This window comes from Hippopotamus amphibius, chromosome 8 (assembly GCF_030028045.1).
Source record: "Hippopotamus amphibius kiboko isolate mHipAmp2 chromosome 8, mHipAmp2.hap2, whole genome shotgun sequence".
Classification (NCBI taxonomy): Eukaryota; Metazoa; Chordata; class Mammalia; order Artiodactyla; family Hippopotamidae; genus Hippopotamus; species Hippopotamus amphibius.
Window position 1 is genome coordinate 125,822,624 of NC_080193.1, and position 144,179 is coordinate 125,966,802.

At 35.9% G+C, this 144,179-nt stretch overlaps 1 protein-coding gene across 1 annotated transcript; it reads left to right on the forward strand.

Annotated features, from left to right (window-relative positions):
• The first annotated feature begins 34,981 nt into the window (after positions 1-34,981).
• Positions 34,982-117,376, forward strand: LNPK (lunapark, ER junction formation factor). The gene is made up of 13 exons (XM_057746147.1): positions 34,982-35,109; positions 41,061-41,149; positions 43,104-43,145; positions 43,934-44,121; positions 56,982-57,040; positions 63,309-63,349; positions 70,481-70,564; positions 70,647-70,698; positions 97,314-97,526; positions 106,147-106,252; positions 107,513-107,583; positions 108,486-108,656; positions 116,354-117,376. The coding sequence occupies exons 2-13, from the start codon at positions 41,123-41,125 to the stop codon at positions 116,587-116,589; spliced, it is 1,290 nt and encodes a 429-aa protein (XP_057602130.1). The 5' UTR covers positions 34,982-35,109; positions 41,061-41,122; the 3' UTR covers positions 116,590-117,376.
• Positions 117,377-144,179: the final 26,803 nt, after the last annotated feature.

The window sequence follows — 144,179 nt, forward strand, 5'->3', positions numbered from 1 at the left end:
CTAAATTAGAATTTTCCTGGTCTAGCTCATGGTACCCTATAGTGTTCATAAAACTTATCACCTTTAAGTGATATACCTATTTGTGGATTTATTTGTTAAAGGTCTGGTTCCTCCACTAGACTCTAAGCTATATGAGAGCAGGGACCTTGAATTTTCCTCAGCACAGCTTCCTAGCTGGCACGTAAGAGACATGCTGAAAACGTGTGAAGTGAATGAATGGATTCCTCTCAACTCCTATTCAATACAGAGAAATCTTACTTTGATCAGCTTCAAAATTACTATTGTACAGGGAGGAGGAATATAAAAGTGAAATTAAGCTCAGAGCTGTGTTACAATGTGACCCAAAACTGATAAGTATCATGTACAATAGATAAGGTACTCTAAGAATTACGTGGTTCAAAAGACTCACTGTTATTGAAAATGACACTGTCAAATGCCAGTTTTGCGTAAAAAGTCTTATCATTTTTAATAATATTCGTTCCTCCTTTCTTTTATAATCAAGGTTATATCTCACAGCAGAGCAAATTTTAAATGCACTTACACAAACCAGAACTATCTTGCTTTTCTTATAAATTATCTTCATCTGAAATGCACAATCATGGAACTGGCTAAAGAGGTTTTTATATGGGCTAAAGAAATTATTATAAGCCAGTAGAACTGCTGTCATTCAAAATATACATTTTGACTCCTGGCTGTTTCAAAATTTATTTTCATTCTAATTTTGGTACAGTTTTCAACTAGAGGGATTTAGGAAGAATCAAGTTTCAACACTTTGAAATATACATGTCATGAAGTGTAGGTCTACTCTATCTGTCAAACCTCAGCATTTGGATGTTTGGAAAAATCCACCTATAGGGCATTTCTTAAATTTGGTCAAATTATTTGGACAGCCTTAACATAATTACTTTCTCTGCTTTCAGTGGGAAGTCTCATAGTTGTTTTGGTCCTGAATAAACACTGAAGTGTTTTTGTGACCACACTAACTAGTTATTGATTTTATCACTTTTTAACATAAACATATTTTTGCATTGTTATGCAGAAACAACCAAAATATCATATGTTTAGATTCCTATTAGAATATGTGAAGATATTTATATTTAATTTGATTTCTTCATAGTCTTTTATCCATACTTAACTTATTCTGGACTTATAGGGCCTGAAATTTTCAATTCAGTACTAGTAATACAGAAATTAAAGATTTAAGTAGTATTTGTTCCATAGGAAATCTAAAATCAGCATTTGGTAGGGTGGATGTGGGCTAATCTATTTAGTGTAAAAACTTCACTTTGCTAGGCAATCTCTGGGAGTAAGCACTCATTTGAGAAAATAGTCAGTTCGAATCATCTCCTCTTTCTTCACCAATTATTTGTCCTTATTGACTATTGATTATTTCATATATTATATATAATATCGATTAAAGTTTATAAGAATCTCATTATATGAAGAAATAAGAAAATATGTACAATTAAAGAACTGAAAATCCCAGGCCCTTATTTGACAACAAGGCATACTTTTTAGATCATGCAAGACACAGGTAAGATGGATTTTTATGTGGCTTCAGGATCTGTTGGCATTTTCTTTTGTGGGTCACATTTCCATCTCAGTCTTATTTTGTTCTGCTCAGGAAAACATTTGAGACATGTTTGAAATCATTACACCCTTCATAAAACTGAAATGGAAAATTGGCTTTTCTATGGAATATTTCATTTTTTGAGACACTCCTGGCCGTTTCCCAAATCTAAGTTGGGTTTTTAATACCCCATTAAGAAAACCAGCTTACTCTGGTGAGATGAAAATAGACAGCAGGACATCTGTGTCCCAGTCCTATTTCAGCAGCAGCTTGGGATGACTGCCCAAGATTTCCGTGTCTCAGTTTCTTCATCCATAAAATGCTTTGTAGCGGTGCTCAGTGTTTGTTGAATGAATGAATGGATGAAACAATCATAAGCAACACTTCCTGAATGCGTACCACGGGCTAGGCACTTTACACGCGTTATCACATGGAAGCTCTACGAAGTAGATGCCGTTGTTAACTCTATTTTATAGAGGAGAAAGAAGCTTAATTAACTTGTCCAAAGTCACACAGCTAACATTGTGTGACATTTGAATCCACGCCATCTAAACCCAGTGCCTGTGTTTACAAACATGCTACATCTGAGTCCTCCCCCTGGCTCTAGGAGCAGAAAGTCAGCTAAAGGCAACCCACAGCACTCCAGCTAGCCTTCGCCTTGTGGACTCGTGTCTGTGCTGTGCGGTGTTACACCACTGAAGAAGAATTCCGCAGGGCTGGAATCTCTCACCATGTGGTGTCAGTAATTTTGGGTGCAGGGAAACTCCTTTATCTTTTGTGTCTTGAAGATTGCATAACTAAGATCCTTCTAAACCAAAGAGACAGAGCAATTGACCTCAAAATATGTACTGTCCCTTGATCCCTCTGCGGGTAAGTGAGGAACACAGAGCTAAGCAACACTGCCATCTCCTTCAGAAACTTCAATACAACACGCTCAGAAAGCAATTTGACACCTGGCAGAACAAATGGCCAATGGATGCTTCAGACCCAGGTGGCGGTGGTTGGAGATTCAGAGGAGGAGACCCCACTGCAGTAGGATACAGAGTATCCTAATTAATATTTAGAAAATTTATACATAGACACCGAGGTTGCGTTCACATGATTCTGAAAACCTTCATTTCACTTTGAAAAAAGTCAGTGCCATAGAGTGACCTGGCTATATCGAGTTTGAGATGAGATTCTACGCTTTTCCTTATGGTTTAGAAATACAGTCCTTGTTTTGGAATCTTATTGAAATTTGATTTATATGGTGAACACATTCTGGGGCACAAACTGATTATTTTACCAAGCTGAAGTTGAGTGAGAGTGACTCCAGTTACGTCATGGGTGTCAAGGGTGTGCTGAGGCAGAGCTCACCCTGTATGTCTTGAACAAAATTGGAGACGCTGCTGCATGTGTGAAAGGTCAAGGGGAACTCACAACCTATCAGGTCAGGCATGAGAAACAGATATCACAACCGAACAAATTTATATCTTCCCTAATCTGTTTTAAAAATGTCTTTAAAAAAATGCACTTTGTCTGAGAGGAAGAGAACAGAGAGGCAGAGAACAGAGAGGCTACCCCGATGTACAAGGAGGAGAGAGAGGCCTGGAGTGGAGCAAAGAACTGTAAAGAAAATAGAAGAAATGTGATTTTTGTTTTCTTAACCAGAATCACATATCGAAAGAGACTAACGCCTCATAAACTCTCAAAAGTCCTTATCAAAACACAGAAGACATTTAAAATGCCTTCTTCTGCAAAAACAAAAAACAACCCCCCCCAAACTATTAAGACTATGATATAAGCCAGTAGGCAGCAAAAGACTCTGTTCATTTTGGAAGCCTACCATATGTCATCAGAACACAGCGGAATGCTGTCTTAATGGCTCTCTTAGCATACCCTGTGGTGTTTGAGGGTTGGATGACACAGTATTTTTCTGGTGTAATTGTGCCTTTCCTTGCTTCCTTTGTTTCTGTCTGTCAAATAGAAATATTCTAATGTTATGTATTTACATATAAAAATTTAATAGCTAATAATGGAACAATTGAGTCTGCTCCAAATGTTTTTAAAACTCAAAGCAAAGCATACATAAAATATTGTAAAATTTTTCCGTAAGCACCTCTAAAAACAGTTTTCGGTGTTAATAATTTATCTTCTAAATTAGATTCAGGGAGAGAGGTTTTCAGATGGTTATTCAAACTATGTACAGTGCATAATTATTAAAATGGATGTTAAAAATAGAAGTCACTAGCTCTGAAGAAACGAGTTAAATTATGTAAAAAAAAAGTAAATGGCATTAAATTGTTAACTTGTAAAACTGAGTACCATAAATGTTAAATGCACATTTATGATATCAGCACAATAACTTGTATTTACTGAAAGTACTTTTCCTTGTAGAAAATATCTGAAGAGCTGTACTTTAATTATTTAAAATATATTTGTATGCATTTAAAATGTTGTGTTTGTAGAATCAAAATCTATTAAGAAAACATATGAATGTTTGACTATATGTAATTTATTTATTAGGAAAAACTGAAAAAAAAGGATGAAATTGCTTAGCACACTTTAAGACAGTATTAATACTAATGAACTCAAGAATAAGGACAAACAGAGGTCTTACTCGTAACGTGGTATAGGCGAAGATTGTCTTCCCTTCTCTCCATGGGTTCTCTTATTTCCACGCTAAACTTAAGGGAAACTCATTTTGAAAAGAACTTGAGGATAATGAAATGTTATAATTAATTTAATATTCTGAGTAATGAAGACATTGCCACACATATGAAACTTTTAATCCTGGAGCATACATTTCAGGGAAATAATAAGATGACTTTAATACTGAGAGTAAGTTAAACATAATTGTACTGCTTTGTGCTTCAGAAGGCACTTTCATCTTGCCGAGTCGTAGGGCCATATGTAGGAACATTAATTATTGCCTATGACTACAAAGAATTCTGGTTATTTGGGTCTGGCTAGATAGAAGCTCATGGTAGTTGCTTCAATTCTCCTTTTGACTTCATACAAATAAAACTTTAAGTGAAATGGCTTTTTAAAACTTTTCTTAATGGTGTTTTTACAGTACAATAGACTACTTCTTATGCCAGCTGTTTTCTTCAAAACTAAAAGTCACAAAACACTTGCAGTAACTTGAGTCCTATTTGTTAATTTACTTCTGATTTAATATACTACATTATTAACTAATATTATAATATAAAATATAATATAATTTATACTACTATGTTAAGTCAGAAGTAGAAGTTTTTATCAGGAAAGTCAATGAAAAATTACATTTATAATGTGCATGATAGCATAGTGCATCCAATTTAAGAAATAAGTTTAATTGGGAGATCAGTGAGGGAGCATATGCTTTTGAACTTTTCAATTTTTTTTAATAAATTTATTTATTTATTTATTTATTTATTTATTTATTTTATTGGCTGTGTTGGGTCTTCGTTGCTGCACACGGGCTTTCTCTAGTTGCGGCGAGCGGGGGCTACTCTTCATTGTGGTGTGCGGGCTTCTCATTGAGGTGGCCTCTCTTGTTGCAGAGCACGGGCTCTAGGCACATGGGCTTCAGTAGTTGCAGCACATGGGCTCAATAGTTGTGGCTCATGGGCTCTAGAGCGCAGGCTCAATAGTTGCGGCACATGGGCTTAGTTACTCCGCGGCATGTGGTACCTTCCTGGGGCAGGGATCGAACCCGTGTCCCCTGCATTGGCAGGTGGATTCTTACCCACTGCGCCACCTAGGAAGTCCTGAACTTTTCAATTTTTGAAACTATGTACATGTATTACTGTTTCAAAAGAGAAAACAAAATATTTTATTAGGCTAGAATGAGGGTGATAATATTTGATTATTTTAGCACAGGTAAAGTCGCCTTTTTTTTTGCCTTTAAAAAGATTTTATTGGAGTATAGTTGATTTACAATGTTGTGTTGATATCAGGTGTACAGCAAAGTGAATCAGTTATACATATACATATATCCACTCTTTTTTAGATTCTGTTCCTATATAGGTCACTATGGAGTACTGAGCAGAGTTCCCTGTGCTATACAGTAGGTCCTCATTAGTTATCTATTTTATATATAGTCATATGTATATGTCAATCCCAATCTCCCAGTTTATCCCTCTCCCCCTTCCCCCCTGGTAACAGTAAGTTTGTTTTCTACATCTGTGACTCTATTTCTGTTTTGTAAATAAGTTCATGTATACCTAAAATAGCTTATTTTTAAAAGTACCTTGCAAGAGTCAGAATTATAATTTTACTCAGTTCTCTCTCCTTGCTTGTTTCTGGTATTACTGTTTGACTTTCAGCTACTAAGAATGGCTATTTCTTTAAAAAGTAGTAAAAATCATTCATCTTATGAGAACGTTGTGACTAAGATCAGAGAATCCTGAAGAAGTCCTTTAATGTTAAAAAAAAACAGATATCATGCTAAAAAAGCATTATTATGTTGAGTTTAGAAAAATGTACCTAGAGGCCAGTTTCATAGTGGTTCTTTCAAAGAGAGTTGACATTTTCCATATTGGAATATGCAGAAAACAGGTGGATGGCTGCAGGGGAGTTTATTTTCCCAGATGACCTAATAAAACCACACATATCCACTTATGTTTTATTCATGGGAAGACACAGGACATGCACATTTTGTTGATTTAACTTGGAGTTTAGGACAAAAGGTAGAACCCAATAATCTGATGTTTCTGTGGAATTATGAAGGCAAAATAATATTAAATACTTGATTTTTGTGCTAGAAGTTGAGATTTGGAAACTGATATCTCATCAATTTTTTTAGTTGACCACCCGGCAGCCTAAGTAATGGCAGTCACATAATTCTCACTTGGTTATGTCCCCAAATTTATTAGTAGTTTTTAATAAAAATATTTTGTAGACTTCACTAATGAGATGACTTTGTAAGATAACTCCTTACCCACCTAGAGAAGCTTGCTTGCTTCCAAATGTTCAGCTGCATATATATCATAGCAATAGTTTATTTTTATTGAACTTACCATGAGTGCTTACCATGTGTAAAACATTTTACATGTTATCCCATCTAATCCTCACAAAAATCCTTATAATGTTGGCATTATTATTATTTGTACTTTACCAATAATGAAACTGAGAGTCAGAGAAGCTAAGAAACTTGCCCAAGAACCTATTCGTAAATGTCAGAAGTGATATTAATTCAGTCTAAAATCTGAGCTCTTTCTATTATGCTATCATCAGACTCCAGACCTTAAGTTCATAACCATTACATAGTTAAACAATATTTTGTTAAACACACATAAATGTATTAAAGATTAAACACCTCTAAGTGCTTTGACAAGTTGTCTTTTATTCGTTACATTAACAGATGGGCCACCTATTTCTTCTGAGGGTTAGTTTTTTTCCTATATGTTACTGATTCAGTTTTATGATCTATCGTTCCTTTTATGTTTTTTTGGATTAGATTCTAATCTGTACTGTGATGTTCCAGATCTTGAAAAGTGACATGATAAAGTATTTCACATTTCTAGTTTCTTGCTGATTTTGGGGGGAGTCAATTTTTTTACAGCATTACGGTGGGTCCCCGGTTTTATCCTCATACCCTTCTGTGGTAAGGAACTAAATGTTAGGAAATGCTTCTGACTATGAGATACTACTCATATAAAAAGAATTAAAATCTGAGTTTGTTTTCATAATAAAATGATCAGTAATGCAGAGAAACTGCTTGTGGCAAAGAAAGTAAAAAAACATAATAAAAATAAAACACCAACTTTTACGGCGTCTTCCCTGTGCACTTCCCCTTATCATTTCTACTGCATTATTTTGCACTTATTCATCTGTCACTTTGTCACTGTTCTACAGTTTCATACACTCCTCTTTTGTCACCTCAAATACTTTATATTTTCACTGGAACAGGACCCATCTTCTAGTTTTTTGTTTTTAAGATTATGATCCTGAAGATCTTGGTATTATGAATAAATTAGCACTCAATAAATGCCTACTAAAAGAATACGTAATCATTTATGTGTAAAGGGAAGAATTAACTCCATTAACTAAGAAATAAGCTTTATTTCTGAGTCAAAGAAACAAGATGGAATTAAATATCTTTTTATAATTCTAAAATCCCAGTGTACTTTAAGAAATGTGTGCCTCCTTAAGAGCAAATGCCAAAGGATTAATTTATCAACAAACTTAGCTTTTTCATGGAAAAATCATGAGGAAGAAAAATGTTTATTAAATGTTATTAAGGCGAAGTCTTAGGCTACAGGGTGTGAGTAAATCACGGCTCTGTTGCAGGTTTTTTAAATGGAAATGGAAAGAGCATAGAAACTTTATAGTCTTTGGGCACAAGAGCATCACACTCTTCCTGAGAAGCTGCTAGAGTTTTGGTTTGTGGGCGTGTTATGCAGGCTACTAGTCCTTCATTAGCAATGCAAGAACATTAATTTTACTATGTAGTTTGTCTTTCTGTGTTAGATTTATTTGTGATCATTTGCCAACTATTATAGGCGCATATTATTTGGATCTAGACAATCTGGACTAAACCTTTACCATGAGCAGAAGTGAAGGTATAGAAAGAGTCAGTGATTTGCCCAGAGCATTTTTCTACTTAAATTCAATTTTTTCCCTTCTTGAGCTTGGTTTTGGGGTACAAAATAAACACCAGGTGCAGCTAGCAATTAAACTTACCTCTACAGACCCCCAAAAAGATGCATGGATTCTATTGGTACATGTTTGATTTATAATTTAGACATAATTTTTTGTTTTGGTTGATGATTGAAGTAAGGTCTTCTGCAAAGGGCCCAGGATCTTCCTGACTCCTACAGCTGCCTCCTCCCACACCACCAAAGTACTTGCTGAATTTCCTGAAGCTGGGACAGCAATTAGACCCATAAAAATGAAGTTCATTAATGAAAACTAATTGAAAATTAATTCACCACGACTCCAGGGAAGAGCTTGCATTTAAAATGTTGTGTTGTTAGCGAGCAAGTCTCTAATCATCAGAGCATGGCAAAATGCTTCAGAATGACACATAGGTTAATGAGGTGCTGAAGTGTCAGAAGAACAAAATCTTGTAACATTAGAATAGCCACCAGGCTTAAAACGGCTGCCTTGCCCCTCCCTCTGACTTCCCTTTCCGTCTCCTTCCACCTTCTTGTTTCACTGTCCCTGGACAGAGCAGACCCGGGGTTGTTATCCCTTCCCCCAACAAGTCTTTCCTAGAGGTGAAGTTCCACGATAATCTGCAAGTTTTGATTACTAAACACAAATTTTGCAAATGCCACTTTACCTACTCTGCAGACCCTAAGGATTACACTTTTTAGTTTTTTAATTATTTATTATGGAATATTTTAAACCTATGTAACAGAGAAAATGAAAGCCCCTCACCTAACTTCAACACTTATCTACCAGGAATCTTTTTTTTTTAATTTTTATTTATTTATTTATTATTTTTTGGGGGGTACACCAAGTTCAATCATCTGTTTTTATATACATATCCCCGTATTCCCTCCCTCCCTTGACCCCCCCCACCCTCCCCATCCCAGGAATCTATTTTAAGTCATATTTTAGTAAACTTGAAAGAGCAAATATTTAGACTTATAGTATTTTCTTTCTCGCAAAATAGATATTGTGTCGTAATAGGCTTACTTTTCTTCTTTCTCATTCATGTAAAGAAATATTTATTAAAGGTATTGTATGTGCAAGATGAAACTAAGAAAGATGGGGCATTTATTCTTTCAAAATTCCACCTGTATCTCTTCTAAGAAATCATCCAGGCTCCTCTTGAAACATCTTTACATGCAGGTAATTTCTAATTTTATATTTATATTTATGGATTTTTTTTTCTCTGTTAGGTCTCAGCCCTCATTAACATTTTATTGTCTTTTGGGCACTCCAAGTGGGATTGTTCTCCAAGAAAATATCTACATACGTATTTTCATTTTGCTCTTAATGCCATTCATAGTTATGCTGGTATTAAAAATATTGGTAAACTGGTATGTGAAAGACTCTGATGAATCACTGCCTTTCCTCTCTATAGTATTATTTTATTGCTTTTGAAAATGATAAATTAAGGGAAGAATTTTGGAAATAAATTCTTTCTCTCCATTTGGTTGTTACTGGAGTCAATTTGTATTTCCTTTATTGTCAGTTCTTTCAGCAAATCTCATCTCTCAGCTTGTCCAAAATTTATTATTCAAGTATTCTACCTTCAGTCTCAATCCAAAGAAGATAATAAATGCAATCTCTTTGTTATATCTCTTAGAAAGTTTTTAAGAAAGCTGTTCAAAACTATCCAACTATTCTAGAAATCTTTAGTACATTCTTTCAAGGTATGGAATTTCCACTTATTTTCATGGTAGCACAGAGTCCTCTTAAACGCCTTTCTTTCTTCACATCCTCTTGTATATATAAGTTTAATTTTTCACTTCTAACAACAAGTCATTTCAGAACAATTCTGCTTTAGTATCTTCTTTTCAGAATTTCTTTTGATATTTATATTTCTGCCCATATCACATCATTCTGATTTTCCCAACCAAATGGTTTAGGCAAATATATATTTATGGTATTGCTGTACTGTTATACTGTTTTGAAATAGGAAATTTTTAAATGGAAGAAAGGAAACTTAACAGAGTAAAATGTTAAATAGCCTATGAAAACACCTAGCACTGTCCCAGGTGCCCTAAGAGACGGACATTGGACTCTAACTGTGATCGTATTATTTATTTAATTGCAAAGAAAAGGTCTTGTGTAATTCAGTTTTTAAAAGAAGATTTGATGTAATACTAGCATTTACAACCTTCTTAGTACTAGAGCCAATCTCAGTGGGAAAATGGAGACATGAAAAAGACATGGATTATCTCAATTTGAATATGTGTATTTAATTTGTCTGATATGTTTGGTCAGATATTTTCCTCCTTTAACTGAGTTTCTTCTGCATTTTACAGTTATTGATTGAAAGAAGTATTACATAGTCTATTTTGGGTTCCTTCCTTGCCCTGCTGTGCAAGTATGCTATGCTTAGTGAGAAACAATGGGATGAGTTAACAGGAATCATGGAACAGGAAAGGAAGTAGGCTATTTAACTGAAGGGATCCATTATGAGAGGAGCCCAAGACTGGATGCAAGAAGCAGCACATAAAGTTGTCTTCTCCTTCACAGAAATATGAGCTTACCCACTGCATGTGTACTAAATGAAACACATGCATACAACATTTCTTGAATTTCTGCACTAGTCTTTAGTTTCTAAAAGTCATATCCATTTTCTGTGCATCAAGTTCCTTGGCAGTAGCCAGTGAGGGGAATTTTAGGATGTGAGCAAAGTATTTGAATGACAGTAGCAAAGAAAATTTGGCTGTTTTCCTTTATTAACAACCAGTCAATTAACCATCTCAAATTTTCCTTAGACAACTTACAAAAGAACTTACAGCTGAGACTTGATCTTGTAAAAAAAATTTTAACTGTTAAACAACAACAACAACAACAAAAGAATCCTTGGCTTAATTTGAGTTTGAACATTTCAAAGCTGGTTTTTGCAAACTCAGAAAAAAGAGCTTTTCATTAATCCATGATTTTGGAAACAGTTACTCTAACCCACAACCACAGACAAATACAAAAATCCTAATGGGACTATTTTCTTACTAAGCCTGTAACAGTTTACATTCACCTAATGGCCTGGGGTTATGAGCAAACTACTCAATTAGAGAATTTAGGCTGGTTGCCCACATATTTTAGAGCAAATTATCCCTTCACAAATGCAGAACCCCCTATATAAAACGCCTAACCAGTATTTCCTGTAAAAAAATACTATTCCCTAAATTCCCACCTTGAACCTACTAAGAATTTCCCTTTTTGCTAGGGCAAAGATTTTATGGAAATATTTGTTTTTATATCACATACCTTACTGTTGGTCTTCCTGTGGGCTTGTGTTTTGACCTTAAAGCAGCTAAGAATTTATAATCAAAACACTTCTAAATAAGATATTTCTTTTCTAAGTACTTTTGCTAAGTACTTAAGCTAACAACCTTAAGTTAGAAGGTGTAGAGTTCTGCCAATTCTTTGATAACAGATCTTCTGCTTGGGGGGTTAAATGAATTTCATGGTTATCCTTAACACTTACTATTTCTTCTTAGGCCTCTTTCATTTAAACAGGGGTCGGTGCTTCCCATCTATAAACACCTATTAAAAGTTCTCCACCCTTTTATACTTGGCTGCTGGTCTTAATTGTCTGCAGATGGGTGGATCACTACATTTTTATTTCAAAGGTAGAGATTTGCAAAATGTAAACGAGCCTACTAAAAGTTCTAAATCAAGACTGTCTCAACATCCATTAAAGGGATCCATGTGTAAATAGGGATAGAACTCAATCTGAAAGTGTCTTTTTGTAACAAAGGTTTTCACCCACATCTAAGTAAGAGTTCATATCACCACCGGTGCATTACACATGTATTCAATACAAATTGTGCATCGCCAGAGGAGTATTTAAAAATTTCTTGCAAAACTTGGAACTAAGGAAAATATGTGTTTGCAGAACACTATTTTTCCTTTTTTATAATGGTTGATAGATAAGAGATGCTGCATAATTTAACCTACATTATAGGTTTTCACTGGGTTGAGAAGACACAAAAATGTTTTTTATATTTTATCCAACAAAATAAAACAACCAATACAATATAGACTTTTAGTACTAACAAATATTTTATTACACTTACTATGAAATCTTAAAATGTGACTATGTTCCGTTCACCTACGAAATTATTATTTTCCACCCTGGTAAAATTCCTTTTTTAAAAACGGAACCTCAATTCTCAGTGTTGCTTGTGACTGAGAACTGAAATCTGAGCTAGCTGTTCTTGGCACTGTGGTGTTCTGGCTTATCTTGCCTAAGGGACTGACAGTTTATCTCAGATTCTACAGTTTCTTCCATCCTTCTTTCACTAGCATTTTCCCTTAGTCTTGCTTTTCATTAGCCCACCCTGATGGCCAACTACTTCTAATCTATAAATTACACAGAAGGAAAACACCAGTGTGCTTCTTTTATCTCTGGAAATCAAACCCATCACAAATGCAATTTAGTTTGAGATCTTCAGGTCCAAAATAAAATATTCCAAGCAGCACAAAATGTTGCTAGAATACCTGCACTTAAAAACCAGCCTGAGATACTCACCTTGCAATGGAGGGTGTAATGGAATTGCTTTGGACTAATTTATTAACTTTGGCTTTGAGCCCCACAATCTGTACCCAGTAGTCACATCAAGGTTTGAACATCTGACAACTGTATTTCCTTCCTCTTTCTCTAAATGCAACTCACAAGCTATTTAATTTTAGGGGAATGGTGTTTTCCAGTTTTAATATACAGATTATAGGGACAATATTTCAGAGATGGCCCAATCTTTGAAACTGCATTTTCTTTTCTTATTTAATTTTTCTGTGTGACAAAAAGGGAAGCAGAAGTTGGGTATCTAAATAGAAACAAAAAGACAGTTTAAGTTATTCTCCTTCAGCTTGCAAAAATACATTTACAAGCTCTCAACAAAATTTTACTTTTAAATATTTGTTATCTTTTTCTGAGTAAAAGAAGCTGATGCTTTTACATGTGGATCTTATTATGTGAAAAGCTGTCTAAGCCTGCTATTGAACATAATCATATGAATTACGAACTGTGACTTTATTTCTTTTATAATCTTTGTAGTTTTTGCCATTACTTTTACATGTCTATGTCTGGCATTATGTAGCTTTGAAACTATGCCAAAAATATTTATTGTCGTATATCTGGCATTCTCATACTATGTGGCTGAGTTTGGTTTCCAAGCTGGGTAAAACTTATTAGCAGATATAGTTCTTGGCATTTGTTTGAAAAAAATCGTATGTAATTTAGTACCTCCCCTGTAATACAATCTTTTGCACTCTTTGAAACATGCATGGAGTTGAAATTCCAATGCTTAAGCTGTCTCTTTTTACAATTTTGAGTAATTCTTCAGTTATCAAGTACATAAAATGGAACAAAAAAACAACAACAAAAGAAAACAGAAAATAAAAGAAGGAATTTAGCTGCAAACCAGGACATTTTGAAATACTCGCATGGATGGACTCTGTAAAATATTTTCCTAGTATGCAGATCCTAGGAAGCTGGGGAAGGGTCTGAATGACACAGTGCAGTGCTAGTACTTTGTTACATGAACTACAATCATGATAAAAAGCAAAATATGTATGAGCAGTTCTCTTAGTAATCTCTTTGCAGCTTGACTAGTAAAATTCGTTAAAGAGGTGTATTCAGTTCCTACTCAGGCATAGCGCAGTGTTCACGTAGTTCATTCTCAATACATCTTTGTCTACATAAATAAACTATTAAGATTTTTTAAGATGTTTTTAAGGTGTTAAAGCATATTTTCTAAAAGAAGATAAAGCCATGACATATAAATATAAACATGTATCAAATATTTAATTTAATGCATTAATGAGGGAGCCAGTAGAATGTTATATGCAATTCAAAGGAGAATTCAAAGAGCCACATATATGTGGGCAATACGGAAAGCTAAAATACACTTTCAAATGATGCAAAACTGATCTATATGTAGAGAGCAATAACCAACTGCATTCTATAGGATATAATTTATTTGCATTTCTAAGCACAAGAATCATTTGTAGTATCCATTTTCTGTAATTTACAGAGTAATATATAAGAATACTTGCACATGTACTTTAGATGGTAAAGATTCTATTATTTGAAATTTAATATAAATTATTATGTATTTATATACTCATTAATTTTTTTTTGGTCAACGAATTTTTTTTGAGTACCTGTTATGTGTTAGATGTTGCATTTGATGCTGGAGATACAATAATGATTCAAAAGTAGCCCTCACAGATCTATAGTTTAGTGTGGGAGACAGATATTAATTGAATAAGTACAAAAATAAATGTACAATTACAAATGTGAGTAAAGCCACAGGGTCTTAAAGGAGTCTGCAGGGCTCTGAAAGGGTAAAATTTGTAGAATTTTGCTTTAAGTAGCGTCTATATTTCCTGATTTTTGTATTTATCAAAGGCGATACTCTAACTTAGAAACCTATTTTTAAAAAATTCTGTCTTGCTGGTTTAATTACTCATGCAAAACCTAGTAATTCCACAACACAAATAAGTCTAATATTTACATTTTATTATTATTGTAAAAAATACTGTGTAACATAAACTTCTGTGTTATTTTATTAATTAGGACCATAGAAGAGAATCATAGATGGTTACAATTAGTAAAGTCAAAACTAAATCAGCTAATCTTTTGCCAATTGCTGCTTCTTCCAGTCCTTCCTCCTCCCCATACCCAAATGCCTGCACTGTTTTCCCTATGGTTCAGCAACCAGCACCCTTGTTCAAAACAATTACATGCAATATATTTGGCCCCCCAAAAGATGTCACTCTTCAGTGCTTTAGAATACCTGACATCCCATATGTGGAAAGACTCTAAGTACCTGTGGGTTACCCATTGCTAAGGTGTCACTGAGCACTTTTACCCACTCTCTCTATTAACTGTATTCCCTTTCGCTTCAAAGATTCACTTAGGAGATTGCTTTTATGAAGTTTAATTTGATAATATACAACAAGATACAGATGCATTGACTTTTTGAACAGATTGTAGATATCCACATCACAGAAACTAAATTTGTGTATATGAATGTACCCCTAGCAACAGAAATACACATTTTAGTTTTTTTTTTTCCCGTAGTAGTGGTGATAGCTGTGAGCTAAGTCATTCATACTTGTCCAATACTTCTTTTGATCTTATGTGTGAAGTCACTGAAAATGATCTAGCACCTTTAACCCTTTACATTGTGTCTTAGATTAGGTTTCCTAGAAGCAGACCATCAGATGAGGATTCACGTGCAAGTGATTTATTAAGAAAGTACTTCTGGGGGAACCAAGAAGGGGATGTGGAAAGCAGGATGGGAAAGAGAAGACATCCAAGCCAGGATGAATCTCAGGCCAACTCCCATAGCAACTTCAGCCTGTGCCTATATGGCAACTCTGGATTGTAGGTTATGCCTCAGAATCGTCCTGACAGCAGAGGGTGAGGGGGCTGGTCTTTCATACTCCTGCACCCATCAGCTCCCCCTGGGTAAGGTGGCGTGGTGGAAAGTAAATTCCTAGGACTTTCCAGTGTTCCTAGAGTATCTTCTGGAAAAGAGTCCAGTATTTGATGTTGGAAGCAGAAACACTTAAAGAGGTAAAACGGGATCTGAGGCTACTGGGGAGAAACATTGGTGGTGTTTGCAACACCCTATCTGGGCCCCCCTAAATCCATTCTCCTCCTCTTCGTGGGCACATGGCTAGCCAGTCTCCCTTGCCCAGTGTGGCCCTGTAACTGTATTCTCTTTGTTGGAACGGAGAGCAAGTGATGTGTGCTGCTTCTGGACCTAGGATAGCTTCATCCATACTGTTTTTCTCCTCTCTGCTGGCTGGAACTCTGGGTGACTCAGCTTATATTATAAAGATAATGCCAAGGACCTAAGGTCTGATAATGCAACATGATGGAAGGACTGGGGTCCCCGAATGACTTTATGGAGCAAAACGTCTTGATGACCCAGAGCAGTCAGAGTGGACTGTTAGGTAAGAAACAAATTTCTTCTTCAAACCACTGAATTATTGTTGGGTCTCTACCACAGCAGCCTAGCTTTTTTCTAATTAATACAAGATGCTTTATTGTTATCATAACATTATATTATCTTATAGATCCATCTTTAATTGCTTATTCTTGATTTCTTCTATTAGAATATATATTACATGAGAGCAGGAGATTTACCTATCTTTTTCTTGCTGGCACAAAATACTCAATACGTACTTATTTAGTGAATAAACAAAACTGTAGTTACTGTGTCCTACAATAATTAAAAATTTAAAAACCACATTACAATGAAAGAACTTACTATAATATTACATTAGGAGTGATGTACAAATGGAAAGAGTTTAATGAAAAGCAATCCAAATGTTTAATGAGATAAAATAGTGATATAGAGATAAATATTGATATATTAAAAATGTATAGAAGATAAATTGTGTAAACTTGAAAAAAAGAAAGGCTGAAGGGCACCTTGGTAACTGTCTTTGTGTATCGGAAAGGTGATTATAAAGAGGTTGCTGACCAATTGTTTTCCATGTCTGCAAGGAAAAACTAGCAGAAAAGAGCTTAAACTGACCTGACAGTAATAGTGATTAAACATTAGAAAAGGCTCCAGAGTAATATTGTAGAATCTCTGTTCCTGGTGAATTTTAAGGACAAGCCATCTGTCTTAGACATTTCAGGCAGAGCCTTGCAGGAAGAGAGAGGTCTGGATTAAATGACTCCTTGAGCTGGCTCCCTTTCAATTCCAGGAGTCTGTGCCACTGTACAGGGCATCAGGGGATCTGGCAGTGACATCTTTCACCCCAGTGACCAGCCAGATTGATTAATTGGCATCTCTTATCTGTAACTTGAGAGAGCTATTTCTCTGAATGAGGATGATGGGGTAGGTGGAAAGTAGAGAGTAAGAAGAATAATTCCGTGAAAAAAAAAGATATTAAAAAGTATAATTTGCACCTACAACTCTAAGATACTAAGTAATTTCCATACTATCAATACAAACTAACTAGAAAACTTCTAAGATTTTTGATTCATTTCAAGTGCTAGATTCTATTTAGTAAGATTAACTTCTATAACAATGATTGAAAGACAATAGTTTACTACTATATATAAAATAGATAACTAATAAGGACCTACTTTATAGCACAGGGAACTCTACTCAATACTCTGTGATGACCTCTATGGGAAAAGAATCTAAAAGAGTGGATATACGCATATATGAAACTGATTCACTTAGCTGTACAGCAGGAACTAACACAACATTGTTAATCAACTATACTCCAAGAAAAATTTTTTAAAATTAAAACAAGGAAAGATAATGGTTTAATGCCAACAGTGAAATGACATAGAACAGAGGGGAACAGCGGGAAACATTACTATTGACATTCATTTATAATATTTATTTACATTGGTGTTGCAACACTAGCAATAATGTAAGGATGCTATTTATGGATATAGCAATAAAATTTATACTATGTTTATGTTAATCATCAATAATCATGTTAGAAGTTCCCTAAAGAGAAGCTTTCATTAGAAGAGGGATTTTCTAAGTCTTAGAAGTTTACCTTTTTATTACTGAATATCACAGCTATTGTTTCAAAGGAAAACATTTGTATTGTTTTTTTTTTTTTTTCATTTTGGCATGGAACTGTGAAAAGCATTTCAAATTGAGCATTTATAAGCTGTGGGGACTTCCAACTTTACTAATAGATAATCTCAGTGAAATTTCACATCTTTGTTACAATCCAAAGATAAACCTTTGAATTCATCAAGAAAAGGTGGAAAAATCCTGCTTTTTATATTCTAAGGTGTTGTAGTGCTGTATTTATTTATTTATCTATTTATTTTAACGGTAGCTGTTATAAAGTTACAACTCAGTAGAAGATTGTTTTGTTTTTCTTTTTTTTTTCATTGAAAGCAAAAAAATCTAGTCAAATTTGGAAGTACTGACTACTCTTTACGTAATGAGTCTTGAAAGTAAATGTTGCTCTTAAACACATGCAGTGATGATCCACCTCCCTCATAATTAGAAAAAAATACAGACTACAATGAGAAACATTTTTAAAGTTTGAAGTATAGTTTGTTTATAACGTTGTGAGATACCATTTTAAAAAAAATCAATCATACTGTCAAAAATCTTTTAAATGTGGTCATACACTGTGTTGTCCAGGGTGGGAAAAAAGGCATTTCTGGTGGGAAAGTAACTCAGTACAACCTCTATGGAGGATAATTTGGCAATATCTATTGAAACTATAGTTGTATAGATCCTTTAGCCCAGCAATTCTGTTTCTAGAAATCCTTTCTTACAAATGTATATTGGTATAGAAAGAAATGGCACATGTAAAATGTTATGGGCTTTTTTGCATTGCTTATAGTTGTTAAACGATCAGAAGCAACCTAAATGTTGATGATGAAGAATGCTACATCCTTTCTTCTTCTTCTTCTTCTTTTTTTTTTAAAGGTTAAGCCTGAGCATTTAAAAAAAAATTTGTTTATTTGGTTGCACCAGGTCTTAGTTGCAGCTCACAGGCTCCTTAGTTGTGGCAGGCAGACTCCTTAGTTGTGGTTCAAGGCCTCCTTAGTTGTGGCATGCAAACTCTTAGATGTGGCATGCATGTGGGATCTAGTTCCCTGACCAGAGATTGAACCCAAGCCCCCTGCTTTGGGAGTGAGGAGTCTTTACCACTGCGCCACCAGGGAAGTCCCCATCCTTTCAATTGAATATAACACAGCCATTAAAAAGACTGTCATTCTTCCTAAATAGACATTTCTCCAAAGAAGACATACAGATGGCCAACAAACACATGAAAAGATGCTCAACATCACTCATCATCAGAGAAATGCAAGTCAAAGCCACGATGAGGTATCACCTCACACCAATCAGAATGGCCATCATCACAAAATCTGGAAACAACAAATGTTGGAGAGGGTGTGGAGAAAAGGGAACTCTCCTGCACTGTTGGTGGGAATGTAAGTTGGTACAGCACTATGGAAAACAATTTGGAGGTTCCTTAAAAAACTACAAATAGAACTACCATATGATCCAGTAATCCCACTCCTGGGCATATACCCAAAGAAAACCATAATCCCAAAAGAAACTTGTACCATAATGTTTATTGCAGCACTCTTTACAATAGCCAGGACATGGAAGCAACCTAAATGCCCATCAACAAGTGAATGGATAAAGAAGATGTGGCATATATATACAATGGAATATTACTCAGCTATAAAAAGGGATGAGATGGAGCTATATGTAATGAGGTGGATAGAACTACAGTCTGTCATACAGAGTGAAGTAAGTCAGAAAGAGAAAGACAAATATTGTATGCTAACTCACATATACGGAATCTAAAAATGGTACTGATGAACTCAGTGACAAGAACAAGGATGCAGATACAGAGAATGGACTGGAGAACTCGAGGTATGGGAGGGGGCAGGGGGTGAAGGGGAAGCTGAGACGAAGCGAGAGAGTAGCACAGACATATATATACTACCAACTGTAGAATAGATAGCCAGTGGGAAGTTGTTGTATAACAAAGGGAGTCCAACTCGAGGATGGAAGATGCCTTGGAGGACTGGGGCGGGGAGGGTGGGGGGGACTCGAGGGGTGGTGGAGTCAAGGAAGGGAGGGAATACGGGGATATGTGTATAAAAACAGATGATTGAACTTTGTGTACCCCCCCAAAATAATAAATAAATAAATAAAATTAAATAAAACAAAACAAAACAAAACAAAAGACTGTCATTCTTAAGATATATGCATTATAGCGTATAGAATGAACTAATCTTTGTGCAAAAGAGAGAGAGAGAAATATATCCATATATTCACAAAAGCTATCTGAGAAGATAACGAAGAACTGGCAACAGTGGCTGCCTCTAGGGACAGGAACTATGAGTCCTGAGAACAGGGTGGGAGAGAGACTTAATTTTCACTGTATGCCCTTTTGCAACGTTTGAATTTTGTATCATATGCATGTATTACCAATTCAAAAAAATAAAATAATTAAAAAAGAGAAATGTGAATAGTATAATATTTCATTTATGCTGAGTTTGAGGATTTATTTACATTTAACACAAAATTATCTTTAATTTCAAAGTGTAGAATTAAGGCAGTTTCAAAATTTTTTAGACTCTGCTTATACTTTCTATGTGGGCTCTAATTATGGGTTAACAATTAATATGAAAATATACCTCAAAACAATTTAAAAATATCACCCTATGTAAAGACCATAAGTTATTCTTTCTCCTTCACCCTTAAAGTATGAGGTCCTTGAAGCCAGGGATCCTGTACTCTTTCACTGAGAAGGATAGAATGGGAAAAAACTACCTTTAGAAAAATTATTATTTCAATTATAAAAGTAATATATGCCATGCATATTTCAAATTGGGTAGTTATTTTAAAATTGACCTTAATCAAGTACCAATTTATACTTTCACCAACAGTGTTTGAGAGTATGTACACATCACAGAGCATATCTCAAGTAGACTATTTGAAGTGTTTTACTCCATCACCTCAGAGAAATAGTCATAAATAAATTTGACTAAATAATTTAGATGGAAAATAAGAACAACACTGGTATATAAGTAGAATTCCTAAAAGAAGCATAAAATCTCTGAAGTACTCTGAAATGAGTCATTTTGCAAAAGGTTGAGAGTGAAATTTAAATAGCTTCAGTGTAGGAAAAAATGGAGTAGATCATTCTAGAGTGAAGTTGTCTCTAATAGAAGTTGATTTCCAGAACAGTAACCTACTTTTCAATAGCACAAACCATATTTCTAAGGCAAAACAAAGATAATTCGCTAATAATCATCTATTGCGGAGGGTCAAGGTTTAATGCTAGAAAAGTTAATACTGGAGGTGTTGAAAGATGGCACGTGTAAAAACAACTGAATATAAACAGAATAATTTAAATTTGCTATGAATATTTACAAAAAATAATATTCCAAATTCTTCCATCAAATTTTGATCACCAGTACCAATGTGAGTCATACTGGAGCCTAAGGCAAAGGAGAAATCAGTAATACTGATCCCATCTTTTAAAAACATTTTGATATTTTGTTCATTATGGACTTTTTGCATTGATTTTTAAAAATATTAAATTTGTATTGATTACTGAGTTTTTTGACACCTCCCTATAATTTGAACCTGAGGCAAATGCCTCACTCATTTCATCCTAGTTCCAATTCTTTTGATCACCCAAATAATAAAATAATGCTAAAAGAAGAGAAACAAATAATTTAAAGCCTCTCAAGTACCATTTCTCAATGTTCCCAATATTCTATGGAGAGATATTAAAATGAGAAAAAATGAATTGATGAAATGCTAAATTTAAAAAATTCTTACACGTCAGTAAGGCATATATATTTTATCCACATCTTATATATGAAGGAATTAAAGCTCAGAGAAGTTAGTACTTTGTTTGTGACACGTGTGGCCCAGCCAAGACTGAAACCCCTGATCTGTCTTTTACCACCCCAAATTCTTTCCAATACACTGGGTTCTTTCTCAGGGAATTATTGCCATTTGAATTAAGCCCTGAAAGTAGGGATTTGCTAGAAGTAGAAAAAGTGACAAGATATTTCAGGCAGTTGGGGAAATTGTGGATAAAGCCTGGAAGTAGTGTCCAGAGGCAGATTTACCAAGAAGCTAATGAGGTTGATGCGTCACAACACCTTGGAAGACAATGTTAATAAAGCTTCTTGATAGGGATTCTAATGATGTGCTCCCCAAATTATATATTTTTGCAAAATTTGCCCAAGTAAGATATTTTAACTCCAACCAGTAAAGATTGCTGTGTCTTTTCTTTCCGGCTTTCCCTCCATCACACTTCCCCTTGTGTTAGGTGGCTTTGCAATTGCTTAGGCATTTTTGGATCCAGCTTAGGGGTAGTTGATTTGGAGATAAGCTATTTTAGGTTTAGTGGGATATATTTCCGTGGTTCACAGCCACTCCTATGGTCCTTGCTAACCGTCTCAGGGCTAAGAATAACCTCTCAGCATACTTCAGTTGCCCTTTCTGCCAACTCATTTGGCATGGTGGTATGAAGGTGCAAGACCAGAGGCTACCACAAGATGAGTGGTACCTAGATGGTGAGAACAGGCTGTTAGTGGAGGAGAAACAAGGTTTGCAATGTATGGAGCTAGAAGATAGTCTGTGGAAAATTCTTCCAATCATCAGATGAGTAAACTTATAAGTGGCAAATTGAGTTCTCATTAAGAAAGTATCCTTTTGGAAGTCAAAAATTTAAATGAAGATTCACAAAACCTTCAAAATATCAAAAACTTTCTTATTAGCTTGGAATGTATGCTAAAACTGCCAAAATCATGAAGAGAAAGCATTTTACTATAGCCCTATGGCAAAAAGTAATAATGTCATTCAATGCTTTAATTAAAGGGAACTGGTTTCCTTCAAAATTGTGATTCCAATAATATTTATACAGAATCAAACAGAACATAAAATGGGCAAAAGAGATGTTTCTCAAAAAGATATTTTGAAAAAAAAAGTTTTAAATAGTCATACTTTTATGAGATTCTAGCTAGTTTATCCTAAGGCAAAAATAGATCATAAGTATTGCTTTGTTTGTAAATTATTTTCAACAAGACAGACATTACTTACACTGGATGGGTTTTCAGACTAAATGAATATGTTGAAAGCTCTCAAAAACTGTGACTATTCTATGGAGCACAAGACAGCTATTTTTCTTAGATTACCCATAAATCAAAAAACAGCTAAGAACATTCCATATTATTTTGAAGAGCTGAAAAGAGTAGTTGAGGTTATTGCATTTTAAGGGAACTTTCAGAGGTCATGATGAAATAATAATCATGATTCAAATAACAGAAATTTAATGGGAATCCTAGAAATAATTGTTAAATTTAATTCATTTTTGCATGAGAACTTGGAAAAATGCTCAAAATAGGAAAAAAAAGTAACAGTTTATGAAGAATGAATAAAAGTAATGGGAAAATATTTATATAATGGAAGGGTTAACAGATAAATAAACCAGAAACCAAATACCACTCCATTTCTGTAGGTCCTAGGGCCGATGTGTCTGATACTGATTAGGTGGCCATTACTGTGCTCTACTGCTGTGATCGAAAACTCTATATATAGTTCTAACTTTTTTTACCAACTGAAAACTAGCTTGTGGCTTTATCCAACAATGTGAAATAACTTTTGGAAATAGTAACCTGTGGTTGAAAATATTCATGGAGTGTTGTTCAACAAAGGTGAGGAAAAGGGCTCCCAGCAGTCTTTAAAGATATTCATAAGTGTGAAGGATGTACACTATGTGCAGCTCATTCCTTTAATCTGGTAAGACAGAAAGCTGCTTCCACAGTCGTTAACCACATTTGCATTTTACAACAGTTATTTTCATTTCAAGTTCCTCTCACAAATGGAGTATTTTACATAAACATATCAACATGGGTTAAAAAAAAGTCTAAGTGTAATATAATGGGTTATCCATTATAAAGCTGTTCAAGCTTTGCAACATGGGTCAAGGATATTTTATAGATTCTAAAATATATTTTTCAAAGATTTGGGAAAAAAAAACCCAACACAAAAGTAAAACCAAAAAGCTTATTCAAAAAATTGACAACCAGCAAATATATCATTATAACTGTAATATAGAAAGAAACTTTGAAATGTTTCTGTAAGATATTTAAGAAATTTCAGTCACCTTACTTGAATTACATAGAGGGGACCATCTTTCTTCATCTTTAAATCTATTTATAAAAAACTGAGAAAAAATTCAGATAAAAAATTAATGGAAGAGGAAACAAAAGTGGAAAAGGTAAGCAATTAAATTGGTAGAAATTATTCTGACATCAAGAAGTATTTGCAACAAAAAAGATTTCAGGTCATCACCGAAAGCAGGAATTCACTAAAGGAAGCGTTACATCTCAAATAGAAGTGATGAATAGGTTCTTAGATTGTTTGATAATGCAATTAATGAGAGGAAGGAATCACACGAACACACTAGAAAAGGATTTAAAACTCTTTTTGGTTTGACACAAAATGATTACTTTGAAAAAAGTAATAAAAAATTCATAATATGCTATTACAACAAGGACATCAAGAATGAGTAATAACTCTTATTGATTCAAAGAATAGTTTCAATTAATTACTGCACAAAGGAACGTGAAAACCCTGGCATTTTACAATGCGTATATGAAAAAAACGAACAATCTGATGGCACTTTTCCCACACTTGACAGCCATTCTTAAAATTCACATGTTAACACAAAGCTGAAATATTTTCCCAAACTATCAATAATGCAAAATTTTTTAATCAACCAAAGGACTGAATTATCTTCCTACTCTTTATAGAAAATGATATTACAAAATCATTGTCACATGAAGAGGCAACTGAAAATTCGCAGGTTGAACTTCTGATGTGGCTACGATAGAAGCCCACTAAAGCCTATCTCTCTGCTGATTACAACTAAAGATGCTAGACAAAATGCAAAAAGCAACTATCTCAGGACTTTGAAAAGTAAAGAAAAGCGGGCAGACTGGGGAAAGGATTTAAAACCTGGAGAAGTGAGCTATATGGGGGTGAGTTTCCCATTTTTTTACCTTTTTTTGCTCATGGTCATAGGCCAGAGGTAGGCTCATCCATCCTGCAGACAGCCTCAACTCAGAAATCCTACCTCTCTGTCCAGAAGACCAGGAAAAGGGGATCCCTGTGGGCCAGAGAGTACGCGGGTAACACTCTTTTCTTTTACATCCTCTCTTTTGGTTTGTTTGTGGCTTACTGAGGGCTGGCCTATAGTGGAGCTGAAGCAGTGGGTTTCCTGTCCTTCTGTCCAGAGGAGTTGAGAAACGGGAGCTGAGGGCCAGAGAAGGTAGGGAGAATTCTTGGTTTTTTTTTAAGCTTTCTTTTTTTCCCTCTCTGCCTTGTCCAATGGGTGGTCTCAATTGTGGGAATCTTGCAGCAGCATAGGCATCTAGAAGTCCAAGAGAAATCCCATATTTCTAGCCAGAAGAGCAAGGAAAAAGGGCCCCTGTGGGCTGGAGAATGTGGGGGAAATCCTGGTAGGGAGAGACTTAGGGAAGATGATCCCCCAAATCTGTGACACACCATTGTAGTACCAGCCTCACCACTGGGTTGCAAACGTGGGTGAGCTGTTTTCACTCGCAACACTTCTGACACCAAACGTGGGTTTGTTTGTTTGTTTTTTCCTACATGAACCGATTTTCCCACTTTCTGGATATCAACTTGATGTCCTACAACTCAATTCAGTTCTGACACTAATTACCAGAAATTACCATCAGATGCCACAGGTTTAAGGGCTAGGTCCTGGAAGACTGCCCTCACTTCCGATGCCAGTCACAACTATTGGGTCCCCAGGTTACCCATGCTTCTATATGACTTAGCCATGAGTCAGAGGTTCCCACAGTCCCCCTCCCTCAGGTTCAATAATTTGCTCAAACAGCTCCTAGAGCTAAGGAAAACATTTTACTTACTAGTACTAGTTTGTTATAAAGGATACAACTCAGGAACAGCCAAATGGGAGAGATGCATATAAGGCAAGGTATGGGGGAGAGAGGGCGACACAGAGCTTCCATGTCCTCTCCAGGCATGCTATCCTCCTAGAACCTCAATATGTTTACTAATCTGGAAGATCTGAACCCCACAGTTTAGGGGTTTTTATGAAGGTTTCACCATGTGGGCATGATTGATTAAATCATTGGCCATTGGTGATTAGCTCAATCTCCAGCCCCTCTCTCCCTTCTCTGGAGTTTGGGAAATGGGGCTGAAAGTTCTAAGCTTCTAATCAAGGTTTGGTCTTTCTGGTGACCAGCTCCTATTCTGAAACCATCCAGGAGCCCCTCAGCCAAGAATCAGCATGTCAAAAGCATTCTTATCATATAGGAGATTCCAAGGTTTCAGGAGTTCTGTGCCAGGAACCTGGAACAAAGCCCAAATATATATATTTTTATTTTATCACAGTGGGACAGACCAAGTTACATAGCAAAGGCTTTGAAAATGGAACTACAAATCTCAAATCTCAGGCTAACTTTTAAGTGGTACATGAGAAAATATAAAATAGCCTAGCAAATAAATTTAAGAAATCAATGAATCAAAACAAAACACTACCCCCACCCCCCGCCCTGGCCGAACTAATATTGGAGCCATCACCTTCAGAAGGAGAGATGAAACTTGTGTCCTGAATGTAAAATATGTTGATTGCATGCTACCTACAATTAGTCAAACTGGGAAATTTGAGGATTCAGTGCTCTAGACTTCTGACACCAACCGCAAGTTTAGGAGGTTCTCAAAACTATACTCAGATTCAATAATTTACTCGAAGCTCTCACAGAACTCACTGAGGATTATTATGCTCAGCTTATTACAGCATTCAAGATTTGAATCAATTCGAGATTCAAATCAATATCATTCATCATATTGACTCACTAAAGAAGAAAACCATATGATCATCCCAACAGATGCAGAAAAAGCATTTGACAAAATTCAACATCCATTTATGATACTTTCTGCAAACTAAGAAGGGAATTCCTTAATCTGATAAAGAGATTTACAGAATACTTACATCTAATATACTAAAAGTAAAAGATTGAATGTTTTCCCCTAAAACTGGAAACAAAGCAAGGATGTCTGTTTTCACTACTTCTATTCAGTATTGTACTGGAAGTACCAGATAGTGCAAGAAGGCAAGAGAAACAAATAAAAAAACCCAGATATTGGAAAGGAAGAAATAAAACTCTCTCTGTTCAGACCATGTGATTTTTCTACATAGAAAATCCCAAGGAACTTATAAAAAAATGCTCCTAGCACTAATAAACCATTTTAGGGAAGTCACACAATAAAAGGTCAAAATATAAAAATGTTTTATTTCTACATATTACCAACAAATATTTGGAAATCAAATTCTAAAACACAGTATCATTTAAAACAGTACCAAAACCATGAATAGTTAGATGTACATCTAACAAAAATATGCAGGATCTGCATGCTGAAAACTATAAAATAATGATGAAAGAAATCAAAGAAGATCTAAATAGATGGAAAAAAATACTCTGTCCTTGGATTGGAAGACTCAATATTGTTAATATGCCAATTTTCCTCAAACTAATCTATATATTCAAGGCAATCCTAATAAAAATTACAGCAAATTTTTTCCTAGAAATTCATACATTTTCCTAAAACTTCATATAGAGCTAGGATAGCCAAAACAATTTTTAAAAAGAGCAAAGTTGGAGAAATCACCCCACTTCATTTACTTACTATAGAGTAGTCAAGATGGTGTGGCAAATGGCAAAAATATAGAAAGAAGAAGGAGCCCAGAAATAGACACACAAATATATAGTGAACTGATTCTTGACAAAAGTACAAAGGCAATTCAATGGAAAAAAGATAATCTTTTTCAACAGTTTGACATCTATATGCAAAGAAAATTTAAAAAATGAGCTTCAACTCATACCTCACACCTTACATATAAAATTAACTCACAGTGGATCATAGACCTAAAAGCAAAACCTTAAAGCATAAAACTTGTATATGAAAACCTAGGAGAAAATCTTTGTGATCTTAGGTTAGATAAAGATTTCTTAGATATGACACCAAAGGCACAACCCATAAGAGAAAAAAACGGTAAATTCCCTTCATTAAAATTAAGAAATTATGCCCTTTACAAGACACTTAAGAGAATGAATAGACATTCCCACAGACTGGGAGAAATACCTGAAAGTCACATATCTGAAAAGGAATATCCAGAATTTATAAAGAATGCTCAAAACTCATTAATAAAAAGACAAACAATGCCATTTAAAAATGGGCAAATTTTTTGAACAGATAATTTCCTGAGTATGACCTATGTGCAGAATAAAGAGAAAACTGTACAGCTGCTGTGTCCACAAAGGTATCACATGGAAATGGTTTGGGACCTGAATACACTGCACAAGAAGTTGACATTTATCTTGGAGAGAAATATTGGGTCTGATTTCAGTATTGCCACATCATTGGGACTTTTCCAGCACATATGTATATATAAAGAAAACCAGTGCTTTTGAATACATGAGTATAAAGTGAAGTTCCTTTTACAATATAGTTCAAAAATATTCATAAGATTTTAAATTGTTCACAATTCAGCTGCATACAGAGTTGTATGGAATTTTATTTATATATACATATGTTATGGATGGAATAATATGGCTTGAACAAGAAGTTTGCTTTAGTGTCCAATGTTTGGGAAAATTAGCTCTTAAGTGTTATAAGAAATGAATTATATAGTTAGGATTTCCAGTTGTCTAATTTCAGAGGTTTCTCAAGCAAATCAATCCTATATTTTTTGTCATGGATTGGTACATGCCTCTCAGTGGCAAGTCTTTTCCTCTATCTTTATCTTCAGTTTTTTCTCTTCCTCATTTCTTAGAACTTTGTCTTTCATTTCTCACATCTCTTTCTCATTCTTCCTTCAAGCTTTTGCAATCCTTTTTCCAAATCCCTGGCATTTCCCAATTCTCTGTTTTTAAAAGACATCTTTTTTTTATACCCAGTCTCCCATTGGTGATCACTTGTAAATCATCATGACAATATTTTTTCCTGTGAGCTACCTTCTACACATGTTTCACTAAGCTCCTCAGGGCAGAAAATTTGTCTTCCATATTTTATGCTTTGTAAAATCCCATGTACTCTTATGACTTCCTATTAACAATAAATCTCAGTGTGAATTAGGTAAAGCTACATCGTCCTTGTTTTATGTGTAAGCTTTACATGCATACAAGAGAAGAATCAGGTTTTACCAGCTCCCTGATTTGTCATGTGTATCATTATTTTTCAGGTAGCATTAGAATGCCATCTTTTGGAATTACTGGGCAGCAAGCCAATAATTTATTTTAGCTTAGTTTATATATATATGTATTTCCAGAATAAGCAAAAGTTTTTGTTTTTTTTTTCATTTTACGAAGGAAATGTTCCTTTCTTTTCAATAACTAGATTGAGCTCACATGGATTTATCTACATTCCAGGATACTTTGTGTTCTAATTTTAAATTATGCCATTCAGATACAAATGGTCTCTGGAACTATGTATTATTTATGATAATAGGAATCTTTAATGTTAGACTTGATAAATGTCAATATTTATTTTCGGTTATTTCACAGCAATCTAGACTTTATTTCCTCACTTTTTTATTGGAACATGGGAACTACATTTAGCACACACTTGCTTCTGGAGCATGTGCTGGACGAGTCTATATGTGAAGTGAGCCAACAGGTTGAGGAGCCGCAGTGCTCCTGCTGCTGCACCCCAAGCTCTTGGCTTTTGGTGCTGTGCTTTCCTCTATGTGTCATCACTCTCCTCGCAAGTACTATCTATCTACCAAACCCAGCTTCAGAGGCAGCTGAGCGTAGCTTCAAGCGCCAGCTTCCATAGATATACGTGCATTTTTAGTCTGGATTCTAAAATGTGAAGTGATCTCAGCTATAAGACATGAGTAGTGTGACCTCTCTGGTATCATCCCACTTCGAGTAAAGGCTTATTTGATGAGCCACCAAAAAGATTTTCGCTTAATAAGAAAGGCGTATGTTAATTTTTTTTTTGCTGCCAAAGCACATTACTGTAATGTTAGCATCTGAAAACAACATTCATTTATTATCTCACAGTTCTGAAGATCAGAAATCCAGGTCCGTTGTGGTTCATCTGGAGTAACGGCTTGCGGTTAGCCTGCTGTGGTGCCCAGGCACAGCCGTATCTGCTTCCAGCGTTCCCCAAGGATGCACAGGCACAGCCTTGGGCTAGAAAGGTCACTCTAGAGGCTGGTTCTCAGTGGAGCCTTGGTCCCCTCCTGGTCCACACATGGGCCCTCCAACCTGAACAACCCCTTCAAGGCCTGGTCCCTGGAGCTTGGGGGTCCCTGGAGCTCAGGATTGCCTCTTTTATATCTATAAAAGTCCTTCACAGCAGTACCTAGGCTATTGTTTTATTGGCTAACCAGGGGATGGGAATCTTGGAGGTCCGTCTTTAGAATTCTGCCTACTATAAGGTACAAGACATATGATGAAAAGGAAAAAATTTTTTGGAAAACACATGAGGACACTTGAACAGATGTAGAGTCATGTCATGTGCCAGAAAGGGAAGGCTCATGTAGAAGGATATTATTCTCCCTGAAATTAGTACATACAAGTAAAGTAATTTTAACAAAAATCTACAGCCACATCCACATGGATGAATCTTAAAGACATAACTTTGATTAAAAAAATTCAAGATGTGAAAAAAAACTTACTCTATGATTCCATTTACATAGAGTTAAAAAACAGGCATAAGCTATATTGTTTGAATAATTAGACAATAAAACTATAAAGAAAAACAACAAAGTGAATATGTTAATAATCATGCTAGTGGTTATTAACCCTAAGAACTTGGGGGTTATAAGGGAAGGGGTACTTTAGGGCCTTTTGGGGTATGGGGGTATGGGTAATGTTCTACTTTTTGACCCAGTGGGGGTTACATGAGTGTTTGGGTTATAGTGTTTAAGTAGTACACATCTGTTTAATGAACTTTTTTGTGTGTTTGCTAGATTTCCTGTCACAAAACATAGTTCTAGGACTTCCCTGGCAGTCCAGTGGTTGAGACTCCGAGCTCCCACTGCAGGGAGTGTGGGTTCGATCCCTGGTCAGGGAGTTAGGATCCTGCATGCCATGTGGCATGGCCAAAAAAAAAAAAAAAAATTCTCATCTCTTCCCCCCCATACTTTCTGATTCTTCTTCTACATCTACAGTACTTCATAGAGAAATAGAGATGTTACAGTGAGATTACAAAGAGAACAAACAACTCAGTCTTTAAAAACAAAATGCTTACAAGGTAGGTTCTTGAAAATAAAAAAAGCTTTGCTGAGGGTGAAACATAGTATTTGAACCTATCTCCCTCCCACCCCTGGCCAGATTAGCTAAAAGAAACCTCTGAACTGGGAGGAGTACATGGAGCCTAACACCCATAATACCTTCCCCAGGGAGGGAAGGATGAGGTTTGATGGGAGTTGTAGAAAAAGAGAGCATTGGAGTAGGCTGAGCACCATTTCAGTGGACAGGGAAGGAGGCCTGGGCTAGGAGCCAGGAAAGCTCTTATCATAGTGGCCTGCCAGGGCTGCCTGCTGCCTGCATTTACATCGTACAACAAAGGATACCAGCTTTCCTCTGAACTGTCTGGTGGAGGGCCTAGGACACCTCTGTTAAAGATGGAGTGTGAAACCTTGGACCACCTGGTACTGCACCATCTTCCTTTCTCCAGTCCTCCCATCCTCCCATCCCTAGAGATTTTAGTCAGGGCCCAAGAGTCTGTATTCAATAAGCACTTAGGATAACTCTCATGCAGGTGGCCTTTGGCGCTGGAGTACCATTGCCCAGAGAAACTCCCTGAGAGGAAGAATCACCAGTGGCACTTTTAAAAATCCAAATTTTGAGGCCTCATACTAGACATGTATAATCAGAATCTTTAGGGTAGAAGCCTGAGAACTTGTTTTTTTAATGAAGGCCCCAGGTAAATCGAAAGGAAGTTTGGGAAACAGCTCGAGGCTACTACTTTTTATTTCATTTTTCCACAATATTTATAATATTTGCATTTTGAAAAAATAAGTACCTTGTGGAAAAGAACATATTACAAACCATAAAATGCTTTTACTCCAGCCCAGACTTCTCCTCAGCGCTGCAGACCTATAGATCTGTTTACATGACATCTCTCCTTGAAGTCATGAAAACATCTGAGACTCATGTTCAAATTGAAATCACCATCTTCCCCCAAATCCGACTCTCTTTCAGTGTTCCCCACACCTCCCTGAGCATTGCTCTCCACCCACTGGACCTGCCAGAAATCCTGTCATTGCTGACTCCTTCCCCTCTTTCAATCCCGGTTCATTCCACTCCACCTTAATAAATCCATTCCCAAGACCTCCTATTTCACTTCTTAAATTGTTCCGTTTTCCCCAGTTGTCTCCATCTCCTTGTGCCCATCCCAATCCACTTGAGCTACTTACTACCAACACTAACCATGACCCATAGATCCTAAATTGTCCAAGGCTGATCCTGTTCACGTTCCCACACTGCAGCTGGAATGATCTTTTCGAAACACAGATCTGATCAGGTCAAATCCCTTCCCCACCTTGCTCTCAAGAAAAAGAGGAAGGTTCTCAGTATGGCCAATCAAGTTCTTAGTCTGGTCTCCTGGCAAACTGTGCTCTAGCCACAATGGCCTCCTTTCAGTCCCTCAGGCTTGTACTGTTCACTCCTGACAAAAGGCCTTATATATGATGTTCCGTCTGTTTCCTTTTCTCCCCTTCTTCAGTTCCTCATCCTTCAGATCTCTATTCCAGGTGACCTCCTCAAACATGCCTTACCTAACTTTTCTGACCGGATCAGTGAATGACCCTAATGTAAGCTCTCAGAGTACCTATCTCTTGCAACTTTCATTTATCTAAATAATTGTGGCTCATTTATTTGTTGAATTAGACCTTTCTGAATTCCTTTGCCTAGAATAGCTTGTTTCCTTGCTCATCTTCTCTCTTCTTTTGATTTCACTTCCTTAGACTCTATTGCAGAACAATTTTTAGGATTAGTATTTGGACTCAACTAAAGCACCACCTTCATTGGCTTTCCCACATCCTTTCTGGCTGTTGTTGCCTTAATATTTTCCAATCTTCTGAACATTTGCCTCCACCACGACACTTATTTTACCTTATACTGTATTTTTTTGTTGTTTTCTTCAAGTTTTCTCTCACTAGCGTCAGTTGCTTTAGGACAGCTGTTTTATTTATCTCTGTATCCTCAGCACTTAACACAGGGTCTTGTCCTCAGTAAATATTTGGAATGACCGCTGTAGCCTGTAGTACAGCCACATAGCGCTTATGCTGATTTCTCTGCTTCTAATGTCTTCCCTCACTGTGCTTACAAACTCTTGCCACTTGATATAGAGGAGAGTGCTATAGCATTACCTTCAACAATATATGTATAATTTTTCTACTTTTCAGTTTCTTCATTTGAAAACTGATACTTACCTTAAAAGGTTGTTGGGAGGATTAAAACAGTTAATGATTTAATATTCCTCTCTCTCTCCTTGCCAGGCCAAATCGCTCCTCAATTACCTAGGGAATTTTGTCTCAGGATTAGGTGTTTGGAATATCTTGTACCCAGTTAGCTCTTTTCTGCTTCCCCCTCCTGTTTTTGTCCCCTTTACAGTAGATCTTGACAGCTCAATTAAAACTAGAGGACAAATCATTAGCAAGTAGAAAACACTTCTTCCTTGTTCTCTTAGGAACAGAGATTGTCCTGAAGGGAGGATATGTATTTGCATAATCGCACAGGCCTTTTTTTTTTAAACATATACATGTATCTATTCTTTTTCAAGTTCTTTTCTCATTTAGATTGTTACATAATATTGAGCAGAGTTCCCTGTGCTCTACAATAGGTCTTTGTTGGTTATCCATTTTAAATAGAGCAGTATGTACATGTCAATCCCCAAAGCCTCAACTATTCCTCCCTGCCCCGCCCCCATAAGTTCATTCTCTAAGTCTTGCATAGGCCTTTTAAAAACAAAACGTTGAAATAGCAAAGGATGAAAAATGAAATGGTTAAATTTCCATACCAAAATAGGTGAAATGTTTCTTTTCATTTTCTTTTAGGTTTGTAAAGTGTCTGACCCAGAGTACGAGAACAAACTTTGGTTTCCTTCCCTTCTTTTCAAGTTTACAAAGCTGTAACTAAAGATTTTAGCAGCTAAGAAACTCTACAGTGAATTATCTGATAGTTTCCAGTATAATAATTTATTCTTACCAACTAGATACTATGCTCACTTTTCTTACTTTACCTGTTTGGTTGTCAAGGTTTAAAAATAGCATATTAAAACAATTATACTCTTTAAAAACCATGGGCACTTTTTTTTTTTTTTTTATTTTAAAATATGTTTGTGACTAAATGAAATAGAAAAATCCCATGAAAAATGTTTGCACACAGGGGTAAAATGTGACAAAAGCTTTTGCCGAGGTTTCTCTACCTTCTCCAACGTCCGCTTGTGTGGTTCAAGTATCATTTGTTATTTACACTTGTCATTCCCAGTTGACTAGGAAATTTAACACACTTCAGCCAATGCTTCACATCTGAGGCAAATGAAACCTAGATGGTTTCTTTGTGGGCCTAGTACCAGGACCTGTGAAGGAAGTGTTCTTAAGGTAAGTGTTTTAAGATAGAAAACTCAGCTTATGTTGTTATCCACAGGTTTGAAATCAACATCCTTGGGCACATGACGTTTACCACACAACAGTGAGGTAAGCGCCCAGTCATCAGATGACCCTCTTCGATGTCCATGAGTCATAAACGCCACAAGCATTCCTGGAGTCTAGGCTGAATTTCTCCACTGGCTTGTTTGGAAACCCGTCTCTTCTAAGCGGTGTAGTATTAACTTGCTCTGCTGCCAGCTGGATGACAGCTGATCGGGCACTCTTCAGGGCGGACTCCTTTCCAGGGGCACCCGTCTCCACCGTCAAGCCCACTCTTCTCTCTCGCGGCGGTCTAGGGCCATCGGGACCAGTTTCGGGATTTTCTATAGCCAATGAGACTTGGCAGAAGAGGCCCTAAAAGAAAAGAAGGAGGCAGAGGAGGGGTAAGAAGTAAATGTATCGGTAAGAGTCATAATAAATGACGGTCCACCCGTGAGATGCGACAACGAGCACCCTATTTAGCCGCCGTAGCCTCGGGGACAGCGGTCCAAGCGCCAGCCTCTCCCCCCCAACTGCCCGCGCGGCTCACGGTCACGTGACGGGGGAGCGGCGCGCGCCGGCCGCGGCGCCGATTGGCCGGCAGCGGCAGCGCGGGGTTTGATGGGAAGGAGTTGGCCGGGCCCGTCGCTGTGTCCGTGGCGGCTGCTGCCTGCTCAGGAGGCCGGCTGCGCGGTGGCGGGCGAAGCGGGCGGAGGTGGACCCCAGCGCGGGGCTTTGCTCGCTTCCACTTGAAGGTAGAAGGCTCAGAATGAGGGCCGGTGGGAGGGTTCGGCAGAGGGGAGGGCGCTGAGCTTCTCCCGAGGAAGTACGCTCCCGCTCGCCTCCCCCGGGCGCCTCCGCCCGATGCCGAGTGGCCTGCGAGCTCGACGGCGGCGGCGGCGGCGGTTCGTCGAGCGCCTGCCCGGCTGCCCGCCGTCCCTGTCTCGCCGCCTGATCCCCTTGGTTTCCCAGCGCAGTGGCAGGGGTGGCTCCGGCGTGCTGGAGACTCCTTTCTGTCCCCCAAGGGGAGTTGGTTCCCCCGGCTTTTCTCGGAGATTCGGGGCGGGGCGGGGCGGGGGAAGGGGACCGGGTTGAGCTGAGCATCGGGTGCTTGGCCCACCTCCTTGTTCGAGCGAAGGGTCAGAAGCCAGCGCTCCGAGTGGGTTCTACCCGTGTCGTCTTTTGCTGAGTTGTGCCAAGGCGCGGCGAGTTGGAGAGATCAGGAGGGACCGAAAACTGTCAGTGTCATGCTGCTCGGCCCAGGCGTGTGGGCGTGGATTGTGTGCTGCTTAGAGAGGCCGCTTGCACCGTGGTCCTCATGTGAGCGACGGTGGGGTGGAGGGAAGGGCGAGGTTGCGTGGGTGTCGTAGGCCTGGCAGAAGGAGAACAACAAATCTAAAACTCCATCGGTAGTCTTAATTCTTGAATACTTGTGTAAGGGGATTGAGAGAGACTTGGGATGGGTGCACTCGGTTTTGCTGATGGTGTCCTCACTGTACTAAGTAAAATTTGTGACTCACTGAATTTTCCATGTTCCGCTTTCCCCTGTAGGCTTCTGGTTTTTGGTGCCTAGTGTCGACTGTTTTTCTCCTTTCTCGGTGGCCTGGGTGTCACCATTGAGAAAATTTGTCACCACACAAAATGCAACAGCGGTTTGTGTGGATGTGAGTAAGCTTGGTTTCAGGCATGTATGTTCAGAGTGGCAGGGAATGCTTGTCTCATGTCCCCAGCAGCCCCCTTAGTTTCATTTTAGGAGGACCAGGTTGATTTTGAACACATTTTTTTCAAAACGAGCGATGCATTTAAAATGAGAATTTTCAAGTTTCTCTGTCATCTACTGAGATCAGCCCAATGCTGTTAAAAACCTTAGTGTTTACATATTATTAACTCGAAAGAATATAAGAAAAGGAAGAACTTATATGGCTTACAACAGGTATGATTTATTGTAGAAATCTTTCCAATCAAATAGTCATTTTTTGGTAGTATTTAGTTCAGAATGAACATTGACTTACCGTGAAGACCAGAACTTAATCATTATATAATGAAGGTGCTTTTAGAGGTGTACTTCTTTTCAATAATTTTATTTTTGAGCAATAAACATGGTGGTTCGGGATATTTTGGAATTGTCTTTTCAGTTAGGATATTTGAAAGTTAGAGTTCTGGGACAAACACTTTTAATCTCAAATTGAATAGTCCAGTGTGTTATAGAGGTACTGTTGATGGTGACTGAATAGTTTCTACTTAAGTTTGCAACTTGATAAACATAAAACTAAACTTCCTTTGCTGTTAAAGGCCTACAAAGTTATTTTAAGGGAAGAGTCTTCAGAGTATTTTGCTTTATTTTAGAAAATGAGAGCAATACATTTTCAGTTAAAATACAAACTAATTTTATTTTCCAATTTTAAAATTATGAAAGTTTCTTAATAAGAAGTTAGAAAGAAATGTATTCCATATGAGTATTGCTGTACTACATGTGTTTTCTGGTAATAGTAGTAATAATGTCTATAATTTATTATACGCTTATTTGTTGAACACTGTACCAAGTGATATATAATTTCATTTAACTCATGCAACAATTCTGTGAAGTGTAGATATTTTCACTGCTTTGCAAATGCTTAACTGAGTCTTAAAGAGTTTAGTTTACCCAAGATCACGTAGCTAGTATGTGGTTGAGTCATATTTTGAATCCAGACCTTTTTTATTCCATTATTTCAATATGACTTGAAGTAAGCTGAAAATTTGAGAATAACATGTCCCAAGATTTTAAATTCTGACACCTAAGCGTGAGTGTGAATAACAGTTAATAGAAAACATTCAAATGATATGGTGGGCATTATTATTTATTGAAAAACACTTCAGATGCACCCAGCTCTTAAGGTCATGTCAGGTCCTATTCTGATATCAGAGTGGAAAGAGACTCTTCATACCCGTTCATGGAAGAGTTCTTGGAACAGGCCACTTGAGATTGAACCATCTGTCCAGTCAAGGGCAAGCAAATTGATTTATGCTTCAGAAAGAAATGCTAGTTATTTGATTCCCATGTATTTTCGATGTGTTGAAAGGAAGCGGAGATGGACTAGGAAACGGCAACAATGACAACAGTAAAAACAACAGTTTGTATCTAGGAATTAGTATGTGTCAGGCACTGTTGTAAATACTTTAGAATGCATTATGTCATTTAAGCTTTTCAGCATTTGAGAGGGTTCTTAACTATTGCTGTTTTGCAGATGAAGGTAGTGAGTAACTGAGAGGTTAAGTAATTTAATTGCCCAAGGTTTCATAGTAATGGGCCACAGCAATTGGAGTTAAGATCTTTGGGTGGCAAAGAGGGAAAAAGTGTTTGAAAATAGAAGTATGAAATTAAAGCTGTAGAGAAATAGTTGATTAAATTTGTTATGCTTTCGTATCTGTTGGAAGTACTACTTATACATGTGCATTATCGTAAATCAGGCTTCCCTAACAAATACCAGAATTTGATAGAAAAATTGCTGGAACAATGAGGGTTGATTGGCTCTTTGATTATGAACCTGAAACAATGAGTGTGGCATTTAATGACTGTTACCAGAGTGGTGTTCTAGAGGACAAATTTAGAAGCAGAATCATCTGCTTCAGGGATCGTAAAGGGTAAGACGTAGTTTGTTTCATTAACACCAAAACAATTCTCTAAGCAAATAATTAATGTCAAAGTTGGTATTAATTGTAATATTATGCATATATTTCATATTACACGTATTTTAAAAGTGATATGCAATAAATAAGTGGAGGCAGTACTTGCAGACTTCTAGTACCAGTTCTGCCCCTAGCTGGAGCTACATGATTTTGGCACATTTAGCTTCTCTTCCATGCAGATTTAAACACTCAGATTTAATCAAATGAAGGAATTGGGCTACTTGATACACTGTACTAACCCTATCTCTCCTGCTTATAACTTTCCACTTCAGTAGCTCTGTTTACCAGCATTTGAGAATGTCTGAGGTGCTTTTATATATTTTATATATAAATATTCCTATCTAATCTACAGAAAGATTTTATTTCTGATTTTTGAGTTATTGGAAGTAACTTGTTGCTTTTTTTGGCGTTTTTTTATTTATAGTTGATTTATAATATCATATAAGTTCCAGGAGTATAACATAGTGATTTGCAATTTTTAAAGATTATACTCCATTTATAGTTGTAAAACATTGGCTATGTTCCCTGTGCTGTGCAACACATCCTTGTAACTTATTTGTTTTATACATAGTAGTTTGTACCTCTTAATCCCTTATGGCTAACTTGTTGCTTTTTAAAAAATCAAAACTAAAATACTTTGTCTGGCTCTGCTACTTACTGTCTTTGGGAACTTAGCAAATTACTTCAGTTCCATAGTCTCAGTTTCCTCCTTTGTAAAATAGAGTGATAGTAGTATCTAAATGATAAAATTCATGAAAAGCATTTGTTTTAGGGCCTGCTAAAAGATTAAGTGCTAACCAAGTGTTTAAATTATATTATTGTTGTCATTACTTTCAAATACTAAAAATTCCTATTGGTGATAGCTATGAACTTAACTTGGAGGCACATCACTCTTTCAGACCAAAATGTGTAGGACAGTTGTGTACAAAACACTGGGCTACACACCATACATACATGGGATAATATATGCTTTGAAAATACACAAGTTAAGTGGTTCATCTGAATCTTCTCTCCCCAGTCAACCTTTCTTGGTAATTTTTAGCATCTTAAGGTTTTAAGATCTATTTAATGTCTTAAATCAGAAATTTATATTTTATTCATTAAAGTCCCTGGATTTCCTACAACTGCATTTTAGAAATTTGAATACTGAGTTACTGTTGAAGGATTAATAATATTTAGATTGCAACTTAAATGTGGTTTATAACATTGATTACATTTATATACTTCAGAAATTTCAGGACAGATTATAGGAATTTCTGTCCATAAAAATCACTTTGTTTCATAATTAGGCTTTTTTGTTACTTCTCTAACCAAGAAAGTCCAAGATAGGCATGCCTCGTGTACCAAAAAATAGTGTTGCGGAGTGAATGTATGTATTTGGTACCGGCCTTATTTTGCGATTACATTTATGGGTTTAAAAAAATGTAAGAATTATGGCCTAACTTTTTTTTGGGTGGAAATGAAGCAGTTTACACATTGGTAGTATGTAACTGTAACCTGGTAAAAATATGTGTTTGAAAATATACTTTCACTATTTCAGTTTAAAAGAACTAAAAATTATATAATTATTGGCTGGTAAATTGATTTAGGATATAATATTGGTGATGCATTTTATACATATGGTAATATTTAATACATTTCAGAGTTATAGAAAAACAACTGAAAGTAGGGGATATGAGATACAACTAGCTGACATGACAGTTTAACTAACTTAAGGGAACAATTAGAAACAATTTCAGAAATGATTACTTGGGTGTGGAATGATAGTGAACAGACCAGAAGTGTAGAGTGGCTTTGGGTAATGTTTTTTCTGAGCTATCGCGTGAATCACGAAACTTCTTTCCACTTAATTTTCTTGTCTATAAATGGTAATAATGAAGGCTATCCTGTGAAAAGTGGTAGTATTATTAACTTTAATGTACAGAAGAGAAAATTATGGCTCAGAAACATTAAATGATATGCTCACTGTTACAGTTAGCTTTATAACCCTTATTTTTTTTTAAAGCTCTTTATTGGAATATAATTGTTTTACATTGTTGCACCAGTTTTTGCTCTACAACAAAGTGAATCATCTGTATTTATACATATATCCCCATATCCCCTCCCTCCTGCGACTCCCTCCCACCCTCCCTATCCCATCCCTCTAAGTCATTGCCCATCATCAAGTTGATCTCCCTGTTTTATACAGCAGTTTCCTACTAGCTATCTGTTTCACATTTGGTAGTATATATATGTCAGTACTACTATCTTGCTTTGTCCCAGCTTCCCCTTCGCCCCCCCACCCCATGTCCTCAAGTCGGTTCTCTACAACTGTATCTTTATTCTTGCCCTGTCACTGGGTTCATCAGTGCCATTTTTTTAGATTCCAGATATATGAGTTAGCATACTGTATTTGTTTTTCTCTTTCTGGCTTACTTCACTCTGTATGACAGACTCCAGGTCCATCCACCTCACTACAGATAACTCAATTTCATTCCTTTTTATGGCTGCATAATATTCCATTGTATATATGTGCCACATCTTCTTTATCCATTCATCTGTATAACCCCTATTTTCTTACTGAAAATCCAATTGGCTTTCTATATTGTAAGTTGATGTTATTCTAAACATTGTAGAGCACCCCTAATTCCAAATAACTGGTTTTGTTGGGAGACAGCCAAATGATAGAAACGGCTGTATCTAAGCATATAGAATGAAAGCAGTACAGCAGAACTTTTCTTATGAGAACAATATAGGGGACCTACTTTAAGGAAAAGAAAATTGCAAAGTGGTATGAATATACACTTTTAAAATACCTTGCTACTTTAAAAGCCTTTCCAGCTTTATTTTCATTTTTAAATGTGTTTTGGCTTGGAAGAAAGGATTTTTTAAAAATGTGGACTGTCTTTAAGACTGTCTCAATTAAAATTCCACATAAGTGTAGTACAAAGAAATTAACATTTTATAGTATTTTTGGATAGTATTGCAACATCTAAAGTTTATAGTGAATATGCTGTGTGTTTAACTTAAATTTTAAAAATAATTGCTTTATTTCTAGCTGTGAATTCCTTTGGACAACTGATGATATTTATCATTGTGCACAGTTTCTACAAATAAAAAATGGGTGGATTATTTTCTCGATGGAGGGTAAGTTACTTTTCTTTACAGCCAGTTCTTAGTCTAATATAAAAATGTCACATAAAATATTTGTAAAGGTCTCCTTTGTGGTATAGACTTGAGTAGTAATTTAATAATATCCCTAACTCTAATTTTTTTTCCTTCTTCTCTTATGAACTATTTTTTCATTTGGACTTTAATGGTTCTACTTGCTATATAGGTGTCTGATGTCTCTGTTTAAGAGAATTATTTCACTTTGATGTGAATTATTTTTATTTCTCTGTTTATACATTCGAGTACAAATGGTTATCTTTTCTTGTTTTCATACTGCCTAAATTTCAATCTTACTTGAAAGATAATTGAAATTAAGTATTCTATACTATATTTATGTTTTTATAGGCTATATCTTTTTGTCTAAAGCTTGTCACAAATATTTACTAAAGTCACACTAGATATGCTTTTAGGAATTAATAGGTTAAAATTAAAAATACAGTTTGATTTTATTGGCTAAGTCTTTAGAGGAAGTATCTCAAATTTAGAGGTATAAAATATAAAACATATTGGTAAATGCTCTTCTTTAATGTAAGAGGAGGTAATGTAGCCTAGGACAAATTAGTTGATTTTTTGACTCCTTTTTACCGTAATGAGTCTAGCGATACTTGGTACACAGTTTAGTTTTTGGACTATTGCTGGAACTGCTTTATTTTGGATTGGCATGTATTGACACCCTCCACCCTGCTTTAAAACCTTATTACAATTCTGCCTGAGAATCAAATTTATCTATTCTTACTTTTCTTTCTTGTTAGGTTGAACCATATGAAATTGCCAGTCTTCAACAGTTTTGACTACATAAACAGCAATTTCATATGGTTCAACCTAATATTAACAGCTCCTGTGGGTGCTACAATGAATTGATAATGATTACCCTCTTAGATGGTTGAGTATATAATTGGTAATTATTTTTTTCAAGTGTTGTATGAGCCATTTTGGCTGGTTTTTATTCTAGGTGATATAAAAAATATCTTTGACAAACAAACTCTGCTATAATGAAGTATTCTTAGATGCCCTCTAAAAATCTGATCTTCAGAAAAGTACTTTAGGAATTCAGAATGAAGGTAGCCATTGATTTTTTTTAAATTAATTAATTACTTAAATTTATTTTTGGCTGTGTTGGGTCTTTGTTGCTGCATGTGGGCTTTCCTTAGTTGCAGCAAGTGGGGGCTACACTTCATTGTGGTGGCTTCTCTTGTTGTGGAGCATGGGCTCTAGGTGCGTGGGCTTCAGTAGTTGTGGCACATGGGCCCAGTTTGTGTCTCACCAGCTCTAGAGCGCAGGCTCAGTAGCTGTGGTACACAGGCTTAGCTGCTCCGCAGCATGTGGGATCTTCCAGGACCAGGGCTTGAACCCATGTCCCCTGCATTGGCAGGTGGATTCTTAACCACTGCACCACCAGGGAGGTCCTGTCATTGACTTTTGGCCTCCAGAGTCCTAAGTGAACTTTTAGCAATAGTAGACAGACCATCTTTAGTCTTGAGTTTTTAATAGAGTGTATAATTATAATAATTTAATAGAATTATTGTGGAATTAATAATTGATAATAACTTAATGGAATTCTTTTTGAATAATCATAGCTAAGAAAATTTTTCTTGGAGGAAAATTTAAACAAATTTTTTCTCAATAAAAGTATGTTTTATTGGGGTTAAGGATGGTAAAAATGGAGCTATCAGAGTTGAAAGTACTGTTAGGACTAAAAATAAGTTAAGCAGGAACATATTTCTTTACTCTTGTGTAATTTTGTTTGTAGTTTTAATTTTTATATAAATCTAAATCTCATATGTAAATAAAGAGGAATACATATCGCTTGATAACATTGAAAAAACTTAATTTTGGATTAAAATGTTCTCTTATGATTATGTAAGTCAAAGTGTTTCCAGGTTGGCAATACAAGTTTTAATGCTGTCTCTTATTTCTGTTTCTATAACAGACAAAACCTTCAACTGTAGAGGTTCTGGAAAATATAGATAAGGTATGTTCTTTGGCTCTGGGTTGTTTTAATTCATTTTAGGTGTTACATAAATATTGCTTTACTATATATGACTTTGGAGACTAGATCTGGTATGGGAATTTAGAGATGATATAGAGTAAGCCTGAGAACTTTAATGTTAAAGTCCAAAGTCTATCAGTGACCTAAGAAGTCTGTGTCAAGTAATAGTGACTGTTAGAATGAAATTAGAGCTACAGCATGATGTATATCAGTGTTACAGATAGGGTAAAGTAGATATAAAACAGTCGGCAACTATTTGTATCAGTTTGCAAACTTCACAGCTTTTTATAGTTTCTAACATAAAAAATGGTTATTCCTTGAAACTATTAAAAGTGATGAATAGATTGAAAGAATCTAGTATTGGTCACTGTTTCAATTTTTATTAATTCGTTTTATAGTCTGATTTTTCTTTTAGGCCTTATACACGGAGAATCATTACTCATTTGATTTAACAAAGACTGTTTATTGATGCCAGTTTTTGTACTTCTAATTTTTGCTAATTTGATAGTTTATCAAATATTATTTTTAAATATCTGAATTTTGAATTTAAAAAAGATTTGTCAAAGCATAGACATTTTTCATATGTTTTTAACTTCATTTAACATTTTCTTTTTCATATTATGTTCTGTTTAAAATATTAAGGTATTATATGTCATTGAATTTCAAGAGTTCTCTCTCTCTTACCTCTCTATCATGTTAAAGTTTTTTTAACATTTTAATTTCTTTATGAATTTAAGATTTAATAATATAGAATAACTTTCTCTTCACAGGAAATTCAAGCATTGGAAGAATTTAGGGAAAAAAATCAGAGATTACAAAAATTATGGGTTGGAAGATTAATTCTCTACTCTTCAATTCTCTATCTGTTTACATGTTTAATTGTATACTTCTGGTATCTTCCTGATGAATTTACAGCAAGACTTGCCATGACACTCCCATTTTTTGCTTTCCCACTCATGTAAGTAAAATGTTCTTTTTGTTGACTTTTCCTCTTTCTGACTAGATAGTTTTAATACAATTTCTTTATATCTTTTTATTATGAAATGGTAATGTTTGCAGATTGAATAGATTTGCATTTTTTTGCAGTTTGAAAACTATTTCTTTAAAAAGTAGAACAATTGTTTTAGACCTTTACTTATAATCCAACATACTTGAGGAATATGACCAAGTGACGTTAGTAATAATGGCTCTATATGGTAATCTTTTGTGATTCTCTAATAGATGGTCATGCTCCCTAGGAGTATTAGGCATGGAGTAGGCATTTCAGATTGTGGGTAGTGGCAAGTGAGGGAGGACTTGTAAAACAGAAAGAACAACTGTCCAAATGATTCTGAATGTATTCCATTCACCCCACCCTTCCCCTCTTTTTAGTAACTGCTATAAAGCAATTGACCCTTATTATAGAAATATTTTGTAATATAGCACTTTACAGGAGGTGTGTCAAGACAGAATTTTGAGAGAAAGTTGACTGAAAAATTTGTTCGTTCAATCAACAAACATTTATAGATACCAATTGTGTGGATGTTGAATTATAATGGTGTATGGTACACAAAAATAGAAAACCTTTGACTGTAGATCTTAGACTGCATACATTAAACTAGGTAATAAGTATGATGAATATTATGAGAGAGAAGTGTCAGATGCTCAGGATGCATTTCACAATGTCCCTACCAATGGGCTGGAGTGGAGGTGGGGGTCAGGGAAGGGCCTTTGTATTCTTTGCTACCGTTGCCACAAATTTAGTGACTTAAAGTAATGCGTGTTTATTATATCCCAGATGTGCAGGTCAGAAATCCAGGTAGTTTGGGTTTTTTGCTTAGGGTCTTGTAGGCATAAATCATAGTTATCAGCTGGCCTAGAGTCTCTGCGGGGGGCCGGCGGGGGCAGCACTGGGGTGGGGGGCTGGAAATGGCTTCCAGGCTCAAACAGGGTGTTGGCTGACTTCTGTTGCATCTCTCTGATTTCCTATTTTGTCCTTGGCTGGGAGAAACCTCTGCATTTAAGGGCTTAACTGATTATATTAGATCCACCAGGCTAATCCAGGTTAATCTCCCTATCTTAAAATCTACTGACTATTACTTAATTATATCTGCAAAGTCCCTTCTTAGCAGTACCTAGATTACTGTTTGATTGCATAAACCAGAGGTTGGAAATCTTGGGGAGAGAGGGGGGCGATTTGATATCTTCAGAATTCTGCCTACCACAGCCTTCCTGAGGAAGTGATGTTTGAGTCTGAGACCTGAAGGATGAGTATGTGTAGCAAGGGTGGTGTGACATGGTAGGTAGTGTTTTAGAAAGATGGAACGGCATGTTTCAAGACCCTGAGGGAGGATAGAGCACGGCAGGTTTAGAGAGTTGAAAGAAGGCCAAAGACTGGATTATGGAGAAAAGTTTGGATAGTTAGAGGAAGGATATTTCTTGTGGGCTTTATAGTCATGATAAGGATTTTAGGTTTTAACCTAAGAATAGTGGGAAGCCACTGAAGAATTTTAAGGAGTATGACATGATCATATTGTTGTCTTGAAAATACCTCTGAGGCTACAGCATGGAGAGTAAATTAGAGGGGAGTAAGAATGGATCTGAACAGCAAGTTAGAAGGTCATTGTAGTTGTGTGGGAGAGAAATGATTGATGGTGATTTGCATTTGAGTGGTGGTAGCAGTGTTGAAGAGAAGCAGATGAGCTGAATGAGGTGGATGGGTTGAAGAGATTTAAGAGCTAGAATTGAGGTAACATGGAAGGGCTCTTGGTGATTGGTTGGGTGTGGGGTGAGGGGCAAGGATTGTATCCAGGATAAAAGTCAAGTTCATGGCTTGGGAAGTTTGGTTGATGGTAGTGTCATTCATTTAAATAGGGAACAACATAAAGAGGAGCAGGTAGTTGACCCACTGAGGCCAAAATACCTGTGTTCTATCCAGATAGAGCTGCCAAGTGGGATGGTTAGGTATGACTGTGAAGCTCAGGAGAGAAATTTGAATGGGAGATATAAATTTAGGATTTGGCAGCTTTTAAATATTAGTCAAAGCCATTAGCTGTTCATTCAGTAAATATTGGGCACCTGCAGTGTGTTGGGTTTTGGGCTAGCCCCTGTGATTGAGAAAGTAGTGACTGGATCTCTGACAGACAAAAATGAGAGACAAGTAAATAAGCATGGTTAATTTAGAGAGAGATAAGTGCAGTGAAGAAAATAAACAGATGATGTAATAGAGAAGAATAGGCTACTTTAGGATGGTCTTGGAAGGCCTCTTTTGGGGAGGGGTATTTGAGTTGAGAACTAAAGTATGAGAAAGAACCAGTATGGAAAGAGTTGGAATATATGGAAGATTATTTATTTATACAGTGTGTAATAGCACATATATCCATAGAGAGATTTAGGAAAGGATTATCCTCAAAATAATAATAGTAATTTTCTCAGGTGTTGGAATTTTAAGTAGTCATTTCTTTCCACATGCTTTTTTGATATTGTTCGAATTTTTTACATCAATGTGTTCTTTAAATTAAAAAAAAAAAAATTCCAAGAAAATCTTTCCAAGAAGAAAGAACAGAAAATGCAAAGACTGTGAGGTAGGAGAGAACGTGACTTACTTGAGAGTCAAAAACATAGCTATATCTGGAGTGTGTGATGGAGAGGAAAAGTGATACAAAGTTAGCTTGCACAATCTAGGTCATGGAGGGTCACAGAGAGGAGTCTGAATTTCCTTTTGGGTGAAATGGAAAGCATGTAAAGGTTTTAGTAGAAGAATGACATGATGAGATCTAAATTAAGAAGATCATGACTTATGGAGATGGAGTAAATGGAGAAGAGTGGGAACCGGGAGATCAGCTAGGAGGCTCTTATAGAAGTTTAATAAAAAAATGAAGATGGATTGGACTACCCAGTGGCAGTAGAGGTGAACAGATCATTTGGAAATATTTTAGAAGTAAAAATGAGACAGCTTGATGGAAGGAAATGGAAGGTAAGGGAAAAAGAGGAATCAGGGTGATTGTTAGGTTTTTTGGTTTCACATTGGTGAGGTAGGATCTTTTTCTTTGGGACTACTATGGTAAACACTTTAGTCTTTAGGAACTCCTGGAACTGATACAATTTTAACTTGTATGTGGTAAAAGAGCCAAAAATCGAGTGCATGCATGTTACAAAATAATTGTCTCTGCCATTTAAAACCTTTTTCTTCTCTTGAAAGCTTTTGGAATGCTTCTTATCCCAGGTATAGTCACAGATTTCATAATGCTGAGCCCCTTTCCCTTGTTTCCCTTCTATCTTTTTTTTTTTTATGAAAAGAAGGGAGAAAAATTTAGAAAGGGAATAAGTGCAAGATGTTTAGTTGCTTGAGTGTCTTTAAATACTTTTAAAAAAACCCCCATTTGACATCCATTTCCATATAAAAATTGATTTTCTGATTATAAAAGATTTTTTATCTAGTTGTAAAAGAATGCCTGACAGGGAACTCTACTATGCTAATTCTAATGTCTGTGCACAGATTGTGATTGGCTGTTGTGACTCAGAAGACTTTTTTTTTTTTGCAAATAAATTATATACTAATTTTTTTATAAGTAAGAAAGACTTTTGTTTCTTTAAAAATGTTTATTTCTTCAGTTTGATCTTCTACTCTTTTGAGTATGGAGCTTTGTTATCCTTACTGTGTCCTTCTGCCTGTTCTGCATCACCTGCATCTAGTATTTCTTGGCTTGTTAAGCTTCAGAGCCATTTTTCACTTTGTCTTATTCACATCTGTGACCTGGTTCTCAACTGCTGCAGCTTCTATTTCAGAGAACTCTTCACTTTTGGAAGCATAGACCAGTTATCCAACAAAGAATAGAATTGTCCTTCTGATTGATGACAATCAAAAAAGCATGAAATAAAATACAGCAACGAGAGAGTGGATGATGTGGTAAATAGAAAGAAGACTTACCACGGGCATTTTCTTTTGTGTGTAATGTGAGCTATTGCCCAAGCTTGTCCCTGGACTTTTTTCCTTTGGAAACTAAGTTCTGAGGTCTGGACCAGGGTTTGCTTAGAGAGATGGAGGCAGAAGGAGCAGTGAAATGTATGACTTTACTCATCACTGTCCACACTGATTATAAGGCTTGGAAATCTGCCTAACAGCCGCAAACAGTGACTGCTGTCTCTGCATTCCAGGTTTCCCAAAGGGCAAGTTTTACTGACAGAGCGGTCTTGGATTCAGGACTGGGCATGTATTGCCTAATCCTAAGTATTCCCAAATTATCTTTTGTGGTAGAATATCAATGCTCTACCTAAGAAGCTTTGAGATTTTATTTGTCTTCCTTTTAGGATGTAATATCGAGGAACTTGGTGAGATTCCAATCTGTTCTTTTTCTGCTTTTCAGATTTGATGATATATTTGTATATCCCTGATCTTTTCAACTATTACTGACACTGAAATTATGGTGGACTGATTTCAGTGGAATTATTAAGACTATGCTTCATAGTGAGGAAAGGTTTGGGTTACAGTTAAATTTTTGTGTTTCTGCATTATGCTGGCAGATATGCGTAACCTTGGGAATTGACTCATTTTCTAAGAGTGAATAACCATAAACTTTGTCTCTACTCTTAACTAACTCTACAGACAATCTTACAAACCTTTACTCCTGGATACCTTATTCTTACAAATAATAACTTTCTAGAAATTCCATTCTCTATAAGGTCATTTCAGAGACCAATCAGCATAAAGTGTTGACCTTCCCAGAGGATTTAGCCATATTTTCTTTCCCCATGTGTGTGTGTTTTCCTCTTAAAACGAGAGTATGAAGGGAAAAATTTAAGCAAAGGAACTGAGGAAGGTGGTTTTGTCCTGTTTCATATGTTTTCTTGCTTTTCTACTTGAATTGAAAGCCATCTGAGGATAGAGCTTTGATCTTATACAATTTATTTATTGTTTTGCCATACCACGTGGCATGTGGGATCTTAGTTCCATGTAGGAGGAACACAGGCGGCCTGCATTGGAAGGCAGAGTCTTAACCACTGGTCTGTCAGGGAGTGCCTCCTTCTCATTTCCTCTTCTCCCAACCAGCTGTGATATATATTTCCTCAATCCAGGTAGACAGCTAACAGATGTAATTTGTAACTTTTTGAGGAAAGTTAAAAGTTTGTTTCATGGCATTCTAATAATAATACAAAGTATCTCCCATCAACTGTAGTTGGCTCTTAAAGGAGAAGGTATCTGAACATCTCTTGATATTTACTCAACGAGAATATTTGCTCTTAGTTTTTGTAGGCAAGATCATTTTGCAAGCATCCCTTTTATAATATTGCTAGATATTAAAATATAGATATTCACTTGATATAATTTTGTACTTAAAAAAGTATGTACTGAGACATTATTAAGAGATAAATCCTATTCTTGGATGGGAAGACAGTATTGTAATGAGATTGATTCTCCCTAAATTAATCTAAAAATGTGTGATCACAATAAAAATACTAATAATACTTTAAAAATCTTGGCACACTTATCCCATAATTTTTAGTGGAAAAATAAGCACATAAGAGTAGTGTTGAAAAATCTACAAAAGGAGCAGAATGAGAAGCAGGGGTCTACCAGGCATCAGATGCATTATAAAACTTCATTAATTAAAAGTTTGGTACAGTGTCTAAATAGAGACACAGACCAAAGAGACACAAGAATCCAGAAGTAAATCCCAAAGGAATTTTTATTATGTGTGGTTTTTATATATAATAAAGATAGCATTTCAAATCACTGGGGGTAAGTGGTGTTGAGTTCTCTCTCCTCCCCTCCCCCCCATAATAAAATAAAATAAAATAAAATAAAATAAAATAAAATAAAATGTGCTTGTTCCTTTTACCAAAATAAATCATTGTTATTTGCCTAAATGTGAAGGTAGTTCTTGCTAAAGCCTTTAGTTAAACTGACAAAATAGTCAACATAAGTTATAAATATTGAGACCTGTATCTTTTCATTTTTAGCTTTATATATTGCTAAGTCTCATCTTAAAAACATTTCAAAAAATTGGATAGGGCTTGTGTAATTGTTGGAAAGAAAGCACTTAAATTTGGCAGAAAGGATGAAATAGGTAACAGTTCCTTTGTATATGAAGATTGGTGAAAAATTGTCAGAGGTTTATGGAATGTTAATCCTTTAGTAAAAGTAAGGAAGGTTTGATTATATTGATTGAGTTTTAGATATTCTGCTACGTTTTACCTTTTAGCATTTTTAACTTTAGTGCAGTAAAAATCCTTAATATTAAGGATTTAAAATGTTTACTGAATCTAAAGTGTGATTCTGTTTTATTGAGGCTCCAATTATTCCTGTTAGAACACCTTTTATAATTTTATAATGCAACTCACTGGGTAATATTTAACAGAAATTCATGCTGTACTTACGTTTCAAATAGCATCAGTTTCATTCAGAAAAGAACAACAGGAAAGATTCCATAAATGGGAGTTAAGGGTTTTTAGTATGTCTTAGAATGATTCTATAATTTGAGCTTATTGATTTTCTATACTGATTTTGTATTCAACTATGATAATTGTCTTTTTGTTTCTAATAAATTTTTTAGTTGATTCTTTGTTTCCAAGTATGCAATCATATTATTTGTAAATAGAAGGTATAAAGAATTTTACCACTTCTTTTCAGATTTTTTGACTCCTTTCAGATATTTTTCCTCTTTGCTAATTGTATTGGCTAATACTTCAGGACAGTGTTAAATTACAGAGAAAATAGTCGACATCCTTGACTTGTTCCTTGGGAACACTTATAATGTTTCCCCATTGGGCATTATCCTGACTTTTGGATTGAGACATATTTTATGTTAAGGAATTTTCTAGCTATTTATATTTTATTTAGTTTTTTTTTTAAATCAAGTAAGATTGTTGAATTTTGTTAAATGCTGTTTCATCTGTTGAGATAGCAATGTGATTTTTCATCTAACATCTCTTGATAATGATAGGTTATATTAAATACTGAATTCAAAAATTGAAATCTTGAATTCTAGGAAAATTTCTACTTTCTTAGTTGTAGTCATTTTATAAAAACATCAGAAAGCTTTTCATTCTTTTTTAATGCTCTGGAACAGTTTAAATAGCACTAGCATTATCTACCCTTTACACGTTTAGTAGTATTTCATTTGAAATCTTTTGGGCTTGGTGGTTTTTTATAGAGGGTAGCTCAACTTTTAAAATTCAATAGTAGCTAATTTTTTAGGCTTTCTGTCTCTTCCAAGGTTAGTTTTGTTAGCCATTATACAGTTTTAAAATATATTTGCATCGTGTTGTAATAGTTGTAATCGTCTCTTACTGATTTTTAAAATTTTCTTTGTAGTTATGGTTGTTTCTTATTGTTTCTTATTTTGTATATTTGTAAGTCTTTTTTTATTGTTTTTATTAGCTATTTCTCCCAAAGAAGCAGCTTAAACAATGACTTCTTTTTATTCTTTTTTTCCTTAGACTTATTTTATTCTTGAAACTCAAAATGGATGCTTTAATATATTTATTTTCATCCTTATTTCTTAATACACTGCACATATATTTGAGGCCATGGTATTTTCTTACTGCTTTAGTTTTATCCCACAGGTCTTGTTAAGTAGTGATACGTTATTTACTTTTATTTTTAAGACATCATTACATTTTTTTAAGTTAGTTTTTTTTAATAATCTAAGAGTTATTTCCAGTTGGCAATATGTGTTTTTTGTGTTTTCGTTTTTTTGGTTAGTTACTATTTCTAGTTTTATTGTATTGCTTTCAGAGAAAGTTGTTTAATAATATTTCCACTTCTTTGATTTCATTGAGATTTTTTGGTGGTGTGCTATTTGGTCAGTTACTGTGTTTCATGAACACTTGAAGAGATGTATACATATATATGTGTATGTATTTTCAGAGTTTGATATTATCAATGAAAAGTACCTTACCATGTTATATAGGACTTCTATATCCTAATAACGGTATATTTCTGTTTCTCCCTATATTTCCTTTAGTTTTGTGTTATGAATGTTGATGCTTTTCTATTTGATGAGTAGATATTCCTGTTATATCTTCATTGTAAGCACATCCTTTAAAAAATACTTTTTATTTTGAAATAATTATAGATTCACAGGAAATTGGCAAAAACAGATATACAGCCAGATCCTGTGTACCTTTCACCTAGCCTTCCCCATTGGTAACATCTTGCATGCCTATAGTTAAGTACCACAATAGGAGATCGACATTGGTTCAATTCATATTCAGATTTTACTAGTTTTACATATGTATGTGTTTTATATTTCTGTGCAGTTTTATGATATATGTAGCTTCATGTAACTACCCCACAATTTAGATCCAGAATTGTTCACAGAGTTCCTTTTTGCCACCCCTTTGTAGTCATACCAACTCTCTTCCACCTGCCCCATTCCTAACCCCTGCCACCCCAATCTGTTTTCCATCTCTACAGTTTTATTTCAAAAATGTTATAAAATGGGATCACATAGTATATAACCTTTTGAAATTGGCTTTTTAAACTCAGCATATTCTTGAGATCCATCCAAGATGTTAAGTGTAACAATAATTCCTTTTTATTGCTGAGTAGTATTTCATGGCATTAATGTATTGCAGTTTGTTTAGCCATATACCTGTTGAAGGACATTTGGATGGTTTCCAGTTTTTGGCTCTAACAAATGAGGCTGCCATGAATATTTGTGTATAGGTTTTTGTCTGAATGTAAGTTTTCATTTCTCTGGGGTATATGCCCAAGAGTGTAATTTCTGAGACCCGTGTAAGTACATGTTTATTTTTATAAGAAACTGCTAACCTTTCTTCAGAGTAGAGGTACATTTCCACTAGTTATGTTTGACCGATTTAGTTTCTCTGCCTCCTTGCCAGAATTTGGTATTGTCACTGTTTTCTGATTTGATCATTCTGATAGGTGTGTATTGATAGCTCATTGTGGTTTTAATTTGCATTTCTCTGATGGCTGTGATGGTGAATATCTTTTCATGTGTTTATTTTCTATCTGTATCTTTTCTTCAGTGAAATGTCTATTTATGTCTGCTGTCTAATTTTCTAATTAGATTATTAGTCTTTTTACTGTTGAGTTTGTACTTTTTTTTTTTTTTTTTTTTGGGCACACGGGCTTAGTTGCTCCGCGGCATGTGGGATCTTCCTGGAGCTGGGATCGAACCGGTGACCTCTGTATTGGCAGGCGGATTCTTAACCACTGCGCCACCTAGGAAGCCCCTACTGTTGAGTTTGGAGAGTTCTTTATATATTGTAGATACAAGTTCTTTGTTGGATGTATGGCTTGCAGATATTTTTTCCCAGTCTATAGATTGTTTTTTTGTCCTTATGAAAGGTTTTTCACAGAGCTAAACTTGTTATTTAAAATTTTTCTTTTATGGATTGTGCTTTTGTTGTCAGGAATCCCTCTGTAGCTATAGGTCCTGAAGATTTTTTTCTTTGTTTTTTTACTATGCTTTTTGCCTTCTAACATTTTACATTTAAGTTCATAATCTATTTTGAGCCACTTTTTACATAAGATGTGAGGTTCACATTGAGATTCATTCTTTCTCTCCTTCCCCTTCCTTCCTTCCTCTCCCCCTTCCTCCCTCCATCCCTCTTTCTTCCTCTCCCTCTCTCTCTTTTTCTTTACCTGTGGTTGGATGCCCAGTTGCTCCAGCTCTTTTCGTTGGAAAGAAACTGCATCCTTTTTAATGCTATAACATGACTTTCTTTTTCTAGTTTAAAGCTTTTTTTTGGTGGTGGTGGTGGCGGGGGAGTCTTGAATTCAATCTTGTGGCATATTAAGATCACAACCCTTATTTTGTGTGTATTTGTCTACTATATTTTTTGCCCATTGTTTTATTCTCATCCTTCAAAAACACTTAGTTTTAGGTGTCAGTTTACATTATAGGGTTGGTTTTTATTTTATGATCCACTCTGCAAGTCTTTTTCTTTTGCTTTGGTGAGTTTAGCTCATTTACATTCATTGAGATGAAAGATGTTGGTCTAAGTTTTGAAACATAATTTTCTATTTTGCTTTTGTTTTTTATATCTTAAAAAGAAAATCTCTAGCTATGTGGTATGTTTACTTTGGCCCAGTTATTTGTAAGAGGTTTATGTGAGAGTATAGAGGCAAGTCTTCCTACATTTCAGGCTATCTAGAATTTTCCTTATGATCCAGGATTTAGCGTGTTAGTTTGTTCAGCTTTCATCCTTCTCCAGCCAATAGGGTTAGGCAACTGTGTATGAAATTTTTCATAATACAAAACTTTTCTGCCCTGCTGCCATAGAAACAGAATATTCTTTGTAAATAGGGCATTTCTGAGTGATTTTTCTTTAAGCCCAGCCTTTTCTGTTTCATTGTTGGAACCAAACTGAGAAATTTCTGCCTGTAGCATGTGTGTCTTATTCCCACTGTAATAAACATGAATTTTAGGCTTTACACTTTGAGATAAGCAGTTTTCCTTCTCTGTTTTTACTCTTTTGAGCCCCTGCATGATCTCCATTATTTTGGGGAATGGTTTCACATATTTTGAGGGTTGAGTTTTAGCTTATCTTAATTTTATCACAAAAGGAATTTGTGTTTTTGTTTTCATCTCCTTGCTCTTTGGATGATTTCTAAGAAGGGAAGGGGGAAATGGAGATTATGCCACTGTTCTCAAAGTAGGAGTCAATATCTTTAATATCCTCACAAAACATGTTCATAAACGATATTTAATTATTATCCCAGCATCTTTGTTGGGATAACTAGAACACATATTCCTTAAGTACTTTAATTCTTTTCCTAAATTTTATTTTAAAGAATTATCTATTTAAAAGGATTTCATTTAATTTAGCCTTAAAGAATAACTAACTCTGTTATAGTCTGCCTTTTCAAATCTTGAAGACTTGACACTTAGAAATTATTTGGTAGCTCATTTTCTCCACCAGTAGTTCTGATAAAAACCAAAAGAGGAATTTGTTGTCCACAAAGGGGGATTAGTGAGTTTTATTATGCGGTAAGGGAGTATTTTTCCATTCTTGTAGTTCTTACACTTTGAAAATGTTATATACATATATATGTGTATATATATAAAATTATTTAAAAAAACTACCATTTAAGAAAATTTACTAATTTCCTTCAGAATTTTAGTCATTGTCTCTGCAGTCCTTCTCTTGTGTTCTCAGTTTTCTTTCCCTATACTTTTTTTCCTAAATCATCTCTCTCAGCTTGCCACTGTTTCAGTGGGTTTGCAATGGGGAAATATTATGGGACTTTTCTACTATTGTAGGATCCTTGAGGGTTGTGAGCTGTATGTTTAACTGCTTTTCTCATCTCCCTTCCCTTGATAAGAACAATGTTTAGTGTCTTTTTTTAGTGCTTAGATAGTTGTCCAAGTACCATGTAGGAATCTGGCACTTGTTACTTTGGTGTTTTCATATCATAAAAATAAATCATCACAATATAAAAACATATACAAGTTATCTATTGCTATGTACTGAATTGACGCAGAACTTAGGTTAAAACAACAAATGTTTACTCTCTCTCACCGTTCTTAAGGGACAGCATGTGGGAGCAGCTTAGCTGGATGGCTCTGGCCCAGGGTCTTTTTTCCTATATAAATTGCAGTTAAGCTATTAGCTGGGGCTACAGTCATCTCAAGGCTTAACTAAGGCTGGAGAATTTACTTCTTTTAAGCTCACACATGTGGTTGTTGTCAGGTCTCAGCTCCTCGCTGGCTGTTTGCCAGAGACCTCTGTTCCTCAGCAAATGGGCTTTTCTGTAGAGTTCCCCGAATGTCCCCATGTCATAGCAGCTGACTTGTCTCAGAGGGAGCAATCCAAGAGAAAGAAAGCAAGTGGAAGAAGAGGCCTACGATGAAAACTGCATATTTTTATAATCTAATCTTGAAGTGACATACTTTCACTTCTGCCATGTGCTGTTGGTCACACAGACCAACACTGGTGAGAGAGAACTACACAGAGTTATAAATACCAGGATACAGGGTTCACTGGTGATGACCTTCCAGGCTGATTCCTAAGAATAGCAATGATACATTTCAGAGTGAGGAACTAATTTTCATACCTATTCTCTGAATTTACATTTAGATACAGTGTATTTCTTGTATAAAATGATGCATAATGTTTGTATACTTATTCTGCATATACTTATGTCCTATGGAGAAAGGAATTTTGTTTTATTTACATTGAATTTAAGAGATGACCTGGACAGATTTATGATTAGGATCATTCTTTGATTTTCTTTTAATTCTTTTAATATCATTTGATGTCTTACTAATGCAAGGCCTAAAGAATTACCTTCATAAAATCTTTGAAAGGAGATATTTAGCAAAATTTACTTATCAATAATTTATTTAATGGTAAGATTTTATTTTTTTCTCCAGATAGCTTATCCTATTTAGTAGAGAAGATCTCTGTAATATTAAATAACAGGGAAGGAGTAGCAACTTACATTTGTATACTGTTCTGGATTTGTAAAATGTGTTTTTCCCTAATGTATGGGACTAGATAAAGTTTTAGGGTTGATGCCTACCTAGAAAGAAGGAGTTTTGTAGTTTGTCCATCTTTTGGAGGATTCATAGACCCCTTTGAGAATGATGAGGGCAACGGTCTCTCCAGAGAAATGCACTTATGCACACACAGGCAATTTTGTGACCTTTAGGAGGTATATGGATTTTAGATTGAGAACTTCTTTGAAAGCACAGGTAGATTTCTGGTGGCTTCTGAAAGAAAGGAGTGCTTTTCAGTTTTCACAATACAGAGGGAAGCAATGTCGCTAACTCTAATTGGAAATGTGCATTTGTTTTCATTTTATGTGACTTCTAATTCATGTATCCTAATTATGGTTTTTGTTTCTGATTTTTTCTTCTTCTATAGCATCTGGAGCATAAGAACAGTGCTTATTTTCTTCTTTTCCAAGAGAACAGAAAGAAATAGTAAGTTTAATTTCAAAGTTTTTATAAATACATTTAAAAAACCTATCTTATGGTGCATTGGTTTGTAATTGAATGACGGTTTGTGAAATGGTATATTGAAATGACAACATGGTAAATATTGAAGAGTTGTTTACTGTAAAGCATAAGAAAGGTTATGAATGATCATATTGGTTCTGTTTTTCAATTGTGTTATTTCTATCTTGTCCATTTAGAATTGTTTTTACACAATACACAAAACAATTTCTTTAAATGAAGAGAAATTATAGTCATTAAATTATAGAAAACTTATGGAGTAAAATATAGTTAAACATCTTTTGATTTATTCTATGAATTACATCATTCTCTTCAGTCTCACAGACCCTAGGCTTTTGTTTTTATGGAAGTATATAAATTATGATAAAATTTCCTGTATTCTGTATATGTGCAGATTTTAAAGATATTCAGGTATTAAAACTATGAGTTATAATTAACCCAAGATGTGCAAATTTCACCTTAAATGAACTTTACACGTGTCTTCTTTTTTCTTGTTTTAACTTTTTGTTAGAGAGTATTTCAAGCATATACAAAAATAGAGTGAATAGTATAACACTCATATTACCTATCACACAACTTAAACAGTCATCAACTCCTGGCCAATCTTATTTCATTTTTACCCCCACCCACTTCTCCATCTCTGTTATTTTGAAGTATATCCCAGATATATCTATCCATAAGATACTTAAAAAATACAGTAAACACTGTACATTATTATACTTAAAAAGGAATTCTTACAATTATAAAATATTAAGTATAAAAATAATAAATTTCCAATTATCTTACAAATGTCATTTGCTTTAAAAAAATATTTTGTTTGATTTAGGATCCGAACAAGTTTCACGCAGATACATGACTTTCATGTATACATGACTTCTCAGTTATGACTTATCTTGACCCAGTTAAGGTTCTGTGGTCTAGCCCAGTGACCATCTCTTGTAGACACCCTTGACTCCTTTGCCACTCTCATCCTACTTGTCTGGCAAACCATACCTTGTTTAAATACAGTTTTATACTTAATCTGTGACTGGCAAAACCTTATCCTGGTTAAAAATATTTATATGCTTAATCTATGCCTGCATCAGGAAAGCTAAATTTGTTAGAGGATAATTATACAACATGCTGACTAGACTCACTTTAAATCTATAATTGCAAATATCAAATGTACACTCAACACTGCTACACAACCCTATTTCATATTTACCTAGTAACTATACTTTTTTCTCTTTGAGGGCATTGTTTGACATCGTATTTCTCCTCAAATCACTAATACCTGCCACCATACCAAAACCCTAAAGCCAAAACCAAACCAAGATAAAACCAACCAACTAAATAAAAATTCAGAAGCCACAAATAAACAAAACTTCACAAAATCTACCTGGCCACTCTCACCTGATAGTCTCACTTCATGAAGAAAACATGTAAACAGGTGAGCACTGTCTCCACCACCAAAAACATAAAGTTAGCCCCATCTGTTACTCAGTATGCTGTCATCCATCATGGTAATGTGGAAGACTGACCTTGATCCTGTCTATGGCTAAACCTTTTTTTTATGCTCTGGATGCTAGAGATTCTAGCCATCTCCTGAACCAAAGTTCTCTCATTTTTACTGCCAAAATTATCTTGAATATGACCACTCCTTTACTGCTACTACAATTTTTTCTTTACTACTTTCTTTCTTTACTATTGCTACAATTCTAATTCAGGTCATCCTCATCTGTTGTTTGCACTACTGCAGTGGCTTCCTAACTAGTCTATTTTTAAGGTATAAACCACATCTTGTATCCTTCTGCTTAAATTCCTCTAGTGGCTTCCCATTGCAACCAGGGTGAAATCTGATCTTAACCCCAGCTTTCTGGCTTATGCACATTTCTCTAATTTCATCTCTTCCCACTCTCCTTTTATCACTTTTGCTCCAGCCACATAGGCCATCTTTTTGTCCTACAAATAAGTTTAAGTTCTCTGAATCTCAGTTTGCTAGTTTATAAACTAGAAACAAAAGTATTTGTTTTGGCAAGACTGTTATATTATGTGTGAAAGCATATAAAAATTGTAAAGTGTTATACGCATGTGGCCTGATGGTACTGATTTTTCTTTTCCAACTCCTATTATTTTTTATTTTTCTTGCCTTTTAAATTTTTCTTGCCTTGTTTAATGGGTTAGGACCCAGTATAATATTGAATTGAAGTGGGAATAACAGGTATCTTTGTCTAGGTCCTGCTTTTGATGGAAAAGCTTTTAATTTTTACCATTAAGTATAATGTTTACTGTGGTTTTAAAAAATATTGATACTTTTAATCAGATTAGGGAAATTAAGCTTATGTCATTGTTTCCAGTGATATTTAGTAATATAGTATATGCTGGGGAGATAGGTAGAAGTTTAAAACAAATAAGCTCTCTGACCTCATGGAACTAACAAAATAGTGAAAAATATAAGAAACTTTATTTTAAAAGAGCTCTTGGAAACACTTCTCTAAGGAAAATGTGTGAATATTTTAACTTATAAGTAGGCACCTTAGGACATGCTTATTATATAAAGGGGTTTTTTGCTTTAAAATTTTATTTCATGGATCCTTTCATTTTAAAAAAAGTTTATGAATAATTTGTGTAGGTATCGCATGTACATAAGATAAACTTCATAAGAGATTGTCTTGCAGTCTTAGACTTTTTTTTTTAGCATAAAGTTAGGTACCATATGTATATTTAAGTCTGAAGCTGTTGGTTGGTCATATTTTGCTTTTTATTCTTTGTTAGTTGTATTTCCTTTGTTTTACAAGTTGGAACTAGTGTAGATTAAAGTAAGGGTTGGCAAAACTATAGCCTGTGATCCAAGTCCTGCCCACCACCTTGTTACAGCTCGTGATCTAAATGGCTTTTACATTTTTAAATCATAGAAAAAATTCAAAGAATAATATTTTGTGACATTTTAATTGGTATGAAGCTCAAATTTCTGTGTTATTGGAACACAGCCATGTCTGTTCATTTACATGTTATATGTAGCTGCTTTCATTCAATAATGGCAGAGTTGAGTAGTTGTGACAGTCTGTATGGTGCTCTCAACATTTCAGCCTGTTGTAGGATGCACAGCAAATCACAGGGACACTGTTATAACTTGACAGCATTTCATATGCCATGTATATTGCTGTATTACAGCAATTTTATTTAGTATTACTAGTGTACGCTCATTATGTAAAAACAAGAAGAAAAATTGGACTTTGAATGTTGCACTTTTAGGGCACAATGGAGTGTGGACTATTTTATTATCAAAACACAAAACAATGTGATTATAAATGTACTAAAAGAATACACATATACATTGACTACCATGCTACGTACTCATCATGATACTCCCAGTGCACAGAAGATCAATGTTAGAAAAATTAGAACATTTAAAATGGAATATCTCATCATAGCAGAATTCCTTCATAAAAATAAAAAGTGAAAATGGAGCTTCAAAGTAAGTTTCTGAGTGGCTTATTGCTGAAGCAAAGAAAGCTATTTACCAGTGGTGAGTTAATTAAATTGTATAATGGCAGCAGCTAAAAAAAAATGTGTTTAGAGAAAATACTTGCTTGGCTAGTATCCTTTTTAGCAAGAACAATTGCTTGAAGAATTAAGAACGTTGTAAGCAACATAGTTAATTTAAAAACAAGACAAATGATTTCAACTGATTGTCATTGGCTTTTTTTTTTTTTTTTTCTTTTTTTGGCCACGCCGCACTGCTTGCGGGATCTTAGTTCCCCCATCAGGGATTGAGCACCAGCCACTGCAGTGAAAGTGCCGAGTCCTAACCACTGGAGTGCCAGAGAATTCCCTGTCATTGACTCTTGATGAGTTGACAGATGTTACTGATACAGCTCAGTTGTAGTTTATTTGAGGAGTCCATCTGAACTTGAAGTGACTAAGGAATTAGCCTCTATGAACAGTCTATAGAACACTCTGGGAGAGAATATTTTTGAAGAAGTTGAAAAAACACTAATTTAGTACAACTGCAGGTGGAATCTGCTGAGATGTATTTACGACTGTTGGTGGTAAAAATATGTGTGAAGCAGAAAAAGGCTTAGAGGATTAATTTACAAAACTCATGAAACTGTAAGGCGTTTAAATTCTGTGGTTGTCCACTGTGTTATTCAACAGCAGGTACTTGCAGAGCATGTTTGAAACTGTCATATGTTATTGAACTCGTATTGTCAATGAGTAACTTCATTTGCTCTCATGGACTTCATCATCATCAATTATGTGAACTTTTATCAGAAATAGAAGCAGTTGGATGGATTAGTAGTAGTAGTAAAGTTTTATTGTGGTATTTTTAGCTCAGAGCCAAGATTGAAATGTTTTTGAATGAGAACCACCTTCAACCACTATAAATGAACTGGCTTTGGAAATTAGATTTTGCTGCAGACTTGAAAATGAGTCTTAATGAATTCAACCTAAGAGTACAAAACAAAACGGTCCTTATATGTGAAACCTATACTGCTATAAAATGATTTAGAAAGCAAATAACAATTTAATGACAAAAAGTAATTTAAAAAAAAGTGCTATGAAAAGTTAAGAAACAAGATTTCCATTCCCACACAGATTTGCAGCAGATACATTATCTGAGCTCAAACTGCAGTTCCAACAGTGTTTTTGGACTTCATGCAAGTACAAAGGACATTTCTGTATTTCAAAATCCATTTAACTGGAAGTGATTAATTTGCAGTGACATGATAAAAGGCAAATATCAAGAGAAGAATCTAAAGAATTTTATAAATGCCTTTCACACAATGAATATGCTCAATTAAAATCATGTGCTTATGGATTGATTTCAATATTTAGCAGCACCTATCTGTGTGAAAAAAAGTTTTCAAAAATAAAATGTGTGAAATCCCATTACGGATAAAAACTAACAGATTGACATTTGTGATCCATTTTGATGATAGGGGACACTAATTTTGAATCTCAGTTAAGTGAAATGTTATCCTCCACCCACCCACTAAAATTCCATTCTTTTTATCAGTTGACCTGTGTTACAAAAAATTGAACTCAATTATTATTATATTTGAATATTGTCAGTGAAAGTTTTGTGGAAATTTGTTTACTCTTTTGCTTTAAAAGTACCAACCTAATTTTGCCTTTTGGCCCATAAAGCTTAAAATATTTGCTGTCTAGCTCTTTATAGAAAAAGTTTGCTGATCTCTGCATTAAAGGCTAGATATTTGGCTTGGTCTTATCTAACTAAAGATGACTATTCTCTTTAAAGATGTCAGCAGTTTTTTTCCCCTTTCAGTAGTAAGTCTGCTAGAACATTAAAGACTACTTAATACATTTTGGAAAAAAAATACAGTAAAATCATCTTTTGCAAAGTTTGTATTTCTTTGGATTTTTACATAAATAATATTATCTGAATTGGGTATTCAGATGTTTGCTACTCCAGAACTTCAATGAAGACATAATTTTATTTGTAAATTTAATTAAACATTAAGAACAGTTATTTAAATTCTATTTGGTAAAATGTTTAAATCAAGTTATATGTCTTCTTTCCAGTTGGAATAGTATTATTATTTATACTAGTTCAATATTTCTAGAGAAAAACTAGAAACCTAAAATAAATTTGTAAAGCAGATGCTGACATTCATAAATTATATCCTTTGAAATGATTCTTCATGTTCCACCAATGCAACCTAATAACTAAGCAGGCAAATCTTGGAAAAATTTAATTTTGAAAAGTAGTATCCTCTTCCTTTCCAAGTGCTTTCTCAGGTATATAATACTGTAGATTTTGAAAGATTTTCTTTATTAGTGCTCAGTATCTTGAAGATCGAATAACTTAATAAAATATGTACTTCTTTCCTGATAAAGAGAACATTTTTATTACCAATGTATAAAAAGAGACTTCGTTTTAATTTTGTAAATTAACATGAGTAGGATGTTGAAAGGAAGGAGAAATAATAAAAAGTAATGTTTCTGAAAACATTTTAAAACTATATATATTTTTAAATTTGGAAATGTGTTTTATTCTATGTAAAGTCCACTTTTCCCCTACTGAGCTTGTAATATATAATATAGGCAAACATATAAAATATATGTGGGTAAAGGCTGACATAACTTCTGTCTGTACACATCAGTGTGAAATTCTAAAATGAGAACATTTTCTTGCAGTTGCTTAATGTAGATCATTTAACATGATTTTTTTTTCTTGTATCTTAAGTATCTTAATATCTGATTTAGTTTTGGCTTAAATCTTGTTTTCTAGATGAAGCATTGGATGATTTAAAATCCCAGAAGAAAAAAATAGTAAGTTAACATTTATTTAAGTTTATTTATATAAAACTAATAAATTAAGAACTGAATAATTAATGTTTATATGTTGTAAGTAATGACTCTCCAAGGAACAAGTATACTTTTAGATAGCAATTTAATGGTGAAGCTAAATTATGAATGTTTTTGGTAGTTAATAATGATTGATAGGAAAAAATAGTTAGAAGGACTTTTGAGAGTCTGAGAGTCTGTGTCAGTTGGAAGCTGAGAAGTAAGTAAATGAATTATTTTGGAGGACTAAATGAGGCAGAGTGGTAAAAAGGTGGGTATCCAGGTTTATTATTAGGGCCAAAAAAGGATCAAACATCATATGTCAGTTCTCAGATTTTCTTGACGTGATAAGGCTAGGAGAGAGGGAATCAAGAAGATTGATTGTAAAAAACAAATTTAACATGAAAAAGAAAAAAGGCCAAAGAAAAGTGGGGAGAGAGTATTTTTTCTTTGGTTTCTTCCATTTTCTTCAGCAATTCTGATGGGCATCTATTGTGGGGCCAGTTAAATGCATCCTTCAGATAGGTTGGAAAGAGGAGGACAAAGAGAGAGGAAGGACTAGATATTTAGAGGTTGATATGTAATAATTTTTAATAAGCGAGTTTAACTTGGTGTTTGGCTTGAATTTACATATACTTTTTTCATATAGTTATTTTTGAAGTATAATGATAATTGATAAGGAGTATCATGTTATGTGGAAACTAATGAAATTTAATCAGATGCAAAATCAATTTAATATATTTTAGTCTAACATATAATAAGTAACAATCATGGATGAAACTAGTAAAAATTATGAAGGTTAAAATTAATGTTAAAAATTGTTCTTTGTTGATGATGGGTGATGACTTACAGGGCTGGGATAGGGAAGGCGGGAAGGAGTTGCGGGAGGGAGGGGGATATATGTGTAGATGCAACTGATTCACTTTGTTGTACAGCAAAAACTGGCACAACAGTGTAAAGCAATTATATTCCAATAAAGGGCTTAAAAAAATTGTTCTTTGAATTGGTAAGAAAAGACACTGGTTTTGAGGGATTTAAGTACCTGAAAAATAAAGAAACTTTAATTCTGAAAGGATTCCTTATCTTTTTTGTTTGATGCCTCTTCAGTGTTCTGTGAGGTACTTATCAAAATTGCATTGGCACTTTTGAGGGTCCTAAATTGAAATGTAGAGATATTCCCATTGTATCTTATATTTCTGGCATTCTGCACATTATAGAACAGCCAGAAATTCAAAATGAGGAAATACTGATGGTTCTCAAATAATATAAAAGTTGTGATATGATTGGTTTAGTTTGCTGATGTGATAAAAAAGGAAGAGCTGGTAGTGTTGTTCAGAGCCAAGCCCTATTTGTACCAAAATGGAGAAATATTGATTAAAGTAGAAAAGACAAGGAGGAAGACAAAAGAAAAAAGAAAAAAAAAAAGAAAAAATTCGAAGTGATGAGAAGCCGATTCGATGTCAGTGGCATCACATGACCAGAAAACAGAATCTTAGAGAACATTGTGATTGGGGAAGAACTCTCAGTAGAGTAACAGAGCAGATTTAGAAAATTCTGTGAAAGGGCAGACCAAGCTATTTACTTCTTTAATAGCCCTGGATGGAATCGCAGTGTAAAAGATGCTCCATCTAGGTCTGACAGTTGGGAAATTCAGTTCAAGGTTCAGTAGTTTTGTATATCTAAATGGTTTATGAGGCATCAGTATTAACAGAATAGTTCAGCATGGCATTTCTCTTGCAGTGTATGATTAAAGAAAAATAAGTTGGCTGTTCTAACTCATTTTATTAATTAGGGAACACAGTTTGCATTGACTTGATTGTTGCTGGTTACAGAATTGTTGCTGTTGGGTACTAGTCCCTCGCCGTTATTGCTCAAACCCTTAACAGAGCTGCTTTGTCTGAGTAGTAGTTTTATACTTTGTTTAGAACAATAGGTGTTAAGGGTGAATTTGTCAGGAGTACAGTGCTAGCTAATGAGTGTACTGGTGATGAGAGGAAAGGGAAGGGACATTACTTTTGAACAGAAGCAAAGTGTAATCAAAACTGAACTTATTGATGTTTAAGTTTAACTCTATATTTATAGCTTTGAAAATGCCGGCAGGAAAAATAACTATTAGTTTAAAATTACCCAACTCCTGGGACTTCCCTGGTGGTGTAGTGGTTAAGAATCCACCTGTCAATGCGGGGGACACTAGTTCGAGCCCTGGTCCGGGAAGATTCCACATGCCACGGAGCAACTAAGCCCGTGCGCCACAACTACCTAGCCTGCTCTCTAGATCCCGCAAGCCACAACTACTGAGCCGGAGCGCCTAGAGCCTGTGCTCTGCAACAAGAGAAGCCATGGCGATGAGAAGCCTGTGTACCGCAATGAAGTGTAGCCCCTGCTCTAGGCAACTAGAGAAAACCCATGTGCAGCAACGAAGACCCAACGCAGCCAAAAATAAGTAAATTTATTAAAAAAAAAATCACCCAACTCCTAACCCTTCTCTTTCACTAAAAACATTAATATAAATTGTATTTACTACTTGACATTTTATTAAAGGTAGTTTCCTCAGGGACGCCTCTCTTTAATCTGGATAGATTTGTAATATAATTTGTAATTTGTGAAAGTGTAATTTGTAACAATGAACATGAATTATCAATAGATTAAAAAGTTAAATTACTTAGAAAAGAAAATGAGTGACAACAACGTTTTAAATGTTTTAAAACATTGTTTTAAATCTAAGAACTTAATGTGTAAGTATTTATTTCCTAAAATAAAGCTAGCAACTGATCTTTAGTTACCTAAAAAACTTCCCAAATTTGGATGTGTACATTTTGTCACTCACATATTTTGTGGTCTTTTTTTTAAAAAAAACTTTTAGTTTAAAACATATCACTATTCAATAGATAATCCCTTTGTATCCATGAGTATCCCATCAAAACAGTTCAAAATCAGAATCCATCAAAACATGAGTCAAAGTGACCTCTTTAAGTGGCTTCATGAAAATTCTGTGCTTTTTTCAGTATAGTACAGGTATTTCTATGTGGTAATTCCTTTCTGGCATTCCTCATGCAATTTATATTTTTCCAAGTCCTGGGGAAAATTGGTTGAGAAATTGGGAACATGGGAAGAAGTATTATGATTCTTTGAGAATTGAAACTTTATCACTACAAATGTTACTGATTCAGAAGAATCCACTAAGGTCAGTTGAAAGCAAGAGCAAGAAATGCTAACATGCTGAGCTGTAGGTTAATGTGGACATTTCAGGGAGCAGGATAGGAGCATGTGCAAGAGAAGCGGCACAATCTAATTAGTCACTCTTGCTTTTGTGGCCATGTTGTAAGTATGTTGTATGGGCCCAGTCTCTTATTAATGGTAAGTTATTCTTACAGATAAATGTTAATAAGTTTATATATATAGAACACTGTATACAAAATTCTGTGAGTTATATTCCATTAAATAAATTTTGGAAGCAAAATAAGTCCTTAAATTGGCAATTTTAGCATGTAATTCTGTGTGGCGCTGTTAACCTCACTAGAGGTTTCAAATGTTACATTTTTATATTACCCAATAATGTTTGCTATTGTTTTCCAGTGTTTGAATATTCACTATAGGCTACAGATCTTTGTAAATATTTTTACAGAAGAAATGCGGAGAGATGTTACTGTTATTGTAGAATACTCCTACATGAAATCAGAAAATGATTTAAAATCTGAATTAGTAAAAACAATATTGATTTAAACAGAAAAACCAAAATCAGGATAAGCAGATAATATTTTCATCATTTTAAAAATAAGAGTTTAAACGATGCAACATGTACCCTAATGCTGTGTATTAAAGATGCTTCTGGGCACATTCTTAATAATTTGACCAAAGTCAATACATAAGATATTTTTCTACATCTGGAATATTTGTTACGAAACAAGGATCAAGAATATTGGATAGGGCAATTAATGCTTTGTGTGTTTTAAAATTTTATTTCAAGAATTATAACAAATATTGTAGAATTATCTTTCAAAATTAAAAAAATTGACATTTATTTTGTGTTAGTGTTCCCTTCTTTTAGTGTTCTCTGTGATGAAATTCTGTGTCAGGTAGAAATAATTTTTATATGTTCTCAAAATATATAATCTTGCCAAAATAATGTTGATTCATAATAAAGAAGCAACCATGTGTTTATTCTCTTTTTAAAATAAAAAACTCTATAATTTTTAGTATAATCATATCACAGAAAAACAATTCACTCTTTGTTACATCATTTTTATTTAAAATATGTAAAATATGATATTGAATACAGAGTAATTCATAATTTAGGGAATTCTGAGAATTAAATTTCTCATTCTTGAATCTTGGTATTAACATGTTGGATATTTGAAAACAGTGCTTGTTTCAGATCCACTCTGAATAATTGAGATATCATTGAAGATTATGTGTTTGTGTTAGGTACTGTGTAGATTCCCCTACTTTATTTATTTAGTATTAATTAATTAATTCATTGGCTGTATTGGGTCTTTGTTGCTGCATGCAGGCTTTCTCTAGTTGTGGAGAGTGGGGGCTACTCTTCATTGTAGTGCGTGGGCTTCTCAGTGCGGTGGCATCTCTTGTTGCAGAGTGTGGGCTCTAGGTGTGCAAGCTTCAGTAGTTGTGGCGTGTGGGCTCAATAGTTGTGGCTCACATGCTCTAGAGTGCAGGCTCAATAGTTGTGGCTAAGGGCTTACTTGCTCCGTGGCATGTGGAATCTTCCGGGACCAGGGATTGAATCTGTGTCCCCTGCATTGGCAGGCAGATTCTTAATCACGGCACTACCTTAGAAGTCCCTCTCCTACATTATTTAAATTTCACAACGGGTCTATGAGAAAGTGTTAGTTTCTGTGCTACAAAAGGAGAAACTGAGGCTAACAGACTTAGTCTTTCTACAGCTAATGAAAAATGGAGAAGTACTTTGAACCCAGATCTTTTCTGATGTCATGGTTTCAAGTTCATATTCTTCCCACTGATCAGATATCTCTCTATGTATAAAACAAATTATTCACTTAAAATGTAGTAGAGATAAATGTGTTAATTAAGCTATTATGTGAAAAAGAATTTTTAGAAGTAAATGCAAAAGAAAAAGAATGGATTTGTATCTTTTGCTTTTTAAAATGATTTTATTTAAGATGCTTTACATGTACATAGACATAAACACAAATATTTGCTGAGTGACGTACTAGGAATTGCAGTCATTTAATAAAATGGCATTTTACATTTGAGTACTGATTTAAAGATCTCAGTTGTATCTAATCTTTTTTTTTTTTAATTTTATTTATTATTTTTTTGGGGGGTACACCAAGTTCAATCAACTGTTTTTATACACATATCCCCGTATTCCCTCCCTTCCTTGACTCCCCCCCACTCGAGTCCCCCCCACCCTCCCTGCCCCAGTCCTCTAAGGCATCTTCCATCCTCGAGTTGGACTCCCTTTGTTATACAACAACTTCCCACTACTATCTATTTTACAGTTGGTAGTATATATATAATCTTTTTAAATCTAGCAGTAGTCTTACTCTAGAATGTGCTGTCCAAATCAGTAGCCACTAGACCCATGTAGCTTTTAAAATTTACATTGTTTAAAGTGGAATAAAAGTAACTTACATTTGGGTTCCTCAGTTGCACAAGCAATATTTTAAGTGATCATTTATCACATACGGCATTGTAGGTACTGTATTGTGCAGATATAAACCACTTCCATCATTACATGTAGTTCTATTGTTACAGCACTGGTCTGGACCATCAAAAATTAATTTGTAGAGATCAGGGATTCAGTTCTTTGCTATTTCATGTAGATTTTGTTGTTTTGGATATTGATTCTATCATTCCCTCTCTCCGTCCTCATCTGCAGTTTTTCCCCAACCCTAAGTAGTAATGTTACATTTTCTTTACATCAGAAATTTGAACTTTTTGTTTTGAGAATTTATCATGATTTTGAAATAATTAGAAAAATATTTTAGTTTCACTCAACCAAGATTAATAAATCATTCATCTAAGCACTTGAATTTCTTAAATGTTATATTGAGTTTTTAATGAGGAATCTATTAACTACTGTGGCAGCATATTTTAAATTGTAATGTGCTCTTGGTAAATGTGCTGTGCTTTGCATTTAAAAATAAACATTCTTTGGAATAAACATGACATTTAATGAATCTAAGTGGCTATCAGTGGTCACTGAGAAGGAAAAGGTCCTCTTACAAGTTTTGCAAAAGTGTTTTTATTTTATATATTAGTTATTTGTCATAACTATGACTGCCTTGTAATAAAGTTAAACTTTTTCTGATATTGGGCTATAACTGCTAAAATACTTTACTAGTGATTACTTTTTAAATTAAACCCACATATTAGGCCATAAAGTGACTTGAGTGCATTGTAAATAAAATGCTATAATAATGAAGTGCTTTAATTACAGTCCCTAGTGTGAGCATAGAACTCAGTGAAATTTTTACTTTAATTCTTATTATGTTCAGTTTTTTCCCCTCTAAAGTTGTTCAAATCTAAGTAAAAAAGGGGGAGCTTCAGCTTTTAAAGTCATTTGAGCAAATTCCATGAGAGAGCATGGCTGTTCTCCCAGTTAGTGAGTTTTCACTGCATTTTGCAGCAAGCTAATTACTTCTGCTAATAAATAATCTAAAATCGATGCTGACAGCAGTTAATTGGCACAGAGATTTTATTTTGTAAAACTCTTGGCTAACGACCTTCTTTAAATTAATAGCATTAAGTGCTATGAGGAAATAAATCTGAGGAATTGCCTGTCATTTGCTTGTCATGTCTAATAACTTCCAATAATGATGGCTGATAGATTTTTGCACATTCCATTATTGAAGTTGGTGCATGTAATTATTCTCCTCATTATACGTAAACAATTAGCAATATTTGGTATTTCCTTGCAGTAAAGCTATTAAATACAAGTAACATATTAGAAGTTAAAAGCCGTTTTAAAATCTGGATTTTAGTTATTTGAATGTAGGAAGTCTTTCAGGCTATCTGGATATATTGTGTGCTGTTTAAGTCTTGTACTTGAATACTTTTTGAATAGGATTTATAAAAATAAGTAGTGTATGTGCGTTTTAAAATGTGACAGTTTGTGGAAATTTTTGTTTGCAGCTTGAAGAAGTCATGGAAAAAGAAACTTATAAAACAGCTAAATTAATTCTTGAAAGGTTTGATCCAGACTCAAAGAAAGCAAAGGTAAGGCTATGATATCAGTACTATTTTATTATAAATTGCACATTGTAGTAGGTCACTATAATAACATCATTGTATTTGACAGGAGTTTGAGCCGCCATCTGCTGGAGCTGCTATAACTGCAAGACCTGGACAAGGTAAATAACTTTGTAGAAACTGCTGCTCCTGTTGGAAAGATCCATATTTACCCAAGTGAGTTCAAAAGTGTGATAGAGGTGTGAAAAACTTATGTAGAATGCTTTTATGTTAATTTGTATTTGGTAATTTGGGATGTGACTTAAAATAGATGGCAATGAGTTTATTACATTTTGGTTTTATAGTAATATGTTGATGAGTAAAGATGTTATCTGTTGAGATTCAATATATAATTAGTTTTAATCTTTTGAAATTTAAGTGACTTCACCAATATTTTTAAAGGTTTTTTTCCCCCTTTAAATAAGAGTCTCCTGGAATATCTGCTATTATGAAAATTCTTACATTTTTATGATTTAATTTTTGAGGAATTTAATGAAGATTTTTGTCAAATTGAGTTTCTTCTAAAATAACAGTTTTAGTTAGAAAGAGAATAAAATAGTTTAGAAATGAGAAAAAGTTGAATTACTGCTATATAACATTAACTGTTTCTTTTTGAGGTTACATTGCCAGATTACTAGTGAAACCATTACTATTATATCATTAAATATTACATAATTTTTAAAAATGTTATTATTTTAAGTGGTTACATAAAGTATTCCCAAGACTAGCATGTGAAAAGATATTTCTGAGTTTGCATTGGCTTCCCTTTTTGTTTTCGTCTCTAGAGTATAATAATATACAGGCATACCTCAGTGATATTGCAGGTTTGGTTCCAGACCACCCCAATAAAGTGAATATCTCAATAAAGTGAGTCTCACGAATTTTTTGATTTCTCAGTGTGTATTAAAGTTATGTTTAGCCTATATTGTAGTCTGTTAAGTGTGCAATAGCATTATGTCTAAAAAAACAATGTACATACCTTAATTAAAAAATACTTTATTGCTAAAAAATGCTCACCATCATCTGACAATGCAGGGTTGCCATAAACCTTCAATTTGTAAAATTCATCTTGTGAAAAAAATTCAGTATTCCTGAAGCACAGTAAAATGAAGCACAATAAAACAAGGGAAGCAGGTAGTTTGTAAGGCTTTTGTTGTAATACAGAGTATAGTATTACAAGAATTTAACTTCTACTCTTATAAGCATTAGAATTGGTGCCTGGTTTACAAAGTTAGGGTGACATTTAGAACTTTGAGAAGTCAATTCTTTTATAAATATCCACAAAGACCATGGTTACTAAATAAGCTGTAATAGTTTTAGGTATTCTAATTGGGGAGGTATGTGGGAAGAATCCAATTCTCTCCCATCTTTCACAAGTAGGATTCTGGTTTATAGAAATGTTAGCCTGCTCTTTTGATAAATGTAACATTTATGAAAAGTTATGTAAAAGTTTAAATATGATTAAAATAAATTAGTCATAGGGAATTCCCTAGCAGTTTAGTGGTTAGGACTCTGATCTTCCACCGCCGGGGTATGGGTTCAATCCCAGCTTGGGGAACTAAGATCCCACAAGCTGTGCTGCATGGCCCAAAAAAAAGAAAATTAATCGTAAATATTTGGAATGTAACACCTACTTTCATAATCAGTTTAAATTTTTCTATAATATATACTTCTTACTTGTAGTTATAAAAATTTTTTTTGTCTTGCAGGCCAGGTTTCTATACTTCTTAACTGTATGACTGGTACTAACTTTTCTTTTCTTTTTTTTTTTTAAATATGACTGGTGTCCTTTTTTAAAAATTAATTTATTATTTATTTATTTGTTGGCTGCATTGGAAGTGAGAGCTACTCTTCGTTGTGGTGCATGGGTTTCTTGTAGTGACTTTTCTTCTTGAGAAGCAAGGGCTCTAGGCACTTGGGCTTCAGCAGTTGCAGCACATGGGCTCAGTAGTTGTGACTCGTGGGCTCTAGAGTGCAGCCTCAGTAGTTGTGGCACACATGCTTAGTTGCTCCCTGGCATGTGGGATCTTCTTGGACCAGGGATCAAACCCATGCCCCCTGCATTGGCAGGCAGATTCTTTTTTTTTTTTTTTAAGCTCTTTATTGGAATATAATTGCTTTACACTCTTGTACCAGCTTTTGAGGTAGTGAATCAGCTGTATTTATACATATATCCCTATATCCCCTCCCTCCCACAACTCCCTCCTGCTCTCCCTGTCCTGGCCCTCTAAGGCATCACCCATCATCAAGTTGATCTCCCTTTGTTATACAGCAACTTCCCACTAGCTATCTCTTTTACAGTTGGTTGTGTATATATGTCAGTGCTACTCTCTCACTTCGTCCCAGCTTCCTCTTCGCCCCCCACCCCCCCAATCCTGTGTCCTCCAGTCCATTCTCTGCATCTGCATCCTTATTCTTGCCCTGTCACTAGGTTCATCAGTACCATTTTTTTTTTTTTTTAGATTCCATATGTATGAGTTAGCATACAGTATTTGTTTTTCTCTTTCTGGCTTACTTCACTCTTTCACTCTGTATGACAGACTCTAGGTCTATTCACCTCATTACATATAGCTCCATTTCATTCCTTTTTATGGCTGAGTAATATTCCATTGTATATGTATGCCACATCTTCTTTATCCATTCATCTGTTGATGGGCATTTAGGTTGCTTCCATGTCCTGGCTATTGTAAATAGTGCTGCAGTGAATATTATGGTACATGTTTCTTTTTGGATTATGGTTTTCTCTGGGTATATGCCCAGTAGTGGGATTACTGGATCATATGGTAGTTCTATTTTTAGTTCTTTAAGGAACCTCCAAACTGTTTTCCATAGTGGCTGTACCAACTTATATCCCACCAACAGTGCAGGAGAGTTCCCTTTTCTCCACACCCTCTCCAACATTTATTGTTTCTAGATTTTTTCACGATGGCCATTCTGACTGGTGTGAGCTGATACCTCATTGTGGCTTTGACTTGCACTTCTCTGATGATGAGTGATGTTGAGCATCTTTTCATGTGTTTGTTGGCCATCTGTATGTCTTCTTTGGAGAAATGTCTCTTTAGATCTTCCGCCCATTTGTGGATTGGGTTTTTTGCTTTTTTGGTATGAAGCTGCATGAGCTGCTTGTATATTTTAGAGATTAATCCTTTGTCTGTTGCTTTGTTGGCAAGTATTTTCTCCCATTCTGAGGGTTGTCTTGTCTTGTTTATGGTTTCTTTTGCTGTGCAAGAGCTTTTAAGTCTCATTAGGTCCCATTTGTTTATTCTTGATTTTATTTCCATGATTCTAGGAGGTGGGTCAGAAAGGATCTTGCTTTGATGTATGTCATAGAGTGTTCTGCCTATGTTTTCCTCTAGGAATCTTATAGTGTCTGGCCTTACATGTAGGTCTTTAATCCATTTGGAGTTTATTTTTGTGTATGGTATTAGGAAGTGTTCTAATTTCATTCTTTTACATGTTGCTGTCCAATTTTGCCAGCACCACTTATTGAAGAGGCTGTCTTTTTTCCATTGTGTATTCTTGCCTCCTTTGTCAAAGATAAGGTGCCCATATGTGCTTGGGCTTACCTCTGAGTTCTCTATTCTGTTCCATTGATCTTCCTTTCTGTTTTTGTGCCAGTGCCATACTGTCTTGACCACTGTAGCCTTGTAGTATAGTTTGAAGTCAGGAAGCCTAATTCCACCAACTCCATCTTTCCTTCTCAAGATTGCTTTGGCTATTTGGGGTCTTTTGCGTTTCCATACAAATTGTAAGATTTCTTGTTCTAGTTCTGTGGAAAATGCCATTGATAATTTGATCGGGATTGCATTGAATCTGTAGATTGCTTTGGGTAGTACAGTCATTTTCACAATGTTGATTCCTCCAATCCAAGAACATGGTATGTCCCTCCATCTGTCTGTGTCATCTTTGATTTCTTTCATCAGTGTCTTATACTTTTCTGCATACAGGTCTTTTGCTTCCTTAGACAGGTTTATTCCTAGGTATTTTATTCTTTTTGTTGCAGTGGTAAATGGGAGAGTTTCCTTAATTTCTCTTTCTGCTTTCTTGTTGTTAATGTATAGGAACGCAAGGGATTTCTGTGCATTCATTTTGTATCCTGCTACATTACTAAATTCATCAATCAGTGCTAGCAGTTTCCTGGTAGAATCTTTAGGGTTTTCTATGTACAATATCATGTCATCTGCAAAGAGTGACAATTTTTCTTCTTCTTTTCCAATTTGGATTCCTTTTATTTCATTTTCTTCTCTGATTGCTGTGGTTAAAACTTCCAAAACTATGTTGAATACTAATGGTGAGAATGGACACCCTTGTCTTGTTCCTGTTCTTAGAGGGAATTCTTTCAGTTTTTCACCATTTAGAACAATGTTGGCTTTTGGTTTCTCATATGTGGCTTCTATTATGTTGAGGTAATTTCCTTCTATGCCCCATTTTCTGGAGAGTTTTTATCAAAAATGGATGTTGAATTTTGTCAAAAGCTTTTTCTGCATCTATTGAGATTATCATATGGTTTTTATCCTTCAATTTGTTGATATGATGTATCATGTTGATTGATTTGCGTATATTGAAGAATCCTTGCATCCCAGGGATAAATCCCACTTGATCATGGTGTATGATCTTTTTGATGTGCTCTTGGATTCTGTTTGCTAGTATTTTGTTGAGGCTTTTTGCATCTATATTCATCAGTGATATTGGCCTGTAATTTTCTTTTTTTGCGACGTCTTTGCCTGGTTTTGGTATCAGGGTGATGGTGGCCTCGTAGAATGAGTTTGGGAGTGTTCCTCCTTTTGCAATATTTTGGAAGAGTTTGAGAAGGATGGATGTTAGCTCTTCTCTAAATGGTTGATAGAATTCGCCTGTGAAGCCATCTGGCCCTGGGCTCTTGTTTGTTGGGAGATTTTTAATGACATTCTCAATTTCCGTACTTGTGATTGGTCTGTTCATATTTTCTATTTCTTCCTGGTTCAGTCTTGGAAGATTGTACTTTTCTAAGAATTGATCCATTTCTTCCAGGTTCTCCAATTTATTGGCATATAGTTGCTTGTAGTAGTCTCTCATGATCTTTTATATTTCTGCGGTGTCCCTTGTTACTTCTCCTTTCTCATTTCTAATTCTGTTGATTTGTGTCTTCTCCCTTATTTTCCTGATGAGTCTGGCTATTGGTTTATCAATTTTGTTTATCTTCTCAAAGAACCAGCTTTTAGTTTCACGGATCTTTGCTATTGTTTCCTTTCTTTTTCATTTATTTCTGCTCTGATCTTTATGATTTCTTTCCTTCTGCTCACTTTGGGGTTACTTTGTTCTTTCTCTAATTTTTTTAGGTGTAAGGTTAGGTTTTTTATTCAATATTTTTTTTGTTTCTTGAGGTAGGACTGTATTGCTGTAAACTTCCCTCTTAGAACTGCTTTTGCTGTGTCCCATAGGTTTTGGGTTGTTTTGTTTTCATTGTCATTTGTTTCTAGATATTTTTTGATATCCTCTTTGATTTCTTTAGTGATTTCTTGGTTAATAGTGTATTGTTTAGCCTCCATGTGTTTGTATTTTTTATAGTTTTTTTTCCTGTAATTGATATCTAGTCTCATGGCATTGTGGTCAGAGAAGATGATGCTTGATATGATTTCAATTTTCTTGAATTTACTGAGGCTTGATTTTTGACCCAAGATGTGATCTATCCTGGAGAATGTTCTGTGTACACTTGAGAAGAAAGTGTATTCTGTAGTTTTTGGATGGAATGTCCTGTAAATATCAATTAAGTCAAGATGATCTAATGTGTCATTTAAAGCTTGTGTGTCCTTATTTATTTTCTGTTTGGATGATCTGTCCATTGATGTAATAGTAATAATAATAATATAATAATAATAATAATAATAATAGTTTCCTACTATTATTGTGTTACTGTTGAGTTCCCCTTTTATAGTTGTTAGCATTTGCCTTATGTATTGAGGTGCTCCTATGTTGGGTGCATAGGTATTTACAATTGTTATATCTTCTTCTTGGATGGATCCCTTGATCATTATGTAGTGTCCTTCCTTGTCTCTTGTAATAGTCTTTACTTTCAAGTCTAATTTGTCTGGTATGAGTATTGCTACTCCAGCTTTCTTTTGACTTCCATTTGCATGGAATATCTTTTTCCATCCCTTTACTTTCAGTCTATATGTATCCCTTGGTCTGAAGTGGGTTTCTTGTAGGCAGCATATAGAAGGGTCTTGTTTTTATATACATTCAGCCAGTCTGTGTCTTTTGGTTGGAGCATTTAATCCATTTACATTTCAGGTGATTATTGATATTTGTGTTCCAGTTACCATTTTCTTAATTGTTTTGGGTTTGTTATTGTAAGTCTTTTCCTTCTCTTGTGTTTCCTACTTAGAAAAGTTCCTTTAGCAGTTGTTGTAAGACTGGTTTGGTGTTGCTGAATTCTCTTAATGTTTGCTTGTCTGTAAAGCTTTTGATTTCTGTGTCGAATCTGAATGGGATTCTTGCTGGGTAGAGTATTCTTGGCTCTAGGTTTTTCTCTTTCAGGACTTTCAGTATATCCTGCCATTCCCTTCTGGCCTGCAGAATTTCTGCAGAAAGATCAGCTGTTATCCTTATGGGTTTTCCCTTATATGTTATTTGTTGCTTTTCTTTTGCTTCTTTTAATGTTTTTTCTTTGTGTTTATTTTTCATTAGTTTTATTAATATGTGCCTCGGTGTATTTCTCCTTTGGTTTATTCTGTATGGGACTCTGTGCTTCTTGGACTTGATTAATTATTTCCTTTCCCATTTTGGGGAAGTTTTCCACTATAACCTCTTGAAATATTTTCTCAGGCCCTTTCTTTTTTTCTTCTTCTTCTGGGGTGCCTATGATTCAAATGTTAGTGTGTTTAATGTTGTCACCAAGGTCTCTGAGTCTGTCTTCCATATTTTTTTTTCTCTTTCCTGCTCTGTGGCAGTCATTTCTCCCATTCTATCTTCCAACTCACTTATTCGTTCTTCTGCCTCAGTTATTCTGCTGTTTATACCATCTAGAATAGTTTTAATTTTGGTTATTTTGTTGTCCATTACTGTTTGTTTGCTGTTTAGTTCTTCTGAGTCCTTATGAATTGTTTCTTGTACTTTCTCTATTTTGTTATCGAGGTTTTGGATCATCTTTACTATCATTACTCTGAATTCTTTTTCAGGCAATTTTCCTATTTCCTCTTCATTTATTTAGTCTTGTGAGGTTTTTTCCTGCTCCTTTGCCTGCATGGTGTTTCTTTGTTTTCTCATTTTGTCTAATTTATAGGATTTGCTGTCTTCTTTCCCTATGCTGCCTGGTAGTAATTCCTCTTGTTTCTACCTCTGCCCCCTGTGGTGGGGTTTGTTCAGCGTCTTGAGTAGGCTTCCTGGTGGGGGTGCTGGTGTCTGCTTTCTGGTGTGTGGCTCTGTGTCTTTTCTCTCTGATGAGCAGGGCCGTTTCAGGAGGTGTGTTTTAGGGTATCTGCGAGGTTAATATGGCTTTAGGTAGTCTGTGTGCTGATGGGTGGGTTTGTGTTCCTGTCTTGTTTGTAGTTTGGTGTGAGGTGTCCAGCAATGGCAGTTGCAGACAGTTGGACGAAGCTGAGTCTTAGACTCTGATACCAGGCTCTGTGTGAGTTTTCTGCAGTTAATCTTCCCTGTGTCTGAGGACTCCCTAGTAGTCTAGCCTCCTGGATTCAGTGCTCCCTCCCTAGAGCCTCCTACTTGACTTCTGATGGAGTAGTCCAGATTCAGAGGTTGCTTGTCCCAGCAGTAATGGAGTTTAAAGAAGGCTGTCCAAGCTCCAGACTAATGGCAGAGGGTTGAGTCAAACAAATACTAAGTCAAGAAAACACATACATGTATAAGACACACAAATACTGAATCCAATAGAACATAAGGCACTAGAAAGACCTGAGAGAACCCCAGTATGCCATCAGACAAAGAGAAAACCAACAGAAATTCAAAACCAAAAAAAAAAAAAAAACCCAAAACAAAAAACACGACACACAAACACAAATCCGGGGAGATTTTGAAATCTAGCATCAAATATATTAAAGCGCAAAAGTACCACCAGACATACTGAAGATTCTCAGATTGAAATTAGACAGTTATACTTAGGACTAAGATAAAGACAAAACCTAATAATAAAAACCAAAGCAGTGTGTCATCTGGAGAAGAAAGCAAGGAAACAGAGCCGAGTGATAATATTTCTTATAAGTATATTAAGATAAAAGAAACTAAAAAAGGATAGAAGACAGGGCAACAGAAGAGTGTAGTGTGACTGGAAATATGAAAAGAAAAAGAAAAGAGAAAAAAATAGAAACGTTTAAAACTTAGAGAAGGAAAGAGGGTAGAAGAGATAAAGTTAGCACTGCAAAAAACAGAAAGAGAAATATGTAAAAAATCTATAAATAAAAATAGAAGAAAAAATAGAATAAAAGATTAAAAAATATAATATCTGTAGATCCCTTAGGACTAAGATCGTAATTAATTTAAAAAAAAAGAAAAAAAACCACACACACAGAAACATATATGCAGGGAAATTTTGAAACCTAGGATCAAATATAATAAAGAGCGAGAGTACAATCAGACAGATGGAAGATTCTCAAAACAAAATCAGACAATTATAATCAGAACTAAGAAAAAGACCAAACCTAATGATAAAAACCAAAGCAGTGTGTCATCTGGAGAATGAAGCAAGGACACAGAGCCGAGTGATAATATTGATTATAAGTATATTAAGGCAAAAGAAACTAAAAAAGGATAGAAGACAGGGCAACAGAAGAGTGTAGTGTGACTGGAAATATGAAAAGAAAAAAAAATAGAAATGTATAAAAGAGAGATGAAAATAAGGTAGGAGAGATACAGTCAGCACTACAAAAAACTTAGCTAGAAACAGAAATATATAAAAAGGCTAGAAATAAAAATATAACAAAAAATAGAATAAAAGAAATGCTATAAAACATGTAGATCCCTTAGGACTAAGATCTTAGTTAATAAAATAAAATTAAATTAAAAAAAAAAAAACTGAAACTGACCCCGGAATGGACCAGATCAATAGAATTGATAATAATATTTCTGTTTCCTTGGGTTCGCAGATGTGTGTCCTTCACCCACCTTCGGTTTTTTGTATAACTCTGCCACCAGCAGAGCTTCCTTTATTGTTCGTCTGTAAGGGCAGGTGTGTGGGGAGAGAGAGAGAACAATAGTGGCTCCTTCCCCTGGGAGTGAGTGAGTAGTGGCACCCTGCCTGGGTCACGGCGGCTTGGGTGGCTCAGGCTGAGAGAGTGCCTCCAACCGCAGCTCCTCCCCCCTGCTGTGACTCCTCCGGGGCGCCCTGCCTGGGTCACAGCAGCTCAGGTGTAAACAGAGCTGGGCCACGCTGCAGACTTTTGGCTCTCGGCTGCAGGCTCTCTAGGAAAGCCCCGTCTGGAGGCCTTTGTTATCCCTGAGTGCGTTAGCCAGGCCCACAGGGGTCCTTCCTTTGTCCGTTGCAGGCACCGAGAGAAAAGCTACACCTCCGGTTCCTCCCCGCTGCTTGTGAGTCTGCAGTATGGAGCCGCCGCCATGGCCGTGCGGCTTTCTGCGCTAGGCTCTCTCTGCTGCGGATTTCTTCCCTCCTGTCCTCTCAGTCCGTCTCCCCACTGCCAACAGTTTCTCACCCTGAACCAGTTCTCTGGTTCTCACATTCCAGCTCCCAGACCCCTTGTTCAGCTGTGAACCGATGTCTCCGTCCAGACATGCTGAGCCGTGGTGCAGGCCTTCTGTGTGTTTCTCCCTCTTTCCTGTCTGCCACAGCTTAGCTGCTTCACCATCTTTGAACAGTTCCAAATGCCTCCCTTCTAACCCAGGGAAATTTCCTGTTGGAGAAGGGGTTTCCCCATCAGATAAGGGATGTTTCCCTGAATTTGGCAATCTCCCCTCTGTTTCAGATCCCCCCGCCCCAGGGTGTGGGACCCATCCCTTTCCTTTCTTCTCCTCCTCTTTCTCCTTTTGTTTCTTTTTTTTCCCCCTCTGTCCTACCCAGTTATGTCGGGATCTTTGCAGTCCTTTCTGTTGTCTGAGGTCATTTGCTAGTGTTTAGCTTGTTCTCTATGGGAATTATTGCGTCTTTTGATGTATTCCTGATGCATCTGTGGAGAGGGATGTGTTCCACGTCCTTCTGCTTTGCTGCCATCTTTCTTCCAGCTGGCAGGCAGATTCTTAACCACTGCACCACCAGGGAAGTCCTGGTACTAACTTTTCAAAAATACTTCTTGAATAACCTTAGTGAATATATTTTAAAAATGTGATATTTTGCAGAAAGCTATTGCTGTTACTTTAAAAACAATCTGTTTTCTCATTAAAAAAGAACAGATGTATGATCCCCTTTATTGACAGTCTTAAACGTTTATTAATATTTAGGCAACATTAGTTCCTTTAAGAATCTAAACATCTTTCCTTAGAAACTTTTGAAACCCCCAATTTTTTCTTCTGATGTCATATTGTAGCTATAGAAAAAGCATTTCTGGTCTCTCTGCTTTGGATTCCTCCAGTACTGCTTTTGCGTATTCTTTCAGAGAGAATTAACATTTAGCTATAATATAAATGAATCATTCACTTAAAAGAGTGTATTAAGTAACTCTTATGTGTAGACACAATTGGGAATAAAGAGATGAATGTAATATAGTTTTTGTCCTTCAGAAGCTTATAACCTATTTTTTAAAAAAATATTTCTTCTGGGGTGCACTATTCTAGTATTCCTAGCTTCTCCAGGTCTGTAGATATTAATTGCTATTTAGAATTTTTTTCCCTATTTAAAAGAAATTATAAACTATATCTGAACTTTATTCTACTTTTTGAGAATTATAATTTAATTTTATTATTTAATTTGATCTTGTTATTGTAGGTGACTTAGTCATACATTTTATTTATGTTTAAGTTCTGTGTTTCTGTGAGATTAAAATTGTCTATTTCTTTGCTTTGAACCATTGTTAGTCCGCCCTTCCCTCCCTCCCTTCCTTCCTCACTCCCTTTCTCCCGAACACCTTCCTCTCTCCCTCCCCCTTTCTTTCCCTTTCATTTCTTTCACCTATATCTGAACTTAAATAATAGAAAAGAGAAAAAAGTACTAAAGGATATATGTATGTACATATGGGGCACTTGAATAGGTCTCCTCTCCAAACTGAATCTAATTGTGGTGTCCTTTATTTTACTAGCTCTCTTGCATATTTGCTGAACCAGAACTTTGATTCATGTGTAGTAGATAGCTTTCTTTTATTTTTTATTATTTAGGTGTTAATGATATATATTATACTAAGAATGATTATAAAATTTGAGAATAGTATTCTTTGATTTGCTTAGGTTTAGCACTAAAAGGAGTATAATATTTACTGAATATAATACTAACCTGACCACTGGCCTCCTGCCCTCCCCAAACCTTTTTTTTTTTTAAGAATTTCATTGAGATATAATTGATATACAGTAAACTGCATATATTTAGTGTACAATTTGATATTTTTTTCTTATTTGTAATGTATATGTGGCAATCCCTATCTCACAATTCATCCCATCCCAACCCCTCCACCTTTTTTTATCTCTTGTGTTTTTCTTTTTTTTTAAAAAAAATTATTGACAGGGCTTCCTAGGTGGCGCAGTGGTTAAGAATCCGCCTGCCAATGCAGAGGTCACGGGTTCGATCCCAGCTCCAGGAAGATCCCACATGCCGCGGAGCAACTAAGCCTGTGTGCCCAAAAAAAAAAAAAAATTATTGACAATATAGTGATTCAACATTTATATGTATTACAAAATGACCTCTACAATTAGTAACCATTTGTCACCATACAAAGTTATTATAATATTATTGACTATATTCCCCATGCTGTACATTATATTATATCCCCGTAACTTATTTATTGTGTGACTGGAAGTTTGTACTTTTTAATCCCCTTCTCCTATTTCATCCATTCCCCAACTCCCCTCCCCTCTGGCAGCTACCAGTTTGTTCTCTGCATCTGTGAGCCTGTCTCTGTTTTGTTTTGTTCATTTCTTTATTTTGGTTTTTAGATTCCACATATAATTGAAATCATTTGGTTTGTGTCTTTCTTTGCCTGAGTTATTTCACTTAGCAAAATACCCCCTATGTCCATCCATGTTGTTGCATATGGCAAGATTTCATTCTGTTTTATGGCTGAGTAATATTCCATTGTATTCATAAATACATACCATATCTTCTTTATCTATAGGTGGACACTTAGGTTGCTTCCATATCTTGCTATTATAAATAATGCTGCAGTGAACGTAGGGGTGCATATATCTTTTCAAGTTAGTATTTTTGTTTTCTTTAGATAGAAACCCAGGAGTGGAATTGCTAGATCTTCTGGTAGTTCTATTTTTATTATTTGAGCAGCCTCCATACTGTTTTCCATAGTGGCTAGGACTTCCAATACATGTTGAATAAACGTGGTGAGAGCAGGCGTTTTTGTCTTATTCCTGATCGTAGAGGAAAAGCTTTCAGGTTTCTCTCTTGAGTCTTAGCTGTGGGTTTGTCTTATATGGACTTTATTATGTTGAGGTATGTTCCCACTATACCCTCTTTGTTGAGAGTTTTTATTAAAAATGGATGTTGGCTTTTGTCAAATGTTTTTTCTACGTCTATTGAGATAATCATGATTTTTATCTTTTGTCTTGTTAATGTGGTATATCATGTTAATTGATCCGTGAATATTGAACCATCCTTGCATCCTTGGGATAAACCCCACTTGATCATGGTGTATGAACCATGTAATGTATTGTTCAATTTGGTTTGCTAGTATTTTATTGAGGATTTTTGCATCTATGTTTATCCAGGGATATTGGCCTGTAGTTTTCTCTTTTTGTAGTGTCTTTGTCTGATTTTGGTATCAGGGTAATGATGACTCTGTGAAACAAATTTGGGAGTGATCCTTCCTCTGCAGTTTTTTTTTTTTTGAGGAGAATAGGTATTTACTCTTCTTTAAATGTTTGATAGAATTCATCTTTGAAGCCATCTGGTCCTTGGCTTTTGTTGGGGTTTTTTTGATTACCAATTCAATTTCATTATTGGTAACTGGTCTGTTCATATTTGCTGTTTATGAGTCAGTCTTAGGAGAGTGTATGTTTTTAGGAATTTATCCATTTCTTCTACATTGTACATTTTATTGGTTTATAATTGTTCATAGTAATCTTTTATGATTGTGTTTCTGTGTTGTTGGTTGCAACTTCTTTCATTTCTGATTTTACTTGGGTCCTCTTTTTTTCTTGATGAGTCTGGCTAAAGGTTTATCAATTTTGTATATCTTTTCAAAGAACCAGCTTTTAATTTCATTGATCTTTGCTATTCTTTTTAGTCTCTATTTCATTTATTTCTGCTCTGATCTTTATTATTTTTTTCCTTCAACTAACTTTGGGTTCTGTTTGTTCTTTTTCTAATTTTTTTAGGTGTAATGTTAGATGTTTTCTTTGAGATTTTTCTTGTTTTTTGTGTAGGCCTATATCACTATAAACTTACCTCTTAGAACTGCCTTTGCTGTGTCCCATATGTTTTAATATGTTATGTTTCTGTTTTTATTTGTCTCAGGGTATTTTTATTTTATTTTATTTCCCCTTTGGTTTCTTTGTTGACCCATTTGTTGTTTAGTAGCATGTTGTTTAACTGCCACATGTTTGTGTTTTTTCCATTTTTTTCTTGTAAAGGATTTCTAGTTTTATACTGTTATGGTCAGAAAAGAGGCTTATTATGATTTCAGTCTTCTTAAATTTATTGGGACTTGTTTTGTGGCCTAACATGTGATCTGTCTTGGAGAATGTTTTTTGTGCATTTGAAAAGAATGTGTATTTTGCTGTTTTTTGGATGGAATGTTCAGTATATATTAAGTCTTTCTGGTCTAATGTGTCATTTAAGGCTGATGTTTTTAAGTTGATTTTTCTTTCTGGTTAATCTACCTATTGATGTTCCCTATTATTATTGTGTTACTGTCTCTTTCCCAAGGGAGGATTCCAGAACATTGCCTACCAGTTCTGGTGTCATCAAGGTAATATGAGATCACAAAATTGGCTGCTGCCAATATCTCAGTTCCCGGGGGAGTCTCAGCAGGAGGCTCTCTAAGATCAGCAAGTAGGTCTGACCCTGGCACCTTTCACACTGCTGCCTTTGTGCTTGAATTTTTTTTTTTAAACTTTCATTTTATTTTTATAAATTTATTTATTTATTTTATTGGCTGTGTTGGGTCTTTTTTGCTGCGCACGGGCTTTCTTTTAGTTGTGGTGAGCGGGGGCCACTCTTCGCTATAGTGCATGGGCTCCCCACTGCTGCGACTTCCCTGGTTGTGGAGCACGGGCTCCAGGCGCATGGGCTTCAGTAGCTGCAGCACATGGGCTCAGTAGTTGTGGCGCATGGGCCTAGCTGCTCCGAGACATGCAGGATCCTCCCGGGGCAGGGATTGAACCCATGTCCCCCACATTGGCAGGCAGACTCATCACCACCGCACCACCTAGGAAACCCTTTGTGCTTGAATTTGATTGAGTTTTCGCTTTAAGAGCAGAGTCTTAGGTTCTTACAGCCCTCTGGCTCTCCCAGATGTCAGCCCTGCTGGTTTTCAAAGTCAGATATTTTGGGGGCTCATCTTGGTACAGGACCCCTGGGCTGGGGAACCCAATGTGGGGATCAGACTCCTCAGTCCTCGAGGAAGGCCTCCTGGTTGTGATGTTCTTCCCACTTGTGGATCATCACACTGGGGTGGGGGAGGATATAGTGGGATGGGTGCTGACTGGACCGTGCCTCTGCCCCTCCTGCCTGCTCTTTTGTGGCTTCTTTATATCTTAGTTGTGGAAAATCTTTTCCGCTAGTCTTCAAATCATTCTCAGGAATGGTTGCTCTCTAAGTAGTTGTAATTTTGGTTTGCCTGTGGGAGGAGATGAGCTCATGCTCGTCCTGCTCTGCCATCTTATGCAGGCCCTCTTCCCCCTTTTTAGCAGACTGAATCTTTTTGCACATTTTTAGATTTACAGAAAAATTGTAAAGCCAGTACAAAGAGTTCCCATATACCTTTGTACCAAGTTTTCCTTATTATTAATATCTTACGTTAACACAGTACATTTGTTAAAATTGATGGGCCAGTATTGATTCACTATTATTAACATAAAGTCCATAGTTTATAATAATTTCCTTAGTTTTTACCTAAAGTCCTTTATCTGTTCCAGGATCTCTTCCAGGATACCACATTACATTTCGTTGTTGTGTTTCTTAGGCTTCATTTGGCTGTGCCAGTTTCTCAGACTTTCCTTGTTTCTGATAACCTTAACAATTTAGCCCTGACCCCTTTTTTTATAAGGAATTTAAAAAAATTAACTAGTTAATTTATGGCTGTGTTGGGTCTTCTTTGCTGCATGTGGGCTTTTTCTAGTTGTGGTGAGGGGGGGCTTCTTCTATTGTGGTGCAGGGGCTTCTCAGTATGATGGCTTCTCTTGTTGTGGAGCACGGGCTCTAGGTGTACAGGCTTCAGTAGTTGTGGCACATGGGGTCAGTAATTGAGGCTCATGGGCTCTAGAGCACAGGCTCAGTAGTTGCGGCACACATGTTTAATTGCTCCCTGGCTTGTGGGATCTTCCTGGACCAGGGCTCAAACCCATGTGCCCTGCATTGGCAGGCAGATTCTTAACCACTGTGCCACCTGGGAAGTCCCTATAAGGAGTTTTTATCAGTGGGTGCTTAAGCTTAGAAAATCAGTGTCATCATTTGATATGAAGTTATAAATGAACAAAACATTAGGTATATGTGTTATATACATACATATATACATTCAGTAGAGTGATATGGTACTTAGATGCTTAGCATTTTTTCTAGTTCTATAGAAGTAATGGACTGAGAAATGGAAGGACTTTATATCCTTACTGGATTAAAACGTAATAAAGTTTGGATTTAGTGAAAAATTGAATGTGCCATAGTCCAAGCTCCTCAATAGCTTCTGTAAGAGAAAGTGACCTAGATATTTGCAGATAGTGAAAAATTAAATTTCTTTTTAAGGTTTTAATTGGTCTATGGGAATAAATTTGACTTTTATGTGCTAATTTCTGATTTATTCATTTGTTTTTTTTCCCCCAATAAATGTTTATTGACTGCTGCCAGGCATTGCTTTAGGCCCTGAGGTCATAGTAGTGAACAAAAGAGACAAAAAAAAAAATCTCCCTTTGTGCATGTTGTGGGGGTAGACAGTTTTATCTGTTAATTTATCTGTATAGTGTTAGACAGAGGAAAATGAAAAAAGGATGATGTATAGGGAGTGTCTTGAGTGAGGGTTGGTTGAAGCGTTAAATAGGTTGTCAGCCAAGGCCATATTGATAAGGTGACATTTGATCAAAGTCATGAAAGAGGTGAGGGAATCAGTCATGCAGATATCTGAGGGAAGTACATTTCAGACAGAGGGATTAGTAAGTGCAAAGACTGAGTAGAGAGCAGGCCCAGATCACTCTAGAAATAGCATGGAGGCCAATATGGCTGGACTGGATTGAACAATGGGGAGAACAGTAGGAGAGGCAGTAAGAGAGGTAACAAAGGATCATATCATGTGGGATCTTGTAGAATGTAGACCATTGTAAGAACTTCAGTTTTCAATTTAAAAAAAAATTTTTTTTTTTTCTTTTGAGCAGAGAATTGACATGATTTAAATTATGTCTTAAAAGGAAGGTGACTGTGTTGAGGCTGCAAAGGAAGCAAAGGTGGAAGCAGGGAAAGTACTTAGGAAGCTCTTGCATTTTTCTAGGAAAGCGTTGATGGTGGCTTCGACCTTTGTTTAGTAACATAGGAGGTGGTTTAAGATTCTGCATATATTTTAAAGTTGGAACCCAAAAGATTTCCTGGTGGGTTGGATACTGGGTCAGAGACAGAGGAGTCAGAGGTGACCTCCAGGATTTTAGCCTGAGTAACTGGAAAGATAGAATTTCCATTTACTGAGGTGGTAGAAATTACAAGAAGAGCACTTTTTGGATGGGGGTCCAGGTGAGGTGGTGAAGAACAGGGTTTGATTTGGGGTATGTATGTGTGAGATGCCTATTAGACAGATGTCTAAGTAGGGATTCTACAGAAGTAGTTGAATATGAGTCTGGCAAACAGGAATTATCTGGGTTGGAGATATAAATTTGAGTGTCATCAGTATTTGGATGGTATGTATTAAAACCACAAAACTGGATGAGATTATCAAGAATGTAAATGTATAGAAAAGGACCAAGGCCACCCTAGGGTACTCTAACGTTAAGATATTTGGAGTAATGAAGAAGAACCAGAAAAATAAACTGAGAAGAAGTGGTCAGTGAGATAGGAAACCCAAGTGTGGTGTCCTGGACACTAATTGAAGAGTTTCTGTGTAGTGATCATCTGTGACACATACTGCTGCCAAGTGAGTTGAGGGTCAAGAATTGACCATTGATTTTAGCAATGCTGAGGAACTTGGTGACCTTGAGAAGAATAGTTTTGGTGGAGGAATGGAGTTAAAGCCTGATTAGAGTAGATTTAAGAAAGTAAGGGGCTAGAGAAGTTGTAGACAATGAGGAGAGACAGTTCTTTTGAGTAAAGGGAATTGAAGAAATGGGTAGCTATGGGCGGAAGCATTTTGTGTGTATGGGTGAGTATGATGTATGAAAGAAATGATAGCATGTTTGTGTGCTACTGGAAATGGCCTAGAAGACATGGAATAATTGATGATGGAGAGAGTGGGGACAATTGATGGAGAACCATCCATAGGGAGGCAAGAAGGGACGGGATTTAGTGTACAAGTGTAGGAGTTGACTTTTGATAGGAATGTGCACAGTTCGTCTATATTAAGGAAGGAAGACAAGAGAACTTAGGCAGAAATAGGTAGGTGATGGGGATTGTCTTCTGGTTGTATTTATTTTCTTAATGAGAGTGAGGATGAGGAATATGTTGTTGGGGGGCTTGAAGAGAAGGTATAAAATAATTCTCTAGGAGAGTGAAAGAGTAAATAAATTAGGAAAATATAGGAATGCCAGAGGACTCTAATGTCCATCTAAAGGTAATGGTTGTGAATTTAAAGCACGGTTGTCTGTGTGTTTTCCAGTTGAGTTTAGCTGTATGGGTACAGGCGTGGAGTAGGCAGAGAGTTGATTTTAAGCAGAGTTGGGCTTTTGCCTAATGGATTAGTTAAGGTGATAAAGGGGCAAGGAGGTGAAGTTGTATACAAGGAAGTGATTGTAATATTATAGAATCTAAGATGATCATAAAGGAAATGAGGATATAACAGGGGGATGATGGACAGTCAGAAGGTGTTGGTAGTATTTATATAGGGGTCTGCAGTCTGCAGCCTGCTAATCTGAGCCAAGATCTGTTTTATATTGCTCTTGAGCTTAGTTTTACATTTTAAAAGTATTCCAAGGGACTTCCCTGGCTGTCCAGTGGTTAAGACTCCACACTCCCAGTGCAGGGGGCACAGGGTTTGATCCCTGCTTGGGAAACTAAGATCCCACATGTTGCATAGCATGGCCAAAAAAAAGTGTGCAAAAAAAAAAAAAAATCCAAAAAATTAAGAATATGCAACAGAAACTGTATGTGGCCCACAAAGCCTAAAATATTTACTATCTGATCCTTTACAAAAAATGTTTGCTGATTCCTTTAATAATTAATGGAATATAGATCTCCTTGGAGCTGAAAGAATAATAGAGGAAGTAAGTAGGAAAGGTAAGTGCTTGAAGTTAAGAGAAGTGCAGTTATGTTCAATGGCAAGATTCTAGGACTAGGTTATGACCATAACAGTGAATGACTGAAGTAGGAAGGCTAATAAGGTTATTGGAGGATGCCATCTGATAGCTAAAAATAAATCCTTAACAGACCCTCTTAGATTTGTTTTGAAAGGAAGCCACCCATACATTCACTTTTACCTTTGCACATAACCCTGCATCTCCACTAGTGAAATTAACAAAAGGAAAGTCCGTTGTATCCTGCCACAGCTAAGTTTGAAAGCAAAAAGTATTGAAAAAAAATTTAATGGTACTAGCAAATGGAGTACAACTTCTTATTTATGTAGGTTTTTAAGAGTTTACTCACTTGTGTTCCATGGCATATATGGAAGATTAAAGTAGAAGTCATTAATCTTTTTTGCTCTTGATAGTAAATTGGAGTGATACGTCATATTTTGCTGTTTTGGGGGATGTACATTTGATTAAGAAAATATGGGAAAACATAAAATAGCCAATGCACTTTTTTGGATATTCTTACATGTTATAGCTATGCTGTTACAGTTATCTGTTGTTTTACAAATCACCCCAAAACTTAGTGGCTTAAAACAGCATTCATTTGTTTTGCTCATAAATTTACAATTTTGGCAGAGTTTGGTAGAAACATCTCATCTCTACCCCACATGGGTTGGAGCTACTTGATTGGGGGTGGAGGATCTACTGCCAGGAATGGCTCACTCATATGACTGACAAGTTGGTGCTGGCTGTTGGTTACTCTCCCCAGGAACCTCTGTAATGGAGCCACTTGGACCTGCTCCTAATATGGTGCTGGATTCTAAGAGCAAGCCACCCAAAAGACAAAGTAGTTTTGAAAACGGGCACACCTATATTCTCTTGGTCAAATAGCAGTAATACGGAGTCAAGGGAAGGGACATAGGCATTCTCCTCCCGTTTTTAGTGGAGGCAACTCAAATAATCTTGGACTCTTATTTTAAAACTACCACATATACATTAATACAGATAACAAAGGCATTTGTATCCCCATCCATTTTTCTTTTTTTTTTTTAAGATTTATTTTTTATTATTATTTATTTTATTTTTGGCTGTATTGGGTCTTTGTTGCTGTGCACGGGCTTTCTCTCGTTGTGGTGAGTAGGTGATACTCGGGCTTCTCATTGTGGTGGCTTCTCGTTGTGGAGCATGGGCTCTAGGTGCATGGGCTTCAGTAGTTGTGGCACATGGGCTCAATAGTTGTGGTGCACAGGCTCTAGAGTGCAGGCTCAGTAGTTGTGCACAGTCTTAGTTGCTCTGCAGCGTGTGGGATCTTCCTGGCCCAGGAAGGATTCTTAACCACTGTGCCACCAGGGAAGCCCCTCCCCATCCATTTTTCAGTGTTCATCTTAAATGCCACCATTACCATGAAACTCACCCCATCACTGAGTTTAATATCTCCCTTCCTGAACCCTTCATGGTACTTCATTGATTCCTTTTCTTGTGGCACTTACCTTGCATTAGTGTATTTTGTAATTTTGTGTTATCTTTGCTTGCCACCTTTATATGCAACTCTGAATCCCATTCAGTAGTGCTTTACTACAGTAGCTGCTTAATAAATGCATTGTCAAAGGAAGTAAAAGGAAGCTTTTTTAAGATTTCATAAATTTTGTTTAAGTGTAAAAAGTGATTAACCAAATGAGACCTTGGTGAACTGCAAGGTGCAGGTTGTTTAAAATTGAGAGAGGTAGGAGACAAACTAGAGGGGAAATCAATCATCAAGGTGAAGAAAAATAAATGTTTAGATAAGTTGAGTACATTTTGCTTTATAGTTCTTTAAAAAGCAGAGCAACAAAAAAGTAAACTCAACTAAAGACTGGCAAGTGGTATATAGTATTAGAAAATCTTCTGCTTGAAGATTGCTTTTTGTATTTTCTTCTGAAATTAGGCTGAAATTCTCAGTGTAGCAGGCAACAAAAATTCAGTTGATTAACAATCTTATTCCATGTGCAACCTTACTTATTCTTGCATGTAACATATTTATATTTTCTGGGGATAAGGATGTGGATGCGTTTGGGAGGCCTTTATTCTGTCTACTATACCACGTAAGTTTGGTAATAGGCAGTTAGAAGTTTGTTAGGGGCGGGGGGGGGGGGGAGGCGGGGGGGAGGGGGGGGGCTTTGTCGGGGTTATTGAGCTTATCTCTGTGCCAGTTACCTTGCCAATCCTGGGGCTACAAAATGAATGCAGTTCCTGCCTATTAGCTCTTGGTTAAAAAAGTTACACACATGTAAATATTCTCAACATACCAGGGACCACAGGGAAGGTCATCAGAAATCACAATGCATATGTTTTAATAACAATTTGCTTTGAGAACATGTTGGGAAAGGACTCTTCAGGTCTACTTGAAGGTACCAAGAAGAGTCCTTGGTACCTTGAGGGACTGCAAATAGTGCCATATGCCTGAAAAAGGGAGGTAGGGTTTATGTGAGGGAAAGGATAATTATGAAGGATTTTGTATGCATCATTACAGAGTTTGGGACTTTATCTTATACACAACATGGGAAGCCACTGGAGGCTTTGCATTTTAGAAAGAACAGCTTTTGTTTGTTTGGTTTTGTTTTGTTTCTTTTGCTTGTTTTCTTTTTGTTGTTTGGTAACATGGAGAATGGATTGGAGAGAGCAAGGCTGAACACATGGAGATTGATTAGGATACCAACTAATAAAGGTAAAAGATAAGGGACTACACTAGATAGATTATTGCAAAGAAGCTGAGAAAGGAAGAGATTTAAGAGAGAATTCAGATTTGAGAGTAGGTTGATAGGACTTGATGGCTATTAGATTTGGAAAGTGTGGAGTGGAAGGAGGAGTAAAGGTTTTGGCTTGAGCAACTGGTTAGATGTTAGTGTTTTAAGCAAGATAAGGAACATAAGATTTGGAGTAGTAGGTTTGTGTTGAAGATAATGAATTTGCTTTTGGATCTGTTGAATGGGAGTTAAACCCAGGTGATATGGTTTATAGGTAGTTAATTATTTCAAATGGAGCTTAAGAAAAAGTTGAGGTCATGGATACAGATTAGAGGTCATTGGGAAGTATAGGTGATATTTATTGAAACCATGGAGTGAAGTGAAATTGCCCAGGGAGAGAAAATAGAGTAAGAGGACCTATAAGAACATTAACATTTAAGTATAGATGGACAAAGAAGAGCCCAAGAAAAAGAGGAAATGATCAGAGTTAAAAGCAGAACTAAACTGGCATCTAGAAAGTTGAAGTGTAAGTAGGGATGATATCCATATCATATTCTGCAAAAGGTCAAGTAGAAGACAAATGAGGCCATTGAATTTGGCAGGTTATATAACAGAGTGAGGGCATTGTTGTCATAAAAACTTGGATTTGAATCTTGGCTCCATCTCTTTACTGTGAGACTTTTGGCAAGGTACTTGACTTCTAAGCTTTGGTTTCTTTTGAAAACTGAGGATAGCAGTTATCTCAAAAAGTTGGTCTAAATACTAGATGAAATCAATAAACTCATGTAAAGTGTCTAGTGTTGTTCCTAGCAGATAATAGATAAAGAGTAGATATAATAATAGTAACAGTAATGGTGATGTTATAAGTTGGTAACCAAAGCAGTAGTACTTTCAGTGGTAGATGGTACTTTGGTAACTAAGAAGGATGACAAAAACCAGATTGCATTGGGTTGAGGAGTGAAATGTTAGGGAAGTTTTTCTTCTTTCTCCCCCCTCCCCCAAAAGCTTTGCCTCTATGGGAAGAAAGGGTTTATAGTCATTTTTGTTAATAAAAAGCCATTGACCTATTGAGGAAACAAATTTGGTAGAGAAGTAGGGCAGAAGCTGAATTTAAAGGTCCTTACTATGAGTAGGATGTGAAGATGATACAGTGAATGTGGACTTTAGAAAATTTTGAAAGTAAAAGGAAGAGCTGTCAGATGCATGATCTTTACTGTTTTGATTATTTAAAGGGATCATATAAATTTAAACAATAGAGACCCGAATTTATATAAATTAAAAAATACAAATTCTCCTGAAGATGTATCTCCATGCACCACCTAACTACATCTCATGATCACATTTGTAAAGAACCAGATTCATCCTAAATTTGAGTGTCCACATCTGCATAGACTTAAAGATTTTTTTGTTCATTACTAAAATCCTAGTTATTGAAATTTTTTCTTATGGAGTTTAGAACTAAACACAGTAGTTCAGAAAGCCTTTAACCAGTGTTAGAGAAAATATGAGGACTGTCTTTGTAGTTCTGCGAACACCCTTAAAGAAATTTGAAGCCCAGAGTGAATAAAAGACTTTTTAGTTCACATAAGGAACTGGGATGCAAATACAGGCCTCCTGACTGTTGTATGGTGGTGGTATCAGCTGGGATGCAAATACAGGCCTCCTGACTGTTGTATGGTGTTCTTCCCACTACAGCTTAATACCAAAGCAAAGACAAAACCTTCTACCAATATGTATAAAGAATCAGCATTTAAAAATCTGGTAAATTAAGAGATAATTATTGGTATTATAAAACATTCATCTCAAGAGTTATTTAATAGCAAGCTAGAGTAACAGATTTAAGTTCTAACATAAATTGTGAATTTATACCTTTAAACAAGTTCACAAATAAGTTTAGGAAGACATTTAATTTGTAAATTAATATCTATATTTTGTTTTAGTAATTACTTCAGAAATTCTAGATTGCTCAGCTTTAGATTTATTATAAGCTCTGGAACTTTTAGATGTATACCACTTCTAATAGTTATTGCTTATTAAGTACTTTCCTTGTGCTCTGGCTAAGCTCTTTGTATTATCTCATTTATTCTTTATAACCATCATAAGAGGTAAGTATTCTCATTTTGAGGAAGCTGAACCAAGGATGTTGTCAACTTGGAAAAAGGCTGCATGCACATCTAATAAACAGGGTGGAGTTAAAATTTAAATCAAGACAGTTTGATTCCAGAATCTGTGCTTTTAACAACTACCCTATTTTATTATTTTAAACTTTTTCTTCCTTTTGTTTATAATAAAATTATAGTTGTTAATCTCATTTTGAGTCTATTTGCTTCATTTTGAATTTAAAATTATAGACATGTCCTCATACTTGGTGTGATTTTTATTGAATCGTTGATTGATCATTGATAAGGATGTTAAAACGTGCTCTGGTCAAGAGATGGCTTTATGGGGCAGTCCTTACACATAAGCAGACTGATGTAGAATGCTTGGTAAATCTTGTTGGGGGATGGTATTTTACATTTAAATGTGGGAAATGTTCAATATAAGCAATATGACTACCTTGTTGAGTATTAGAAACTTTTTAAGAGAATTATAATACAAAGCATATGTAAGTGGCATGTAGCTAAAAGTAGATAAATCTTAGATATTTTAAGTTGAGACTACCAGAATATCCTATAACACTTTACCAAATATAGATTTGGTACTGTATTGCTAGCTATTTTCTTTTAAATTGGGATATAGTTGTTTTACAGTGTTGTGTTAGTTTCTACTGTACAGCGAAGTGGAGTTCCCTGTGCTAAACAGCACGTTCTCATTAGTTATCTGTTTTATACATATTAGTGTATATATGTCAATCCCAGTCTCCCATTTCATCCCACCCCCCCACCCCCCTTTTCCTTCTTGGTGTCCATACATTTGTTCTCTACGTCTGTGTCTTTGTTTTTGCCTTGCAGACCTGATTCATTTGTACCATTTTTCTAGATTCCACATATATGCCTTAATATACAATATTTGTTTTCCTCTTTCTGACTTACTTCTCTCTGTATGACAGTCTCTAGGTCCATCCACATCTCTGCAAATGACCCGGTTTTGTTCCTTTTTATGGCTGAGTAATAGTCCATTGTATATATTGCTAGCTGTTTTCAACCATTGTCATTGTAACTCTTTGTTACCTGCTTTTCCTTTGTAAACATTGAAACTGTGTTTTCTCCCTTTCTTGACTCTTCTATATCAATTTTCCCTTTTGTCTGCCTAATTTTAGGTTTAGAAATTATTAAGCCAAATCTCTTTTGTGTAATGCTAGATAGGGTGTCCTTTGTTAAACAGTTAGTTATAGACCTTTCAGTAGCATATGGGTGATGTTAAAAAAGAGTGCTTTAGTTAATTTTCACTGGGTAAATGCACACTCAGAGGAAGTAGTCTCAAGTCTTCAAGAAGTGAAAGGATAATAGTGACTTTTAAGATAACCTAATAAATGTTAAGCTTTTATTTGTCTGAAAGAAAAATGTCATTTTTGAGTTATGTTTTACCTAAAAATCTGCTAAAGAAATGATTTACAATATTTGATGCCTGTTTCTTTAGATTAATTCCAATGACCAGATCTTTACATGATTTCATTGATCTCAGTACCTTTTGCAGCATTTAATGGCTTTCCTAATGTGTAACCATCTTTTAAGGTGTTCATTGTGAATAAAAGGTAATTGTGACCAGCTGATTTGCAGGAGTTATTAGGATACACTTAGACTAGGTAAAATCTGAAATTTTCTATAAACTGCAAGGAAAATAGCCACATATGAGGGCTGTTCCATTTATATAATGATGACGTGCTTGTAACTTACTACTGCAGTGGCTAGGTTAGAGACTAAATTAAGAACCAATGGAAAATTAGTTGGTCCCAGTAATTACAGGTAAATGGTGATTTGAAATAGTTGTATGATAACACTGTCATCTGAAATATGTATTCAATAAATGTGAGCTATCAACTTACAGACATTATCTCATTTAATGCTCATAACAGTTCTGAGTTAGGATGTTACTGTCCTAATTTTACAGATAAAGAGACAGAGGCTTAGTGAAGTTAGCCCCTCTGAAGTTATGTAGCTGCAGCCAGGATTCTAACCAGACCTTTTTGACTGTGCAAGGCCCAGGTTCTTAACTAGTAGACTAGATTATAGTAACCTGAAATCTGATGCTCAAACTGTACTTTTGATTGCAATGAACTTTCCAAGAAAATCTTTAACTGTCATATAGAGTCCAAATCTAAACTATTTTGCTTCTGAAAGTATGCATTTTTTACCAATTGTGCAAATTAAAATTTAACTTCTTTAGTTTTAGCCTACAGTTTCAGAATTTGTAATTTAAGGTGATATGTAAAATTAAAAAGTTAAAAGTGTATCTTTGCGATCTTACGGTCAACATTCAAGTCAGATATTGGTGGGAATGGGGAATGATAGAATTGAATTTTATATTATCGAGCAGGGAGGGGATCATGAAACTTTCTGTAAAGCACCAGATAGTAAATATAGTAAGTGACTTTGAGAGCCATATGGTCTCTGTTGTAACTACTCAACTCTTCTAAAGCAACCATAGACAGTATGTAAACAAGAGCGTTACTGCGTTTCAGTAAAACTACAAAAAGAGGCAGCAGCCTGGATTTGGCACATTTGCCAACTCCTTGTAATTTTTGCAACAAAAAGATAAGATTTGTTTATGGTAATATATTGTTTACGCAGAGTAGAAGTTTTCCCTTATTAAACTGTATTGGCACGAAAAATTTATGCAAAAAGATGGCAATAGTATAAAGGAGAATGGGAATGGTACCTAATAGTAAAGAGAACTTTTTCAGCATTTCTATGACCACTTAGATTAATTACTTCATATATTACTTGGTAATTCCAGAATATACTTATTTACTCATTTCTTAGCATTACCATTTTTTTTTTAATCTTGAAAAAACAATTCTGCAGTTTGCACTGGCATTTTCACTAATTTTGATAAACTTTATCATAACTTGGGAAAGATTATTGTAAAAAGATATGATGTATATTTGAGTGATGATTTTATTTTACTTGAATTTATTTTGAAAAATAATATCAGTAGGTAGACTTAGATCAAGGCTTGTTGTGTAAATATATACGTGTAGTTGAATTGTAGGTTCAGAAATGGAGTAGTCTGTAGTTAGTTTTCAGTGTCACATTCTACAGATTTGTTATTACAAGCAGTTTTGACCCTACAGATGCTTTCTAGTTCCACAAAACTTAATTAAATGTAAGTCATTTGTGATATTGACTAAGGTGGTATGTTGGATGTTGAACCTAATATATGCTTTCTATTCTTATTCACAGAGATTCGTCAGCGAACTGCAGCACAAAGAAACCTTTCTCCAACACCAGCAGGCCCTAGCCAGGGCTCTCCTCCACAAGTTCCAGTATCTCCTGGACCACCAAAGGACACTTCAGCCCCTGGTGGACCCCCAGAAAGAACCGTTACTCCAGCCCTATCGTCAAATGTGTTACCAAGACGCTTTGGATCCCCTGCTACTTCAGTGCCTGGAATGGGTAAACAGACCACTTAATGTTATTTACAGTTTATATTGTTTTCTCTGGTTACCAATAAAACGGGCCATTTTCAGACAGTATGGAAGTGGCATTTCATTTGGAAATAGCAGAGCAGTTATCTGATTAAGCAGGAGTTCCATATTCAATTAGCCATAACTCTTTACAGCTGGCACCTTGTGATACTGAAACCTATTTCTTGAGCTCATTTAACTGTTATGGCTTCTTTGTTTAAATGGCAATAAAACTTTGTAGTATTCTGTAGTCAACAGTATAGCATATCTTTTTATATTCAGCTATGGAATGGCTCCAGATTTATATAAAATAAGGATAGAAGAGAACGTTTTTGGAATATAGTCATGCTTTTTGCTAGCCCCTTCATATATATTTTTAAATATGACAACATATGTCAGGAAGAATATTCATATGTTGTAGTGTATAATACTACTAATGTTAATGTGGGCTTGGTAGATTTTTCTTTTTTTTAAGCCAAAGAACCTTAGTATTTTCTGACAGATACTTTAACATAGAGTTCTGTTGCAGTAACATACTGCCTTTACTACTGTTTCATTTCTTTGGATCCTCTTTTTTCAGTGTTGTAGATCTTTAGGGGAAGATCCCATTTTTGGAGTGTAATAGATTATATTACCCTGCAACTTTATTTTGGAGTGTGATTGGGACATGGAAGTCCACTACTTCAGTGGATCACATTGTTTTTTGTAGATTTCCATGTCAAATTCTTGAACATGATAGTAAATTATTTATCTTATTTTAGAATATTTAATTTTAATTTAGATTACTTTCATATTCCATGACTAATTACATATAATTTATAATGATTTTGAGGCTAGTCAGTAGTCGATATTAGGTATTCAGGGCACTTATGTAATAAAATAATAAGCGATCTAAATGTTATTAATACAGTAGATTTTTTTCCTGCTTTTTCTTCAAAACAAGCTACATAAAGACTTTAGAAAGCTAGAAAACTATTAATTTATAAATACATTAAGAAAGCTAGCTACAAATGAAATGAATACAAATCATAACTTTTAATTATTGGTTATTGAAAAAATACTTTTAAACTTGACATATAATGATGTCACTCAAGGCAGCCATATATTTTGTGAAATTGAGTAAATTAAAGCAATTGAAAATAATTCATCTTTTAGTTGTTATCTAGTTGATTTGAGATACCCATGCTTTGTAAAATAAAGCTCTTAGTTTAATGAAAGAACTTTTTTGATGAGAATGCATGAGGTATATACATTTGTGTAACTAGTTTTAAAAAATTAAAGTTTAGCAACTTACATAAAGTAATAAAAACTATATAATAGCACAAGTAAGAACAGGATTATAGCAGGACCAGTGGCCTACTAGTCAATGATCATGTGAATATAACAGATTTTATTACAGTTTTTAATTAGTGTCTGTGTAAAAGACTTTGTATTTAAGTTGTACATTGCCAAAAATATGAATGAGTTAAGTGATTTCTTATAGAGAAGATTAATAATTCATTTTTTCATTATGCCATTTTTGTGGAAGAGAATCAATTTAATGTGTATTACCACAGGGCTCCCATATGTTTGAAAATTAATAGCCAGCAGGTACTTGATAATTTGCCAAGTTGTGTAAAAATGACCAGTATTCCTACAGTGATTGCTCTTGATGTTTGTATTAATTACTGTTACCTGTAACAGCATGAATACAAAGATGTGTTATTTTAAAAGTTATTAGCATGCAAGGGAGTTAAGATATTTTTATGAAATCTGTTGATTTTATCCAGAATCCTTTATGCACATTTTCATTTTAAACTTAGAAGTAAAATACTCCAGCAAAAGCTAAGTTGGCTTAAATGCTTTCAAAATCTAATTTGGCGTGCTTATTCAAGTTGACAGTTTGATAGTGAGGGATGACACAATGTCTGCATTCAAGTTTATTTTTTGATGATAATGATTGAATGTTGTTAGTACAGCTATACCAGTAACTGATGAAATCTGAAAAATGTACTTGATTTGTAATACTAAAAACGTATTCTAGAACTTAAATTTCATTTACTAGCTATAATTCTACCTCAGTTGCCTTTTAATGATGGTAACAGCCTTTAGATTTGTGATTATTTACAAAGCAAATCTCTTTCTTATCTTTTAACATATTAATATCATATTGCTGCTCTAAAGCCATTTTTTAATGCTTTGAAGTTTTTGTCACAGTCATTTTGAGAATCTTTTATCCATGTATTGCAGAGCTTGTTCCAGCAAGACCTCATTTTGTTTCAAAGTCTTCTGCAAGGTTGCCACGTAAACCTGCATTGCTGTCTATCTTACTCTTATCTGGCCTTATTTTACAAAGGCAAACATCACATCTTATTTATTTTATTCTCACTTTCTTCTCAATGCCTTCTGTGTAATTTCTCAGTTCAGAGCATCTCCTGCAGACAGTTCTGTTTCAGTTTTTAGAGACTGTGGAGTTACAATTCATAAAATTTGAATGTGTAACTCTTTATTTTTGTTGTTACCATTTTTTATATGATGTAATCATTAACTAAATTCTAGGTTATTCCTCCACTCCCCACTCTCCATTCATCTCCTCTGATACTGGGTAATTTATTACATGAACACAATGTATCCCTCCGTTTATTCAGATCATCTCTAGTTTCTCTCAGCAATGTTTTGCAGTGTTCAGTAAATAGGTTTTGCACCTTTTTTAGGTTAAATGTACATCTAATTTTTTCATGTTTTTATCTACTTTAAATGATATTTTACTATTTCCATTGTTCATTGCTTTATATATATAGAAATAGAGTTGATGTTTGTGTATTGATCTTGTATCCTGTAATCATGCTAAACTCACTTGTTAGTTCTGATAGCTTTTTTGTAGATTCCATAGTATTTTCTACACAGTCTGCCAGATTGTAACTAAAGACAGTTCTACTTCTTTTTAAATCTGGATTCCTTTCATTTCTTTTTCTTGTCTTATTACACTAGCTAGAATCTTTAATGTAGTGTTAAATAAAAGTGGTGAGAGCAGACATGCTTGCCTTATTGCTGATCTTAGGAGGAAAGCATTTACTTTTTCATCATTCAGCCTGATGTAAGCTGTAGGGTTTGCGTTGTTTTTGTTTTTGTTTTGTTTTGTTTTGTTTTACTAGATAACCTTTATCAGATTGAGGTAGCTAACTATCGCTAGTTAGCTGAAGGTTTTTTATCAGTAATCGATGATGGATTTTGTCAAATGCTTTTTCTGCATCTATTGAGATGCTCATGTAGGGTTTTAGTGTGTGTTTTTTTGTTTGTTTTAACAACACTATTCCATATGGTGAAATACATTGATTTTTTTTTAACATTGATTTTTAGATGTTAAATCACCTTGCTTTCCTTAGGTAAATTTTGCTTGATCATGATGTTTTATTTTTTATATATATTGTTGGGTTCATTTTGCTAAAATTTGTTAGAAATGTTTACATCAATTTTCCTTAGGGATATTGATCTCTAGTTTTGTTTCTGTTTTTTGTTTTTTTGTTTGTTTGTTTGGTTGATTGGTTTTGGTATCAGAGTAATGCTGGCCTTCAGAGTAATGAAGTATTTTCTCATCTTCAATTTTATGGACAAGTTTTTGTAGAATTGGTACTATTATTTCTTAATAATAAAATTAAATTTTACAGGTTGAAGTACCTGAGCCTGATATTTTTTTTGTGGAAGGCTTTTCTTTAACTAAAAATTCAATTTTTTTAAAAGGAAAACTACAGACTAATATCCCTCATGAACGTAGTTCGGTGCACACAGGGGATCCCCTAGGGAATGACCACTTGGTAAGCATAGACCTGCTTTATGGTCCCTGACATCACTTTTATCACAAGACTGCCCCCCAAATGCACATCAGGATGGGGCTTTCCTGAATAATTGAAAAATGGAACATCAAGTCTTTAGAATAAGAGGGTGTCATGCTAAATCACCTAGAAACAAGGATAAGTGACTGTTACAGTTTATTTTTATTCTGAAAAAAAACTAAAAATTAAGACTTTGTTAAAAAACATGCTTCTTTCTTTGTTCATGTGAAGACTAGCTGCAGTTTTTATGCGGTGTGTGTTTTCTGCTCACTGTACAATGGGGAACATGGCAGCGGGGAAGTCACTTCTTTTTTTTTCTTTTTTTTAATGACTGATTTGGTTTTTTAAAAAATTAATTAATTAATTTAAAAAATTCTTAACAAAATTTTAGCAAATTGAATGGTTATCTATTTCTTGTTGAGTGAGTTGTGGTAGTTTGGTAGTCTTTCAAGGAATTTATCTGTTTTATCTAACTTACAGAATTTATTGGCATAAAGTTTTTCATAATATACGATTATTATTCTTGTAATATCTTTACTATCTGGATTTATGTCATTTCTTTCATTCTTAATATTAGTATTTTGTATCTTCCCCCTTTTCCCCCCCTGATTAGTCTGGCTGGAGTTTTATCAGTTTTATTGGTCTTCTCAAAGAACTAGCTTTTCTCTCTTACTTTTGTATTTTCTCTTTTATTAATTCCCTCTCTGATCTTTATTATTTCTTTTATTCTGTTTACTTTGGGTTTCATTTGCTCTTTCCTTTTAGGTTCTTAAGGTGGAAGCTGAATTCATGGATTTTAGACCTCTTCTCTTTTGTAGGTGTTTAGTGGTATCGGTGCTTAGTGTTATAAATTTTCCTCTAAATATTGCTTTAGCTGCATATCATAAATTTGATATGTTGTTTTTTCATTTTCATTCAGTTAAAAATACTTTCTAATTTCTTTTTTGATTTTTTTTAAAGCCTGGATTTTTTAGATGTATATTGTTTAGTCTCCAAATATTTGGATATTTTCCTGATGTCTTTTTGTTGCTGATTTCTAATTTAATTCTTTTGTGGTCAGAAAACCTACTTTGTATTATTTGAATCTTCTTAAATGTATTGAGACTTGTTTTATGTCTCAGACTATCATTTGTCTTGGGATATGTTTTATGTTCACTTGGAGGGAATATGTATTCTGTTCTTGTTAGGTATAATGGCTATTAATGTCAGTTAGGTCAGATTGGTAGTAGATAGTATTACATATCATTAGTGATTTTCTGTCTATTTATTCTGTCAATTATTGAGAGAAAGCTGTTGAAATCTCCAACTATAATTGTGTTTGTTTCTTTTTGTAGTTCTGTTAGTTTTCGCTTCATGTATTTTGAAATTCAGTTATAATGCATGTATATGTTTAGGATTATCATGTCCTCTTGATGAATTGACTCATCATTATGAAATTACCCTTTTTATCCCTGATTATATTCTTTGCTCCAGAATCTACTCTGATTGCTATTAATACAGGTGCTCCACGTTTCTTTTGATTACTGTTACTGTATTTATATATTTTTTCCTATAATTTACTTTTAACTTGTGTCTTTTTATTTATTTATTTATTTATTTATTTATGAATTTTAAAATAAATTTATTTATTTATTTTATTGGCTGTGTTGGGTCTTCGTTGCTGCACATGGGCTTTCTCTAGTTGTGGCGGGCAGGGGCTACTCTTCCTTGTGATGCGCGGGCTTCTCATTGTGGTGGCCTCTCTTGTTGCAGAGCACGGGCTCTAGGTGCATGGGCTTCAGTAGTTGTGGCACCTGGGCTCAATAGTTGTGGCTCACAGGCTCTAGAGTGCAGGCCCAATAGTTTTGGCACACGGGCTTAGTTGCTCCACGGCATGTGGTGTCTTCCTGGGGCAGGGATCGAACCTGTGTTGCCTGCATTGGCAGGCGGATTCTTACCCACTGCGCCACCTAGGAAGTCTGTGTCTTTATATTTAAAATGGTTTTTTTGTAAGCAGCATGTATTGGGTCTTGTTTTTTTATCCATTCTGGCAATCTTTGTCTTATAGTGAGGATGTTCAGGCCACTTACATTTAATGTAATGATTGGTGTGTTTAGGTTTGAGTTTAAATCTTTTACGGTGCTATTTTTTTTTCCTATGTGTTCCATCTGTTCTGCTACCTTTCTTCTGTTTTGCCATCTTGTGGGTTGAGTATCTTTTATGATTCCATTTAATCTTTGTTGTTGTTGTTGTTGTTGTTGCTTTATTAGCTATAGTGCTTTTTTGTTGTTATTTTAGCAGTTTCTTTAGAGTTTGTGGTATGTATCTTTAATTTATCACAGTTCACATCAAGTGATATGATACCAGTTCTCCTATAGTTTAAGAATCAAACTACAATATACTCACGTTTCTCTCCTCCTGGCCTTTGTGCTGTTGTTGTCATACAGTTTACTCATACATGTGTTATAAACCCCACAAGAAATTACAGATACCCCCTGCATTTTGAAAGTTCACTTTACACTACTTTGCTTTTATGAAAGGCCTATATTGGAACCTGTTTTCACTAACTGAAAGAAATCGGAAGAGGGTTTTCGCTTTTACAAAAAAAGGTGGAAAGAGAAAATAGCGTTCAGCGTTTGTTTTGCAGCGAGCCGTTATAGAGGCAGCGCGCAAGATGAGCAGCAAGAGTGGCACCGCCAAGCTCCTTCCCTGGGAACTACACTCAACATCTCAGCATCAAGCCGCCATAGCTTTGAACTTTGTCTGTGAGCATCTGTGCTTTATCTCAGTTTATTTTGTGCATCCATTAGCAAGATGTGTCCTAAGGTAATTGCTTCTTCACTTTATGCCAATTGGCTTACAAAAGCTTTCATGGGAACTTCTGGATAGCAAGGGAAACCTGTATTTTTCTTTAAGCCATCATTATTTTTTAAAGCGATTTAAATAATAAATTTTATGTATTTACCCACATGGTAACCATTTCAGGTACTCCTCTTTCTTTTGTGTAGATCCAGCTTTCTGTCTGGTGTCAGTTTCCTTCTTCCTGAAGGACTTCTTTTTAACATTTCTTATAGTACAGTTCTGCTAGTGATGAATTCTTTCAGTTTTGTATGTCTGAAAAAGTCTTCATTTTGCCTTCATTTATAAAAGATGTTTTCACTAATACAGAATTCTAATGTGATAGTTTTTCTTTCAGAACTTTAAAGATACTGTTTCACTGTCTCCTGGCTTGCTTATTTTCTGATGAGAAATCTGTCATATCTCTGTTTCTCTGTACATAATATATCTTTTTCTGACTGCTTTTAAGATTTTCTATCACTGGTTTTAAGCAGTTTGTTTATGCTGTGCCTTGTTGCACAATTATTTATTTCTTGTGCTTAGAGTTTGTTAATATTCTTGGGTCTGTGTGCTTACAGTTTTCATCCAATTTCGAAAAATTTTCTGCATTATTTCTTCGAATATATTTTTCTCTCTCTCTCCTCTTATGGACTTCAATTATATGTATATTAGGTGCTTGAGGTTGTTCCACAGCTCACTGATGATTTGTTCATTTAAAAATCTGTAATCTTTTTAGTCTTTGTGTTTCATTTTGTATGGTTTCTATTGCTCTAACTTCAAATTTACTACTTTTTTTTTGTAATGTCCAAACGGCCATTCATTTTCTGTGGATTTTTTAAATCCAAGACATTGTGGATTTCATCTGTAGAGGTTCTGTTTGGTTCTTTTAAATTTTTTTATGTCTCTACTTTCCATATTAAATCTTTCCTCTAGATTCTCAAATGTATGGAATATAGTCATAATAAATGTTTTAATATAAAATGTTTTAATATGTTTGTCTTCTAATGCTATCATCTTGTCATTTCTGGGTCACTTTTGATTGATTTTTCTCCTTATGGGTTGTATTTTCCTGCTAATTTGCATGTCTAATAATTTTTTATCTAATGTCATACATTGTAAATTTTACCATATTGAGTACAGTATATTTTTATATTCCTATACGAAGCTCCTCTGAATACTTACCCAATGACCTGTGAGTTATAAAGTTTTCCACCCTAGCTGGTGGGAACGTGTGATATTTTTGGTCCCACGTGAGCACTGGTACCTTTAGTATTTTGGGGTAGTTCTTTCTCTGTTCTCAGGTAGTTTTCCTCGTATACATCCTGGGCAGATCTTTGATGTCCTTGCTCTGTGCATGCTCTCCTCTCTGGTACTCTTTCCAGTGAAATCAACCTGCCTTGGCCTCCCCAGGGTCCCAGCTTTATCTCCTCAAGGTGACTGATGAACTTCACCTGGATTTACCCTGCCTGAGTTGCTGCCTGGAAACTCTCTCCAGGCAACAAGTTGGGGCAGTTGTAGGGCTCATCTTATTTGCTTTTTGGCTCTCAGGGGTCTTAATCCTACATTGTCTGATATCCAACGTCTTTAAAACCATTGCATCATCTATTTTACACAGTATTTCAGTTGTTTTAGGTGGGAAGATTAAATCTGACCCTGCTTACTCTATTATGGTACAAAGTGGAAGTCCCCTAGTTTAATTACATAAACTTTTAAGAGTCTGAGCATTTAAAAAATTAATTTGTATAGAACTCAACAGTTTTAGTCCTTAATAGAGTATGTTGCTGGTTCTAATATAGTGCATATATAAATATATTTTTTGTAGTGTAGTATTTTTAATGAAAATTTGAATACAGAGAATGACAATATTATTTTTGTTTTGTTAGAATCATTTAAAAGTTCTGACAAGCCTAGGTAGTTCTTGGTAACTGAATAAAAGTTTAAATGTATTTTATACACATAAAATTTATATTTATTTACTAGGTCTTCATCCTCCTGGTCCACCTTTAGCAAGACCCATTCTGCCCCGAGAACGAGGTGCTCTGGATAGAATCGTTGAATATTTAGTTGGTGATGGTCCACAAAACAGGTAATGTTTACTAGGGTGGTAGATAAATGAAAATGAAGAAAAGTTTATTGGGCAGGGTATGTGTGTGTGCACGTGCACTAGATGTTCTACAGTTTTATGGCTATTATTTCCTGATTTTAGAACATAATGGAGTATTTTATAGCCCTGCAGAAGAGTACATATTCAATTATTTTTCAGTAATAGCTTAGGTAATGTATCTAGATAAAATATTTTAAAATGTATTATATATAGCAGAAAAAATATTGTAACTCTGCTGTGTTATAACCTTACTATAAGATTATTTTTAGAGAAATTGAATCATTTCATTAAATCTTTTGAGCTTGAAGAGCATGTAAATAGTGAAAAGTTGGTAGGTTGTAAGAAATGGAATTTTATAGATGTGAGTACTGGACTTAATGACGGTGGTAATTTTAATAACAGTAAGTACAGTTTCATGTATTTATCACTTACATTTCCAAAATGCTTTTTGAGTTATTATCTTAATTGATCTTTATAATAACTCTAGGATTATAGGTATGATATGAATAGAGCAACTGTCATAGACTTTTAAATAATTCTTAGTATATTCTAAAGGTAGATATTTGACAAGGTTATTGGTTAATATTGTTTTAATTAAGGGACTGGAATTTAATGTTAATGTAAAAAATTATATGTTATTCAAAACAGATAGAATGTTGTTTGATTGGGGCCAATTTGTTAAGTACATAACACAGAGAACAGAAAGGGTATGTCAATAGAAAATGCAGAAGATGTTTAAGTGTCACTGGATAGATACAGGAATCATGATGTACAGAAATTAACCTTTGGACTGGACTAAACAAAATTAAATTCATTTCTTTACTACAAGACTTCTCAGAGGATTTAATAATACCCATTATGAATCTCTAAGAGGTTTCATCTTTTCCAGTCTTATCTGACCGCAGATTTTGGGGTCTGTCATCCCCAGGAATATATGTTAGAGAACATTAAAATTTATGTTCTGTTATTAAATATGTTTCTGCTTACTTAGTAAGAATATTTTCATTCGAGTGTTTATTTTTAATTTGATGAATAATTTATATTTTAAAATAGTTGAAATTGTGACTTATGTTTAAAGAGTATTGTTTATTGTTTACTAAGTAATATCTAATCTATTATGACACATTTAGCTATGTTAAATGCTGTGTAACTGTGTACTTTAGCTGTGGTGGCTAAAGTAGCCTCCCCCTTGGGTTTTATCTGCATTTGTAACTGGTCTGCTCATTTTTCCTTTTGGTGTAGGTATGCCCTTATATGTCAGCAGTGTTTTTCTCACAATGGCATGGCTTTGAAAGAAGAATTTGAATACATTGGTAAGAATTATTTGGCAGTTAGATTTAAATGTTTTACTCTTAAATATTTCATTCTGTGCCAATAAGCCATTTTATTTTAGCTACTGCTCTGTATATGTTGTTCAGGCATATTGTAGAACACAGAGCAAAGCAGAAAAGACAACTCAGTTTTCTTTCTTCCTACAAAGTACAGTTTTCCTTTTTTTTTTTTTTCTGCCATGTGGCACAGCATGTGGGATCTTAGTTCCCTGGCTAGGGATCAAACCCAGGTCCCCTGCGTTGAAAGCACGGAGTCTTAACCACTGGACCACCAGGGAAGTCCCTAGGCCAGCTGTTCTTAAACTTCACTGTGCATCAGAATCACCTGAAGAGCTTTTTAAAATTGTGATGCCCAGGTCCCACCTACAAATAACCTGCTTTAATTGATCTGGGGTGGGGTCCAGGCATTAGCATTTTTTTTTAAAGCTCCTCAGAATATTTTTATTTGCAGCTACTAGTATTTAAAAATATTGGACTAAATTAATTATGCTTCTCAAATATGACATACTACATTTTTTTGGGTAAATGAACAAAGTTCTGGATTTTAAGATACCTAATGATTCTAGTGACTAGAAATATAATTTCTGTAACACATTTAGATCATTATTAATATTGTTTTGCTATTAGTTAATGTGCTGTGTAACTTATCTTTTCTGCTTTATATTGATATTATAATTCTAATAATAGTTAGAAAGTATGTTTTAAAATAAACTTTGGTTAGAACACCTGCCATAATATTATTAAAACCACATGTAATTTCACAAGGGATAAGTAACTTTTGAAGGGTTCTTTGACTGTTTGTAAAAGTAATCTTGAGAGTTACTTTAGTCCTTCAGATTTCTCTGGTTTATGGTTTTTGTTTTGTTTTTTTAAATTCTCTGCAGCTTTCCGTTGTGCCTACTGTTTTTTCTTGAATCCTGCAAGAAAAACCAGACCCCAGGCTCCAAGACTTCCAGAGTTTAGTTTTGAGAAGAGGCAGGCATTGGAAGGCTCAAGCACAGTTGGTTCCTTGCCCTCAGAAAGTGTGATTTCATCAGAGAGTCAGATCAGCGAAGGTATGAATATGTTGATTAAAAGGTTTTGTCTCTTAATAATGTTTGCTTTTTAACAATAAAAGCATAAGGCTTTTAGATGAGAATGGGTCAGATTTTGCAGCATGTGTATATCAGCTATTGCTCTGATACTGTGGGCTTCTGTGCAGCTGGTATGATGTGTTTCAGTTTTAAAATACAGGTTATGTTGTGTTAAGCAGCACCTAGAAATAGCTAGATGAATATCATTTATGGAGTGACCTCTTTTAATAACTGTTGAGAGATTTAACTAGTAATGTTTTCATGGAATTATTTTTCAGTTTGTTTAAATGAAGCAGATTATGAGAATTATGAAATTACTACTCATAAGGGTAAATTTCTTATAAGCTTTGTAATTAACATTGATAAAAATAGGTTTGTGCCTACCATTTCAATGAATAGAAGTTACTTGAAAGCAGGAAACTTTGGAGTTGGAAAGTCAGCCTTACATTCTTTGGATGACTGTTGATAGGACTGGTGTTCCTTTGAAACAAACAATTTATCGAGGTCCGCAAGATTTAACACGGCTGTGAATGCCTTTGTTGTGAAACAACCTTACTTTAGAGAAAGAAGTTATCAGGATTCATTGAACTTAGAACTTATCTTTCAATTCTGTTTTAGGAATTCATGAGGAAGTTTCATGAAAAAATGGAAAAGATGAGATGGAAGATCTGACTATTAATTGCCAGCTATTTCTTGCTATTAATATTGGGTGAGGAGCTGTTGGTTAAGCAGCTCTAAATTATGAAGATTGCGAAAATTATGACATAGGCCCTGATATTTTGGTGCTGCACCTGGTACAGGAAAAAAAAGTCCATGTGGGAAGTTTAGTTCATATAGTTCAGGTAGCAGTTAGTATTCACTCTTTTAACTTCTTGAAATTATCATTTTACATATATTTGATTTCTTTATAAAATCACTAATTAGTAGAAAAAGTACTTTGAAAATAATATGAGGAAGTGAATTTTCACATATCTGAAGTTTAGTATGAAAATTTGAGGTTTTTTTTTTTTTAAACTTTGAAGAATGAACCTAAAATATGTGTGTTGACTTGGGCTTGGCTTTTGGCTTACTAACAAATATCAAAATGAATTTGAATACAGATAGCCATGGCAAGAGACCTGTGTACTTCCAATACTGAATCAGTGCCTTTGTCTTCTCCAAGTCTACAACACCAGCTCCAAACACAGTTTCAAATTTTTTTCTTTTGCTTAAGTCGTGCTCTGAGCTGCATGCTGTCACATGTGAATCATCTGCCTTGCCATTGCAGCCTCTTGGAACTGAAAATTAAAAAATTCATAATGAAGATGCCTAGAGGAAAAATTGGAGTCCTTTCCATGAATACCCTTGCTTATGAAAGCTAAAGTGAATAATTGAAAGCCAGTAGTTGGGACAAAAAAAAGAAAAAACAGCCAACAAAACAGATATCTTGATAGTGAGTCCCATATTTTCTATCTTCTGCTAGGGTCAAGATGCGCAGTTAGCAAACCACACCCAGCTATCCCTTTCCTTCTCATCTAATCTAGGAGGAGCAATACCCCAGATGTCTCATTTTCTGTCAGAAATCTCTGGAACGAAGTCTAACTGGCTCAGACTCAGCCCTAATAAGGTAACGTTAATAGGTGAAGACATTGAGGCAGGGTCCGATAGCTCCACGGTGCTAGAAACTGAAGCAACAATTCCATTTGGTTAAGATAGCCTCTAGAGCAGCAACTTCTTCATTCTTCTCTTTGGATTCATCAAAATGGCTGCTATGAGCACCTTTTTACTTCTTTGGTTTTCCAGAAGACTGAAAATTTTATCCAAGACTCCTGTCTCAACACTGTGATATACAGTTATCAGTTCCAAGCTGGATTCCATTAGTAAACGACAGAAAGTATTTTGATGAACAGATGAAGCTGCATTTATTTGAACACTGGTGGCGTACCTTTATGATTAAAGTGAACTATGAAGTAAGGAGCATATCATCTCAATCAGCTACTCTTTCTGACGACAGCCAGTGTGAATAAGGGCTTAGCTTGCTGATGTCTACACTTTTGAAGTAGAAACTTGAGGTCTGAAAGAAAAACTTTCCTGTTTTAATTTTTATATATTTTTTTCAAGTATTGAAATAGCTCCTTCAGATTGCATTACTGAATTTACAGATGAAACCAAAAGGTAACTTTCTTCCATCGAAATTTTTTTCAAAAACTATTCCACAACCATTTATATGAATCTAGAATTAATAGAAGAAACCTTTTTTTTTTTTTCTCTTCAATTTATGATGCAAGACTTTGAAATTAAGTTTTGTCTTGATTCTGCTACTAGAAGACTTTTGCGTTTAGGATGAGACACAAGGCTTTTGAAATTTTTGGACTACTCTTTAGAACAACATATGAAACCTTGGAAAGTTTTCACCAAAGAAGGAAACCTAGAAGAAATTCCTCCCATTAATTGCTCATTTAAATTCCTAGAAATTTTTTCTAGAACTGTGTATACAGATGCTTTGGTAATAGACTATTAGAGAAAACAAGACATTAGGACTATCATTTTATCGAAGAGCATACTAGATATGGTGTGCCAAAGTAATGAACTGGTTTTTGGTTCCTCCGTTTCTTTTATTGTGAAATGAATAGTATAGTAATATTTGAGTCTGTGCTAAGCCATGTTAAAGTGGGTGTATCAATTTTGTTTTTTTTTAAATGTTTTCCAAAATAACTGATACATAGCATTCTTTTGGTTAGATATGGTAATAATTTGAGTACAAGGTTTCTACACTGTTGGTATTCTAGTATAATGATTTGGAGTTAGCATGTTTGAAAAATGTTAATATCGTTATCATTGTTCAGTTATATTTGGCTAGATCTTATGTAATTATTTTAGTAGAATATAGCTTTTATTCAACTGGAAATAACTTGCTAATAATAAAACTCGTGGCATCTAGTCAGTACTATGAAAAATAGCGAGTAAAATTTATAGACGGTGAAATTTATCTTGATAATCTGATTTCTTCTCTTCCCTTCCTTTCTTTTAAGCAATATACTGTTACTATTAGGTTATGTTGAACTAGCGAAAATTCTACTTTTAGTATTGCTTATTATGATGCTCTGGGAAATCGAACTATTTGATAATATAAATTTTATTGAATTCTGTGTATTTATGAGATCAAAAAAATTTATACCTTTATTTATATTTAGCTATGTATAGCTTGCTCAGATGTAAACTTGCCTGTAGTATGGTTTTACATGTTTGTTTTAGACATAGAGATCTTTTGGCCTTTTGATTCTCTTTTCTGAAACACCTTCACCTAATAGTTTTACATTATTGCTTAATGACATTCTAATGATTCATCTAATAGATTTATTCACCAATGGTAAATAATTACACAGCATTCTATGTGTTTAAAATGAACTATTTTCTCATAGGTGGTTATCATTTATTTGAATTTTATTCATTGAGCCGTTGATTTGAGTTTTCATGTCTTTGGTCCTTAAATATAAGTTGGCCATTTTTCTTAAGCCAGAAAAATCTTGCAGAAGCTGTTTGTTTAAAATCTGTGAGTTCAAAGATAAATTATCTGTTATAATTTAAAACATTTCCTTTGGGTAAGCTTTATAGTCTGTATAGACGGTAGGTACTGATGTGATAGCAAGGCAAAAAAAATTTTTTTAAGTTATTGTAGAAGGGAATAAGAAGTAAGAATCTAAATCACTAAAATATGAGGGGTTTTGAAAGGCATAATCTAAATAGAATCATGTATTTTGCTGTGGAAATTGTATGTGTTTCTTTTGGAGATTATATGAAATTGTTTTGCTAGACTCTAATTTTCTTAGAAAACTATTTTTTCAAGAGCTAGAATAAAAACCTAAAGTTAAGGTGATCTTCTTACACGTTTTTGCATGTGTGTAGTTTATAGGTGAGGCAGTGGTATTCACCATACAGTTACCCTCAGTTTTATGAGTTTGAGCTGTCTAGCTGAATTGAAGCTTTGCCCAAACAAGTGGAAGCCAATTGTTTCAGTTTGGTGGAAGAAGCTTCTCTTTCAAGGATATTGGGCTGGGCATTGGGCAGGGGTAGGAGTTGGGTAAGGAACAAATCCCGTGGGTCATTTTGTTTTATCACATTGTAATATGTTGTTTTCTTGGCATTACAGATGTCAAAGGTGATTTTTTAACTTTTCTTACAAATGGAATTAGGTCATCCAGGTAACTTTGTATCAGTTTTAGCCTTAAACTCATTCTCTACAGGGGAAAGTAGGCCTGTTTAATTAGTATAAACATGAAAGCTGATTTCTCTTTTGGTATTTTATGTCCAAATATTGACATCTACTGTAATGTATTTTATACCACCAAGTTATTTTAAACTGAAACTTCACAGAAAAAAATTTATTGTTTTTATTAGAATAGGCAAATGATACTCTCCCGTAGAAATAAAGTAAGTACTTTTGGAATATATTTAATAATCTTGTTATAAAGCTCTGTGGTTTAGTTATTAAACTGATATGTAATTAATTCTCCGTTAATCTTGCACGCGTAGTTCACTTAAAGCTTATTGGGATGACCTCTCACAAAATGGCATTGGCATCCAAACATTGAATGTCTATGTTTAGACTAGCTGATGTCTGCATTATAGGTATCATGATGCATACCAAATTTTTGTAGTGTTAACTGCTATTAAAATTACTTTTCTACAGATTAATCTGGGGGAAGAAAAGTAGTCATTAATAGGCTTTTTGATTGTTCTCAAACCCTGCTCATCATTTCACCAGTTTTTAGTCTTCTGATATTTTCTGAAATACAATACAGTATTGATGAGCAAGTTTTGTATATAATACTGTTTTCTAATTATGACAGCACATGGTATTTCATAGAATTCACCTCTATAGACATTAAAAGATTGAGTATTGTAGTTCTTCTCTTTGTATTAACTGCTTCTTTAAGATCCCCCAGTTTTTAAATTAAATTGGATTTGACGGGGGATGTGTCTGTTTCTGAAAATAGTTACATCACAAAGCTTTTTTTTAAAAAAATATTTTATTTGTTTATTTATTTGGCTGTGCCGGATCTTAGTTGTGGCAGGTGGGCTCCTTAGTTGCGGTAGGCAGGCTCATTAGTTGCAGCTCACAGGTTCCTTAGTTGTGGCTCATGGGATCCTTAGTTGCAGCTCGCTGGCTGCTTAGTTGTGGTATGCGTACTCTTAGCTGAGGCATGTATGTGGGATCTAGTTCCCTGACCAGGGATCAAACCTGGGCCCCTTACATTGGGAGCTTAACTGCTGCGCCACCAAGGAAGTTCCTGTCACAAAGCTTTGATATGATAAATCATGAACTTTGATACGTCTCCTGTTTTAAATTTAGTACTAAGGCAATCTGTCAAATAGAATATGACAAACTACGTGGGTCTATGTTCACTTAAGCACGTTTATTGATGAGTGGAGTCCAGAATTTTGAACTTTTCATTTTTTCATTTCACATGACTTTATTGGAGGGCTTACTAAATTATAATCACTTGTAAAGTTCTTGGCAAGTGCGTATTTGCTCTATGGCCAGAGAATTGTGGAAAACCATAACTCTTAAAATTCTACCCTGGATAAATTCTGTGAAGGTAGCATTACAAATGGTTAGTGACTCCTGAAGTTTTCCATTGAAGAGCTTGCTTGCCCTTGTAGCAGAATTGATCTGTACAAGTCCATAGAGTTTCATTTCACTTTCTGCTTTTCCTTTGAGTGCTGGACCATTCACATAACACAATTCAAATGACCTACTGCTTTTCTACTTCAGATTTTTGTAAGATTCCACATGGTGCAGAATTGCCATTTTAAGTTCTTTTTAAGATAAAAATAGCATTTTTTGTGACATGTGAACATACTTCACTACTTTTTGTGAGCATGTGACATTTTCATACAGTAAAACCTCATTAACTTGAATGTCCCTAACTGTGCAACTTGGCCTTTCATTCTATATATAAAAAGAGAGAAAGAGATTGTAATTAATTCTGTAAACTAGGGTCTAAGATATCTGTTTAAAAAATAATTAAAAAAATATTTTTTGTCTCTTGGTGTAGAGTGTGAGAGATAATTTGTGTTTATTAAAACCAATGTGGTAAAACCATGAATTTGTAAGACCTCCATGTCAACATGTGTGCATATAGCATATAATTTCTTTGCAAAACTATTAAATTTATTTAGCAAAATTCTGGCCTGTACTATACAAGGAAGAAAACTAGAACTTTTTGCTAGTGTAGACTGGCCTTTCCTCCAGACTTTTTGAATCAATAACATTTATAGTATATTGTAAGGGATCTTCTGTGAGGGTATGAAAATCTGCTTATTTGCTTAGCTGATATAGTTTAACCATATTTCTCCTAACAATAGTATTAGTTGCTATTTATTACAAAACAAAACAAACACCTCAAAATTAGGTTTTTATTTTTGATTTGGAAATTGGGCAGCTCAATTTCTGCTCCTGTCATTCCCTTCTTATCCCATTCTCTAAACTTTAAAGAATTAAAGTTGTTATTATTATTGTTGTTGTTATTAAATTATTGTTAAGAGATTTGAATTTAACGAAGCTGAAAAGAGTTTGAAGGGAGTAAATTTTCAGGTAGGAACCAAGACCCTTACTTGGTCTTGGCTATGGAGACAGGGGCAGAAGACTCTTCCATTTCTCTCCCTAGCATTCAAGGTATGTAGTGTATTCTGACCCAGAGGTTTAAATCCTGAGGACTTGTCTTGCAGAGGGATGAGGGAAGACTTCTCATGCCTTTGGAAAAGGTACATCTAGACCTCCCCAGTCATGGATAATAGAGATATAAATCAGTGTGGGAAATCACACCACACACACATACACACACACAAAGGTACACGTTTACACATTGGTCATAGAGTTGCCTGGATGCAAGGGAGACCAGTCACTTCAGGAAACACAATCTGGAAGTTAATACATTTGCTTTTTTTTTTTGCTGGACTGTTGTCTTTTTGTGTGTGTGTGTGTGTGTTTTATTTGATCTATATATTTCTTTTTTTTTTCTAAGCTCTTTATTGGACTATAATTGCTTTACACACTTGTACCAGCTTTTGAGGTACACCAAAGTGAATCAGCTGTATTTATACATATATCTCCATATCCCCTCCCTCTGCGATTCCCTCCCGCTCTCCCTGTCCTGGCCCTCTAAGGCATCACCCATCATCGAGTTGATCTCCCTTTGTTATACAGCAACTTCCCACCAGCTATCTATTTTACAGTTGGTAGTGTATATATGTCAGTGCTACTCTCTCACTTCGTCCCAGCTTCCCCTTTGCCCCCCGCCCCCCCAACCCCGTGTCCTCCAGTCCATTCTCTGCATCTGTATCCTGGGCTGTTGTCTTATAGCACATAATTCTGTTGGGACTTTGATACATTTGGACATTCAACTTTCAGATCCGTCTTAAAGTTCTTAAATATTATGAAAGTTCTTATATTTCCTGAACTATGGCGCTTTAGGTAAAAGTATATTTATGGGTTTGTTTCCCCAAAATTATTTTTTTTTCCCTTCACTCATACCAGTTCGTATATGGTATGCTATAGGAAGTTAAGTACATATGTTTTTAAGATTTTAAGGGTAATGTTAGACCATTCTACTGTTTCTTAGTCCATATTTGCAAGTGCTTATCTTAGTAGTTCAACATTTGGATACTCCTACAGTCTTGACTCTTTATCTTTTCAGAATCTTTAGAAGAACAAGATGTTCTAGATAACAGTGCAGAGCAGACAGATGACAAAATACCAGATACAGAGCAGACAAAGCCAGTGATTGAAGAAGCATCTGGCACAGAGGAACCAGAGGAGAAGCAAGAAGAGACTGAGAATGAAGAAACCTCAATGAATGAAGCCAAATCAGCAGTTCCCAGAGCTGATGCTACTCCTAATCCTGAACTAAGTGAAGAATCTTTGACAATGTAGTAAATGCTTCCACGTGCCTTCAACTGGATATTTATAGTCTTGTTGATGTCAGTTATTGCTTTTTTAGGTGGTGCTTTCTTTTTGTTTTCCTCTCTAAAGACATGCTTGATATCAGTTGAATTTCAGATTGCCTAGCTATTTCAGTATGTCAGAGTTATGTCTGCTGGATATTAAAATTGAAAGCAAGTGATATCAGTAAAGTAAAATCCTTTTGAATGTACAAAAACCCACACTGTTTAGACAGCTTTTAGGTATTTTTTTCCATTCTAAACATAAACAAATATGATAGCACTTTTGTTTTCTACTTGTGACCTGTAAATACTATCCATTTTGACATAGGAAGAACTTTGGTTAGGAATAAGTTCTAATAGCGTTTGTTTTAAGGAATGAAACTCAGTTAAGAGTTTTAATACTTCATCATTAAAATGGATAGAATTTTAACTCTTGAGGTATTTGCCAGGGGTAAAATGTCTATTTAGGCATTTGTATTTAAGAGGTATGAAAGTTATTACAGTAACAATATAGACATTGGTATGACTTCTCAGTAAGAATGCAGTTGAACAGTCAAGTGCAGTGTTACTTTTGATGTCTCTTATTTTGCAGCTGGGCCAGAGGTACCTGATGTATATAATTAGCTTATGTTTACATCTTAACATATAGGAAATATCTCTGCACTTGACTGTACTTGAATTTTGAGCGTTATTTATATTTGTAAAATAATGATGATATTATAAGTGAATTTTGTGCTCTTATGTGTATGTCGTTAAGGAAAATAAAGATGATCTGGCAGCAGTTTTTTTTTGTTAAATATCTAGACTTCTTCAGACAGTATCTTGGTGGATGACATGGCTACCTGAAAAGTAGGAGGAGGAACTCACAATTCAATAAATCTATAGATACTGCTGAGAGCAAATTGTGATCTTTTTATTCAGACTTGTTGCCTTTCAAATTCAGAGAAGCAGTGACATTTAGAGGTTCTAATCAGAGGTTAGATTTTTCTGATTCAGGAAAATCTTAGGCCATTTGTAGTTTTTAATTTTGAGAGACATAGTTTTGTGAGACAAGGCAGTTAATTACTAGTAGTTCATTTGATTTACTATGTGTATTAAGGATTAACTGGGAAATTTTTTTGACCCAGAATAGTAGTTCTTGTACTTTAAGTACAGTGTTGTCTTTTCTATCTTCCTTTTATCTCTCTTCTCTATTATTAAAAAAAAAATGAAGTTATGCCAAAAGGAGGAATATATAGGAATGGTGTATATGGCAAGTATTTCTAAGTTGTACACAGTTTATTAAAATTTTAATAAAATACCAATTGTTATTTAAAAATTCATCTTTATGATTTAATCTTATATCTGATGGGTATATTTAAGAAACCCAAATCTGTTACTAGTCTGAGGCATCATGGTATAGTGACCAGAGTTTTCAAGATTACAGGTCTGGGTTTAAATTCCAGCTCTGCCGTCTTGGGCAAGTCAGCTGACCTCTCTGAGCCTGTTTCTTCATCTGTAAAATTGGAAGAATAGTACCTACTTTTGCGGTATGGGGACAATTAAAAGTAATTTATGTAGCGGGCCTAGCTCACTGCCTGATAATTAATAGATATGAAGTAAATGGTAGCATTTTATACTGTTGATATCCTTGTAAAATATGGAAGGGCTATAAATTCTTCCTCTTGCAGATAAGGAAATGAACCTGAAACTGTGGAATATAATACTACAGAATATAGACTTTTTTTTTTTTTGATGAAGCCCATCAGATTTTTTGTGTGTTATTGGCACATAACACTTTCCTGAGTCGTCTTGTTATAAAACATTCACATTCTGATGTACATTACTGGAAAATGAGGAGTACCTCAGAGAAATATAATTTAATGATAGAATTGAGCAGATATTATGAGAAGTTTCTATGGAAGAAAGTTAAAAGGTAAATTAATGCAACGGGTAACATGCTGTAATCATATAGTACCCTTTAAAATAGAAATGTTTGTTCTAATGTTGTAATAAACAGCTAATGGTTGAAAGAGTGGTAAAATGTCCTATTTCTGATTATTAAGACCAGTATAAATGAGGAAAAGCAAACTAAGTGCTGTTAGTTAGAGTGATCTTAACTTCCCTACTTATTAATGCCCAACAGGTCATCATCTAAACTTTTCTCACTATACCATCAGCAATAATCTACAAACATGATGTGGCTTCTCTTTCCATCTCTCTTCTACTACTGTAGCCTCGGGGCCTCTTTCAGTTTTCTGACCAAGCTAACCCCTTGCCCACCTTAGGTCTCAGCCTAAATGTTCTTTCCTCAGAGAGGTGCCCTTCCAAGTTCCGTATCTAAAGCTGACCTCTGACTTTTTTTACTCTATCAAATCACCTTATCTCTTTTTATAATGTATTTTATCTGTTTACTGTATCTCTTTAAGGCTTTTTTTTTAAAGAACTTTTATTGAGATACAGTTAACAGACAATAAACTGCATGTATTTAGAGTGTACAATTTGGTATCCCAATCTCCCAATTCATTCCCCCCCAACCCTCCCCATCTTTAAGACTTAAGAGTCTGTGTGTACAAGGCTCTTGTCTTAGTTACCTCTGTATCTCCAGGGCCTAGCACAATGTTTGACACATTTATTATGTGAATGAATAACTTTATTGCTAAATCCAGTGAAAACTCTCAGTCCTTAACTTATTCGGCTGCTTGGCAGTATTGACACTGTTGAGACTCCCTTTAGTTTAAAACACTTTTTTCTTTTGGCTTTTGAGTTCTCACACTATTGTTCTTACTCCTCTGGCCCCTTTCTCTCATTGTGCTTTGCAGGCTTCTCTTCCCCTGCGCATCCTTTAAACGCTAGTGTTTCATACTTTCTACCTTGTCATCATTTCTTTGCTCTATGTATTCTCTCTAGAGGCTCTCATCAACCCCCATGGATTTAATTACCATCTGTCTCTCTGATTCTCAGATCTTCAGCCTTGATCTCTCTCTTTCCTTCACTTTAGAGCAAGATATTCACCTGCCTGCTGGAGTGTCTCTCCCAATCAATTTGTTAAAAAATGAACTCTTCCTTTCTCCTTTTTACTGCACCTTGACTGTCAGTTTCTGTCTCCTAAACATCTTTCAGTTACATTCCCATTTCGCCCTCCTAGTAACATGACATTAATGATACTAAATATTTGCATTCTTACTTTGTGCCAGGCGACATGCTAACTGTTGTATGAGTATTATTTGTTCTTTGGCAACAACCCTATGAGGATCTTTTCCTCTGGATTATAGATGAGGAAACAGGTTATAGAGAGCAAGCAGTTTGGTAAGTGGAAAATCTGGGATTTGAATGCAGGCAAATGACTTCAGAAGGCTTACTTCTTCTTATTGTTGTACTGCCTTCTAATTCAGGCCTCCTGCATCTCAAAATTCTCTCTTAACTGGTTTCCTCATCTCCAGTCTTGCCCATGGCTATCTATTCTGTGCACGGTAGCCTGAAGGAGTTTTCACAGTTGGAGAACAAATCATGTCATACCATTGCTTAAACTCTTTAATTATTCCTCATTGTTCTTGGAATGAGGTCCAAACTTGCCCATATGGCCTACAGAGCCTGTGTAGTTTTGCTCCTAGTTGCCTCTGGATTTCCACCACAACTGCTGCCACGGTTCCTCTCCCCTTGTCCCTCCACGCTTTTAATGTGGCTATACTGTTTTCTGTGGTTTGCATATGCGGTGTTTTGTCTAATCTCCCAGTCTCCTGATGCTCTTCCTCTGCCTGGGGTGTCTTCCCACTCACACAGACATGGGGACAGTCGGTAAATAGTTGTTGAATTCAATTGAAATGGTACCAGTTAGAACCGAAGCTTAGAAATTTTGCTAAGTATTGTTATTAAGCTTTGCCCTTTATTCTTGTAATTGATCTTTCTCATTGTATGCATCAGACTTGTTTCAAAATTTTTAGAGACCTAAATATATTAACTCTACCAAGTTAGTAAGTAAAATGTGGACATAAACGAAAGATTTTTGTGTTGTTGTTACTGCGAACAATTTTAATACAAAGGCAATTTTAATATAAGAAACTAGTGTCCTATTTTTAAACAGTTCATTGGTAGAGCTTCAGTTTCTGTCTCAGTTAAAACCAGTTGAGATAATCACACAGCAACATGGTCAGAGCTGAAGAGGAACAGCTGCTGAAAAACAAGAACCCCAGTCAGCCCCTCTTCATGGTCACTTGGTCAGTTGACTTTATTATACACAAAAAAAGATGGAAGCAAATGAGACTGGTTAACAAGTGTGCTGGTGACCTTCTTTAAAGTGTTTGATTTATGTCCACAGATTCAGGCTCTGAGTTTAGAAAGATAAACATATAAATGTAGAAAAGTACATTTATTAGAAAATAATCATAAAAGTAAAAATTAAAATGGGTACAGAATTAAAACCTTATTAAAGTGTATCAATCCATAAACTATTTGTCTAATTTCTTTCCTCCTCAGAAACTAATCTACATTTTCTACTTTAATACTATTTAAAAATGCCTTTAAAAAAATTGTTGAATTTATTGGATAGATGTCTCCCCACCCTCAGTTACCCTTATCAGTTTGCCTTTGTATGAAACTTAGATTCCATTTAATTTCCCGTTCTTTCTCCTCCAAAGGTCCTGTTATATGTTGCTTAATTTATATTACTGATGGTTTTTAGAAGAAGAAAATACTATCTACTCATATAGTTCTATATTATTTGATGTTTTTTTAAAACCTAGATTTTCTGCTTTATGCATTTTTCTCTTTCAAAAAAAATATTTATGCCTTCCTTTTTTCTTTGGCAGCAGAACTGATAGAATCTGGAAGCACTCTGAGAAGATTAAAAAGAGTTCTCAAAAATCTCCCTCATAAATTAGTTTTTTAAGTTCTTATTCCAGAATTATATGAGAATAGGCCAAATTTTCAACTGCCAAAGACTTTTACCAGATCCCTGGAACTTGATGTAGGAAAACTGGGAAGAATCATTTCTCTTTGTGGAAATAAATATTTCTATCTTAGTCCGATTTTGAAGGATGAAGAAAGTGGGGAGTTAAATGAACATTTTTTTGAATACCTATTCTTGGTCAGGCACTGTGCTTTGCGTACTTCCATATACATTCTCTTAGCTCACACGGCCATATGAGGGGCTGGAATCCTGTCAAGCAGGAATTGAATTCACTCCCCAAGATCACTCAGTTTATGGATATTGTAAACGGGATTGGAACCTAGGATCTTTAAGTCCCGTCCTTTCCACTGCTGCGTACGAACCCTCTACTTCCTTGGTAGCTGAAAGAAATAGACTCAGGCTCTAGGGTTTCTCATTTTTGTGATAACTCAATTGTTACTTTTTCAGGGCAATCTTCTCTTAGCCTAACACTTGTCAGATTTTCCATTCACACACACCCTTGCCTTGAAATTCTTTCATAATATTATCTTTTGCACCAGACTATAAACTACACGAAGGCAGGGCCATGCCTGGTTTTGCTTATTATATTCCTAGTGCCTGGAGTGTAGAAGAGACAGTGAATTATCTGCTGAATGGTGGAATGCACGCACGTGCGCACACGCACAATGGGAAATGCTGCTGTCGTCTTAATGCAGATTTTACAGTGCGAAGAATTTTGCAAATCTCAAATTATTTGAATTACTGAGAAAGGAAAGGGCCAGAAAGCTTGTTCCTCACAATTTAGGAAAATTCGAATTGACACATTTGGCTTTTTTTTTTCCAATCCATTGTCCACATTGCTGTTGCAGCTTTCTAAAACACAAATTTTAAAAATTATCATAAGGCTCTTTTGTGTATGGCCAACTCTTTAGGTGACTCGTAAGCATGCCCTTCAGCATCTAAATCACGTCTCTGGCCTCGTCTCCCACTTTCTCCCTCATGCCCTGACCACAGGTGAGTCTTTCATACTTCTGAGAGACGCCCTGCACTGATCTTGCATGATGCTACTCTTGGCAACTCTCGTTTCCTTTAAGAACTAACTCTGTCTGTGATCTGAGTGACTTCCTCAGCCTTCCCAAGCTGTTAGTTGCCTTTTGTTCCCGTTGTACTTTATACACCATGTGTAACTTGTAGTCTCCCGACCGCTTGTTGTTGTCTGCCTCCCTCATTTGACTGTAAACACGTGAAGAAAGGCCATGTTTCTCAGTTTTTATTTTCTCACTTTTGTTCTCCTCAAACAAAACAGCACAAATTAAAACAAAACTGAAACCTGGCATCGTGTCCGCTGCATGTACGTTTAGGTAATGGTTTCCTGTAAGTGATAGACCTGAGTTGACCAGCACTAGTGGTTGGTGTGCTCCTTCTACCTGAAACTCCTACAAATATAGTAATCGGGACTAGAAAGTGAGGAGGACTAGCTCAATATATGAGAAAATGGAAACTGGGAGCACTTTGAGGGTGGGGAGGATTCATTTGTTTTGAATTCTTAATGCCTGATATAGATGCTCAATAACTGCGGATGAAACACCTGGAGATGGCCTAAGAGCCAGCGTGCTGCGGGGAGACCACAGCTTCAGAACTCTTCCTGGACTCACGTGAGTCCATTCTTTGGGTGCGATTTCTAAGTTGTGTGCGTAATTTGAGTTCTTTAGCAAACTCCCATTCTTGAAGATCCCTACCCGAACCCCAGCCCTGATCCCGTATTTTACTGACCTGTGGGAAGGGGTTTAAACATACCTTGTTTTTATGTTTATTTTTATTCATTATCTCATTTCTGACCACTTAATGGTGCAACTGACATCAAGTTAGAAATTTTCTGGATTAAGTTGCTGCTCTTTGGACAGTGTATCCGGTGCGGCCTGGAAACACACACACACACACACACACACACACACACACACACACACACACACACACACACACACACACACACACGGGCGCGTGCACTGTATATGTATATAAAATTTAAGAATATTTCCTCTTTCAATACATAGGAACTCAGACCTTAAAGTTGAGTACTTTCCTCAAAAAATCGTTAAAGGCAAAATTTACTGTACGTGGCAAGTGTAATTAAAACTTGCATTAGTGTGGTACATTTTATGAATTATAGTCAGCTATGTTATTTCTTTTCTGAAAAAGAGAAAGGCTACTTGTGCCTTATTTTCTATAGCAAGAATTCTAAAGGCTTTGCCCACGTGCCAAGCGTTGACGTATTTTATTATAGTGGTATGCTTAAAAAACCCTCTTCCTAGGAACAAGGAGGAATTAAATTTTGGAGTGAATTTGTATTCTCAGTTATGAGCGTTCATACAGCCAAAGAACACATGAGTTTTCAGAATAGGATGTTGTGAACTTTATAAAATAATCTAACCTGAGTATTGGCTGAAATAAAATTGACAGGCTTGAAACATGTTTTGGGTGGATGTTGTGGATTCTTTTCAGCACTTTTTTTTTGTTCTTTTGGTTTTTGAAGACCTGGATTCTTTTTGTATGTTTGTATGATCTTTCTTCTCTTCAGTAAGGCAATCTCCTATAGTTGGGCTTGATGAAATTAAATGGTATTTTATTTATTTAAAGACAGACACAATGCTTACTGAAGAGTGGGGATTTTTCCTTTCCTGCTGCCTCCCCGCCCCACCCCCGCCCGCCCCCACCTCCCCCACCTTCCCCACCTTCTCCCCTCCCCAGTCAGCAAAGGGGAGAGCTGCAGCTGTTCAGGTTTTAGCAGATTCTGCTAAGACTAATTTATCCTCCCAGCAGACAATTATAAGCAATAGTTTGAAGCAAGCATGAATGTTCAGCACTCTGTTTAGGTCAGGATGGCACAAGACTACTAAATTGTGAGTTGGGACAGTAGTGCTGTATGTCTTGAGTAGGAAGAGGAGAAGGGGAGCAGATGACTTGCCTTCTAATGAAGAAGTGGAATTCAGGGCTGCTGAGTTGCAGATGAGTAACAAGAGGTATGGCGGCCGACACTTCTGTTTTTAACAGTGTCTCCAGTAGACATGTAAACAATTCAATTTGTGCGTTATGGGTTTTATTGTCTCTAAAGAGTGATTTATGTCCTTATCTCTGCATTATTGTCCACGAGGTACTGCCCTCTGTTAGAGGGCCTGTGCTAATTTTTTAGACCTTTGTCTTCATTAGTACAGCCATTTTAGCTTGTGATCATTGTACTAGACCTCACTGATACACTAAGACACTGTGAGATTCATGGTGCTGACATCTAACCTCACCACTGGCTTCTTGACCCTTCTACTTCCGAAACATGGGTTCATTTTTTTTTTAAACCCAAGGTAGAACTCCATCTATTTTTCACACACATTGTGAGCAGTTTAAAGGTTGGTCAGAATCAAATATTGTGCTTTCAGATTTGATAATGTATGAGTACAGAAGGATGACCTTTGATACATGGTCATACATCAACATGACATGAGCTGTAAATGCAGCAATTACCTTTGCTACATTGAAATGGTGCTTTAGTTTTCATCTTCAGAGCAACTATTGCAAAAACAACAAAAATACATTTACGTTCTTATTATAACATTTGTAAAATTAAGTATCTTTTGGAAAACAGTCCTAATTCATACACTTATTTTCAACATGAGTTTGGTTTTCATAAGATGCAGTAATTCACTATCAAAAGATGTTGACATGATAACGTTAGGCTGGTTTGTTGTAAAGCTACTTTGTGTTTTATAAATAGGTTATTTTTCAGAAAGATTAAATGCTGTTTCTGTACAGGAGTTTTACCATTTGTGGTTTAAAATATATGGAAGTCTGTGCCCACTGGTCATCTAAAGGAACATTTAGTGATGACAAGGATCTTTGTGATCCCACACAGCTGCATGTGGCTTCTCCCACTGTCTATGGGATTGTTGCCCCAGTGTATTAATTTATATATTCATTTCTCCTTTGATGAATGCCTTCTGTGTGTCAGGCACTGGAAATTTAAAATGAGTGCGACGTGGACCCGACTCTCAGGGAGTTCATAGTCTACAGGATGGTTAATCTGATAGGTCAGTTCTATCTTAGAAAGTCCCAAGATGAAAAAGCAGTGAGTTGACTTAGTAAGTCCTAAGTGAAATGTACATGGGACTTAAAAAGTCAGGAAACCAGGTTTGCATTTTGACTCTGCCACTTTCCAGCAGTATGACCTTGTGGGGAAGTTAGGTAACCTCTCTGAACCCTGGTTTCCTTCACTATAGAAAATGATATGTAATGCACAGAGCTGCTGTCAAAAGTAAATAGGGAAAGTCTGGGTCAAGTCTGGACTAGAATGGGAAACTTCCTTTTCTACTTCCCATCCTACCTTTGTCTCCCTCTACACCTCTCAGCCAGTTTACCATTTCTCTGTAAGTTCCTCTCTTTCTGGCATAGAGCTTAACAGGGATTCAGGGAGTCCAAGGTCATCCAGAAATTTTCCATAGAGTTTTATATGTGTACATGCACATTTTTCTAGGAAGGGAATACATAGCTCTCATCTAATTTTCAAAGGGGACCGTGAGTCAGTAGAGCAGGAAAGCTGTAGCTCTCTTCTAGGAGAATAGCTAACTGTCAAAGATATTAGTTAACATTACGTAATATTTAAATTAATGATGTAAAAAAACCCAATTGAATCTCAAGTACTTTTTCCTTGGTCATTAAAGAATCTATCAAAGCAGCAATGGCCACAGCCGTGGCAAAATTAGTATAAAAAAGGTACTGTAGTTCAGTGTGTGAGTCTTGAGTGTTTTTAGATTGTTGATAGCTTTATCAGTGGTCACTTTTAGACATGAGAATTGCTTCAAACTTGACAGGATTAGTGAGATTAGTGAGATATAATCTTGAAAATAAAATAAGGGTACTATAGGGAATCTCAAGATATCTTACTGGATTTTAATGTTACAAATAGTGAAGTTGCACCACCCTCCCCCGCAACCCCTCGCTTGTTTCCTCCCCACAACCCAGGAACCTCCTGCTCATGCAATGATGTCATAAAAGTAGGTTTTTTTCCCATCAATACGTGTCTATTTCCCTCTCTCTTGGTTTTTAATATAAGTAATCTAAAGCACAATGATAAAAAATTTTTTTTTTTGGGTTTTACTCTTTTTTTTAAAAATTTATTTATTTTTATTTTTTTGGGGGTACACCAGGGTCAATCATCTGTTTTTATACGCATATCCCCGTATTCCCTCCCTTCCTTGACTCCCCCCGCTCGCGTCCCCCCCACCCTCCCCGCCCCAGTCCTCTAAGGCATCTTCCATCCTCGAGTTGGACTCCCTTTGTTATACAACAACTTCCCACTGACTATTTTACAGTTGGTAGTATATATATGTCTGTGACTAAAGCACAATGATAAAAATTTTAAAAGCTATTTAACTGCACTCTATCATTGTAATGCGCAAACTGCTTTCTCTCCTGTAGGTTCGCTTTTAGTCTTTGGCCCCTTTAGCTAATGTGCTTTATAAGTTGATAGGTACACAGTTGTGTTCTTAACCCACACTGTCTGAGCGTGGTGCTCTGTGTGGGGTCCCACTTGCCTCCTGTAGCTTCTCTCACATGAACTGTCGTCAAAATCGTGAGTCAATTACTGACCATTCTGTAGCACCTGAAGCCATGGGCGTCTGGTCGGTGGGAAGAGGTTTGAACCCTTAACTTTTTATAGACCACGAAGCAGCTGTCAAGTGGTAATGGAGTTTTTTTCCCTCACACTCAGGCAAACGCAGGCTGAGGGCTTGCATGCCTGATCTCCGTCCTTCCCCTGGTGTCTCCTCTTCCATTTCTCCTTCAGAATATGCTGTAAGTTTGAGTTAGTACCTTTGCCTTGTAGGTCTAAACCTGTTGCATTGTCAAATGAGGTTCATCACAGAATTATTTATGATAGTGGAAAAAATAGATGATCAAAATGTTCAGAACTGGGCGAGTGTTTAAATAACGCATTTAAATATTTTTGAAGTATTTTTAATAATGTGAGAAAATGATCCAGATTTAATATTAACAGAAAAGGGAATATAAGGTGACAGTATATATAGTCTGATCTCATATGTGAGGATATGGAGATAAATATATAAATATAGATCTATGTATAAATATATAGATGTAGATATATGAGAGAAGGGTTTATAAAAATATAATAACAAATGTTATAAAAATCTAACAAATTTTGCTAATCATATTTGGGTTGTAGTATATGTGTTACTTTGTTTTTTCACCTTTTCACCCTGTACTTTCCAAATTAAATATCAAGAATGTGTATTACTTTTAGCAAGTCTAATTAAAAAAAATTATCCATTTATTTATTTATTGGCTGTGTTGGGTCTTCTTTGCTGTGGGGGGGGGGCCCTTCTAGTTGCGGTGAGCAGGGGCCACTATTTGCCAGCGTGCATGGGCTTCTCACTGTGGTGGCTTCCCTTCTTGCGGAGCACAGGCTCTAGGCACATGGGCCTCAGCAGCCGTGGCTCAAGGGCTCAATAGTTGCAGCTTGCCGGCTCCAGGGCCCGGGCTCAGCGGCTGTGGTGCCTGGGTTCAGTTGCTCTGCAACATGTGGGATCCTCCCGGACCAGGGATTGAACCCGTGTCCCCTGCATTGGCAGGCAGATCCTCAACCACTGTGCCACCAGGGAAGTCCCAGTAAGTCTAATTTTTAAAGTAAAAAATTAAAAATCTAGAATAATGAGCTACAACAAATCATTGTGTTACAGAAAGATTTCTAAATTCAAGTTAATAGTTCAGTTATTCCCAAATTCAGAACATTTTCATATATGCGAAGTCTTGGGAAAGAGTTCAGCTTCAAAAGGCAGAGAAAACAAAATGTTTATCTGGGCAATAGAAATATAGAGACTTCTGTTACTTTGGAATAAAGAATCAAAATGAATGCTTTATGAAAAATATGGACTTAAGAATTAGGAAGGAATCTGAGAAACTCAGATAATTTTTTTCTTCCAGCAGCCTGAATAAAGTTCTCAGCCTGTAGAGTGGTAGGAAAGCCACCCTCCCCCTGTGCATTTACATACTTTCTCCACCTTCATCTGCACATAGGCATACACCTTCCTTTATCTGCACATAGGCATACAGCTCATTAATTTCTCATAAACTAAGAGGAGTGAATGAAAGGTTTTTGTCTTCTAATAAGTAGTTGCTTCATTTTATGCAATATGGCACCATAATCTTTGATCATCCCTTAATATATTTCTTTGGACATCTCACAGGTTGTCAAGACTGCTTCTTATCGATGGTTAAATAATTTCCTAAATCTGGGTTCTGATAAACATTTAGAAATAATCACAATACAGTATGCAGTAATGTATCTTAGTGTAGATTGCTCTGAAATTGTCACATGGTAGCAATGATAGCAAAACATGACACCAGCTTCCCAAGTTGAGAATTTGTGGCAATTTGTGATAGAGATGAAAATGAATTTCATGATTTAGAAAATTAGATAGGTAAGTTTATAATACATTTAAGATTTTGTAGAAATTTACTTTATGGGTAGTTATTTTAAATGTCTATTTATGTACAGCAGTGTACCTGGAGGCCCCTCTGATGTGCTGGTTTCCTACTGGGAAAACCATAATTGACTGAATGCTTAATATATACCAGCCTGCTGTAAGACATCTTATATACACAGTGTCATTTGATCCTTAGAAGAATTCTTTGAGAGAGAAAATTATTTATCTCCATTCTTTAGATAAGGAAATTGAAGTTCCAGGGTCTAAGGTCACACAGCTGGTGAGTGGCAAAGGCAGGATTTGAACCTAGGTTGATCCCTAAAGGTTTCACTGTATCACCCCACCTCTAGCCTCAGCCGTTTGTTCACGTTGACATTTGTTCAAGTTCAATACTCTCTTTACCTTATATACTTTAAAGTGATTGAAATATCCTGTAAAAATGTTCCATAGTAATATTGAAGGGAAATCTTTTTTAAAAAATAAGTGTATTTACTTATTTTATTTATTGGCTGTGTTGGGTCTTCGTTGCTGTGCATGGGCTTTCTGTAGTTGCAGAGGGCGGGGGCTACTTTTCGTTGCATGGGCTTCCCATTGCCATGGCTTCTCTTGTTGCAGAGCATGAGCTCTAGGTGCACGGGCTTCAGTAGTTGTGGCGCAAGGGCTTAGTTGCTCTACAGCATGTGGGATCTTCCCAGACCAGGGTTCGAACCCTTGTCCCCTGCATGAGCATGTGGATTCGCAACCACTGTGCCACCAGGGAAACCCTGAAGGAAATCTTGAAGAGTCCCTTTGGTAAGACAGTCATTCCTTGGGTTGCCCAGATTTTGTGAAACAGTATTAGAGATGTTACTATTATTTTAGAAGCTAATATGATACTGCTCGCTGGCTCCTCCTCTCCTCAGTGAGGAGCAGTGAGCCTTCTTTCCGCTTTCACTGTTAGCTATGTCTCTTCTGTGCTGTTGTACAGAGTTGAGTTGATTTGTGACAACAGCAGAAAAGGTGATTATAAGTTGCTCAGTACATAGATTACTTCTCTATTCTTGGTACTAAGTGAATTTCTAAAACCAACATCTAAATTCTTTGGTTTTGTACCATTTAAAAAATTGTGTTTCCAATGAGATTTTTACTGAAAACACTGAAAAATATCTAGTATATCTTGTCTATCAAAATGTTTTTCTGAGTACATGTCAAATGCTGGATTGGTTTATACCAAGCATGCAGATTTCTTCCTGGATTGCCCTTTCACTGAGGGACTAATTGTCTCTCAACGTACCTTCAACTCTCCACTTAGAACAGTGATTGGCAAACAGTATGATCTCCATGCATGTTGTTGAATTGGAATTGTTGCTTAGCAGGACACTCTGCCTCTGATGTAGATGCTTATCTGCTCTGAAATTTAAGATTTTTGAATGAAATGAAGAAACCTTGATTTTAGATTTCCTTGTGCCTCTAGGTCTTCAACTGAAGCCAGGGAGAGAAGGGTATGGACTGCTGTTGTCCATAGCTCGCACGCCCTTGGGCTTTACTTAGAGGTCTAGGCATTGACGACCAGATGCCTTTCTCCACTTAGCCTTTGGTTACAGGCACTGGCCCCATGAAGGTCCTCACACTGGTCAGCTGCCTTGTCTGGCCCCTCTCCCCTTCCCTCCTCTCCCATCCTTCCTCTGCAAGCACCCTGTGCTCATGCAGGACCTGCATCCCCAGTACTTTGCACATCCTTCTATTGAATTTGGGGTGGGTATCAACTTTCCCCTAGTCCTTTATGGCTTTTGCATGTAGTTTTCATGAATCCTGACTCATATGTAATTCATGCATTGTGATGGTTCTAGTCACAAAGAACGTGCATTCTACGAACTTCTACTAACACATGTTGCTGTCAAACGTTATCACCAGATGTTTGGGAAGGCAGGTGAGGAAGTAGTTGAGGGCTGTGAGACTCAGGCCCTCCCGAGAGAGTGATGAGGAAGTGGGGTGTCCTATTGTGTTCAGTCACTTCAACAGCCCTCACCTCTCCTGATGTCTCCCAAGAGGGGTCTGAGGCCACCTCCATCAGTTTTCACAGGATATGACGTCTTTCCTAGCAGCCTAGGGAGTTCTAGTTTTCATGCTGTGCTCCACAGATCCCCTAGACTCCATAGGTCCTCTGTCACTCCTCAAACATTTGACTCAACTTCTAATGGGGATGTGTAGTAACTTTAAAAAATGTACATGTGATGTATTTTGTAACAAATTTTAACACTGGAGGCCACTAATTTGTGTTCTCACTGATGGATTGATTTCACAATACATAAATGTTATGAATTAGAATTTATAAAATAAATTCATTCGTAACCTAGATGTTGGCTGTCTCTGTGAGCAGCAGCCTCTAATCTCACTCCATGCTGTTCAGACATGCGCTCTGTGTCTCTTCTTCTTTCAGATCCCAGCCCCTCTCATCTCTCCTCTGGGTTACTGTAACCATTCCCAGCAGCAGCCAAAGTAAGCCTGTTCATAGGGCCTGATGACTCCTCTACTCAAAAACCTTCCTGTAGTTTCCCATCCTTTTTTGTTCTTGTTGTTGTTGTTTTGGGGTTTTTTCTTCCTGATTAATTGAGATGTAATTGACATATCACATTGTGTAAGTTTAAGTGCTGAACTGACACAATTATAAATGGTAAAATGATTACCACCATAGTGTTAGCTACCCCTCCATCCTATCACTATTTCGTTTTGTGGTGAGAAAGTTAAGATCTACTCTCTTAGCAATGTTCTAGTACATGATACAGTATTACTAGGGACAACAACCATGCTGTGTGTTAGATCCCCCAAAGTGTTACTCTTATAACTGGAAGTTTGTAACCTTTGACCAATATCTCCCCATTTCTCCACCCCCCTGCCCCCTCCCCGCCCCAATCCCTTGTAACAACCACTCTACTCTCTGTTTCTCTGAGTCTGAGACTCCACATATAAGTGATATCATACAGTATTTGTCCTTCTCTGGCCTACTTCGCTTAGCACATGCCCTCAGGGTCCGTTCGTGTTGTTGTAAAGGGCAGGATGTCTTCCTTTTCATGGTTGGATAATATTCTATTGGGTATATATCACATCTTCTTTGTCCATTCATCTGTTGACAGACATTTAGGTCCATCGTGTAGGTTCACAGTTCTCCATATTATTTAGAGTAAAAGCCCAAGACAACGCAATGGCTTATAGAGTCCTGCACTACCCACCCTCACTGCCCGCTTGATGTTGCTGTTCTCATTATCCCATCTCTCTGTGCCTCACTGGCCTCCTTGGCCTTCCTCCAACGTGCCAGCCACACACCTGCCTCAGAGCCTTTTCTCTTAATGGTCCCTCTGCCTGAAACATTTTTGCTTAGCTGGCCCCCCCCCCGCCCAGGTCTTTACTCAAATATCAACTTGCCTTCCCTAACCTGACGACACCTTCCTTAAAGTATCCCTTCATTCCCTTTCCCGCTTTTTCCCTCTGTTAAAATTGTCAACAACTGCTCTTTTATCACTAACATTCAATAGCCATAGTATCACCATCTAACAGACTGTATATTTTGCACCTTTGTTTATTGCACCCCTTCCCCCTGTAGCAAGTAACCCACGTTGCCAGAAATTTCTGAATGTTTTGTTCCCTGCTGTAGTTCCAGTATATAGCAGTTGGTAGGTTATCAAGAAATATTTGACTTCTCTGGAAATAATCCATGAGCCCCAGCACATTAGTAAATAGACTAGATTTTTCTGGGACTTTTGCAGAGGAGATAGACAAGGTGGTTTCTGTCCAAAGGGAGATTCTCCTTTCAATTACTGCTTTCCTGAGAACAGAGAACAAATTGTTTTGACTCACGAGGGCTGCTCTCCCCGTGCCTTGGCCATCACTATAAACAGATCCTTTTCAGGTCAGTACAACATTTAATCAAGCAGATTACGTGATGTTTATGAGGCTCCGAGAGGGAGATGTGCCACAGTGCAAAAGTCACCTGGATTCTGGAGGAAAAAAGATTTATGAACATTCTTTTTAATATTACTTTGAATGCAATGATCTAAAGAAGCTAAATAAGTAACTGTATTTTTTTTTTCCTAATTTTCCTAACCTCCAACCACCAACTGTGTCCCCCCTCACCTCCATCCCCAGCCCCCAATCTTATTGTCCAAAGGGTGGATTACCCAAGCCATTTGCTTTTTCTTCATGCCCTTTCTGTTGATAGATTTCTGGCTAGTTCTGTTGTTCCCCACCTGGAATGACAATATGAAAAGAATTAAGGTAATTAATGTTATCACTTATGCTAAAAAGTTGGGTAGGGAAGAAAAGAACAATTATTGCCTAAAAGGAAATTTGAAGGGTCCTTATGGATTGCCCCCTTCATGTATTTTGTTAGCACATATAATTGATAGCAATACTGATGCATTAAAAACGATATTCTGTACTTCCCGGTTTGCATCATTAGCTCACATGTATTTCATTAATACACGTAAGCAAGAGCAACACACACGTAGCAATGAATGAGCTTTCTTTACCGGCCATTGTGCAGAGTTAGCAAGTGGCTATTTTTTTTTTTTTTTTTTTTTTGGCAAGTGGCTATTTTTAAGGCTGATCTGCTAGTATATGTAAATATAAACACCTCTGTATGCTATGGTGACATCTTTAAGTAATTGAAAGCGCAGCATGAAAGTTGTGTCCAGCCTTAAGACCACTCTCAGTTAAAAGGTTAATCCTTTTAATAGTTAAATAGGCTGCCCTCTCAGACGTATCTCAGAGAAGAGAATTTATTATATAAGGTATACTCTCATTGGGTATGCAAGGTAAATAACCTCATTAAGACTGGAACGTGAAGGAGATGCAGTACTATTCAAATAGGGCAAAAGGGGGCCAACAAGGTAAAACAGAAGGCAGTTATGGAAAGTCAACCACTGCTTTTATTTTATGTTTCATATATTTTGTGCTGAATAAGCAGATTAAAAGGGTGAGCTGCTTAGCATCAAGAAGAGCTTAAAGGAAGGAGGCCTGGATAAATTCTTTTGGTGAAAAGCAACAGATTAGAGCATAGCCTTTTGGTCATGCATTAGCTGAATAGTCTCAAAGAGTGGAAATGTTGATTTCCACGAGTGTGTCGTCAAAGGGCTATAAATGAAGTCATCTTTCCTGGTTCTGAACACTGATAGACTTTGGACACTTTTTTCCCCAAAGCATGGGTACCCCAATAGATGACTTGATGAACTGTCCTCCTGTTTGACTAAGCTCCCTTGTGATGTTGGAATTTCAAAATCCTTACCTCTCGATGAAAAATTCCTCTTTCATGTAAGGTATTGGGCAGTGGTCTCCTACCAATTAGTATCTACATTTATTGTCATCTACATCTCTTTCATCTACAGTTACTGTCGTTTACCTACCGTTAAAAAAATGAAATTACTCGGGGGTGGGGAGTCAAGGAAGGGAGGGAATACGGGGATATGTGTATAAAAACAGATGATTGAACCTGGTGTACCCCCCAAAAAATAAAAAAAATAAAAAAAAAAAAAAGACAAAAAAAAAAAAAATGAAATTGCTCTTGAGCCTCCTAAATTGAATATTCCTAAATGGGCCTTGGAGGTTATTTGGTTCAGGTTTCTGCCTGTCGATGGTTAAAGGAGTAGTGCCTATAGGACGCTTAGATGTCTTCTATGTTCTCAGAAAATACCACGTCAACACTTGGATGACAGCTTTTCCAGGGGAGTCTGTAGTATGTTTCTATAATAGAAATTAGCTCATATGCAACTGGTAATTAGGAGAGTGAGGCCAGTATAACTCAGAAGTCATGTTGGTCATACATGATTTTCCTCAGATCGTTAATGTTTTGCATCACCAAACAACAGCAGCGGAATGCTGCAAGCTGGAAGAGCATAGAATATAGAACCAGAAGCCAAACTAAGTTAAAGAGAAGACCAACCAGTGAACAGTGTGGCCATGTGCTTTGTCTTAGAAGTGCTGAGTGTGTGGTTCTCTCTGATCTTTGGGTATTTTGCTCTTGTCTCCTCAAATCAGCAGCCTCTATCTTTCATTTTATCCTTTCCATCAAGCTGTCTTCTCTCTCTCTCTCTTTTTTGTTGTGGTAAAATATACATCTTTTTAAAAAAAGGTAAAAATTCCTGTGTTTACAGTTGTATTTTAAATTATTCCTAATTTAACTTGACTTTTAAAAAAACTGAAAATATTTTTAAATTTATTATTCTTTGTGTTGGTGTTTTCATTATAAAGTTTCTTAAGTTTTGAGTGGTTTGCTGCTAACTTTTCTCTCCCATAAATCCTGTGATTTTGCAGAATGCAAGTATCTTTTGAAACGCATATATCTCTTATAGTAGAAGAGCCTGTATTCATTTTCTTAATGCATGTTGCCTGGCTGTTATAAACCGATCATGTTCAGGGCTTGTCCTAGGAAGCTAAACCAAGGTTGGAGCAGGATTATCTACAAAGAACATAACAGGAAGAAGTTCCAAGTTCAGCCAGGAGACTTGCTGAAGTTTCTGTGGGTTCTTTAGTGTCAAAGTTCAGAAGTCTACAACCTATCAGTCTTGGTGCATGTTCTTATTACTCAGGTCTCTCCTACTTCCAGTGAATGAGAAGCTGTAAAATGCTGCCTAAAGCTGATAGTGGTGACTTCTCTGAACTTTCTTGCAACAACTAAAGACAATTTTTGGTGTAAAGAATATCGTTTGCGCAGCACACAATGAAGCCCCTTTCTAAACTTTTTTCATTTATATAAGAATTCTGTATTTCCACGTGGGATTTTTATTTTCTGCTCTCTCCTTTGCCCCCGACCCAGCACTCAGGACTCTTGCTCTGTCCTGTGACACTTCTACTCATTACTAATTGGGCAGATCACATGGACGTGATCTCATGGGTGCTATTTCAATTCAACAAGCATATACTGAACACCTAATACATGTAGGGAACTCTGCTAATGAATTCCTGTTAAGTCTCCTGGATCAGAAATTGGTGTCTTTCCAGAGAGAACTTCTAGAGGCAATACTCTAACCCAAGACAGCAACCTGATGGAATAGGGACTCAAACTTTCCTAAAGTGTCACTTAAATCTCTTCAGGGACCAGCCCTGATATTTTCCACCTATTTGCTATGGTGTCTGCAAACAAGCTAGGAGCCGAGAGAAGAAAGGTAGCAGGTTGATGGAATCCATGCTGCAGAAGCTACCTTTATTTGGTAACTGGTTTCATCCATGACGTTAGTTTGAAATGTGTGTGGTGGGTGTGTATGTGTTCAATTACTCCACCAATACCATGAAAACTTCAGTGTTGCGACAACTGAATTTCTCCGTGTCACAAAGCCACAAAGCTGGCCTGGAATAGTGAAATTCTCGTGAAATTGAATTGATCCTCAAATTATTGCTTAAATGATAGGATGGTAGAACTTAAGGGTACATTAATGCTAATGTGACTTCTCCAGCTACTGCTGTGAGACCAGTTGCGAAGTGCACCAGGCATGCTGCAAAAGAAGCCATCATGCTCACCTTTTCATAAATGCCTGATTTGTTTTATTCTTAAAACATTGAGGTTTAAAGTTTTTATACCATGCTCTATGAATAGAAGTGTAATGAGGTTGAAAACCAAAATAGCGCTCACCACTATTAGAAAAAGAAAAAGAAAAAGATTTAGCTGAATGCTGCCCATTTGAATCCCTTTCTCTAAAAATCCAATTTAATTTTTTATTACTTGTCTCATTAACCCCAAGATTTAGAAAATTGAATGCTACCTGAGTAAAATGAGTGACAATGAAAAATATTTTTAAAGGGCTTAGTTTTTCTATTGATCCTCTTAAACATTTTAAAATTAAAATGTTCTTATATTATAAAACTACTTTGTAATATGTATGTGATTTATCCTTAAGTTTGAATCTATCTGTCTTAAATGTATACTGAGCTTTTATTTATGCTTTGAAAATGTAGTAGATAAAAAGCATAAGTGTTTCTGATATTATGTTTTGTCATCTCCAGCAAAGAAGATTGAAATCTTGAGAAACAATTTTCTGAAGAAATGAAATCGTATGCCCTCCTGAACCCTTGGGGGAAAATAGCCTCTCTGTTTGCTCAGAATATGAAACAGTAAAACAGTGCAAGTAAAACAGACAGCCATGCCATGCATGTCACATTTCTATTTGTATTGTTTGAAATGATGTTTTAAAAAGATTTTCTGGGGTTTTATTTATTTATTTAAGAAATAACTCATACAAATAATATTTGCACAATCTCGCTGATGTAAGGATTTCCAAATCAGATGTATTTATTTTCTGGCAGACGTGAGAGATTGCTTTGTAACCCTTGTGATCTATAACTTCACAGAGAATATGTAAAAAAGATTTTGGAAGTGCTCTATAGTGGTCACATTTCTGAAAATATGAAGACAATCTTCCAACATTCTTGTCTCTTGGACCATTAGGGGAGTCCTCAGCAGACTCAGTGGCCTCATAGGGTAGGTAAAAGCATAACTTATAGAGGAAGGAAACTTTCTAAAAAATATATTTTAATTGCTATGTTTTTGAAAGAGAAAATTATCACATTTAGAGGGAAGAATTTAGAGTGAAGAATTGTCCCTTCTCATCCCTCAAGGTAATAAATGTCCCCTTGGTCTCGATGATAGTCCAGATAATTCAGTATTGTTGAGGTTGGAATGGAAGATTATGTAAAATCCAAAGTAATCTTTCAAAAAAAAAAATTGACATAATACATCCAAATATTTTTGGTGGCACATCTCTTGTTGTCCGATCTTGGACTCAGGAGGAGATTTTCCTTCTCCTCATTTATCAATCTGATCAGATAAATCATAAAAATAAGATTTTAAAAATTTTACTTTGCAGTTAAACTATATTATAAAATTATAGCAGTACATAACTGAGCAAAATCACTTGTCAGAAGCAGTTGGTCAATAATGAAAGAAAAATCTAGCTCCATATTTATATTCAATGTTATTTCTGATGCCAAGTAGTTTTCTAAGCTGAATTAACTTACTTTAATCAACAACCTTGGCTCCAAGTATTTTGGCTCATTCCAAAGTCTAGACCTGCCTCCAATGATAAATATTTGATACAACTAAGAATATTTAGAGCATAGGTGGTAAGCTGTGAAGGCCATGCTCCAAGTGGAGTTACAGTGCTGCTTTGAGAAACGACCGCCTCACAGACCAAGTGTGTGGTCCTAGGTTGATGGCTTTAAATGAAAAAGCACACAGCTGGGCTTTAGACTCTGGTATATTTATTTAAAAATCAATTCCTTTACTGTAGAGTCATAACTTGTGTACCATGACTTAGAAATACATCTCTTCTAGAGTCTTTGAGTACTCAGGAAATTTCTGGGAGCTACCATGGTTTAAAGCACATAGGATCACTCAGCCCTACAATTTCTGGCGTCAGAGAAGAGGGGTGGTCTTGATAAGTGTGGATGAAGCTGAACCACTTGGCAACATGAACTAAGCTATCTGTAGCCAATCACTACCTTTAGGAAAGGGTCCCCTAGTCAAACTTTCTCCACTGTGTATATGTAAATGATATTTTACGTAGTGATATAGCAGCCCTTGCTTGCAGGTTGTTTATAAGAGTTCCTGAGTATTTTTATGTAAATTAATTCTTTATGCTGTGTTAGTCAGGCCCTTTTTGATTGCAAGTTGCAGAACTCCAGCTGGTTTAAGAAAGAGGGTAATGTTTTGGAAGCCTACGGGTTTATCTTATATGACCTAAATTCAGGTGGGGGAGATAGGTGGCTAGACCATAGAGACAACAGTATCTAGACATTCAAATGACCTCAGAACTCCTGCTCCCTCCAACGCTCAACTGTGTATCTTTCTGCCTGTTGATTTTGCCCTCAACTACAGTGGAGCAATGTCCTCCAGGTGGCTGAAAACACGTGGCCAACGATGCCAAGTCTTGTATCTCCTAGTTCCTGCCACTAGATTTGCCAACTCTCACTTCTTAGTTGTAGTTCAGTCAAGACCATACAGGCAGATCTCTAGATCCATCAATGCTGGCCAAACATCTCATGCAAGAACAGGGCAGCCCCCTCTGGGATCACATGGTTGAAAAGAAAGGGGGTGGGGAGAGACATTCTCAAGACAAGGGAGGTTTGGGGCAGAAAACATGATAGCAGTCCATCACGATTTCCAACCAGAAATATCAGAGCCCCAGGGACAGAAGTGGTAGTGTCTCGGGTAGACTGTTCTGAGTGCTCAACGCATGTTTGAGACTGGTTGCCTTCTAGATAACTTTTAGGGCTGGAAAAATGTAGCTGTTCCAACTATAGAATTGGTAAGAGCAAATCTCCCACATTGCCTTGACCTCACCACCTAGGCTATCTTTGGTGACACTGCACTTAATGATGTGGGCTCTGCAGTCAGATACCCTGAGTTGAAATCCTCCCTTCTGTCTCTGTGACCATGGGCAAGTTACTTAACCCCCTGTATCTCAATTTCCTCATTTGTTAAATGGAGATAGTACCTTCACCAGAGGAATATCTAAAGATTCAATGAGGTTTCAATACTTGTACCTGACAAATAGTGAAGAGTGTAATGAGTTAGATGTTATTCTTCTTCTTCTTCTCATAGTTGCATGATTAGAAAAAGGAAACTACAGGAAAAATGTCTGTGTGTCTTTGCATATGCTGGTCCTTCTGCTGGGATGGCCCTTTTCCTACTCTCTCAACATGCAAATCTCTAACTGAGCCAAAGCTCCAGCTTCTTGCCTCTGGTTGCTCCAAGCATCCTAAAGGCAGAAAACACAGACACTTCTGTTGGGTTGTGGATGCTGCTCTTCCCATGTCCCATGAGAACTCTGAGTGAATGAACTGTATTTGTTTCATTTCCATATTTTGGAGTTTAGCAGAAGAGAGAAAATCAACTTTTGGTGCTATGACTAAAAACATGCGCATTACAATTTTTTCTTGTTAGTGTTGTCTCTGCCATTCTACCTGGCATTTCTTCCTTCAATTCTTGTTTATTGAAATCCTACCAACCCTTCAAATCACAGTTCAAATACTGTATTTGGAGTAAGGCATTCCCTGACCAGCCAGCCAGGTCTCTGCAATCTCTTAGCACACTTTCCTCCCCAGTCACATAGCACTGTTGTGTATTGTACATATTGGTTTATCTAAAAATAAACAAGACATAGATGTTTTGTTCTTATAATTGCATAAGGAAACTATGTAGTAAAATAAATGTACCTCTCTATTTATGGGTAGACTATATGTAATCAGCCCTGGCTTAAAAAAAAATCAGTTTAATATATTTTTAAACATAGCTCTGTGCCGTATAGCCAGGATAGAGTCCTTTTATTTCCTAATTTTTTTTTACTCAATTTTAAAACCTGTTATCACATTCTTGGTAAAAAAAAATTGAGCCTATTAAACTATTTATTCTATTTTAAGATAAACTGGGAATTCTGATTCCTGATTCTATTAGATTTTTTTAAATAAATAAATAAATAAATAAATTAATTTTATTGGCTGTGTTTGGTCTTCGATGCTGCACACAGGCTTTCTCTAGTTGCGGCAAGTGGGGGCTACTCTTCCTTGTGGTGCACGGGCTTCTCATTGCGGTTGGCCTCTCTTGTTGCAGAGCACGGGCTCCAGGCGCATGGGCTTCAGTAGTTGCAGCACATGGGCTCAATAGCTGTGGCTCACAGGCTCTAGAGCACAGGCTCAATAGTTGTGGTGCACGGGCTTAGTTGCTCCACAGCATGTGGTACCTTCCTGGGGCAGGGATCGAACCCATGTCCCCTGCATTGGCAGGTGGATTCTTACCCACTGCACCACCTAGGAAGTCCTGATTCTATTAGATTTTAATTTAACTTCAAGTGTTAAGCATAGAGAAGCCAAATAATCTTAAGAAAGCCAAAAGAAAATTTGCAAACAGGAAGAAGAAATATGTGGGATTTATGCTATTTCCTAGTAGGTGTCAGTGATAAAATTAAAAAGTAGTTTATGGATAAAGACCAGCTGCCTATTTTGGGATTGAGGATAGCAGATGTCCTAGGCGCCCTTCATTGTGAATAATTATAGACAGAAGTATTCACAATATCAAGTTGTATAAAAGTGCTTCTTTCTTTGCACTTTTTATGGTTCAGGCGGTCATTTTTTTCCAGGAAGAGGTGCCATGTTAGATGGAGGTGGAAACATCTTACAGTTGTTTCTAGTTCCAGCTTGAGTCCCTTGTCCAGTAACACACAGGACCTAATACCTGTGTTGGTGAGATTCCGAAGGCATGAGATCTGGGGGTGCACGTTTTGGAGCCCCAGTGCCCTTTCTGTTTCATTGTTGGCAAGCCTTTATTTTTCCACCCCACAAACAGTAAGTATGCATTCATGGAATATTTTATTTAGGTATTCATTAGTATTAAAAAAGAATGTGCTTTTAATACTTCGATGGTTACATCAAAACTGCTTGGGGGAAAAAAAAAGGGGGTGGGGGGAGATTTTTCCTAAGTACTGCTGAAATTTTCCAGGATGATTTACTTAAAAAAACAAAACACAGTATGTTAAGCCACTATTTCTATCGGCTGGCTTCTAAATAGGTCACCATGGCTCTGTTTTCAAAAGTCCAACAGAACAGGCAGAAACATTTGAACAATGCAGGCTGTGTCAAATAACTTGCTAGACTAGTCTTTTTTCCTGGTGACCTGATGAATTTCCAGAGCCGATCCTTTCATCTGATTACATCTCCCAGCCTCCCTCTCAAGACTTTGTATCATCTGTTTTTCTCTTTCTAATTCCCTCCTCACTCTCTCTTCCCCTCCAGCATCTCTTCTTCACTAGCACTTTCCTATTAGCCCAGCGACTCAGGCTTTTGACATCCCCAAAGAATCTTTCCTGCATCCTGCCTCTCTTACACTTACCTCATTCCTTCCTCTTTCCAGCCAAGCATCTGAAAAAGAAAAGTCTATTCCTGATGCCTCCACTTTAACTCCAGAGTCTGGCTTCTACCTCCAGCATTTACTGCAACTACCCTTGCAAAAGTCACAGATATTCAGCTAATGCCCAGCTCAATGGCCTTTCTCTACTGCCCTGCTCCACTAGGCACGGTTGACACTAGGCACTTCATCTCCATATGGTCCTTTGGCAAATTCACTTTCCTTATTCAAGACTGTTGCTAGTTCTGGCCTCCTTTCTCAGTCTCCTTCAATGGCTGGCTTTCCTCCACCCACCCAACCATTAGTGGTGGACAGTGCTTTTCGTCCTCTTTCTTCTTTATACTTCTTTGCTGGCGAACTCAGTCATCCCCATGGTTTTAGCTATAGCACATAACCACATTCTGGCAATTCCAAATTTCGTATTTCCAGAACTGAGATGGTCATAAATGACATCTGATCCCATAACTTTTTATTTACAACTCTTCATTCCCTATATCACTATCAGTTAATTTTTAAAATTTTAATTCTAGTTATGTCATTTCTCTGCTTAAAATTCTCCAGTGCCTCCTCACTATCTATAGGATAAAGGCCAACTCACAAACATGGCACGAGCATTAAAAGTGCTTCCCAATCCCTACATAAGCTTCAGTCACTCCAAACACCAGGCTGTCCTTGAACCCACTGGGTCTCGCATGCCTGTAAGGCTCTGGTCCAGCTCATCCCTCTCCCTCGTCTCCTTCTTGGCTCAATGCTTGAGGACTCATTTCTAAGGTCTTAGTTAATTTCAACTCCTCTGTGAAACTGTCTCTGATTCTCCCTTCCACAAAGCCTCGCATAGAACGAACCCACTCCTCTATCACGCTTTTCTCACACTTGATTTGTACTCTGTTGAGACTATATTGTAACTATTAATGTGTCTGTTTCCTGTTAGAATGTAGGCGCCCTGAAGGTAGGGATCGTTCCTCATTCATTTATGCTTCTCATGTCCTTAGTCCCTAACACAGTCTGGCATACAGAAATGCTCCATAAATGTGTACTGATTGCTGAGTGACTAGATTGACTAACCCAACTGATGATTTTGGCAAAGTGTAGCCCCGCCTCTAATTATTTTGTCATATATCGAAGAACACAAATAATAGGATAATTTCTCTCAAAGTTATAATCACTCTGATATTTTCCCAATATATAATCCCAGTGTTCTTGTGATTGTTAGCAGCAATGAAGCATCTATAAATATTGTTCATTTGATGATGACAGTTTTTAAAAAAATCTTCAGTCTTCTCCAGTTTTCATCCCTTAGCATCATCTCCCTGCCTTTTTGCCTGGCAGCATTAGCTCTTTGTTATTTCTGGTGATGTGGCTTTGCCTGCTCCCATGGACAGTTTTGTGAATGAGAACAGGTTCCACAACTGATCTCGTCATTTGAGAAATCAATAACTAGAAACTGCTGAGCCACTAGGAGCAGAACAAGAGTTGCTGGTACAGGACCTGAAGAGCATTGGCCCATTCGCCTGGCTCTAGTTTGTCTGGCTAAAGCCAGTGGGGTCATGAAGATGGTCTTGTTTCTAGAACCCTCCAGGAAGGAGAGTCACTTCTTCTACCCATACTATTTCTTTATTAGCCTCTCTCTCTCCCCCTGTTATGCTATCTTGTTCCATAAAGGATTTAAGATAGCTTCTTTGGTAACTTATATCAAGATAACATACATTAGAAGTAAATTTTTAGAAGTCAGTGAGAAAGAGAAATGGTTGGGAAATAAAATGGAATGAGGCTAATTCCAAAGTGCTTATTACAAATACCTAAATACTTGCTAGAGGCAATATTTAGTATTTCCAATTTGACTCTGCACTTTCCAGCAGCTAGTGAGAAGAGGAAAAATCTGACAAGCTATGTAATTCATGATATCTGTAAGATAAAGGAAAACCAGTTTCCCCAAACAGCTATTCCTTGTGCTAAGACCTAAAAGATGTCTCATGAAGAGGATCTTGGATAACACACTGACTGATATTCTTAATTACATCTTTCTCATAGATGAATATTTGCCTTTCTTTTAAAAATGACATTTGCAGGATGGAGTGTGATCTGATTATTCAGTTTGAGCATCATTTCAGGCAATGGCACTACTGTGAACTAGTCAGAATTCCATTTGGATCCACTGTAATTTGGGCTTTTCTTCCTGGACCTCCAGTTGGTTTTCCTGAAGTAAGCTAGACTGAGACCATTTCAGGACATTGTACAAAGAGGATCAGGAGCTGAGTTTGCTAACTCTAAAATTTGCAATGGGTAGGATAACTTCATACATTAAATAATGCACACATGTAACCAGGCTGGCTACCGAGTTTAGGTGGAACGACTCA

Coding starts and splice junctions, on each gene's coding strand:
- LNPK (XM_057746147.1), top strand. CDS start 41,123: ATGGGTGGATTATTTTCTCGATGGAGG. Junction 106,253..107,512: donor GGTGATGGTCCACAAAACAG/GTAATGTTTACT, acceptor CTTTTGGTGTAG/GTATGCCCTTATATGTCAGC. Junction 107,584..108,485: donor AGAAGAATTTGAATACATTG/GTAAGAATTATT, acceptor AATTCTCTGCAG/CTTTCCGTTGTGCCTACTGT.